This window comes from Drosophila ananassae, chromosome 3L (genome assembly GCF_017639315.1).
Source record: "Drosophila ananassae strain 14024-0371.13 chromosome 3L, ASM1763931v2, whole genome shotgun sequence".
In the NCBI taxonomy this organism is placed as follows: domain Eukaryota; kingdom Metazoa; phylum Arthropoda; class Insecta; order Diptera; family Drosophilidae; genus Drosophila; species Drosophila ananassae.
Genome location: NC_057929.1, coordinates 8,279,369 through 8,388,511, shown reverse-complemented (window position 1 = coordinate 8,388,511; position 109,143 = coordinate 8,279,369). Strand labels below are relative to the sequence as shown.

Sequence of the window (109,143 nt, the reverse complement as noted above, 5' to 3'; positions counted from 1 at the left end):
TATAGCTATGACATTGAATGCCGTCAAAGTTTTAGATGCGGTACACACATTACAGTCAGAGATTACTTTAATTTTAAATTTTAAATACTACCAAAATACGTAGTTACTTATACTAGATATAGTTCCATTGCAAGCTCGATAAGTCACCAATTTCTGACTTTTGAAAAGGAACTTAGAGACGAAGAGAATAGAGGTCAGAGGTAAGAAAACAAAAATTTTAATATTTAAAATAAAAATTGTATTTATTTCGCTAAAATAATTAAACAAAACATAATACATATGTACAGTGATTATTGCTTGCACATTCACGAAAGGAAACAGACAGAAAATTTCATATTTTTTTGCTTTTTGCAGATCATCTTAATTTTTAAAATAACATTTAAATATTTGTTTTCTCCATCACGGATGTACGTATTCAATTGGCTTGTTCGGCTAACCATAGACACAGACTATTGTTAATTGAGTTGCAAACATTAATTCGACATTAATTTAATGGACACTGATATTGAACGGCTCTATTAATTGATTTGTAGTGCATTAGCGTAAATTAATTATTTATTGACGTATAAAACGTATCTCGTTTATTGCACAAACTGTTACCATCTTGGATGTTACGGCTTGTCCTTCCATATCCGTTCCTTTCGCTTTTAATATTTTATGCGCTCTCAAAATAACAAAATGTTTTATGCATGTACTCGTATGGGTGTAGTGTATGGGGTATGGGGTGTGAGTGGGTGTTTTCTTCATTTTTTTTTTTGGGTGTAATATATGGTATATATACGTATGTTTATTCACTTAATGAGATCAAGTCATATAACGCATTATCTCGCGCAGAGCATAGAGTAACTCGGCCTGATTACGGGCTTCCATTATCATTAGATTCACATGAACCTGTTTGGCAAAAATATCAGATAATAACACGATTAATGTCTGTTGGTATAGCTATATAGTTGGCTGAGTACTGGGGACTGGGGATGGGTGGAAAAATTCCACTTACCTTTTCACTATCCTGCAGCTCGACAAGCACACTATCATAATCCTTGGTGGTAATACGCTCGGGAAAGCAGCAGGCTGTCTTAATAAACATTTTCAAGGGACGCACCAGAAGCTACCAGAACAAAAACAATTAAATGAGCTTAAGAATATGAATGGTAGAAGCTATTATTACCTGATTCACTTCACCATAGTCGTAATCATCATGCCGTATCCCGTAGATACACTGAATGTAATTCCAAATGGCCCGACGGAACTTGGAGGTATCCACATTCTTGATGCCGCCCATGGTGCAGTAGGTGAGATTGTAGGCGGCCCGAAACTTTTCATCCAGAAAGGTGCCCACATCGTTGTACAGCCTGGTTTTTCAAAAATTAAATACCAGATAAATAGCCCAATGAAGGGGCTCTTGTCAGACAGCAGAACAGCAGGAAAATACTCACCCATCCACCAGTGAGAAGCCGTGATCCTCCCAGGAATAATCCTGGATGCGAAACGTGTTGATGTTCTCGGTGCCGCGTCGAGCAAAATCCTGGTAAATAAACTTGGCATCATCCACATAGTGGGATAAATTCGGTGGCAAGGTAACCGCCGCCTCCGGAGTAACGGCTGCCAGCTCGGCTGTCTGCTGCTCCACCTTCTGAAAACGGCTACTGAGCTCCGCCTCACTGCACTCGTCCTGCTTCTGGGACAGCACCTTCATGCGCTCCATTAGCGCCTCCACGCTGATGCCGTGCTGCTGTGGCAGTTGCTGGGCTGTGGCTGCAAAACAATTGAATTAGTGCCATGTCTAACAATGCACAATGAAATCATTACTACACTGCCATCGAGGAATGGGGAAAAATCGTTCTTAAGCACTCCAGTTAGTGCTTTCAAACATTAATGGAAATATCTTAAAACTTCCTTGCTTTTAAAATTTTAAATAGACATAAATTATGTGATGGAAATCCGAGCAGTGCCTTACCCAAATATCCATTGAGGTCCATGGGACCAGGACCAGCATCTCCCATAGCACTGCCAGCACTCAGGCCCAATCCAATCCCACCGCCATTGGGACCGGCTGCGGCTTGGCTATTGTAATCCGGCTTTGCATTGTTGAGCGATATCTCCGTCAGAACGGTTTTTTGCGGGTCGATTGGAGTGTTGGTGGTCTGGCAGAGTACGCCCGGCTGGCTGGACTGGTCCATCGTCACCGGGGGAGTCTTCAATTTTGGACTAGACAGGCCGTCCAGCTTTTGGGTGAGACCGCAGGAAAAAACGAACGATGACAGGGAGTGGAAATGCGAGAGCAGGACCATGGCGTGCACCACCTCCGACAGCGACCAGCTATTTTTTCCCTTGGTCAGACGCTGGAAAAATCATTAAATTTTTAGCCCCATGTTGTTCGTAAAATTTCTGTTCGATGCAATGCCGGAATTACACCCACCTCGATGTGCTCCTTGCGCAACAGCCAGGGGCGATGGGCTAATATTTTATTGATATCGTATATGGCACGTAGTTTGGCGGGTATAAAGTCGAGGCCACCTAGCCAGGAGCTATCGCCGCCCTGGTTGATGAACTCCTTCTCGTAGCGTTTAACCAAGTAGGGACACTGATGCCGAGCAGCAGCCTAATGGGTTTTAATCAAAAAGTAAATCAATTAAATATTAAACTAATCTTACAAGAGTTACTATCTAAGAGAAGTGTATACTTTACTTCCATATTCCACTTCATAATATTATAATGTCTTGCTGTGCAAAATGATGAACACTGTGTACAGGTAAAATTTTTCCAGGCATTACGTAATTTGTTTTGATCTTCTAGCTCTCTAACCTTGGCCCTCAGGTCCCCCGCCCGTCTGGCCGTTGGGTCTCAACTCAACCGCAAAGTCATCGAGTCAACCGAGTCCCCAATATCCAAGTGACCCACAATCAGAAATCTCCCAGGGTGCGGGAGACCTGGGAGACACATGTAGATTGACTCCAACTATGCCAGCCTTATCTGGCCACCACCGCTGACACCGCTGCCACCTGAATAAGTGCTAAAAATATTCGGAAAGTTTTTCTTTTTTTTTTTTTTTGGTGGGATCGCAGTGCGTGTGAGTGTGACCCAAAACAACAAATACCGGGGGACATTGAGAGAGCAAAGGCCCATTGTTTGTCTTACGTTTTACGTATTATTTTGTTGTTTGTCATTAATGAGGCCTGGGCAGGAAGGCTGGCAGGCAGAATCATAGCATGCCCTGACAAGCCATCGTAAATCTTAAATAATTTTACATTCGCCGAGGCCCCAATCTAGACAAAGGCGCAACGCCAGAACCAGCTATGTGCTATGCGACTCTCGGGTGCACTTTCCTATAGATCCTCCTGCCAAAATAATAATAATTATAACAACCTTAATAAAATCCTCAGAGTCATCTGCCTCCCCTGGCGTGGAAAAATGCGCAAATTGTTCCCAATTAGCTGGCATGAGTTAATAGAATGTGTTTATTATTTACCCACATCGAATGTGTGGAATGCCCACCCAAAGACACTCGACGGTGCTCTGTAAATGACCGAAATGTCAACTATAAGCAGCAAATATATATAGAATGTGTATTTTATTGGGTTTACGATTATTGCACACGCACATCTAAGGCCATAAATTATGTCCAGCACTCTTACTCTCTGGGCCAAGGAGCAACTCTATTTGTGCCTCGAAAAAGTTGTGAAATAATTGATTAATGTATTTTCTGTATTCAGCATTTCCTAAATCTCCCAATTGCATCTGGAATATCATAATTTTCGATGGTCTTCAGCTGCGCAATGCATTTAAGCGAAATCATAAATCAATTTTAATTACGCATTTATTCCCCGAGTTTATTACCAAAATTATCATTAAAGGCAGGTCTTTATGGATATTTATTATGATTGCGAACGATTCAATCGAGAAGGATGGAATGCCCTGGCCTACTTCTAAATTAGTTTACTGTCCTGAGGAATTATAGCTTATCCCAGACACAACATAATTCAATCCGAGGAGCATTGAAGAGCTGTCACATATTGTTTAAAGCGGATTTGGCGAAAATAACCAATTGAAATACCATTTCTGTTTTAGTTAAAGCTCAAACTGATGCAGTCGAGAGCTTAATACGTAAAATAATACCCCCATCAGGTATATTGTTGTCGTTTCAACGCAGTGGAGCGGTAACAAGGGAATGAAAGTTATACAGTTTGGCATTGATTCGGCATCAGTCGGTGGCAAATGCAACCTGACAGCTCCAATTGTGGGGGAAGTTAATATGCTTACGTTTGCCGGGGGCCAGGGCCAACAATGCCATACAAACTACACAACACGACACCGCATCACAGATCCGGACGGCGAACTCTGGACTCCGGATTAGACCACATAGGCGTACCGAGAAATGGAATCTATTTAGGAAGAGTCTCTCATTCAATTCGGGTTGCATCCACACCGCCGTGCATCCACACCGCTTCACAATACGTGACGAGAATGGCTTTTCAAACAAAAGTTCATCCAGAACAATGCCAAAATAGTGTTCCGAGTACATAGTGTTTTTAATTTGCTTTTCATAGCAGACTTTGTTGGCAATCAGCGGCTATTGTTTTATTTCAACGCGCCACTGCTACTTGACATTAGAAATCAAAAATTTCTTCCCAAACACACAATTGCTGGCTAATTTTATAATAAATTGAAATTTTTTGAATAGAAGTTCAACTCACAATTATGGCCAAATAGTATCTGTAATCATTGGGCAGCGGTCCATCGCCCTTCATTATAAAGTTCTGAGTCCGCAGAAAGTGATCGTGGAACTGGGGATGGTAGCCGATCACCTGGGTGACCTGATCCAAGTCGTCGAGATCGTCCATTTCAAAGTCAGATGTTCCCGTCTTTGATGCAGCGAAACACTGAAAGAAGTAGAAATAAAATAGTAATTCGTTTATAAGTTCATCAAGCCGTATAAAATAAAGTTATTTTAAGAGGCCCCACACTGCGTATACGTGATGTGCTTGATTTTATTCCCCCGAATGGATAATGAAGCCAGCCATATGAGAGTGTCTAGTGCCATGAAACTTGCGAAATTAATTTAATTTTTGATGCAGAAATTTGAGATGGCCTAAAACACACATCCAAACAGATGACTCTTTGCTTCACTTAAAATGAGAAGATGAAATCAGGAATTTAATAAGCTTGGCCTGGTGGCAAGGGCAGAGCTGGGTTTCCCAGGGCCACTGCTTGCATCTGATGCCGTCCATTGATTGGAGTTTCCATGGCAATGTTTGATGCACCTCTTGTCGACTGCTGGAGGCCAGCTGGAAACTAAGCTGCACTGTCTTTATGCTGATAAGGATTATTTTCCATTTCCCCCGATTCCCCCGATCGATTTTGAGAGACCGACTCGAATTAAATGCAAATTATCGCACCAGTTTTAGCTCTTTAAGAACTCTTGTCTGCAACCTGAAAGCCACCTAAATGACAAAAAGAAATTAATAATAGCCAGGGAGTGCTGATAACAACATTCAGGACGGAGAATGAATTGGCTCTTTTCGGTTGTATACTTGATGGTCTTGATAAAGCAACATAGTGCCTGACAGCAAACGAACAGCTCACCCGAAATGGCAAACGAATATTTGCATAATTGACTTCTAATATGCCGACTAGTCGTCAGTCTCTGGCTCTGACTCTGACTCTGGCTGTGTAGCCCAACCCTGATTTTCGATGCAAACCACATATGAATATCAGGTTTAGCTCCAAGCCTCCACCCACCCACATCATGGTGATGATGAGCTCTCGGATAGTCCGAGTGGGCTGTGGCATGCACCCACGCCTAAGAAGACACTCAGGGCCGAGATGTTGTGCTAATTTCATATTTAATCAGATAAACAAACGAGTTAACGGTCAGCGATTAGCTCCAGTCGAGTTTAGATGGGACATCGTAAATCAGAAATTCCCCCTCCAAACCCCATTAAATGCCATCACTTTCACATAATTAATTAATCCCAATGTCCGAGATGTGTAGTGTGTTTTGGTAGCTGCTGCCATCGGGGCAGCTAGTATTTATAACAAATAACAAATGTCGAACAAAACATAAACAAGACGGGCGCCATTAATCACAGTGATTTATACTCTGCATCTATTTAAAACTGAAACTGAAAATAAAACTATTCTTGGATAACTTTTTGATTCGCAACTTCAAATCGGAGCTGTTACACTTGTTAATTAAAAGGGCCATGACGCCGAGATATGCAAATGGCTTGAAGCGTGTTGACATTTCCATCATTATGGGTTCTCTTTCGGAATCCATAAATATACAACTTGACTTTTATCCATATACACCCCAGTATGTGTGTGTGTTTGTGTGTTGAACACCCTGACTAACTCCCACACACTCACGTTGGAAATCGGCGGGAGAGATGGGGAAACCCGTTTGGAAAAGCAAACTAGTTTCTGTGACACACAACCGACCCAATCGAATCCAATCCAATCCAGTCCGGGCTGCCAACAACAAAGAAACAAAAAAGCCAATAGCTTTGAACGGTGCTTAGACCAAGTTTCATGGGCATGTACATACAATTTGCACTGTACCGTGAGTGCATATCCATTTCTGAGCCTTCGAGCGTGTGTGTCTGTTAGTTTGCTTCTTTTTTTTTTTTTTGTTTTGTTGTCGTTTTTTGCTGGAGCTTAGTTGTTGCTTTTGCAAATGCATTTCAATAATATTGGTACAGAGTTTTTCACTGTTTTCTCGCTTTCCATGACTCTCCCTGACGTGGGTAACCTGTTCGGCTAACGTGTCGTATACGTGATAATTGATTACTAAATTGCGATTCTAATGCATGTGGGTGCCTTTTTCCATAACTTTATGGAGATATATAAGTGTGACTTGAGATTTTTCAAGATTATTCAATTGGAAATTGTTTTGTTTATGAGATATTTCTGTTTATTTTAATATATGTATGATACCAGGTACTCCTGGCTCTTTATTTTGCTTTAAAATACTTTTTTGTAAAAATATATAAACAAATGGTTAAATATTTGTGAATAAAGAGTTTATAAGAGTATTAATGTTGGAAATATATTTATTATTTAAATATTGTGTGTAAAGTACCCGGTACTCCTGACTCCTGCTTTAGTACAAGATACCTGGTACTCCTCGCTCCTGCTCCCACCAACAAGTACCATAAATGCCTTGTTTTTTAACAATATTTACTACAAAATGGTGCTCCCCAGTACCTCCCCCCGGAAAACCTCAACTCCACAGCACTGACCACACCAATCTGCGAACTGGCAAAGACTTTCCGCGCCAACTGTTGTTAACGTGCAAGATCATGGAGCGTGGCGATTAAAAGATAACGCAGAACTGCTGAATGCTAATGTTTACTGTCGGTCAATGGAGGCGGTGGTGTGCGAAGTGTTCACCGTACAGTGATGGAGCTGGGCTGGGGATGGGGTACAGCTGGGCAATTTGTATCTGCCGGATGCACGAACGACGCAACTCTTTACGGTGTTCGGCTTACGGCTTATGTTAATTGCGGCCAATTAATTGCTGTAAGCTAATTTTGATTTCCTCTGTATTTTTCGCCAGCAAACAGCATACAGCACAAACTAAGCCAAATTAATAAATTAACATAATTAGATGGAACACATTCGGAGCGGTCGCGTCCGAGTCCGCGGGAATAACAATAAATTTTCTGTAATTTCAACTCCGCCCCGAATGACTCTGAAAATTCATTGTATTTCTCTGCAACTCGGTGAGTGTCAACACGGCCCCCAAACAGATTAAAACAAAAGCTGGTAAACAGGCAAATAAATTAGCATAAATGGTAGAATGCCAGCGAGAGAGACAGACCCCAGCCGGCAGTAAGAGATAGCACTCATGGGGGGGAGTCGTTCAGAGACAGAGACAGAAGCAGCGACACAAACAAAGACAGAGTGAGAGCCCCCCAAACAATAAGCAGGTAAACAACTAAAGTGGAAAAAACGTCAGGTGTTATAGAAATGCAAACTGAAAACAACCATGGCAAATAAAATCTATGAAAATGCGAAATGAAATAATACAATGCCAACATTTGCTGAGAGAATGCATAATAACTTTGGAATCTTATTAAAGAAAGTTTTTACCTAATTTGGGGGCCATAAAACGAAATGGTTTCCCAAAAAATGTTCAAGTTTAGAAAACTCGTTTCTAACATCAGTAAACATTTGTAAACAAATTGAATTAGCTCGGAAGCTGTTCCCGTAAAATGGGTCACATACACAAAGACCTACCCCTTGCCGATCTGGTGAGATTTTAAGGCTGTGGGGCTTATCATTCCGTACACCTTTATACACCTGAGAGTACTTGGTTCATATGGCCAGTGGCTCGCATAGCCCACTCACCCATACTGTCCCATGATTACTAGTCCATTTGTGTGTGCGTGACACCTTGCAATGCAATAAAAAAATATTATAAAAAACAAAACAGAAAATATAAGCATAAAAAACAAAGTGCTTGGGTGTGTGCGTAGATAATAAAGACTTGTCTAGAGTCTAGACGTGATAAACTATTTTTTTTCTATAGTTCCCATACAGCACATACGTTTAGTTTGCATATACTACGGAGCGGGTAGAGTACTTGGCATGTTAGTGTGCTTTTTTGCAAGCAGCTCCAATGGTGTGGCATATTTAATTAATCTTTCAAATACAAATAAGAGTGCCTGCTTGTTGAATGCCAGTTCATGGCAGACCAATAAAAAGTACGCTAATTAATGGCGCATTTATCCTGAAAAGCGTCAAGAGTGCAGCCCAAGTACCGGGTATTATACAGTCGTTAACCATAAGACTGTCCCTTCGTGCTTCTTTTGTTGTGAAAGCTATTATTCAACAGTGTGGGTGGCTGGTTGGATGGCTGGCAGTACGTGTTCGAAACCTTCACTGTCTGGCACTCGAAGCGACACTTTGTCTGCTGATAAAGTGCAACAACACACAGAGAAACCATAACGCAAACAATCATGACAAAGTGTGGCAAATTATTATTAGGTCTACGCCAGTGTCTGTAACATATCCATACACTCCTATTCTCCTGTATAAGTACATTAAGTGTCTGCCAGTGCCTGACGACTTTGTGTACAATACTATATTGTATATTCGCAGGCATATGTATATTTCTTCGGGGTGATAATGGGGGAGTGATAAGAGAGAGAGTGTCGTCGAACAATGAAAATCGCCAACTGTTGTACGAGGCTATAGAAATGTTGCAGTAAACATACTGAGACTGGGTTAACGAACTTTTTAGCTAATACTATTCTATATTTAAACATTTTATTTCCCAATCTTCCCCAACTAAATATTGTGGGAAATATCTTGTTGACGTTTATAAACCTGTGGCGCAAAAATCTGTCACTAAATTATACAAATTGGCCAAGAAAACTATAAAAATACATAGTTGATAGTCGCCTGTGGGATTTATTTTTGGGAGGTACGAGCGTCAGAAGTGTGTTTCACTTCCTAATGGTTAAAATGTGTATGGGTTGGTGGGTGCAGTGCTGCATCTGTGATTCGATTGCACTTGTCGCATTCGAATCGATGCGCATCATTGTCCCACTCGCTCAGTCATCCAATCAGGCAGTCAGTCAGTCAATCATTACGCTTACCACTCGGCCAAAGGCGAAAGCCTTTTTGGACTCCTGCCAGAGTGCGAATGGCGCACATCTGTTTATTTTGATATTGCTCTCATGCCACGGTGACTGACTGACTGAGTGACTGGCACCCACCTCCTCATCCGCCAGCCCATCCCAGACCGCCTCCTCGCTCGGATCTGTCAGCTTGTGTATTTTTATACAATTTATATTTTCATTGCGTAAATAAAATTCTTTGGCCGCTGCAGATGGCTTATGGCCGGCGGCTGTTTGTGCTCTTTGTCACTTGGATAGGAGAATGATAATTAAAATTATTATTTTTCACTTTGATTTGCTTGCAGCTGCACCCACAGCAAAGTGCATTCAAAGAGGGTAAGGGAGTGGGTAGGAAAGCCATCATCATCATATTAAAAGAATGAAACAAATATTATAATTAATACACATTTAAAAACAAACAAAGACTGTATTTGTATCAGTATCAGTATCTGTATCTGTGGGCTGCTTCCATTTGTCATTTATTGATGAAGCCAGAGTACAATAACCAGAACATCTGTAACTCATTGTTTTTGCAATTAAATAGTGCCTTTAGTCACATTGTGCCCGTTTCGTTTATTTCAATTAATTTCAAGTCGCAATTACTCGACATTTGCATCAATTTCGCTGATTAGCTGACCCACTTTCATGTTTATAAAATGAAAAAAAAAACACACACACCAGACCTTCTAGTCACTAGCGTTATGTTATCTATTATAAAGCTTCAGGCCATCCAAAAAAAAAGGGAAAATAAAGAGAAGAAAACGAAGGAAAGTATTCCATGCTGGCTGCTTATCAAAGGCTTATCAAGGGTTCCACAAAAATTCCACACAATCCCTCCCCCATATGCTCCCCCAGCTCTCTGGGAACTTGCAATACAACCCCAAAACTGCGCATTAAAAAGTTTTAATTTTCAAATTACAACTCCAAATGTTGACTGCTTTATTAAGTTAACAAAGTATGCAATGCAATATTTAATTAAATGCATTGTTTTATTTAGTTAAACACTGTGAAGCCAACAGAAAACATAAAAACCAACAGGATGTGCAAACAAAGTTCAAATTTTAATAAAGCAAAATGGTAGGGATGGTGGGGGACTAGAACTATGTTCAGACCAAGTTTGTAATTAAATCCTATCAGCCAACAAGCACAAGGAATATCTGAAACTAGGAAACCCAATATCCTGCAATCGCAAAAACCTGAAATTAATACCTATTTTTGCTATTATTAGATAGCTTAATTAAGCTCTGATTTAAGAACCTTTTTATACTCACATCTTGAGAGATTTGTCCCATATCCGCGTAGTAATCAACGGCGTAGTACATGAGTCTGCCGTACGGAGAGTATCGGAATCGGAATCGGAGGTCGAAGTCGTTGCAGCTCCGATCAAAATAAAGAAATAACCAGTTTTTCGCCTGGCTCTTTGTTTATGGAGCCACACGAAAGTGGAGCAGCAACAGCAGCCGGCCACAAAACTCAGGCCCAAGTCGGCTCAACAGAAATGAAATGAACTCAACTGGCCGGGACGGGCCAGGCCAACACGAAATGCACCAGGCTGGTGGCTGGCTGGCAAAGGAGGAGGCTCGTCTGCGGATTGGATTGAGCAAAAACCAGATTTTCTTTTCTCAGCTTGTTCAGAGTGTTCAGGGTCTCCCTTGCCAGGTTTTCACTGTGCTTCGCTGCAGTTGCTTCTTGGTGTTTTTTGGCTTTTTGTTGCTTTTCTACATATATTTCACAGAGATTTCTGATTTTGTCAGGGCAATTAAGGTAAGTTTTGAACCAAAAAAAACTTCACGGCAAGAAGGAAAATCAGCACTTTCTTCGGTGGGCTTTCAGACTCTTCAAAGAAGTTTTCAAGAAAATATCAAAGGTCGCGGACGCGGATTATGATTGAGACACTTGTACGTGTAGCTGGGCCTCCTCAGAATGTTCTTCTCGTCAGTGATAGCGATCCCCTGATTGGAGTGACTGAAGCAATTGCAGTTGCAGCTATTGATGTTCTTTTGGTTTTTGGTTTTCATTTGACAATCTTATGTATCAGATGTGCCTCGGATACCGCTTGGACTTTTCTTGGGCGATATAATGATGTTGAACTCCTACTACCGCCGCTCTCTGTTGACTTTGTTGGTAACTGCGGAAGACAGATGAAGAAAAAGAGAGAAAAGGTCGTTAACTGAGTGATCTTAATTAATTACCATATCACAGCTTCATCGCCTCACAGTCTCTTCCCAGTTCCCCCCAGCAACAACTCGACTCGTTTCCATCCAAATCCTCCTCATCTCCCCAACTCCAATTAGCATTCAAATGCCAGTCAAAATATTCAGTTTTTTTGTCGACTGCTTTCTTTTTTTTTAAAGGTTTTTTGAGATTTTTTTTTTTGGAATATTGGCTTTCAAGTTTTATTTGCCAAGCCTACACACAGACAGCAAAAAATCGCGCAATGCCAAAAATAAAAAGTAAACATCGGATACAAAGCAAAAACGCAGCGAACAAAAAATTGGTAAACAAACAGGGCCCAGTGTGAAGGAAACACGGAATCGGGAACGGGAATGCCAAACGAGTTTGCTCCTCTTCCTGGGGCAAGGTAAGACAACAAAACAAAACAGAGATAATAATAATAATAATGGTATAAGCCGTGGTATATGAGGTATCAGGTATATGGTGATAAAAAATCGGAATATATGCGAAACCGAAATTAATATCAAGTGCAAACATCGCATTTTTGGCATGCAGACGCAAAGTGACAAACAAACAGCCCCATCACACACCAAAAACAAGCAAATCCAACAAAGGTTTAACCAATAAAGCCAAATAGATGGAGGGATGATAGAGTTACAAGCCTGGATTTTGCGGTTTTTCGAACCAGTATGGTATAGTAGCCCCTAACTATAGTCGAGGAGGCTTCGAGGCAATCGAGACTGCCGAGACAGCGTCATCAAAACGAATTACACAAACGTGACTCTGACATTGTAGGCGGTGGCGGCGGCAGCGGCTGCACTGGAATAACAAACAATAACAACAGCCGCGTTTGTAACCCTAGCCAGCAAGTTCGAATGGCACTCGAATAACATAAACAACGTTACAAAGTTTCCTATTAATAATTTTTTATTATTGACAACGCTGTGAGCATACTAAACGCTCCAACGATTCCAAAACCAAATCTGAATCCCCTCCCCAAAGTCAGGCAAAAAATTAAAGGCAGAAGCTCCTCCGTCTCCAACAGCTGGGCGCGATTGGTTAACAGATGTCTGAAAACAAAGTGCCGAGTTGTCGCTGGTATTGGTTTGCCCAACTGATTAGCAACGATATTGGACTAAACTTCGGCCTACTCCGGCCCATACCAGCCCAGACCAGACTTCAAAACTGAGGGGCACTGCCAGAGAAAAATGTCTATTTCAAGATGGAAAAGTGTACTAGAAGTACTTCTCTTTCTGAATTTCTCCATGTGTATTATTCAGAGCCAGCTTGAGAAGCTTGTCCATTGTTGACTCTATGTAAACGTATTTAATTTATCCACTCACACTGCTCGAATTGTGAATTATACTATGGATGCTGTAAACGAACTCTGGCGCGGTGTGACATTGAACGGCGCTCACAAAGACACCACAGACCCAGCAGCCCAGAGCAAGCTGGGCCTGGCCCGCCATGCGTATGAGCGTTATAATCACGTATACGCATGGTAAACAGCGTAAACAACATCTTGCCGGGCACTGTTTTGGATATCGACTGGTCTCGGAGTGGGGGTAGTACATCATTTGGGCTTGACTGACCAGAAACCGCAGTGCTTGTGTTGTTAATTAATATACAAAAGTACCTTTCAGTGGTTCGGTTCTGATTTAATTAGTTTTCCTAAAATGGTTAGTCTTTTCGCCCAAACTTTTCGCTATTTGCGAAATTAAATTTTGGCAAAAATATTTTTGTTTGTTTGATGAAAAAACAAATAAACTTCAGAATGCCCAGAATGCACAGCTGGAAAATAATACTGCATAAAGGATTTTCATTTGCGTCATGGGGTGCTTTTGTGCCTTTGTTTTCCTTTCAGACATGGCATTTTTTGACATTCAACTAAAAAGTAACCGAATAGTCTTTAATTAAATATGGCTTTAACAATTTAATAGTAATATTTGTCTTCTCGAGTCGCTGATTATTCTGTTAAATGAATATAGAACTAGTCTACAGTCCTACAAGTCACTAGTATCTAGTATGTTTTGAGATTTTTTTAAATAAACTGGCAGTTAGTTTCCAGTTTAAAAGTTAGGGGGACGGGGTATCTGCACTTATCTTGGGACTAGAGGCATCATGTGCAACATCGATTGCTGCACCGGGAAGTCGCCGATTGCCAAGCGGTTGGCGGCCCGACGCCTCCTGGAGATAGAGGAGGAGGAGCGCCAGAAGCCACAGATTGTGATGGCTACGCCCCAGAGCCTGCTCTACCACTACGACATCGTGGAGATGATGGCGGCATATATAGTGTCGGTCAGTGAAATGCGTCCCAAATACGGTATCATCAGCGGCACGCTCCTGGCCCCCATTACCAGCCTGATTGAAGATCCCATCGAGATTCCCTTTGAAAACATCCCGCACTTTCCCCTCAGCCACTTGGAGGACTGCAAATTTCTGGTCGGCTATGTAATGGGTGCTCCCGTAATCGCCATGGCGGACCGTTTCCACCAATATGAGGGCTACTCTCTGGCCACCTGCTCGCTGCCCGTCCGCGTGATGCAGTTGTGCGGCATAAAGACCATCATGCTAACCTGTTGCTGCTTGGCTACGCATCCCAAGTACGATGCTGGGGACATAATGCTAATCAAGGATCACATCAACTTCATGGGCATGATGAACATGTCGCCCATGCAGGGACCCTGCGATCCGCGCTTCGGTGCCCGATTCTTTCCCATGGTCAATGCCTACAATCCGGACCTGATTAAGAGTGCCCTGGAAATCGGCAAGACGCTGGGCCTCCAGAAACACCTATACAGCGGAGTCTTTGCTTTTTGTGGTGGTCCCTACCGGATAGCTCCGGCCGAGGAGGAGTTGCTGCGTCGGTTGGGCGCCGATGTGATTGGGACGTCGCTGGTGCCTGAGGTACTGGCTGCCCATCATGCTGGCATCAGGATCTTTGCCTTCGCATTCGTCACTGTGGTGGCGCACAGTAAGCCCCAGGAAGAGTTCGAGGATCCACGGATGGCGGCGAAGGTGGCCATCGAGAGTGTAGAGGTCACGCCCCAAAAACGTCAGGCCTGCACCGATTTGATCGGCCGCCTGATCTACCACATGCACCATGGGAATGTGGACTCGGATAGCCCGAAATAGATTACTTGAAAAGCCCCACCATCTCTCGGCCAGCGATGTGTTGTTTTTCTGTTGGCAACGCGGAAATAGTGACAGGTGCAGCTGTTGCCGCAAATATCCGAGAGGGACGAGCACTCTAGCCGTGGGTTGGGGGATGGGGGATGGAAGATGGGGGTAGTGGCTGTTGGATAGTCGATAGTGGCGAGTGTGGGACTGAAGATAGGTGCAAGTGTGCCTGGTGTCAAGCTGTCTAATGGATGGCCCAAATGGCCAGCAATAAAAGCGCAAAGTGCTCGTATTAGAGTACACTGGGCGTATACGTAATGCAATATAGCACTCGGGCGAGATGGTCGTTTAGTCATCTTGGCCAAATAAGTTTTATGGCAATTAGCAGGGAATGAAATCCGAACTACATTGTTGCTAAAGCTCTAGGCATAGGTAGATTAACATTTACTTTTAGTTAAGTACTTTAATGATGTAATACTACAGCAAGATAATAGTTTATAGATAATTATCTATAATAGTTTATTATATAGTATAGTGAGTTAGACTTCACTTCTTTGTTGCCAACTGGTATTTTTTTGTCAAAACTGTAGTATGAGCTGTCGTATTACGAAATTATTCATAACTTTTGCGCTGCACTGGCTTTGTTATCAGTAAGTCGCTTATAACTCAACTCCTTGGCCATTATTCCGTAATGACAATTATGAACTTGGCTTCGACTTCTTTGTTCGTCATTGTTGCCAATTTTATCATTTCTTATTGCAGTGGTGGTGGTGGTGTGGTGGTGTGGTGGTGCAGCGATGACGAACGAACTGGCTGGCTTATTGACGCTGATTGCTCAGATATAAGTGCATATATAGCTCGGCTAGCAGCGACCGGGTGGCGAGTGGCAAGGGGGAGCCAAAAGCGATAGCCAAGAGCTGTTTGCCTCGCGATTTGTATTTTACGTTTTTGTTTTATTTTATTTTATTTTTTTTGTTTGCTTTGTTAGCTGGGCGATCATGCGGCTAGAGAGAGAGAGAGAGATTTCCCCGCGATTGAGATTTGTGCGGTTTGTTCAATGTTTCGGCTTGTGGCATTACGCTAATGAGTTATTTGCGGCCAGTTCGTTGACCCCTTGATGCCAGCAGATATGCACATACTTGTGTTTATTGAAAACGCGTTGGAAAATGTTGCAATTTGCAACAAGTTCTGCCCTGCCCCACTCTCGCCATCTATCTCTATGTGGCTTTCGGTGGGCCAGTTCACTGCACTGGCATTACAATTTAATTTTAAATATCAAAAGCATTCGAGGCATTTGTGCGTGAATATCAATGTGCCAACAATTGCAGTGCCAGAACCGTAGCATCTAGCAGCTGATATGCAGATACAGATAAAGACTCTGATGCAGATGCAGATACAGATACTACACAGATACAGATACAGTTGAATAGATACATGCACCACATAGTTTTGGCATTTCAATTGCCCCTCCGAACAACATCTGCCTGTGGTTTTGGCAATTGATTCGTCAACCAGGCAGTGGGGCCACAGGCCGGCAGGGTTTTCGGGGCATTGTTGCTGCTGAATGCTGCCATTCTGCGAGATATGTATCCTTGTTGCTCAATCAACTGACGTCCCAAACTAAGCTAATTATACTGCCGGGAGGTGCGAATAAATTGGACATCTTTCGAATGCATTTTCCCATCCAATGCTGTCAAAAATCGCGCATCTGGGGGAGACATGGATATCTACATCCACTTCAATTACCATAAAAAGGTAATCTGATTTGAGGGAATTATGTAATAAACCATTCTTCAAATACTTTTGCCAGGCATTCTGTCTGTTGCCAGGTATTCTAATCAACAGCTACAAAGTTTTAAGATTAGATTCTTCATATATTAACATGATATTCCCATAAATCATCATTTATTTTTTATTATTTACGGGAAATCCAAGATTTGTTGGTATATATATAGTAAAATGGACTTTAGATTGGTCTGTATTTGTGTATTTTTTATTGAAAGGAACTAAGCCCTCCACTGCAATAAAATGATGACTCAATGGGCTCAACTGACCAGACCAGAATAATGACTGCAAAATGGTTATTCCTGTTGGCTGATTGTCGGCAAGTGTGTGGGTGACTACTCGTTATATGGAAAAGTAGAAAATTGTGCAAAATAAATGGCATGCTAACTAAGGCAGCCGGAGCAGATGTTGGCGTTGCACTTGCTGCTGTTGAAAGTTCAATAACCTCGTTTTGCGCCCATAGAAATGACTGCAATTTAAGCAAAAGTGCACTTGCAAGATTTATTCAGAATTTATAATTCGTCAAAAAACATGCTCTATTGTGTTTAAAATATGTTATAGTTTGTAATAATGTTCTGTATTTTCTCTCTGTGCAGCATTATGAGTGGTGGGCTGTGGCCGTGTTTAAGTAATACAAAAAGCATGTTGAATAAATGATGCGAATGGTCACAGGTCGTTGTAATCTTTCTCATTTTGTTTCATTTTGTTTCTCCTTTGTTTCAGATTCAAAAGGAGAAAAACGTGCAGTTTTTTGGGAAAAATTTCAGTTGACGATTGATTCTGGATCGAAAGCCGCTTAAAATTGATTGAAACATTGAATGGAAACACATTTCAATTGCCCTCTCTTCGAGTAGTTCAAGTGATTTCCCACACCAACACACACCAATACACCCCAACACCAATAACCAACAATCTTAATGCGCGCCTGGCAACGGGACTGTCTGTAAGTGTGTGTGTGTGTGTGAGTTGCTTTCCGGGAGCAACAGTTGTTTGAGTGCAGTGTGTGAGTTGCTGTCTGTGTGACACTCTCCACTGGTGTTTGTTGGAAATGTGCATGTATAGGTGACCGCACGACGGCATAGCAACCGTTTATCATAATTGGCATTAACTGCTAGCTGTTCTTCAATTCTTTTTGGCCTGTAGCCCCGAGGGAGTATTACGTATACGCCGGGTGGGCTTTAAGAACTCATCCCCGCTGAATCAGACGTCATCATCGCGTAAAACGAATATTTAACATTTACGTAAATTTTAATTAAAGAGCCGCTCTTCACTCTCAACTATTTGCCAAAGAAATTAACTTAATTATCGCCCACACTTAATCAGTAACTGATAATGGCCTAACAAGCTGAAAAATTAGTCGTACGATTATTCAAGTCTCCAGTCGCGACTTATCGAGCGAAGAAATGGAGGAGAAAGAGTGTGTGATGAAATATACATATGTACAATGTATGTAGTTGAGAACAAACGGATAATGAAAACGGTAAACAAACGAAAGCAACAAAGTGAATAAATGCTCTGAGCAATTTTACCAAAAACTGCTAAATGAAGCAGCCCCAACACAGACACAGAGACAGTGCCACTCACACACACACACACAGAAGCGAAGAAATAAAAATGGACAGGGCATGACAGGGAGGAGGGTGGTGATGGGGGAGCGAGGGAAAGAGAGGGCGAAACGCACACAAAACATGCTGCTTAATTTAGATTCCCGTGCGGTAGGTCAAGTGCCAATTTCCTCAACTCGAAATTGTGTGGCAAAAAGCGAATCAAATTCTGTTTCGAATGTAAAAATTTGATGAGAAATACTCGAGGAGCTACATATGTGGGGTTTCTAGCCAGCAAGGAGGCACTTTCGCCACTCCGGAATACCTGTTGCTGTTGGCGTCAGTCTTGCTCGGGTCTTGGTCCTGTCAGAAAAACGGCCTTAGGACCCACATACTAACCACAGACTCCTGGCACAGGAAGTCGGTGGGCCGTGCATTTTGGGCAATGCCAAGAGTGCTTTCAGGACTAATGCCAGAGAACAGAAACAGAATCGGCAAGTAAGCTTCAAATCAATCCCAGGACTCGTACACTGTGACAAATTAAAAGCTAAACTAATATTCAGAAAAAAAAATAATAAAACCACTTACTTTTATCTTGGTATTTGTAATTTTTATTTCTTAAAATGAATTTTCTTTTAAAACCAATCCTCAAATAATCCTGTTTATAAGATTTGTTCTCAGTGCACCCTATACCTTAACCATTTTTTGGTCAAAGTCCTGGTCAAAATCTAATAATGGACCCTTTGCATTTGGTCGGAAAGCCTCTTAACCATCCATTTGCACCTCAAACTGCAGGGGAAATGTAAGAGTGCCTGCCATTTCTGCAGAAAGTCCCTAAAAGCAAAGAAATTATGAAATTTTCTAGGATTCTGTACTTACTTCGTAGGACTCTCTTCCTCATTTACTTGGGAGATTTTCTCTTTGTTTTTTTGGCGCTTAGTCTCTTTTTTGATTTTATTTCAGTTGGTGGGAAGAACACACAGTTCGCTGATAAAGCAAAGTTTTAATGCGATTCCCAACTCTTCTTTTGATAAACAATATTTTTTGTTTTTTGGACGAAAAACTGAAAAATGTTGTTTGAAATAATAAATTATTAAAAACTTGCGCGAGTGTTAAAAGACACGGGTTTTCTTTTTAGTTTTTTTGCTGATCTTTTACGTTATTCTTGAGCATGCTTTTTTTGATTTACGGTCTTGGCCGCTCATTAATTATGTAAGTTGAACGAAATTTCCCCTCGAAACGAAATCGATTGCATTTGGCGCGAAAACAGAGGCAGACTGCGAAAAACGGGAACAACAACAACAACAACAACAGAGGCAACAGCAATAAACACAGATAACAATAATAGTTTATATTTAAATTTAAAAAGCAACAACAGCCACCGCTAGCATCGTTTAATTTGTTTACGCGGCTCGAGTTCGTTGTTATTCGTGTCTATGAGGCCAATCTAATTTATGCTTTTCTGCCTTGTTGTTGTTGTTTCAGTTTTCAGTTTTTTAGTTTGTTCGAGAGTGTGTGTATGCTTTCGGATTGAGTTTTGTTTTTTTCTCTTTGCCAGTAGCTTTTGCCCGGCACACTGAACAAGAAATTTCTGTAGTAATTTTCCATGCAATAACAATGATTTTCGCTTTTTTTTCAGTCATTTTTTTTTACTTTTTTTTTAAATTTTATTTTTGGCTGTGTACACAGAGCGCTATCACTGCATTCGTCCGAACGATATTTTAAACAAAAATGTGCGAAATTTACCAGAAGCAAACCCAAAATAAGTGTTAAAAATAAAACAACTAAAAACCGAAAAACAAAATAAAAACGGTTATCCGATTTTTCGGATATTGCCGATTTGCCGCGATCTTCGTCTATATAAGGTGGGGGCGGGGGAGGTATCGGTGGCTGTTATCGTGTGCGTGCGATGCAGACGCCCCAATCGCTCTGCGCGTTGACTAGCGGAACAACCGTACGCGACCAGCGATAAACTTTGATTGAAACAACGGCCAAGCAGAAAACCAAAATCTGCCCCAACAACAGCTGACGACGGCGGCAGAGCAGCCGAGCCGATTGGGGAGCCGATGTGGGGAGCTGAGCAGAGAAACCGACCGAGAAACCGAACAGCACCCGACGCACCAATACAATTGCAGTAAGCTCATTACGGGAGAGAGTGAGGGAGCTCGAGAGTGGGTGGAGAGCGGGAAGCAGAGCAGCAACAGGCCAGCAGTTACATGGGTGGGTCGGGTGGTTGGTGGGGCTGTGGGGGGGGTCAATAGGCTCATGAGAAACACTCTGACAATTTATTGCTGCGTTGTAGCTGTTGCTCAGGGTTACACTACGCTTGCTATACCCTACTCTATAGGGGTTATAAGAGAAAGAGCAGGAGCTAATTAAGCACAAGTTTATTTTCCTGAAAATATATTATATTCAGATTCCTTATCACTTTTTAAACCTTATTGAAGAAACTTTACCTCATTTCCGTACCTTATGTAAATTTTACTTATCCAAAGTAGCCCATAAGTAGGCAATGCATTTTGCAAAAACATTCAAAGAAGAAAACTTAGTTCGAAAACAATTTTTTTAATTTCAAAAAATTTATACAGCTCCCCTGTAGTGACTTTGTCCTCTCTCATAGCCCCAATCGAAATGTACAGTTGTTTTTCTGTCTCCAGCGTCTCTTCTTTTCAGACTTTTTTTATTCAACATATGTATGTGAAGAGCACATGTAAGAAAGCAACAACAACAGCATTAAGAGCAGCAATAATAGGCGACAGAATCAACATGAGCACGGCAACAAATGCAACAATAACAACGGGCCACTATCGCATTGACAACGAAGCGACAACAACGACGCTTCATATGATTGAACTCTTAAATGGCTGAGGCCTATAAAAACTGGGTGTGCATGTGTGTAGAAAATGTGGCTTTGTGTTGGTGTGTTTGTGGACGCGAGAGTAAATGCAAATGTGTGCCGCTCAATTATCAACGTTTTTGTTTGGCCACTCCACCCCGCCCACCCGCTCTTTGCCTTGTCTTGTTTCTTTGAGGCGCTAGAGCCCAGCGAAGAGTCAACAATTGGCGAACTCTTAAAGCACTACGGAAACACCGAACGTGATGTTGAGGTTCAAAATTTTATATGATATTTTTTAAATTCTATCTCACAAACCGTTTATTAACAGTATTTGTATGCCCCTTGTGGCACGCTAAGGAATATGAACAGAAATTTGTTTTAAAACATATCACTCATACGCACTGTTGTCATAAATTGAATTATGTGTGGAATAATAATAATCCTTCCTGAAACAAATTATTTTTTTAAATTTATATTTTTAAAAACTTGTAATCTATTTTATTAAAAAAGTATAAACTTTTTTTAAAGACATCTCTATAAGAATAAAGTAAAAACCCCACCCACAGTTCAGCTTTAAGCAAAGCTCCATTGCAGCTAAACAAACAGAAAAGATGCTATAGAGCCCGGGCTTTGTAGACTCTACTGATACATTTTCCGGCTCTCGGTTCGAGCTTACCGCCACACCCACGCCACTCCAACCCCTTGGCTCACGACCCATTGCAATAAGTGCCGGCGATAAATAAAGTGCCCGTCCCCATTTTCATAGTTAAATCGTGAGACAATAAAATGCAAAAGGCTCTGAATACTGAATACGATGGGAAATTAATAATAATAAGCGAGTGCAAAGTTCTGTTTCAAACTATTATAGGCCGAATGCCGGAGATTTGCATTAAAGTGAAGCAGAAAAAAAAAAAATAGGCTCTTATCAGTAATGGGAGCAACAGCAGCAACGAGTCTGATAACAATGCTGATACTGAACACACACACACACAAAGTACATACCACGATGTACCTACCGGTGTTCGTATGTACGCCAGTAGATTATTATTATTATTGATTAATAAACAATTTTCTCACACACAAACACCAGAAATGGCTAGAGGCTGCGAGAGTGTGCGGTGGCAGGCCAATCAAATGCCAGAGGGTGTGCGTGTGTGTTGGTTGTGGCGGCGAAAGACGCGGCGACCGATAAGGAATGACCGATTTAGTTCTATAGTTCATATAGCGATAGCCAACATCACACTCGATTGACCCATAAAGTATAGACGACAAACATGAGAGGCATATGTTTTACTAAGAATCGCATTTATAATTAGTTTTTAAATTAAATAAGAGTTGAAATAGGCTTTGAATATAGATCGAAAACAATTCAATCAACAATTCGCTAGATCTCTTAAAATATTTATGATTTAAACACATTATAGCCTTTATTGTAACAAAGTTCAATAAAATCTTTAATATTTACACAGGCTTGTTATTGCTTTCAGAGCCTTTGCATGTAAAATAAAACGTTTCTCTCATAAATACATGTTATTAAATAAAAATTCATCGAGTTTCGCAATTAAGAGAAGGATTTTCCGACAGTCACTCTTTGGTATAAAAATTATTTGGAATATTTTTTGAAGCAGACATCGAAAAACTCGATTGAAAACTATACACATGCAGCATAAAGGATTTTTTCGAGTTGCAATTGGACGGGCGGGAGGCACAGCATTGCTAACCCGCGGGCAACATGGCTGTAAATGGTATTGTTTTTTATTTTGTTCTGTGGGGGTGATCGGTGGCATTTCAGACTTTCACCTTGGATGCACAGGTAAATGGAGATAGGACTCAACCTTTTGGCGGACATTTCACAGTGAAATGGACTGTGGAATTAATGTTTCAGGACAAAAAATTGGCGAAAATCAGAGAATCAGGGCCGGGCCGGGTATTCCTGTTTCACATCCGTACGTTGGCATTTAATTGCCCCGCAAACCGTTGCGAACAACTACGTTACGAGGTGGATACGGAAGGATGTAAATGGGCCGGCACAGTGGGTGTTTAATTTTGGCTTGTGGACCATCAGTTGTAACCCGATAGACGGACAGTGTTCGCATGCATGAGCACACCCACGACCCTTTTAACTGGCTTGTGTTACACAGTTTGCCTTAAGCAAATACCTCTCAGCGATGCGTTAACCGCCAGAGCCACCAATCCCCCCCACTTAACTCTGGTTGACCCGCCCACCAATGTCCGCCCACACATTATCCACTCCATACACCACGCGTACGCATCGTTGACGGCAGCACCGGGCTTTAATCTGCCTCGCAAATTGGCCATGAGCTGATTGGTTTTTACCTGTTGCGAGTATCCACCCCACTCACCCCATGTGGCCTTCGCAAAGGAACCCATTCAATATAACTCCTGAACTCTGGATTTGAATGCATTGCAACTACATATTAAGAGCATGTTATGTTTAAATTCACCCTTAGGTAATGTAATTCAACATTGACATGAGTAGAGCAACAAAAACAACCATAAACATGTATTTTTAATGAGCTATTTAAAAACAAATTTGATTTATTTTCCTGCAAGGGTTATTATAAGGGGTTTGTTTTAAATGGACATAAGTTTTGTCAAAATAAATACAATTAAAACTATAAAATATAAAATATATATAGAAATTTAATTACAGAATGCATAGCTTTAATACATATAACTTATATGATATAAGTTTTACTTTACTAACAACCATTTATTTTTATAATTTTCTAAACCGGAAATAGTGGCTCCAAAGCAACCGTTACTTAAGCTAATTTTTGAACTTTAAATTTAATCGATATTTTTAGAGATGACACTTTCCCCCAAGTTTTGAACACCTTGGCCAAAACAGCTGTTTGCCTCTTCCTCTTCCACTTACCGTGAAATTTTGTGCTAATTTTGTTTAATTTTCGCCGGTTATCACATAAATGGCACCCCCAAGGGCCACCAGTCACCGTCCGGCGGTGCGGCGACGAAAATCCGTCACTTTTTTCCAGTCTCTGCTGGACAAATATCTAAACATAAGGTTCTTCAAGTACCTGTTACTGGAACCGGCCGCTGTGCCCTTAGTTGGCATTTTTATTTTGCTGGCCGAGTCTGTTATCAACCTGATAGTTATCCGGCATGTTCCTTACACAGAAATCGACTGGGTGGCCTATATGCAGGAGTGTGAGGGCTTCCTGAACGGCACCACCAACTACGCCTTGCTCCGAGGTGAGTTTCGTGGACCATATTTCGAGTTTATTTTTAGACCCCAGCAGGTGACCCATTTTTGGCGCCCTGATCCTTCATCTTTTAATATATGTATTAAGTTTACATCATATATTTACTGGAATCTCGGGAAAAAGATCTCATTTTACAATTGAAAACTAAAAGCTTTAGTTCTCTTAAATTTTTCAAAATATTTTTGTCTTTTAAAAACGTTTTTGGAAAATCTTGTTAGCTGATCTTGAAAGAGCTCAAAACTTTTACCAATAACACATACTTCTTCGATTTTATTTAAATTATAAACCAGTTTCTCAAACATTTTTGAAAAAATTATAAAATGTATATTATCAGCAGCCAAATTTTCAAAAGAATAAGATTCTGTTTCCACTTCATGAAATTTGATTTCGAAAGATGTAGGTTTTTGAAATAAACTTTCCGTTTTCTTGCCTCGACGGTCAATTTGGTTTATTCATCTTTGAGTTTCAAATCGTTTGGAATATTCACAAAATATGGTATGCGCTACTCCCTCGTATTTCGCCCGGAACTTAGATTAAGCCTGAGCAACAATAACGTGCGGTAACTTAGATACTAAAAAACACAATCGGCCTCCAAGTTGGGCTCTACCAACAAAACATGGATCAGTTGAACATCGATTTGAGTTTGTTTAGGAAGCCTCCACTGTCGCCTTGTCCGGATCCGGATTCGCTGACGTCTTCTTTCGCTTTGACCTTCTCTTGATCTGGCTGTTGGCTTTTGTCTTCTGTTTGTTTTCCACCTTCGGCTCTGGTGCCTGCTCCACCTGCTGCTCCGGCTCCAGCTGCCTCACTCGCTCCTGCGCTGCAACGAAATTTTTTGGGGGGGGACAGAGAACAGAAAGTCCATCATTTAATTTGGATCGCACATAAAACGCACGCTTATATTTTTTTTAAAACTACGAATTCAAGCTCCAAGGTGGACACATTCAGAGATTGCATTGGTAGATTGGATTTTTATTTACGTTGCTTTCTTACTGCCATCTGTGCGCCGTGCAATCCCATGAATCTGTCCGGGCGTATCCTCCTCCAGCTCTGCGTACGCCTCCATCAGGGCCTTTCGCTCCTTGTCCAGTTTCCGGCTGTCCGGCACCGTGATCTTGATGTGCACATAGTGATCCCCATGACCGTGCGCGTTCACTCGCTTCAGGCCCTTGCCGCGCAGCATAATCTTGTGATGCGACGAGGTGCCCGGATCCACATTGATCCACTGATCCTCATAGACTCCCTGCACCCGAACAGTTCCGCCCAGAACGGCCTGGGCCAACGAAATAGCCACATCTGTGTGTACGTCGGCGCCATCCCGCCGGAAGTAGTCGCTCTTCTCCACTCGGAAGGTGACGAAAAGCTCCTTGCTGCCCACTTGCATTCGCACCGTTTGACCATTTTCGATGCCGGCCGGCACCGGTACCGTAACCTTCCGGCGCTGAACCGTCCGGCCCTTTCCCTCGCACTCGCTGCACGGATACTTGATGTGCTGGCGGGTGCCTTGGCAGTAGCGGCAGGTGGATCGCATGACAAAGGGTCCGGTGGAAACGGTTTCGAACCCAGTGCCGTTGCAGTACTGACAACGACCTGGCTTGGTGCCGGGCTCACACTTCGAGCCGGCGCACTTGGGACACTGATCCACAACATTAACGTTCACATCCTTGTTGACGCCGCGTGCTGCCTGGGCGAAGCTCAGATCCATCACCATCTCCTGGGCCTGCCCGAAGCCAAACTTCGAGTCGGCAAAGTCGTCAAAGCTGTTGGTGCGAAAGTTCCCCTCGCCGAAGATCTTGCGGAAGAGCTCCTCGGGATCGATGCTCGATCGGAACTGCCAGCTTTGTGAGAAACCGTCCGGCCCGCCACCGGGGAATCCGCCACCAGGGAATCCGCCGCCCTGCCGACCCATGTTTTCCGCCGTCTGGCCATAGGTGTCGTACTCACGGCGCTTCTGATCATCGCTCAGGACCTCGTAGGCCTCAGATACCTCCTGGAATTTGCGACCAGCGTCCGGATCATCTTTGTTGGTATCCGGATGGTACTTCTTGGCCAGTTGGTAATACGCCTTCTTGATGTCCTTGCCGTTGGCGTTTTTTGGCACGCCCAGCGTCTGGTAGTAGTCCTTGGCCAGCAGGCTACGGGTGGTGTGGAAATTGCGGGTGGTGGTGGGTCGTAGGGCTCCGGGGTTGCCGGGAGTACTCCTCCAGCTCTGATAGGTTAAGCAGGCGGAGGCTGAGGAGCAGGCGGTGGCCACCAGTGTCGAGCGCAGGTAGTTGGCTTGGCAGCGTCGCAGCGCCGGCAGTTGCCGAAATACGAACAAATTTTTACACGAAATCATTTTTCCACAAAATTCTCAGTTTTTCAGTCAACATGCCGTAACACATGTTGTTCAACAGTGTTGGAAAACAGAGTAAACGATACATTTTTTTTCGAGAAATTACGTCAGTGGCTTTACCCACACTGGGGGTAGTTAGAAATTGTTGATGTAACGGAATTTTTTATTCAAAATTCAATTCAAAAGAAAAGATAATTTAATTAATAAAACTACTGGGAGGTTTCGGTCTACATTAAGTTTATTACTTTTATTTTTCATTTTTTATAAACATATCAAAAATCGTAAAAGGAAAAGCAGTTTTCCAGGAATCTATTAACCCAAATAAAATAAGCTTTTAACAAACTTTAAAAATAATAATCTCATATTTAAATGAATTCTCTTTCCTCAGGCGACACTGGTCCTCTGGTCTACCCGGCCGCCTTCGTATACATCTACTCTGCTCTCTACTTCGTGACCTCCCAAGGAGCTAATGTTCGACTAGCCCAGTACATCTTCGCCGGGATCTACCTTCTTCAGCTGGCCTTGGTGCTGCGACTTTATGCCAAGAGCAGGAAGGTGCCGCCCTACGTGCTGGTGCTCAGTGCCTTCACCTCCTACCGCATCCACTCCATCTATGTCCTGCGGCTGTTCAACGACCCAGTGGCTGTGCTGTTGCTCTACGCCTCACTCAATCTCTTCCTGGATCGGCGATGGTCCCTCGGCAGCGCCTTCTTCAGCCTGGCAGTCGGCGTGAAGATGAATATCCTGCTCTACGCGCCGGCTTTATTCCTCTTCTATTTGGCCAACCTGGGAGTGGTAAAAACCTTTGTCCAACTGCTCATCTGTGGAGTGATTCAAGTGCTGCTAGGGGCTCCTTTCCTGCTCACCCATCCGGTGGAATATCTCCGGGGAAGCTTCGATTTGGGACGAATCTTCGAACACAAGTGGACCGTCAACTATAGGTTCCTAACGAGGGAGTTCTTCGAGAACAGGTCCTTCCACTTGTCGCTGTTGGGATTGCATCTACTGCTACTGCTGGTGTTCGCCAAGCCCACCTGGACGTTCTTCCAAAGCTATGTGCGCCTGCGACGCGTAGAGGACCAGCTGCAGCCTCAAATCGCCCAAAAGAACCGCGAGGTCAAGACGCAGAAGAAGGGCAAGAAGGTGGAGAAGGAACCGGAGCAGGAGAAGTTCAGCAACGAGCAAAAATCCTTTCTGAAAGCCTTCGAAAAGAGTCTGCAGAAAGCTGCTGGATCAAAGGCAACACCTACTCCTCCAAATCGATCCGAACCGGAACGTTATGGCATCCATTTCGATCGCTGTACCCAGCTGGCTCTCCTCCCATTCTTCCTCAGCAATCTGGTGGGCGTAGCCTGTGCCCGATCTCTGCACTACCAGTTCTACGTGTGGTACTTCCACTCGCTGCCTTATCTGGCCTGGTCCACGCCCTACTCCCTGGGCGTGAAGTGCCTCATCCTGGGCCTCATTGAGTACTGTTGGAACACCTATCCCAGTACATACTTTTCCAGTGGGGCACTGCACTTCTCCCACCTGCTGTTGCTCGGAGGTGTGGCCAAGCAACTCTTCCAAACGATGCGACTGAATAATGCAGTGAAAAAGGAGCAACAGAAGAAGGTTCAGTAGAAGGACCAACCAAGTGCCACTTGAGAATATTTTGAATATGCCAAAAACAAAAAAAAAAAAAAAAAAAATAAAATAAAAAATAAAGTTTCTTAAACTGACCTATAAAAGAGTTATGTTTTAAAATAAGTATTGGGTTTAAATTTTAAACAAAAAACTATTGAAAATTTATTCTTTTTGTTTGGATACATTAGTCTTGGTTTTGTATGAGCTTTGTACAAATGGACCCTGGAGCTGGTTACCAACTCCCTCCACAGAATATGCGACCTACGATCTACATAAAATAACTTAAACAATGTCCGGTTAAAACTACAAGTGCAATATTGGTGTCGGAAAACAGAGTCCCATTGAATTGAAACGAAAAAGGGGCTCGGCATCCCGTGTCAATCGCTGCCCACCGTGGTCGTTGTGGGTGTGTGTAGGCTGTGGGGCGTGGCCACCGGAGCTGTTGCATCCGGAAGGTTTGGCGACGACGGACCTGCTTCCGTCCTTTGTGTACTGTCCTCGGCTGGCACGCTACTACTTCTTTGAATACTGAAGAATCGCAAGAGTGTCGTCTCGCTGTTTCTCCGACTGGATGTGGGAGTCCTAGGCTGGGTGTGGGAATGGGTGGAGCTGCTGACGGGAGTTCCTCCGCTACCGTCCGTGTGGGATATGCGGCGGCGGGGAGTGGCCTGGAGGCGGGGACTGCACTCGGATTGCCGGAGACTCTGGAGACGGGGAGAGGCCAGGACATCGGCCTGCTGCTCCTCGTTGATCTTATCGCTGAGCGTCACATGGGCCCGGCCGTTCATCAACTTCTGCTTCCGAATGTTCGTCAGCCAGTCCACCTTCTCCTTGGCCTTCCGCTTCGGAGACATGATACCCAAATGTGGGGCTTCGCCGTCCAGCACGTAATTGGGAAGGTTAGAGGTGGGTGAGAAGATGGCGGCGGAAAGAGGCGCTGGACTGGCAGAAACTTCTGTAGCAGCAGCTGCTACTGCTGCTGCCGCCGCTGCTGCAGCTGACGTTGTGGGCGGGGAGGTGTACATGTGGTTCACATTTTCACTTAAAGGCGAGTGATTCGGCGTATTCAGGAGCTTGGGCAGTGGCGAGACATCTTCCGCTGCTGCGTTCTCTTTCTGCAACTTACTGGGAGAGGCCTCCTCCTCGTTTATGGCTTGCAGTTGAATGTGTCGGCAGGTGCTCTCCTGGGTAGAAGGCCCGAAAAGTCTCCTTCCACGCGACTCCAGAGGCTTTGCTCGCTTTTGCGGCTGGTCCGTGGCATCAGCTTCGCCTCCTGCAACTCCCAACATGTCCAGAAACGATCTCTTCGTGGGTATTTTCTCAACGGAGCCTGGAGTGCGCTCGTTCTGATCCATTAGACGCTTTAGTGACCGCGGAGTGGATTCCAGATCACGAAGATTGTACTTATGATTACCACTGGATGGAGCAGTTGCCTTTTTACCGAATTCCCTGACATAGGAGGCAGTTCCGCGGTACTTTTCCGCCCGCTCCGACTCACTGAGCCCGTCCAAGTCCGGCCCGATTCGCCAAATCTTATGCCGGGCATCGTCACTGCAGGTGACAATGGGGCAGTCGTGACTGGAGCCCCAGGCCACACATGTTACCTCCACAGTGTGCCCGGCCAGAGCCACCAGCGGCTCCTCGGCATGGTCCAGATTCCATATATATGCCCGCTCATCGCTGCTTCCGCTAAGCAAGTACTTTCCGTCCGGACTCAAGCAAGATTTTATGTAGAACGTCGAGTTGAGCAGTCCCTTATAGCACGCCAGGGGTCGGGGCGAGTACGATGCCAAATTGTAGCAGTAGATGGTGTTGTCCATGCAGTTGGCATACAGTCGGGTGCTCGCCGCATCCACAATCAGATTGGTGAATCCCCGGAAGGTGGATTGTCCCGCGTAGGGCAACTTGTGGCGTGGCAGCGGTTCCTTTTTGTAAGCGGAATAGTTTCTACGTAGATCCCACACCTTGATCACTCCGTCGCCGGCGCCACAAGAGATCAGAGTGTCGTTATCCTGGAAGGCCAATCCAGTGATGCTGCTAGACGTGGTTCCCGATGCCATTTTGGGCGTTCGGGTGCGCTGCTTCCGCTGAGAAACGGGAGTGCCGGGTCCCCCAGTGTGACCACTGTAGATGCAGTTGTCCACGCGCGAGGTGAGATCCACATTGAGGTTGGCTCTGATGTCCCAGATGAGTATTGCGCCATCGCGTCCTCCAGTGGCGAAAACGGCGGGATCTGTGCGCTTGAAAGCAGCAGACTTTACAGATCGCGTATGACCTACATAGGAGTTGAGGCCACGAATCCCAGATCCGGACACCTCCCACAGCCTGGCTGTGTGGTCTCCCGATGCGGAAACGAATCGCATCTGGCCAGGAGCCCATTCCAGATCGAAAACAGCATTGAAGTGGCACTGTGGACCAGCCAGAGACTGCTCCTCCGGTTCGTGATTCCGCTTGGTGGTGTCCTGCAGTGTAATCTTGCCATCCTCGTTGGCTATAGCCAGAATGTGGCGGTATCGATCACAGTTGGCAAACTTGGCGGAGAAGATCGGGGGCTCTGGGTTGAAATCCGGGCAATAGCTGGCCGGAGCAATACCTCGCCAGCTGTCCTCCTTGGCCACGGATAGACGCCGCAGGGCAAAGTCGTAAGTATGTTCATTTCCTAAAAGAAACCAATGAAAAAGTGGATTTAGTGGTGGTGTAATTAATGCCGTGTCTTCGTCATAGTTTTCCCCCCACAGAGTTTTGCTAAATCAGCAATTTCTCAGGGAGTAAACAATGGGGCTTCTGCCCAACAAATGTAGATCCTCTGATATGGATGGTATGCTTATTCAAAGGACAGACTGTTGCCACTCAAACCACTTTGAACCCTTTCAATTCTTTGGATTTCGTGGCCAGGAAATTCGAGCGCCAAAAGTGGAAATCTCCCGCCAACTGAAAAACTCACCGAAACCATGCTCCCGGGCGCGCAGCTTTGTATATATGTTCATCTTCCTGCCGGCTCGGCGTCTGCGTCTTAACAACTAAGTTTTAACTTGTAATTCTTGCTATTTCCTTTGAAATAAAACAAACCGAAGAAGCATCGAAAAAATTTTAACGACGCAGCTGGACCTTTGGATAGTGTGACCGAATTTGGATAAATGAGGAAAACCAAAAGGCGGGCATATGCGATCTAAGAAGTTGTAACCGCCAAAAATACCGTTAATATTATTTAAATGATTTCTTTTTAAAAAATTATAGATCAAGATATATTAAGGAATGTTTTAAATTAGTAGCTAATAAAGTTTACAGAAAAACGAAGAATTTATTGAACAAACAGAAGTCCGAAAATGTAGTTGAAGTGTAGACAGTTGCTCAGACTTCCGGTTAAAATGAGGAATTCGTAATTTTTTAATACAGTTTTTAAATTTATCCCAGTTTTGAATATATTCCAGTTTTTGAAAATATCAAGTTCTTTTCCTCGAGTAAACATTTTTCTAGTCTTCAGGGTATGGTCACACTTGACTCGTATTTTGTTTTTTGTTGCTGTTCCGCTGACTTGTTTTCTGTTTAATCGCAGTTGCGCATATTTTCCGCATATTTTCCGTCATTAAAAACGTTATTAAATGCTGCTGCCCCCTTTTATTTGCTTGTGCTAGGAGCTTGGAGCCTTTGGATTCAATTGGATAGACATACACACATATACAGACAGGAAGGAGCATCGGATTCAAGGATAATTGTCAAGGACTGCAGCAACAAAAACACAGGTGAGCGGGACAGAGCGCCAAAGTTTGGATAATATTTTCCATTGGTTGGGGGTGTGTGTGCCTGTTGCAATCAATAACACCCAGAAGGTAAAGAAACCCCCCCAGGGAAAACAACAATAATAGCTAACACGCAAATGCAGGAGGAATACCAGAACACCATAAAAGGGGGAGAGAGGTGACGAAAAGTGGCACAATAGAGTTTCTTGGCTGTGGACCGAACTGAAGTACACTAGTGTTTTGGTTGTAGAGAACTTCCGCATTCCCCTGTTGTCCTTGGGGGTCGACTTGCCACCCAGGGGTGTGGGATTGGGACTAGGCCTCCTTTCGGACAGTATTATTGCACTTTGCGTGACCTTAACCATTTGGTAATGTCCGTGTCATGGCACGGTTACAGGTTATCTAACTGGAACTGTATACAACGTCTAGAATTCACTTAGTTAAATTAGAAGCCAGGGCTGCCTACCTTAGTCTATTCTTCGGGCTAAGCAGGGGGTCATTATATGTGTATCCACACTCTTGAACTCTGTTGACCTGGGATTTGGCTCCGTTGGGCGCGCTAGCCCTGGTCTAGACTCCTTGTTTGGACAGTTGGAACGGCTGCCGCATGCCGCAGTTCCATTTATGGCACCAACACGTACGACACGCGCCTCGTAGCCGTTAGAACCCGGCCTTATGTGCGGACATAGAAGCATCCCAAAAGGGGCTGGGGAGTGACAGTTGTTCATCTATTATTAATAACCGGGAGCTTTAATGAATCAAAGAAAACAGTTGTTGAGGTTCTAGAGGCAGGAATTGAGTAAAAGTGAAAGAAATTTCAACCAGAAGATTGGGAAAATAATAAAAGGTATGAATTATGAAGAATTATGAAGCCACAAAACCACACTAATCACAAACAAATCTGAGTTGTAACTAAAGTATGTATTACAAATATAAACAAGGTTTTATATTTCAACTAGCAATAGTAGGGACTCCACCTAAGGAATTTAAAACAATGGTATTGTTTAAAACACTCCCATTGCGACACAAAGAACCAAAGCACCTTCTTTATCTTGAGATAGAGCCCGATGAACTAATCTTCAATGTTTTTATATCTGCCATTTCTTATCAATGCCTGCCCCCGCCGGATCGGTGTAATATATGTGTATGATATAAAGCAAACATGTCGGTGGCCGGGCTTCGGCAGTGTCTGTTGCTCTGGAGCGTTGACTATTGGAACCTGGAAGGTAAAGGCGTATTAAGTGCCCGGATCTGCATTGCTTTTCAGTTGTCAGTTGTGTTCAGCATTCAGTTTTCTTTGGTTGTTCAGTTGTTTTTTTGTCGTTTTGTTGCGGTGGCTGCTCAAGTGGCCCACCACCACAACGCATTCAATTCGCTCTTCAATGAATATTCAACGATAATAAAAGTAATAACAATATCTGTAATCCCTCCCCCATCCGCTTTAGTCATGGCGGACAATGTGTTCAAGTCGCACGATATCGGGCTGCGAGCTCAGAAGAAAATCCTCTCACGCATGGCGACGAAAAACATCGCCAAGACCTTTATCGATGGAACGACAGCCTCGCTGCTGGACAACCTCTACCGGCTATGCAAGATGCACACGGGAAACAAGACCAAGGCGGAGAAGCTGATCAAGAACATCATCAAAATAGTCATCAAGATTGGAGTGCTCCATCGAAACAATCAGTTCAGCGAGGAGGAACTCCAAAAGGCGGAGAACTTCAAGAGAAAGTTTCAGGTAAGCTTTAAGATTCATTAATCATGGACAATTTTGTTAATAAGTTTATCTTTCTCTTCTTCAAGAACACCCAACTCTCCATCATATCATTCTACGAAGTGGACTTCACCTTTGACCTGGCGTACCTGCAAAAATCCATAGCCGAGTCGCATGTGGCGCTCAAGTCCATTGTGCAGCCGCATCTCACCGAGAAATCGCTGGGCCGCATCGATGAGGTGTTCGATTTCTTTGGTGAGGCGGCCCTGTTGGAAACCGCTTTCAGATCCGATTCCCCCTATCGCGAGGTGATGGGAAAAATCGTGGCCGACATTAACTCCGCCATGGAAACGGGCGACATCTGAGCTCAGGGCAGGGCAGGACAGGGCAGGGGCAGAGCTGTCGTTGCGTGCTATGAAAGAAAGGCTATCTATTGAAACCAAAAAAGAAAAGCAAACAGCTGCTAGTGGCGAATGGAGAGCGCTTGCTTAACTAAGCTCACCCACCAACAGCAACACCAAAATACAAAATCTAGATATAGAACAGCAAAGGCAGTGGGGGGAACAGAACAGAAAGGCGATAGAAAGAACAGAAAGTAACTAAAAAAGGCATATGTTTAATGAAGAGTTAAATTTAGTTTAAATAGTGATATCATTGACAACAATATCAAAAGTGTAAAGACGTCCGTATTGATTATTTTGATGACAACGTTAACATTTGTGTACTCAAGATCTACTCTATCTACTGTAATGTTTAATATTTAGGAAAACCAAATGCATTTCGCCAAAGGAATTCAATCCAAATCCGAACGGAAACTGTAAACTCAAGCAAAATGCTTTTAAATGGTGTGTAAGTCGTTGATCGTCTAGTACGTGTATGCCTGTAACTTTATGTGTGTGTCAGTCCAGTCTAGGTGTTAATTGGAAAATACTTCTGCACAAAAAGCAATTATTCGTGGTCTACTTTTTGATACTCTAAGACTCGCTCTACTTGTATTTGTATTGTAATTGTATATCACCTCACCCCAACACGCATCCCCCAATCGGACACCCCCAAAGTACTTAATTAATCGCTACTGATTAGCATCACAACTTAAATGCGTTAGTATGTGCTAATATTGTTATGCTAAGTCGTCGTCGAGAACCCGTTTTAATCGTGTCTATTCCTTTTTTTGTCCGATGGAGACAATTTGTATTTCTCTTTGTATTCCATGCCCCCCAGGGGTCACTAACCCTAAGCATTATTTATGATATTCCACTGCGACTCCCTAAATGATATTCCAAGTACCCGAAGATACATATCGAAACTACTAAGCAAAAAAGAACGAAACCGCAAATGGGGACAATAAGTTGTTTGGATTTTTGTACGACCTTTGGTTTGATATTCGAAGCGGAGACAGCACAATTTTAGTCCTTTAGATTTTAAATATTTATTTGTTTACCAACAAATCAATGTTGATTATAAAAATAAAACAATTACCAAAAAAACAACCGAGTTCTATCCTTAATCAGTAGTTCCCTTTCATTCTGCGCGCTTTTTGCTCAGAACTTCGTTGGCGGATTCTCCAGCCTCCAGTTGCTGCTGCCGGAAGAGTTCAATGAGCTTCTCGGTGGCGGTTTGCGGTATGTCTAGCGGCTTGGAGGACTCCTCGCTGGGATACTTCTGGTCCTGGGCCTCGGGAGATCGCAAAAGGAAGGGTGTCCAGGGACCCTGAATCGAGGGAACGTCCGTGTGCCACATTTTGCGCAGCCGAAGGGAGCTGGAGCTACCATTTTGGGTCTTTAGCAGATCGATCCACTTGGAGATCTCCTCCTGAGTGCTGTTCCTGCAGCTCAGCCACTCGCGGTCGCCATTTACTGAAATTATTTAGAGATTTTTAGAGATTTCTTGGGGGACTTCTACAGGGTCTACTTACGATATTCGCCCACCAAGACCGGCGTGCGGTGGCGTCTTGGTTTCACGTAGACCACTATCCCAGGATTCTCCTTAGCAAAGTCCAGCAAGTGGTTCTCAATGAAGTCGCTGTTTTATTTATAATGAATTGTTATTAACATATTAGTTTTTAAGGATGTTCCAACATACCGCATGCCTCTGCTGGAGCCGTTGTTCTTGCAGAATTTCAGAGTTATCCGCTGCAACTGGCAGACATAACGACCCAGGCCGTTCTGCAGGGGGGCTCGTGGGAATCCAGACTTCAAAAACAAGTGGCTGTTTGACATTTTATATTTGTTTTTTATTCAAATTTGCTGAGAAACAAATTTTAAAATATTCTCTAGCCCCAACACGACGTAACAAGGCAAACAGCTGATCGACCAGGGATGCCAATCTAGCCAGATTTAGAGTTAAACGGCTAACTGAAGAAGAGCAGTGTGAAGAAAAGTATTTCAAAATACATTGGCTTTGAAGATATTGTTGCGTATCAAAAAAAAAAATAAATCTTTCCCAGAAGTAATATAAAAAAAAATACTTGTATTTAGCCCCTAGTTTCTCTGATAACTCTTAGCCCTCCTCTAGAACAGGGTTGTTTGACCCTCACAACGCCTCTCATTCCTTGCGCTCCAGCCCTGGTCTGATAACGCCAACGAAGAAGCGGCACAAAAGAGAAAACAATAATGCAGGCAGCGTCGCTTTTCTTTGATTGGAAAATCCGTAAACCGTAGAAAGCGTGCAACGTGTAAAATTGGAGTACATGCACGCATCTGGCCTCGAGGCTTATCAACTGGACATAAAGCTGGGACCATGGCATGGAACACGGCCACAGTAAGCATTCAAATGCAATTTCAGTTGCACAGTAAACACAGCCTCCTCTCGTACACAGTTATTTTCGGGTGCAAAGTACTTGAAAGATTCTGAGGAGGAGGAGTCCGAGGAAGAGGAGGATGAAGAAGAGGGCTCGGCGAAGTCCGGTTCTACGAGTTCTTTCAGCCTACAAGAGTGCATCGATGAGTTCCGAGCCCGACGCGTTCGTCGAGTTTCCGGACAGAGTCGCGACTGCGAGAATAACAATAACAACATGACCCGTGCCAGAGAGGAGCAGCTGCCCAGAAGCCGTAGGGCAACGGATGCGGACCTAATCAACCAGAATCGCAGCAACAAGGAGCAGGAACGAAAGGGTAAACCCTGCAAGGATGGATTCTGTTACTGTTTCACCAGCGACAGCGGGGACTGCGCCTCGATAGCTCCGCCACGTGACCAGCACGTGCGCCTGCCCCGTCGCAGCAGGCGTTCCGACAGTAGTAAGGTGAGGTTTTCACCCATCCTCAGTTCATAGCCGTTCGTTATCCTCCGCCATTCTTCCAGGCTACTAAGCAGAACAATCTGGGCAGCCAGGGAAAGCAGACCGAGAAACGACGCCAGAGCGAACCACCCAACATTAGGTCCTGTTCCAGATCCAAGAGTCCGTTGACAGCTGTAAGTCGCCTGAGTGCCGTAGACGGCGATGATGCGCCGCTTATCCACATCATCCAGGAGCTGCGGGACAATTGCGTGGTGTCTGAGGTGCGAGTGAACCGCCAAAGGTTCCCACAAAGTGCATCCAGCTGCCAGCACAGGAACTCTCGAATTAAAGCCTCCAAATTAGAGGCCTACGAAGCTATTGCCTACAAGCCCTCGGCTCCCGTTTTGTCCAACATCAGCGAGCAGGATTCGGCTGTTGAGGAGGAGGAGCTTCAACAGGAGCTAGAGGTAGAAAAGGAAATGCCGACCACAGAGGCCAGTAGCCGTAAAAATTCCCGATCTCGGCGCAGTTCCGGTGCCGGCGGACGTCTCCTTCAGAAGCGACTCTCCCAGACGCAAGTTAACTTCAAAGCACGCGATGTCCATCAGCCACCGAAGAAGCCACCGCGTCGCAGTTCCCAGAGCCTGGATGGAAAGTGTTCCCAATCCTCGCTCGCCTCCACGAATCCCTCCGTGAGGGAAGCGGAGCGGGTCCTCGACGAATTTCTTCGCAAACACGGCATCGAGGTGCCGGTTAGTAACCTGGAATCGAAGTCCTCTCGAAAGAAGGATGGCCAACGCAGGTCCTATCCCATGGGTAAGTAGTTAAGACCAGCCCAAAAGCAATGAAACCGTAACCAAATCAAATTTAATGGAAATCCTTTTCTACCAAACTATTTTAACCAAAAATGTATTTGTTTTCAAATAAAGATTTTATTTCCTTGCAACGGGTTACGGTTTCATTTCGGATTTGGATTTGGGATTTGGCTTGTAACTAGTCTGACCTTTTTGTAATCCCTTCCAGCCGAGGTGGAGAAGCCCAAGAGCCGCAGCAAGCAGCTGCCCACTTGCCCCTCGCTCAGCGACATCGAACGCGTCGTCGAGTCCAAGAAGGGCTCCAATTACTCTCGAAATATTCGCCAGGAAAGCAACCGCAAGAGCGGTCCTTCCAAGCAGATCATTCTGGGCTGGACAGAGCCCAAAATCACCGAAATGCTCAACTACGAGGGGAAGTCTGCCAGGGAGTTTAAGTCGCTAGCTCCGCCAGCGGAGCCACAAGTGTCGATTGGATGGCAAGTGCCGAAGCCCCAGCCGCAGCCAGTTGTCCCAAAGGTGTCCCTGGACACGGTCGATGGGATTATGAGCGAGAATTTCGCCGCCAACATGGAGCACAAGGAAACGCCCATTAAGTATCCGAAAATTATCAAAACAGCAGGCGGCCAGGCCAGCCAGAAGTTCATCTGGGGCGAGCAGTGGCGGAACCTCTCCCCCTGGAAAGGCAACAAGTCCAAGAAGCTGGGCTCCAAGTCGAAGAACTTTCTCAACAACTCCAAGAAGAAGATCCTCCGATTCGTTTCGCCAAAGAAATCAAACCAGCAGGAGCCTCCGCGCGAGGAGCAAACAAGACCTCCTCCCAAGCTATGCACTGTGGGCGTCCAAACGTCCACTTCGCAGCTGGACCTACAGTCTCAGTCGCCGCCAGGCAGCTATCACTCTCCCATGCAGACCACTCCCTCCGGCACGACAACCTCAACCCGCCAGCACCTGGACAGGGAGCAGCCCTACTTCGACTTCGATCGTAAGGTGGACGCTCCGACGCCTCCCAAGAAGATTCCCCGAGCGAATCGTGCTCGCAAATTGGATTTCCAAACAGAGGCAGCTCCCACCACCTATCGCTCGTACCACAAGGATCTGGATCAGGATGTTACTCTGACCAAAATGGGCTACCTGCTCAGCAGCATTCGCTCCAAGCTGGAGGCCAGCGACGAACGAGCCATACAAACATTTCGGGTGAGTTGACATATTTTATTGATGAGTCCGGGTTAGGGATAGGTTCTAATACTAGACTACGGTAAACACTGCGCCCAGGGCGTAGTGGTCCGACCCGAGATAGTGATTGGGGATGGGACCCACGCTGCTGCAACGGTTGATGGAAGGCAGGTTGTAAATGCTGACAGGTAGGAGCTTGTAGGTGCTGCGCGAGCTGATCGAGCGTAGGATGTAGTCGACGGTGATCCAGTCGTCCTGGTAGGTGGAGGCAGTACCCTCGCCAGGGTGGACAAGTTCAAAACGCATCGGGGAGTGGTCCGTTTCCGTTTCCGCCCTTTCTTGCCCCTGCCCTTGTTGCCCGAGCAGCTTTTCGATGGCGGGGGAGTTAACCAAGCTGTTGAAGTCGCCAGTTAGGACAACCGGGGCCTTCTCCGAGAAGGTGTTGAGTTCTTCCAACATCCTGTTCACTTGGGCGCAGCGGACATCGTTCCGTTTCGGGTTGTACAGCAAGTGGGTGGTGGCAATGACGAATTCCTTGCAGGGATCCGGATCCAGTTTGAAGCGAAACTTAGCGAACAGCGCTACATTTTCACGATTCAGTAAAGCCACATGGTGGTCGTGAAGCTCCACAGCCCGCTGATCCAGCAACTGGAACTTGGACGAATCGTAGACGATGGCACATCCGTCCGTCCGGTGTCCGGTCTTCTTTTTGTACACGTATTCCAGCTTTCGGCCGTTGCCCATGCGCAGTCCCTGGATAAGTAGCGACAGGTGGTCGTACTGCATCTCTTGCAGGCACAGGATGTCCGGGTCCAGTTTCAGGATCTCTCGCTGAAGGTTCTGTTGTCGACGGCGCCAAGTGAGCCACTCTTGCTGGATGCCCATGTAGAGGTAGAGGTGCTCCAGCAGCAGGTCTTGGGCCAGGATATTGTACGAGACCACCTTGAAAGTTGACGGCAACGGCGCGGAGCTCCTCCTTACGCTAGATCCCACATTGCGGAGCTGCATCCACCGCCTGTTGAAGTCGTAGCGGGTTTCCATCTCTTCCTTCCCCGTTTTCTGTTTGCGCTTGCCACTTCCGATTTTGCTGATGGATCTGGCCTGGAGGGAGACGGTGCGCAGCATGGATTTGTACATGTCCTTAGGTGGTGCGTCTGGCCATCTAAGAATAGGTTCCTGTTGCAGCGCGTCGCCTGGAAAACGGGGCAAAGGAAAGGGTAATCTTGATGGCCTGTCAGCTGTTTTTGTTAGTTGGTTCGTCTGCTTTGTTCTCCCATTCTCAGGGTTGCATTTTAATAGTTATCGATAAATGTTTGGCGGGAAGTTTAATATTATATTTGAATTGAATTTTTATAAATATTAATTTTGATTAATTGAAACTGTAACAATAAATATTGGTTATTTGTTAAAATATTTATTTAATTTTTTTCAGGACTGTTCCCGATTTGAGTCCCGTCACTCGTCTCTGGAGCAATTCCCACGGCAAACTGAAAGCTACGACTGCACCGATGGACCCAGCTCTCAGACTACCGTCTCTGTGGGCACCACTCGACCCTTGCTCCACAGGGAACTTGATAGCGAGCCCATTTACTCGGAGATCGAGGAGGATTGCATGCGGATCAGGGGAAGTCCACATCATGAGGTTAAGACTGCAGTGCAGCGTATAACTCCCACGCCCACTGCCACGCCGCCGCCTAGCTCGGCATCCTATGTTAGTGAGATTACTCCAGTGCCTTCGCCCTCGTCCGCTGATGTGGAGGCCATGTATGCCAGGGTGCAAAAGACTCCAAAAAACTCGCCACAGATCAAGGGAAAACCCAGTCAGTTGATAATGCCTCCCCAGGAGGAACGAACTGAAATTGTTGTACAAAAAATGCCTCCGCAAAGATCTAATCAGGTAGTACAGTCTGGAATTGATCAAAATACTCACAACCAGCCCGTAGCATTGGGCCATTTTCTTCACGAGTCCTTGAAGAACGGCAGCTTCTTCCAGTTTATGCCACTGCCTGAGGAACCAAGTGGCACAGAGTCTTCTTGTTCAGCCAGCCAAACAACCGCATCTTCCGTGATACGCCAATCAGTCTTAAAGACTTCGCCTCCTCTGATCCACCAATCCTTGAACAACATCAGCGAAAAGGACTCGCCTCCCAAAAGTTACCGTAATCTCTCCCGCTCGCAGCTCTCTCTGCAGCGCAGTGAGATCTTCCTGGACAACTTGTGCCGCAGTGAACTGGTACTAGATCGCCTCGAAAAGGTGCCCAATGTAAGTGGTCTACTAATTAGTGTATAATCTTTTATCTACTAATAATAATCTCTTAGCAGACCTGCTCCAATGTTGATTCCGTGTCGTATGACCTACCAAATGAAGGCGGTGATGAGTTATACGGAGATTACAGCATGGGAGAGGCTGAAAGTGGCAGGAGTTCCATTGGCGGCAATGATTACGGCTCCGGTCAGATCGATCCTCAACCAGAGAACCAGAGCACCCCCAAGAAGCAAGTGCCGCCGAAGAGCCAGCGCTTCACAACTAAGGTAGAGATTTTTGTTGACTCTCATTAGAAAGTAAGGCTTCCTTTCGCATATTCGCAAAATATTGTAACATTCTTGTATATAACTATGCCATGACTATCCAAACGCTTCTGAAATATAAGTTGGTTCCTTGTTCATCATCTTCCATTGAGTAATGGTTTGTTTTTCAGCCGACACGCAATCTCAGCATTGATATAAACGATAGCCAGACCACGCCTCTGCGTCCTCTGGGCCAGAATATCAGCTTCAGCTGCCCCACAACTCCTCAGCAGGCGGAGCTACAGGTGGGTAACTCAACGGGATTCCACAACAACAGCAGCAGCTTGGTGGAACTAGGCCAGGTGACCCTGCCGAACAATCCCAGCGACAGCCAGCTGATGTCGGTCAGCGCCCTGGCCCGCTGCCGCCTGCTGAAGGATGCACTGCGTCGGTCGTACCGCAAGGGTAAGGACTTTTTCAAAGCAGAGAAGCTGCGACTCACAAACACCTTGAACATATCGCGGGATCAGTCGAATCAAACTGATGGCGAGCTGGACAGCAGCAGCTACTATGCCAGCTTTAATTTGGATTCTCTGCTAAATGAATCCCTGACCACCAACGAGCAACTGGCTCAAGCTGTCAGTATTTGTCGCCAGATGCCAGAGCTGGAGATTTCTGCTGAAATGGTGGAGGCAGAGCGGTTACTTCTCTTCTCCAGCCTACGGAAGTCGAAGCCTGGTAGACTCGCGAATGAGGAAGCTTTGGCGTCTCGGAGGCAATCGCAGTGCCTACTTATCGATGGCATGAAGCTGCCAGTGCGTGCGGACGTTAATCAGGATATGTTTTTCAACTACCACTATATCTGCACCTTTGAGTGCGGAGGCCGCATTCGTTCCACCCAGTCGGTGGAGTGCCAGAATGGCTCCGCCCTGTTCCGCGATTGCGGACTGGAGTTCTATAGCGCAGATAAAGCAGAGTCTTTGGAGCTGCATTGCCAGATCTTTATGTTGAGGCTTCGCAAGGTGTCCACTCTATCACTGGAGCCTGCCAAATCCCTGGTAAGTACTCCGAAGTTCTATTAGGAATTCCTTTTAAAAGGTTTTGTATTTTTAGCGACGAGGCAGCGGGAATTTAGGCTCCTCTAATTCCAGTTCCTCTGCTGGTTCTGGCTCTGAGCACATAGTCTCCCGCTTTCGTCTGCACGCCTCTTTCACCTTGAGGGCCATGGACCTGTCACCCTTCGAAGTGGTGGGCAGTGAAACAAAAGCCAGTGATACGATTTGCTTGCGTAGTTCCCGATCCTGGCCGCTGCCCATTAAAGCTCACACAAAATCCACAAATCTGGGACCAGGAATAGCAATTACCGGCCGGGTTGATCTTCGACTGCCCAAGACCCGTTTTTCCGGCTACCTGAATGTCCAGGATCCTAGGAACCAGCACCACTGGAACCGCAGATGGTGCAGTCTGGATGGCTTGGAGCTATCTGTCTGGCAACATGAGCACAATCTTGAGAATGAGACTCCCATTTTTTCCCTAGAGCTGCCAGGACGTGGAAAGTTTTGTGTAGAAGCGGCTCCACGAGATCTTTGTGCCAGGGCCAGGAGTTTCCTTCTGCAAGGAAAGGAATCAGACTACGAATCGGGCGTATTCTTTGCCGCCGACACCCAGGCTGAGCTATTGGAGTGGCTTCGCCATCTGAACGAGGCTCTGGAGTTCGCCAGGCACTGGCTGAGTGCCCCTTAACAACTTTGGCATTCCGTTGATATTTTTTCTATTTTATATGTTACTCATTTCTATTTATATTTTGTTAATTTTAAACATTTCCGGGAATTGTAAATTTAGAGTGTTTGCCATGCAAACTTGCCACTCGAATCTAGTTAAGTGTCAACGTAGATCGTAAGAGTTAACATTCCGAGAGGCCTCTTGGGGATATAGTCATTGGATCTAAATCATTATGTAGCCCCGCTGATGACGTTACAACAACAACAGTTTATTACATACATAATTTACATGGGCTGCTATAAGTCGATAAGATACAGGGTACGATTATATATATATATTTGATAATAGGTTACAATATGGTACACAAGTATGTTTATATGCGCTCGGTGATCATCCGGTTGGTTGACTGCGGATATTAGAATTTGAATCGAATTGGTTATCCTTGCTCATGTCCCTCCTTCCTTCCTCCCCACATCCACCCTCACAATCGTGCCTATGCATAAACTATTACATTTAAGTATATGTACTATTTAAGATGGTTTTTGTAAATTTTCGTTTTCGTTTGCTCATTAGAGTGCAAAACATAAAGAGTCTGAGGTTATGTTTGTTGTGGTTTCATTTCAAGCAATTTACATACTTATCGTGTACATTACTTAAACACCTACTATTCTCTATTGATCTGAAGTTAAAACTGTACTTGGTGTTTTTCTGCTTAGGCGTAGGTATGTATTTACTGTATCTCGGCTTTTGGTATCTGAATCTGAATCTGAATTTGAATCTGGATCTAGATCTGTTTCTCTTTCTGCTTCTGTAACGACTCGTGTGGGTTCTATGCATCTAAGGATATGCAGGAGCGCAGTGTTTTATGATTTGGATTATGCTCAGGCCAGCACGTACTTCCACACCCGATTCGTCTGGTGGTTCGTTCCAATCTCTGTCACATACAGTGCCGATCCATTAACGCTGACCGCCATGGAGTGGGGATTCTTGAACTCGCCCCAGTGCCCGATGATGGCCTCTGAGCGGGGATCGATGGTAAATCCTCGAACGGGCAGCATGGAAGTTGGTCCATTAACCGCAAACACAATGTCTCCGTAACTGGCGACGCCAAACACTCGGCCGAGATCGGGCTCCTGGATGGTGGCCGCGGGTTCACCCTCGCCGTGGGAAGATATCAAGCCAGCTCTGAAAAATAAACATTTATCCCATATCCAATATATCCAATAGCAAATCCTCTTACTTGGGACAGACCACTCGCATATTCTCCCTGTCGGCAATGCATAGAAGATCCAGGTGCTCCAGTAAAGTAATGGCATGAGGCACTTGCAACGAGAGGAACTCTAAAAATAAATAGAATTAAAAATCAGGTATTTTACTTTTATCAAATTAAACACTTTGTGGTACACAGTAAGTTATTAAAATAAAATTAACTTCACCAAACACACTTTTCAAATTAAATTATCGAAAAATAAACCATGTTAAAATTCACATTACGTATACGCACCGGGTGGCTGGGGAATCGTACGCAACAGCTTGCCGGCGGCATTGAACTTTAGAATGCGACTGTTGCAATATCCGTCAGCAATGAAGAACTGTAAATTGCCATTTAAATGAGTTATAAAGCCAAACGAATGTAACTTAATTTACCTCTCCCGTTGTAGCCACGGCTATGGAAGTGGGCTTGCATAGGTGTTTCACAGACGAACCTGGCCGGAAACGCTTGCCAATTGTGAGCAGTGGCTTGGTGCTAAAGGGCTTAAACTAAAAAGGTAAATACAATGAATACTATTTAATTTAAGGTTTAAGACTGATTTAAAAGTAACCTTAAAAGCTTGGTGCATGGCTACGTCTGTGATCCAATAGTTTCCATGCCCATCGATTGTCATTCCATGTGGCATGTAGAACATGTTTGATCCCCAACCGGACTTGATGGCTCCCGTCTTGGCGTCCAGCACGTAGATGGTTTTCTCCTTAATTGGTCCATATTCGATTAGGTAGTAGATATTGCTCTCGTTAAATGTGCTGCAATTTAATAAAAAGTTTTAAAGTATATAGATTATCAATATTTATAGAACTACTTTAAAAATACTATTTTCTAAAAAGATCTCTCGCTAAAATATAATGCACTAAGTCGGGATAGGTAAGGAGTTTTAGAAATTTAAAGGAAAATTACTGAACTTATAAGCTGAGGTTTCCAAAAAAAAAACAAAGCTCATTCCAAACCACAACAATAGAGACAACTATAGTAAATGAAAATATTTTTTCTAGGTGTATATTTTGGGATAGACACTTGTTACTAGGCGGCGACAGCTGTTGACCTACTTTACATCCCAGTATCGCTCTGCGCGATGGAAGACCACCGGATTGCCCTGTGGATCCACAGCCACGGCGGTCACCTGGCCAAAGCTATGCTGCTCTGTGGGCCAGTTCTCCACGAGCACCGGAGTGGGTACACTGGCAGCCGGAATAGGTACATTGTCGTAGCTGCGCTGATTCTGGAGGGCCAGTGCATCATCGGCCAGGGGTATCGGGAGCTCCTGCTGTTCCTGTTGCTCCTGCTGTGGCTTTCCAGCCAGCTCCTTCTCCTGCAGACGTCGCTTGATGAGGGCACGCACTTGGTCGAAGAAACGTTCATTGAGATTGACTCCTGGGCCAGCCAATCCCACTGGCAGGTGGTTGCCACTGCTGCTGCTGCCTGTGGCGGCCACATAGCCTAGGCAGAGCACCAGGAATAGCGACGCGGACAGAAGGCGCGACATTCTACTGGAAGTCCTGCGATTTTTGCACCAAAAACAACAACTCTGGTCTGTGGTCTCTGGACTCTGGCCTGTGGACGCGTTCACTCGATTTTCCTCACTGCCAACATCTGTTGGCGGTGTCTATATGTTGAGCTGGCAATAGATTAACTGAGTTTTGTTGCAAAAATATACACACGCCGCACACCCGCACAGTTGATGGCTCCCACGCTTTTCGATTTTCGCTTTCAATGCGACGCCTGCGCCTAAGTCCTGCACATTGGGATAAGAAAGGACATTGGGTACACAGTATCCATAATTATAGGAAACATAATGCTAGAAGGACAAGATTTCCAATTTATTTAATATAATTTTCTAAAAGAAAATTATTCAAAATCTGTTATTTTTTGCTATTTTATTAGGGAAACCATTTTATAAACCTCTTAAAAGATCATATAACATGGAAACATATTCGTTTTATTTAATTATTAAATACAAAGCTTAGTATATTAATATAATGGTTGGTTTCTTTGTAAAATAATATTTAAAAACCCAAGCTTGAAATAAATTATTCTTCAAAATAAGGACATAGTTCCACTGTGGCCCTGCCACAAGCTACCGTAGATTGGAAAGAGTTTATTGATTTTTCAATACGGCCCGCCGCAAAACAGTGGGTGCTGAAAGTGATGTGACCTCCCAAAGTGTTTTTATTTATTCGAATACCGTTACAAATACAATTTAAGCCTCCTGGCCAGTTTGATTTTGGGGGTTGGAGCAACTCCGTTATGAGCTTGATTGTTTTTTTGGAGAAATCGCTTTGAGGAAAATGGAAGCATACAGTCGGCAGTCAGTGTCTTTGACGTCACAGCGTGCTATGCTTAGGGCATTAGGAGGAGGGCGACGGGGAAGGGTCGTCCGGATAGGTGGCTTCATTCTACGACCCCCAATCCCAATTTGGTTGGGTCCAAATATAACCGGTATCGGTCATGGAGCAGTAGGCATTATAGTAACGTCCCGGCGACCTGGCAAAATGGGAAAGTAATTACATCCGGCTTTCAAGTTGAATGAGGGATTTCCTTAAAATCCCGCTCACCGGCAATAGGAAAACTGGGGGCACTTGCACCGGAACAGGCTCTGGAACTCCTCCTTGCACACCTCGTTCCACCAGCAGGTTCGCTGCCAATGAGTTTAGAAATTAAAACCTGAAACTCTTAAGTAGTAATTTTTAATAAATATACCTCTGTCATATAGCCGTGGACACTCTGATCGGAATAACTTCGCTTCGATTGGTGGGCCTGCACATGGGAGAGCCACAATAGCGGCGCCAACAGGCCAAGAAGCAACAGTCTTGACGTCACGGGCCACACAACGAGGGAACACTGTAGCCGCCACAAATACAAAAACAAAAATAATTTACCAATAAATTATAGTTTTTTCTTCTATTGTGACATTTAATTTTATGAGACTAGTCTCACCTTCCGCATTGTTGCTTTCGGGCTTCCTGTGTCTCGCCAAGTACAGTGAATACTTCACGTGCCGCCTGTCCTGCGGCGAATGTCGCCTGTTTTTTGGCCTCCTGTTGGGGCGGTGGCATCGGCACCTCGGCCGATGGCTGTAACTTGCATAAGTAGTGGCCCCGTTCGTTGTCGGCTTTCAGCTTTCACTACTTTCACACAGCCACAGGACTACTTTCACACAAGCAGCCTGCAATTGCAATTTGCGCTGTTTGCGCAGGTGTTGGTGAGCTTTTGGGCCAGATTCGAGAGGTAATTGTTCCACTGTTGTGCCTGTTTTTGAGTTGGTTAGGTAAACAGGGAAATACTATACAGGTAGATAGTTTTGGAAATAGGTTTTGAGTTAAGTTTATTAGAAGAATAAGTTTATAAACTAGCTTTGTACTTAAACAAATTTTAATCAAACATTTTATATATATCTAGGCATTTATAAATTTCCCAAGAGTTCATCGTCATATCCCCCAACGTCAGCTAAAATCTTTGACAATTTTTAAATATATATAAAATCTTAATCAGCCAAATAATAAACATTATTTGAAATTCTGCAGGCAATAAAAACTTATTTATCTTGAACACATTGCATTCGAAATAGAGCCAACTGAAATATATATAGTATTTGCATATATTGCAAGCGCCATTAATTCACCAAAATGTATTCGTATAATCACTGATTTATAATGTATTAAATAATCAAAATGGCTGTTATAAATTCAAAAAGATATCTGTCAGAACTTCTGGCGACGTCATCTCCGCTGTCTGATTGAAAACGCACGCGACGTGACTCAGCACCGCAAAGAGAAAAAAACAAAAAATGAAAAAATATAATCAAAAAGTTGGCGGATGCTTAAAATAGTTTGAAAACTCATTTAGTGGCAAAAGTATTTTCTATATTGCCCTCATCATCAAATCAACAATTTCAACAGGTAGAAAATTATGAAAAATTCCTCTATATATAAAATTCTGGGGGCGTATCGTTTTAAATTTTTGTTTCTGGCATTTTCCAGAAATTGTTTTGCCTTTAAATTCTCTTAACTTGTATTTGTGAATTTTAAATACATTGTATCTAGTAGATACAAACCTTTGGAAGATCTGGAAAATGTATTCTAGAAAATGTTTATGTTTGAAATGCGAGAATATTGCAGCCACAGTCTTATAAATAAAATACATCCAAACCTAAACCGTTTATCGAAAACTTTAAGTGATTATTATTAACCCTAGAAGGCTTGTTTCAATTATGGATCTTCTGTAGATAAAAATGTTATAGAAGCTTCTACAGGTCATCGTCATAGCCGGCGTCTGAGTCTCCAAATCTTTGACTCCCACAGCAGCCAAACAAAACAGAAATCTTTTTCGTATATTCGCACCAAATAAATATATACTTGGCATCTATGTTCCTCTATAGAGAATGTATGACGCTCGCCTAAAATTAGATTGAAAATAAATTTTCATATTTTTAGCACATTTTGTAAACACTGTTCTGAGGGTATAAAATCGTGTGAATGCTCGGGAAGTTCCATCAAAATCGCACCAGACGCGAATCGAAAAAGACACGCGAATCGTAAGATCGGAACTAAATAATTAACCAAAAAAAAGGTACGAAGGATACACCAAGTTGTAAAGCATATATAAAAGTGGAATATCTGTGCAACTGATTGGTGACGTGATTAGCTCACAATCGTCTCGTTTTTTGACCAAACTAGATGTCCGTAGTGCCCCTGATGTTCCGTGATTGGTGGGATGAGCTCGATTTTCCAATGCGCACCTCGCGCCTCTTGGATCAGCATTTTGGCCAGGGTCTGAAGCGGGACGATCTGATGTCCTCTGTCTGGAATTCCCGGCCCACGGTCCTGAGGTCCGGATACCTGCGACCATGGCAGAAGAACAGCCTCCAGAAACAGGAATCTGGCTCCACCCTCAACATCGACAACGAGAAATTCGAGGTTATTCTGGATGTCCAGCAATTTTCGCCCAATGAGATTACCGTGAAGGTGGCGGATAAGTTCGTCATCGTGGAGGGCAAGCACGAGGAGAAACAGGACGAACATGGATTCGTTTCCCGTCAGTTTTCCAGACGCTACCAGCTGCCAAGTAAGTGGGAAAATAATGATAAGGATTTAGTGATAAAATTTATCTTAATTAACTTTCCAAAAGGTGACGTCAATCCCGATACGGTCACATCCTCCCTCTCCTCCGATGGCCTCCTCACCATCACGGCGCCCATGAAGAAGCTGCCACCCCCCTCGACTGAACGCCTTGTGCAAATAACACAGACTGGTCCCTCCTCCAAGGAGGACAATGCCAAGAAGGTAGAAACCTCAACGGCCTAAGCTGAATCCTTATTTCATCATGAACATTAGTCAGTAAACTCTATAAATATTGGATTTTTTATACATTTTATATTTATTAAAAAAGAAACTAGAAAGAAAGTATGCCAAGCTTTTATTGCGAGGAAAGCCTATGGTTCCGTTTAGATTGCAAAAAAGTTCGCCTTTAGTTTGAGATTACTTTTATAAACTAGGTCGCTCCACAATCTTATCAGAATGCTATTGTTTTCTGGGTTTCCAGATTCATATGCCTCTTACATGCATTTACGTTATTTTACTTAAGCTTAAATATAAATTACTTTAAAATTAGTAGCTCCTCTACAGTTATTGGGGTTTAGCCGAGATATCGTTGGGTATCTAGACTAGCATTTTATTTTGTTTAGGTTTAAGCACTTACTTACCCTTTCCTGAAATCGAGATGGTGTCCTGCATCCTACACACTTCCATGACAACAGTATACTGAGTTGTGGTTTCCACAATTTCCACAACAATTTGATATTATTTTTATTGAATGACCCCGCCTGACTTACATAGATTCTCTCTCTGATTGATAATGGACATTTCCATTATACAACAAACAAAACTTGTTTAAGGTTTTAAAATTAAGAATACGATGTTTATTTTTATGTCTCTTACATTCACTTCTTGTCTAAATATTTATTCATTTATAAGAAGTAGTTCGTTGAGGGTAACTAAGTTTTTATCGAGATAGCGTTGGATTAATAGATTAGCCTTTTCAATTTGTTCAGGTTTAAGTTCATCTTTGTAGCCATTAACTTGGCCTCGTCGCACGAAACTGTAAAAGTTCATTACTGTTTTATTACCAAAATTAATTAAATAGATTCTTCTTACTTGTGTGTTTCCTTGCCAGCGTCTTTGTTCTTAATTTGAGACAACTCCCACAAATGATTCGTTTTCGGATTTTCTATAAATATGCATTATTTAAATTATACCAAAATAGTCTTCAAAATGTACTTACTTTTCATTTCTTCAAACGACAAATGTTTCAGCAATTTTTCCATTTGCTGTTCGTTTACAGGTTTGTTGAGAAATCTAGACACGTCTTCGATAACTCCCCGAAGATTCTTCTTCATTTTCTCAAAACTGGTATAAAAGACCCAAGGTTCGTGGCGGAGTTGATAGAACTCATGAGCATGTTCCATGTTCTCAATAACCGACTCTTCGTTTTCAATGAACTTATCAAAAACTTCCTCCAATGTTTTTCCATAATTAAGTCCAAAAGTTACCCCGTGGTAATATCTGGATACATAGGCATCGAGAGGGTTTCGGAAAACGTATATAACTTTGTTCTTTCGCTCCCAAAGTTTGGCGGGAAGAAGGGCCAGTGGAAGGTGAGATTTAATGAGCCGGGGATCTTTAAGATCGTCTACAGGCTTGAAAGCTGTATCCAGCTCCCCGTGTACCAGGTAATCAAATCTGAAAAAATGTTTTGGTTAGCAAAAGAGAAGCTATTGTTTTTTTTAGAAAAACTTACTCTAAAAACGGAGTCCGTAGCTCAAGGTCTTTGGACAAGGCCTCTTCAAAGTTGCAATCATTCATCAACAACCAAAGAAGTTCCTGCATCCAAGTGGTTCCACACTTTGGAAGGGTTACAATAAACACATCCTCATCGTGAACTTCCATGTTGTGGACCAAATCAAGAAATGGTCCAACACTTTTGTTGTGGAAATGTTTTCTTTTCGACCAGTCTTTCTCAATTAGATTGGACGGATAACTCCGGGGCGTGATCTCAACGCGTTCCATGTCAACAGCTTTCTGACTAGGTATACATAAAAGTTAGTTTTTATAGGGTTTAATGAGTTGGACATAAAACCATTTAAAGAGAAAATATTAAGAGAGCTATACTCTTTATAATCTCTTTGGTCGTAACGCTGATAAGCATTTCGAATGATTTTAATTAAACGGTGCTCTTTTCTTTTTGTATACCCTTACAGAGTGCTTTATAGTTGTGACTCCACAAATGTGTTAAGCAACGAGACATATTCTTGTATATAAATATATATTATCAAAAAGTATAAGTAAATTATCAAAAGTATATATTTTTAAACTGCAGAGCACTCACATTATGATTAAAATGGGCAATGGTACGTATACGTGATATTTCGAACTTACATATTACGTATACGCCCAGATAACCCATAAGGAATTAGCCTTAACTCGCCTATGTTCGGTTGTTAAACCCTCCCGATCTTGGATCTTCAAGTACTAAAATTCCCCATCAAAACCTGGTTCCCTGATTCATAAATGGATAAATGGAAACGTTTTGGAATCGGATGCCGAACAGTTAAGATATTCGACAAAACCTGAGACAAAAGCCATCATGATTTTGGCCGAAAAAAGGGCCAAAATTGAATTTTGGGAATTCTATGGGTCCTTTGATGCAGATCAACGAGGATTAGTTCCCTGATTCATAAATGGTACTCCGTTTTAGAATCGGATGCAAAACAGTTAGGATATTCACCAAAAACTGAGAGAAAAGCGCGGAAAGCACTTTTCCAAGGGGTACCATCATGATTTTGGCCGAAAAAAGGGCCAAAATTGAATTTTGGGAATTCTATGGGTCCTTTGATGCAGATCGACGAGGATTAGTTCCCTGATTCATAAATGGTACTCCGTTTTAGAATCGGATGCAAAACAGTTAGGATATTCACCAAAAACTGAGAGAAAAGCGCGGAAAGCACTTTTCCAAGGGGTACCATCATGATTTTGGCCGAAAAAAGGGCCAAAATTGAATTTTGGGAATTCTATGGGTCCTTTGATGCAGATAGACGAGGATTAGTTCCCTGATTCATAAATGGTACTCCGTTTTAGAATCGGATGCGAAACAGTTAGGATATTCGCCAAAAACTGAGAGAAAAGCGCGGAAAGCACTTTTCCAAGGGGTACCATCATGATTTTGGCCGAAAAAAGGGTTTAAACTGAATTTGGGCATTTCTAGAGATCTTTTGACGCAGATCGACGAGGATTAGTTCCCTGATTCATAAATGGTACTCCGTTTTGGAATCGGATGCGAAACAGTTAGGATATTCGCCATAAACTGAGAGAAAAGCGCGGAAAGCACTTTTCGAAGGGGTACCATCATGATTTTGGCCGAAAAAAGGGCCAAAATTAAATTTTGGGAACTCTAAGGATCCTTTGACGCAGATCGACGAGGATTAGTTCCCTGATTCAGAAATGGTACTCCGTTTTGGAATCTGATGCGAAACAGTGAAGATATTCAACAAAAACTGAGAGAAAAGCGGGGAAAGCACTTTTCCAAGGGGTACCATCATGATTTTGGCCGAAAACAGGGCCAAAATTGAATTTTGGGAATTCTAAGGATCCTTTGTTCTTATTGATAAGATCGCGAGAACAATATGTTCGGAATGATATTGAAGAATAAGTATAGGAGACAGCTCTATTTAATAAAATATGTTTAGGATTGTAAACCACAGTCATGTTTTTATACCCTTGCAGAGGGTATTATAATTTTGGTCAAAAGTGTGCAACGCAGTGAAGGAGACATCTCCGACCCTATAAAGTATATATATTCTTGATCAGGATCACCTCCTGAGTCGATATAAGCATGTCCGTCTGTCCGTCTGTCTGTCTGTCCGTCTGTCCGTCTGTCTGTCTGTCTGTCGGTTTCTACGCAAACTAGTCTCTCAGTTTTAGAGCTATCGAGTTGAAACTTTGCACACATCCTTCTTTTCCTTGCAGGTAGTACATAAGTCGGAACGGCCGGGATCGGTCGACTATATCCTATAGCTGCCATATAACTGATTGATCGGAAATGCCATAACTTCGTTGTTTTTTAAGATAGAGGGTTGGGACTTTCCACACATGTTATATTTGACCAACATATATTATGTACAAAATTTCATAAGGATCGACCAACTATATCCTATAGCTGTCATACAACGATCGGAATTGGCATAACTTTGGTGTTTTTTAAGTTAGAAAGATGGGACTTGGTACAGATTCTATTTTGGACAAAATAATCTGATTTGCCAAATTTCATAAGGATCGGCCGACTATATACGATCTTCTATATATGTAATAATATAAGATGCGTGGCGCCACCTAGCGGACTGCGACTGAACTGCAAGGGTATATCAACTTCGGCTCCGCCCGAAGTTAGCTTTCCTTTCTTGTTTAAATGATAATATTGTGAAACTTTCTTGTGGTTGAAGTTATGCATGCATTAAAGCATGTAGAAATATGATTAAATTATTTTATGGATGTCATTTAATCACTGCACTTAAAACCCACTGAACGTGGAACTGATAGAGTAGCAATGTAAACACTTAACTTGTGGTACCATTAAGCCACATATACTGTGTAGAAAAAACAATCATTTATTTAAACGTATATCACCACAACTTACAGACTATTAGTAGAGATTATACAATAATATAGTATCAAAAACGAGTACAAAGAGTAATAAAAATTAGTTGGAATTAAACTTGCTGTAGTTCGCAAAGTCATCCATGTTCAATTTGTAGTCCCGCAGGTTGCTGTCGGACCAGAGATCGAATTCCCGGATGATGTCAGCGGTGAGCTCATCCTTGTGACTACCGACGACTCCCCGACGAACAAATCTGTGAGGGGATGTGCTACTTGGTCTTAGACTTTTGGGATTTCTGGTATTAATATGAAGAAAACTTACCTGAACTCCTCCACCTCACGTCCGGCAGCTGCCTTCATGCTTTCAAACTCTTTCACGTGATTGCAGGCGGGATTATCGCGCATACTCTCGAAGGACAAATGCTGGGTCATTTTCTGGACTTGATCCTGGCTAACAGGACACTCCAGGAACCGAGCCACTTCGCCAATAACCTCCGCCAACTGACCCTTCATCCGCTCGTAGCTGGTGAAGAAAATATTCGGTTCGTGGCGCAGCTGCCAGAAGTCCAGGACATGGGGCCAGCAGGGGGTAAAGTTCACATATCCATCGATGAAGGAGTGCATGAAATCGGATTTGGTGCCTTGGTAACCGACCATGCCGCGCCAGTGATGGAAATAGGAGATGGCAGCATCCTTGGGATTCCGGTAAACATAGATGATCTTCGGGCGCTTGCTCCAGATCTGTTTGGGCAGCAGCCAGGCGGGCAGGTGGGACTTGATCAGTCGAGGCGAGGGCAGGGCATTGGCTGCCTCGATGGTGTCATGTGGTACATTGGGAACCACTCCATTGAACCTTAAATGTGAGAAAAATTGTTAGTTCTGGATTTAATGATCATATCCAAACTATACTTACTCCAAAAAGGGTGACCTAATAGTTAAATCCACACTCTTGGCGGTTTCAAAGTCACATTTGTTCATCACCAACCATGTGAGTTCCTGCATCCAGGTAGTACCACATTTAGGCAGCGTTACAATCCAAACATCATCCGTGCGCACCTCAAAATCATAAACTCGATCCAGGACGGGCTGGAAGGTGTCGGCCAGGCGGCAGAAACGTTGCTCCCAATTTCCAACAACCTGGACATCTGGTTTGCAGCTGGCGAAGATCGAGGAGTATCCACCACTGATGGCCAGCTTGTCGATCTGTTCGAAGGGAACACTCTTGGCAAAGAAGCTCGACTGGGGCATCTTGTAAGTCGCGTGAATCGAGGGCACTATATCAATCGAACCGATCGTCTCGGCAGTTGGGACCGCAATAAACACCGCTCAAGTAACCCAAAGCGATCGTGGGCAGAATCTCTCGTATTTACGAAACGCGGAGATGCATTCGTGACACGATCATTATGTGGGTTTCAGTATAAATGATGATGCTGAGTGATACCCAGTACTTGTCAAGATAATTATTGGCTAGGCTAATTAGTTAAAATCGTAAATTGCTTTGGCATAAGTCATTCTATTGGTAGTATTCCACATTGTATTTTATTTAAAACTTTGTAAGTTTTGTAACAGGTATGTATAGTCTTACCTTTGTTGAATTTTTTAAAATATAATATGCAAATTGAAGAGCTCCATTCCGCCCAATATCACGCTTCCACCACCGATCAATATTATGCAATTAACGCATAACCAGACTCGTTTCTGTTCATAAAGCGACTCGATTTTTGAGCTGCCTGAATCGATCGTGTTGTAAGACTTTCTTTGTTGGAAGAGCCGAAAGAAAGTTTTTTTGGTGTTTGTTTACCTTTTGATTTGTGGCGTGCCTGGAGAAAATAAGCCCACTGTTTTGGGCACTCATTATAGCTGGAAGAATGCCAACCCAAATACGGCTTAAAACGGGTTGTTTGAATGCATGCCACAGAATCCAACCGACTGTTATGGCCAAAATGAGTGAAATCTTAATGGTAGGAAATATCTGATCAGAAAGCAAAAGTTCATATTAATGTTGGGTTAGGATTCAGATAGTCAGATAGTTTTTTTTGCTCAACCTTGACCTAAAACTCCCCCATGATTTGATTTTTGCAGCCACTTTCCATTTTATTGGATTTTTATTTTTATTATTTGCATTTTGTTTTTGTTTCTTGTTTTGTGTTTTTTGTTGTGTTTGGTTTTTTTTTACAATAAATTTGACTAAATCTTAACATTTATAATCCTTAACCTGCAAGGAGCAAACAGGTGTAGTAACAAATATACATAGTTGTATGTAAAGATTTATCATTTTTGTGTTCAGAAACATAATGTAGTATCGTATCTATACATATATTTTAATGTATACATATATATATATATTCTTTTCAACATGTAAACAATTTTTTGCATCTCATGTTATCATGATTTTTGTTTTTTTTTTGCACACATTATACATATATGCTGATCAATTTTAAATTTTTTTGCTTGCTTTGTAATTTACGCGATTTAATCCAATACATACAATTGAAACACACACATATTAACAACATTAAATATTCATATACATTTATATTCTCCTAACGCTGAATATGATGTGTGTGTGTGGTTGGTTCGGGGATCAATAATAATTATTGCTGTGTGGGATCGGAAAATAGTGTGGGGGTCAGATCAGATAGTGCTGGTTGGATGGATTCTCTGGGAGAATTGGGGGCAACTTGGGGGACCAGGACTTGTATACGTGTATATAATCTTTATCAAAACATTTTGAAGCACGGGATTTAACACCTTGGTAACACATACAAATTACTATAACTTGTGAATGAATTCCGATATCGTATGACATATAAATATATATAATATGCTTCGTAAAAGTTGTATAAATTGTATATATGTATATTGTATATATTATTTTGCTTTTCAATTTCATTTCCGCATCCATCTTCGGTTTTATTTTGTTATTAATTCTCTCTTTTTTATAACAAGAACGTATTATCGATTCGTATTAATAGATCTGGTTTATAATTATATATATATATATGTATATGTAATTTGTTCAGTCAATTAGATAAAAAGATTTCAAAAAGGATTTCACTTAATTGTTAAAACATTTGGGTTTAGTTTGATTTCTCATACCGTATGCTTAGAAAGCTAAACAACATTAATAGTATTAGCATTAGGATAGCTCATTGTTTTATTTGTTTTCTTAATTTGTATTTCAGTTAGGAAGGTAGGTATAGGTAACTAGTTAATTAGATAGTAAAAAGGGGCCCCATACGATTCACATTGTATGTCTCAAGAGTGGATTCGAATTAGTTTTGTTTCCATTTTTTTGTTGATTTTTTCTCATTTTTTTCGTTATTTAATTGTAATTGTTAGCTAGTCAATAGTGATAGTATTTGTTTTGTTTTTTTAAATATATATATGTATATATAGTGCTTGCCACGATCTCGCATGCATATGTATGTATATAGTCTTCGTCTAGCTATGGCCTTGTATTCCTTTCCGATTCCATTCACACTTCCGTTTCCTTTTCCGTTTCTGCTTCTTATTCCTGTTTCCGCTTCCGTTCACGAACTCCGACTTGGACAGAAAATTAAACTAGATTTACTTGGCTTTGCAGTGTTCAACAGAGATTGTCTTCTTGATGGGAGAGTGAGGTTGAAATTAACAATTGGTGCCCACTGTTCCGTTTACCATTACCGTTATACCGCTAAGCGCCTAAACTGCTATACTGTTATAATTTTATACCGTTGCAAGGTACTGTTGAGCGCACGCCATTTTGTTTGCTGTGGGATATATTTTTTTTGCTGATAGTTTGCAAGTATTCTTTTTCTAGTTGTTAGTTTTTAGTTTTTATCCTAAAATACATACACATTTATTTATATATGGGTGGGGATGGATGGTGGGGGACATACACACACACGCACACACCGACACACTCACATGGTTTCATATTTAATGTGTTTTATGTTTTTTTTTTTATAGTTTTAGTTTAGTTTGTATAGAAATAGAAAGTTCGCTTCTTGTGATGCATCTTAAACATTTAATTTTGAGTCCAGCCCAATATATTTGTTTACTTCTTTGCCTTAGTTAGTTTGTTTCTATGATTCTGCATATTTGTTTTTGTGACACCGCTTGTTGGCACCTCGTAGAAGTCCCGCCCCCATCATCTTATCCCCCATCAAGTCCCTTCCATTGGTCCGTTGGGATGACAGCCCAGCTGAGTAGGAGATGGTGGAGCAGAGGCAGAGACAGTAACTGGAGCAGGAGCAGATGATAGATCTATATGCTGCTCAAGCATCGGCATCGATATCAGTAACGGGATCGGGATCGGGATCAGGCCGAGAGACTGCGAGGGCGGTGCCGGAAATGGCCGTCGCAGGACCTTCGTCGCCGTCACTAGAGCACATCCTCCATTTCGTTCTCGCCAATCGTGGAGGTGGCCGGCGCATGGGCCGGCAATGGCTTCAGTAGACCCGAGAACAATCTCCGGAAGGCCGTATGCTATTTGGAGTTGGCCAGCTTTCCCACTGGCGGCTGCTTGGCCATAATATCCGCCAGTGTATTGATGCCCTGCTCATCGTACTTCTTCCACTGTGAATAGTTGATCTGCATGTACGTGATGAGCTGTGGCATGTCGATGAAGCCTGTTTTGGATAAAATAGATATCATTTGAAATACAGAGTATAGAAATAAATAACTCACTCTCCCATGCATGCATCATGTCCTGTATGATGTATTCGATGAAGCCTATCTGGCTCTTTGGTATGCTGCAGGTGGCACGATCAAACATTGGCATCACGATGGGCATGTGTCGCTGCTTCTCCTCGTCCGTCTGCATGAAATACTCCTCGGCAATACGTCTGGCCCATTCGATGCAGTACTGCATGGGACGGGCGGGATTGCTCACATCCGCCACCTTGATCAGCATGCGGCGCATAAGGATCGAGGTCTCCTCCTCACTCTGGGCATGTGGCTAAAAAGATTTTACACTTTTAATAAGTGTTACAGTTTCGTAGTTAAGTAAACTGACCTCTCTTGTCTCCTCGCCTCCAAAAACGCTCACAAACTTGGCCAAATGCTCAAAGTGCCGTGTCATCTCCGTGGCCAGGATCATATCAATGATAGTGCTGCGAGCGGACTTGTACTGCTCCTTGTCCAGATTCTTGAAAATGTTGATCTTGTCGTCACCTACGTATACGGACAACGGGGCGTATGAGTAATTTTATATTCCAACAGAGAAGCTGTAACTTACCCAGTGTTAGCTTAAAGGTTATAGCTGCATGATGGTTCTCCAGCACCGTAAGATCATTGTACAGAACGGCCAGGGCATCGTTCGAGTTGCATAGGAAGGCCGAGGACCTGCCCGGATGATCGACATCGTGGGCGGCGGCGGCAATCAGGGCTGTTGCCTCCTCCATGCGATCCATCACCATCATGTCCCTGTTAGTTAGCTGGGTGATGAAAGCACCAGTGGCCTAAGAGTAGCAAAAACGCACAAAATATTTGAATAAATAAATAAACTCGTTGAGATTAACTGGTAATCACCTGCATAACGTCCGCGGCATGAGTGCTATTGTGATATGTGTTGCTCTTGTGGTAGTGAGCCTCGATTACCGCCAGCCAGGCCTTGCACACGTTCTCATCGATGTTCAGGGTGGCGAAGACATCGAATCGCCGGAACATCTCCATGCCCAGATAGAGCAGCGGGTGGTAGTCGGTGATCTCTTCCAATTTGAAAATATCAAAGTCCCAGCTGAGAGATTCGTCGAGAAGTTCCATAATGATGGGATTGGCCTTTGTAAAGATATTATTATATATTAGACTTAAATTTATTTAAAACACTCGTACTCATACCTTCATCTTGGCGGGAACTATGGTGGCCGTTCTGGTGGAGCTGCCAGTGCGTATAATGGAGTCATTCGAGCTGCGGCGTGAGGAGTACACGCTGGGTCCCTGTTTCAAATGGAAATATTCAAATAAATGGGAATTTAACAACTAAAAGGGATGACTAAGCTTACTGTTAGTAGAGCACCAATTAGGTCGGTGGCTATGGGATCATCGGTTCGTATTTCCTTCATTTGTGGACTGTAGAGTCCTTCGCGCTTCAGGAACTCCAAGACCTTGTCAATGAGTCGCGCCTCATCGGCCGAACAATTCTCCTGTACTTGTGATAGTAAATTGATTATCTAATGTGCCAGTGCGCAGTAGGTTGCAGTTTTGTGTTTTTTTTTTATATAGTTTTTTTTTTTTTTAATTTTGTACATTTTTTGTTTGTATTTTATATTTTTGGTTAGCGACGCACAGCGAGCAAATCGAGCGAGCGAGCGAACGTGCGAACGAACAGTTTTTATACATTATTTTGTAATATATATTTTTTTATGAGTTGGTTCATTGTTCGAGTACACAAAACATAAAAGTAAAAAAGAGAACATAACAATTAAGAGATAAAAAGAGAATAAATGTAAGAACATGTTGGTTTAGATGTGCTGTTACTGTTGATTTTTTGGGATTAGTAGGCGTAAAGTTTATGTCAAATTAGGGTCTCAAATGGTGGCACAGTGGGGCTATTAACGAAAATCTGCCCCTGCCATTACTCGCCCCAAATGCAATTTATTTCCAGCTAGGAGTGGGTGTGGTTTACTGGTAGGAGTACATTGAATAATTTCATTGCTGGTTGATCTACGTATAAAGTTTTCTCATAAAAGGACGTGTGGAAAAGGACTCTTGCTTTGCTTATAATCCTTTTACAAGATTACTTTCCTTTTGAAAAAGTTTTCTTTCATTTGATTAAATCAAATAAAGTAATTTGCTAATTAAAACCAGATCAGGTGCAATCATTTTCTGCACTGAAAGCCACATCACAGCTCTGAGCCCAATTATTCAGAGTTGGTGAAAACTCCGAACCGGAAAATGCATTTGTGTCGGTGCCTGTGAGTGTCGGGTGTGCGTGTGTGGGTGGTCGGTGTGCATGTGCTAGTGCAAATATTGTTGCTAATGTTATTACTGTCGCTGTTGCAGTTGCTGCTGCTGCTACCGTCGCTTCAATGCTATGCCACGGGGCACGACAGGACACCACGACAGGACACCTGGACACATACACAGGCACACGCACAGCACAGGCACAGGAACAGCCACAGACACGTACACGGACGACAATTTTGCAAAATTTAGGCATTTCCCAAAAAAAAAAAAAACGAAATAGATCCCTCTACCCCCAAAAGGTGCAACATGCTGCAGCCACAACCCAAACGAGAGGCGAACTCATACTTTAGTGATGGGCGCCTCCAGCGGCAGCGATGTCAGCTTGGCCAAACTGGTCCTCCGTAATCCGTCCGAGGCGATGGACCGGACATCGAAGCTGCAACGTCGCACCGAGTGCAGTGAGCCGCGCGGCGCCTCCTTGGGCTGCGGCAGTGTGGCAATGAAGTCCATCTGCCCGCCGGGCACATCAAAGTTGAAAATCAAGTGCGTGGGTGCGCTGTCAAAATGAGGTTAGCAATTAAGTGGGTTAGCAGATGGGAGATCCGGAGGTGGATTGGACTCACCTGCCGATGCAGGCCACTGGCACTACCCGTACATGCATGGGTATGCCCTCCTGGTTCTTGCGGCGCACGGTCAGTATCCCGTCGAACTCTTTGATGCTCTTGCCCTGCTCACTGATTGTGGACAGGTCCGATACGAATATGTCCGCCAGCGGCTTGCTAATGATTTCGTCCTGTTGTCGTACACGGAAATCTCATTAATGCCGCAATAGGGCAAACAAACACCCATCCCTCTTCGAACTAAACACTTACCAGCCGCATGTTGAGGAGCCTCTCGGTGGCACGGTTCGCGTACTGGATGCGAAGCACGTCATCCGTGATGAGCACCACCTCCTTCAGCCGGTGCAGGGCCGTGTAGAGTGCCTGGGTAGAGGGGAAGGAGCAAAGGGAAAGGCAAAAGGCCATGGTAAAAGCAATGGCAAAACCGGGAGGTTACACACAGCGGGTTTACAGTTTCATTCCAGCACGACTGTCATTTAATTGAATTAATTTGAGAAAGCTTTGCTGGAGTGGCAGGGGTGGAGAGTGAAGGGGAGCGAGAGGAGGTGCAGAGGTCGGGAGGTGGGGTCAGCGGGTCATTAACTCGATTACCTGCTGAGTGGACATGACATTGTGCGGCCGGATGATGGAGTGCAGTATCTGCTTCAGTTCCACACTGCACATGGCCAGGTTGGTCGTCTCCGCTACGCACTGTGAAATAAAATAGTTGTCAGGCTGTAGCATCTGTATCTGTATCCTTTCCCCTTATTTCTTAATTGTGATTGAGCCTTATACTTTGATGGGGCAATTAACTGAAACTTACTCTATTAACGCCAGCGTCTAATAGAGCAATTAGCACATCATCCTTTTCGAAGAAACTGCAAAAAGTCGGTCGTTAGTAGCTTATTGCTGGCAGCGAGTGGAAAATGGAATGGCAAGGCAGGCAGGAAGACGGACTGGCAAGCATCCTTGCCACAAAAGAGCCTTTTCCACTTTATGGATACACACTCACCTCTTCTTGCAGACTGCAATTATTGTCGTTAAATGGTGGCCGTGTGTGTGACGTATGGTTCTGTGGGGAGCAGAAGCGGAGGAGACAGCAAGTTTTATGGCAAAGTGAAAAGTTTATGAAAATGGAAAAGTTTTAAAAACTTTGCCCAACCGACCCAACCCGACCCAAAAAACTCAACCAGAAGCCTAAACCCAAAAAAACAAAACCCATTTCATAGCGACCATGACCAGCCGAGAACCCACCTCGCAATATGCTCCGCATCCAGATTCTTGGAGGAACGGGCATCAATTATGATTAGATGGTAGCACTGAGCGGTGGCATACGACTTCTGGAGTGTGTCCAGGGCCTCCTCCTTTGACTTGACCAGCGTGACGTCCAGTTGGTGGCGCTGGCAGGCCGCGGAGACCGCCTCGCAGATGCTGTCCGCCTTGTAGAAAACGAGCAGGGCCTGAAAAACAAGGAGTAGTACGGATTGGAGACGGGTCAAAGCCATTGCACTGATTGAATTGCCCTACCCGGGTTCAAAGTGGTCCGGTGATGGCTTACCTTAAGTTGAGGATTCGGTGGTAGCACGGTTGGATACTTCAGGTCCATGAGATTTCGCTGCATTGGCAGGAGTGCCGGAGATGGAGACGGAATGGAATAAGAAGAAAAAAAAGGAGATTTGTCAGAGCAGGTGAGACAAGGTGTAAAATTTAATAAAAATCTGCAGCTCTGTCCCGGTTTTTCCCATCAAAATAAGAGGGCTTAACCCGGCTTCGCCTTATTCCCCCCATTGCGTTGTGTATCTGCCGGATACGAGTGGGAGTACAATGCGTGGATGCGTGTGTGTGTCGTTCGTGTCGCTTAAATGATGATAAATTAAAATAAAATTGCTCGTTGCTGCCACTCTGACTCCAACTCTGACTCCGAATCTGATTCTGATTCTGCCACTGACTTATGTGCGCCACGCTCGTGTGCTGCAGATTTATAATGCGAGAACATTAAATCCGGATCCGGGTCCGGGTTGATGTTGGTGCTGGTGCTGGTGTTGGTGTTGGGGTGGGCTCAGTGTCAATCAGAGGAATGAAAATGTAATCGGAAATGTATCACAACATTTTCCAGAACACACCAGCCATAAGACACATGGCTAAGGCGACAGATTGATGGGCTAACCGTAAAAGTTGTTCGTCCTTGGTGAGCTGTACCTGAAATATCCTGAACTCCTCCTCTTCTGTCGGTTTTTTTCCAGCCACCTGGAGATGTAGCTTTGGCACCTTGGGCAGCCGTCGCTCGTACAGGCTCCGTGTTTTTCTCTCCAGGCAGTTGGCCTTGCGTCGGAGGACCACCGAGTCCTCATGGTCATAGCACTCCATCTCTCTTTCGCATTCCCGGTTTTTTGTGTCCAGACTGAGGTTGTTCAGCAAGAGCGCCGGTACATCCAGGCTGCGTATGACCTCGGCTATTTCCGGCTGCAACGCACTTCGTCCGCTGCCCGAGAAGGCCACGCTGAGGGGCCTCGTATTGCGGCGCAGGGGAGTCACTATGTCACGTCCCTCGGCCTTGACGTTCTCCTCGTATTCCAGCTCTATTTCCTCGGGTGTTTTTCCCGAATTCCGTCCGCCAAATGGCTGGGAAATGGCCACTGAAGCTGGCCCAGGCGATGGGATAGTGCCTGCTGTTGCTGCCGAAATCGTTTCCACTTTCATTTCCGGCCAGGAACCTTGGATACCGCCGTTAATTGCTGGCACACCCAAATCCACATTCAAATCCAAATCCAAATCCGTATTAGTAGGGCTTATCAGCCGGCTGGGGCTGCTTTCATTATTGTTATCGCATGGCGGATCGGATAAAGCCGTCGGCCTAATTACAGCCGTATACGGCTCTCCATCGGAGTCCGGCTCACTTGATGGATTCTCTCGGCCGGACTTGGCGGAGGAGGATTTGCGGCGGAAGACACGGCTGAATTTTGGCAAGCAATTGCGCATTCTGCTAATTATAAAACAACACTCAGCCACTCGGGAGAGAGTGAAGCGGCCGAAACGCTATCACCGCAACAATAACAATGACACCGACAATTACACTCGGTACTTGAGGTCCAATGTCTTAGATCAATAACAAGTTGTTTGCATAAGCTCCACTACACACGCACAATAATGGAGACGGACGACTAATGACAGGGGCATTTCCAATTTTTCCACATTGTCTATACTAATGGGACAATCTCGATCTCGCCATGTATCTGTATCTGTTGTCTGTAGTCGGTAGTCGGTAATCGGTAGAGTGGGTATGCGCCCGCCTGTCTGTATCTCAATCTGCGGTCGTATCTCTCCGTTCGGATCCGTTCTGTCCGCGCCACTTAATAATTCACAGGTTTTGTGGTTCGAAGCAACGCGACATGGTACTGAAACGAAACTAACTGAATCGCATCGACAGCGATCGACAGCGACAACCCCAACACTCGACACCGAACGCTCAGAACGGCAGGGGTATAATCTCTTTCTTTGCCTTTTGATTTCCCACCTTCAATGTTAATTGATTTGATTTCTATGGTAGCGTATAGTGTATTGTTTATAGGCAACAGCACCACACTATAGCCTCTAGGACGGTGCGAGTGTATAGGTGAGCGGCTATTTAAAGCGGAATGTAAAGCGAAAAACGCAGCGATCGCCGCCCGACCCGCTGCCGAATAAACGGCTCCGTGATAAGATAACATATCAAAAAAGACGTAACACACATGTGGTTGACTTCAGTGCCCCCCATTTACCTAATAACCCCCCTCTATGCTATATTGTTTTTATGAGTAAGGGATGCAGACTCACCTGGTACACGTCCATTGGCTCATCTTCTGGGGTGAGGGCGAAGGCGAGCGATGACTTGCGGTGTCCTGGACGGCTATTCCCGCCGCCGGATGAACTAGTGCCCGATGTGCCTGTGCCTGGGTGGAGAAAGAATGAAGGAAAATGGTGAAAATGTTTGCCGGGGAAAACTCTTTAGTGACGATGGGAAAAATTCACCCATCCGCCCAAAGAAGTATGCTACATTTCTAGGCGTTTGGGGCTCTAAGAGCATTGCATACTTTTGGGCTGCCGACAACAAAATGCCCGCACGCCCACAATCAAAATGAATGGGTGACCAACACTAACGCACACACACACACACTAGCAATCGCTCGCTCAGTCACTCTGGCACACATACCAACACACTTTGACAGGGACACACGCACGCACATTAATTCCTCTTGTTGCACGTTTTATTTAATTATAAACGTTGGCATTTCAGAAACACTTTATAAACGGGCGAAACGGGGAAACCCCTGCACGCCCCAACACACGCACACGTGTGTGTCCCAGCGAAAGGGTAAGGGTCTTGGTCCTTGGTCCTTAGGGTTTCTATCTGTCAACAAAGCCACTCCATGCGAGTGAGCAGCGAGCCCCAAAGGAACTAAGCCCCACAAATTGTATTTCACTTAATGAGAAACACAGGACGAGACTCTCCATTCAGCCAAAGCTGACCATCATCCAGGACACCATCAATATTTTCGGGTTGCAGGACAAGGACACAAGGACAACAGTCCCACATTAAATTGCTATTCAAAAGACATGGGAATAATAAATACCAAATAAATAAATTTACTGCTTAGATGTTCTGCATCCCATTCGATTCTTAAAGTCAAACTCAAAAACATATTACCAAGCTCATGGGAACAAAATCCATAATGGAGCTTAGCTTACCTTTTTGGGCCTTCGCAAAGTTGAGATGCTTTGGAAAAGTTGAAGACAAAATTAAAATTCTGTGGCTTCTTGCAAGTTATGTATGCTTAGGCCCAGGCAAGAATTTTGAAGGCCTCCTCTCTGGAAATGATTGGCCAAACAGAAAACTTTTTATACGCGGTACTGGAAGAGTACAAGGGTATACTCTATTCCTAAAATTTATGAATATATAATCTTCATTCAGGCAAATGGGCAAATTTTAAAGAAGTTATAGACTTCATATTCAGCTCCACTACTGGCTTGTTTCAGTGTCTTGGACCAAAGCATCCAAAAGTATGAAAATTAACTTTATTTTAACAATCGTGGAGCATAAGAAAGGTATCATTTAGTCTAGAAACCCCACTTTAGGCACCTTTACTTGTTTCTAATGGAATTTGCCGAAAGCTTTTGTGCGGCTTTCCAGCAAACATATTAAAGTTATCAGACATGAGCAAATGTTAGTGCTTTGATTTTGTGCAGATGGGCGGACTAAATTGATGAATTCGTATTTGCCGAACACACTCTTTGCATTGAGATGCAATCCAGTTAAACGCATTTGCTCTGCACATCGCAATTATTTTCCATGTTTATGGATAGCAAGCCCAATTATTTCTAATTCGCTGACTTTCTAGAAATTATTAATTCCAATTTAGCATGTTTAATTGCAGGATTTAACTTTTAAATTGCTCTACATGGCTAAGCAGGTGGAAATCTAACCGACATGGCCAACATGCCGACATGCCGACATCCATAAGAGATGCGAGGAAAATTAACAAAACTTTCGGCATGATTTTTAATTGCCAGAACCCACTTGGCAGTGCATAATTTGGCCACAAAGCAAACTAAGTCCGCCCACAAACACAAACACTAGCACACACAGCCTGGGAAGATGTGTGGGTGGGTGTATGTTTGTTTATACTTATTCCGGCTCCCCTGTGGACACGCATGTTAACCGCATCATCAAACTCAACTTTAACCCCTGAAGAGCTGAGGAGCTGAGGAGCCGAGGAGCTGAACCCCGAGAGTTGAGGAGCCTTACCCACATTTAACTCGGATTCGGAGGCCGGACGCGTTAATGAATCTCTGCCTGCCGTTGGCGTTGTAGCTTCTGCTGCTCCTCCTAGTCCTCCTCCTCCTGCTGTAGTTTTGGCATCTATGGCTGGGGCTTGTCTGGTCAGGGGCACACCCACTAGCCCACCACCGCCTCCCACCATGGAGCAATTGCAATTGCTAGGAACACTTTCTTCGCTTGTGTGGGCAGCGTGGGCATTAGTGGCTGTGCTCGTCGTCGTTGGTGTTGTTGTCGCCGATCCAGCCATATTCGGCTGGCTGGAAATTATCATTGTTTGTGTTGTGTTTGCTTTTGCTTTCGCTTTTTGTTATTGTTTTTATTTTTACTTTTATTCTTGTGTTCTTTCTTGGTTAATTTGCAAATGAAGTCACACAAATTTGGATTATTTTCGTGGCATTATGCTAATTGTCATTTATGTGCAATAGTTTGTTTTTTGTTCCCCCTCGTTTGTCGTTTTGGCTGCTTTGTTTATCTGTCTGCGGCATTGATTTGGCACAATTAGTGCGTAATAACTAAGTGAGGCATAAACAAAAACTAGCCAGGGAAAGTACCCACTCCTCTATGTACCTCTAGGTATACGCCATCCATGTACCATATCCCATGTACCATGTACCAGTTTTTCTACATAAACCCGCCACTGGGGACAGAATATTTGCGCTTATTCAAATGGGTCGAGTGTATCTTATCGTTTGTGTTATATACATATATATATATATTTTTTTTTTCGTTTTCGACTAAAGGAACTGAGGATGGGGGGGAGTGGGCAGGGGCCGGGATGGGAGTAGGGGTACACGCGTTGTAATCTAAACGAAAATCGATAAATTGTTTAGATAAAAAGCGGCCAGCAGCCGCTGACGTCGCAGCAACAGGCTCAGGGATTTTGTTTTTTTTTCGGGGACTGGCCCACCCTCTTCGAGTTTTTGACATTTGTCAACTATTTTGAAAGTTCAGGGCCTGGAAACTTGGCTAGAATGTACTTACAACTGGCTCTCGCGCCGCGGTTCATAGTATCAAATCCGGAGCAAAAAAATCACGGGCTCATTAGCGTGCGAATTTTCACTTGAAGTTGGGACAGCTTGATCGATTGCCCAACGTTTTCTTTTTTTTCCAACTATTCAGTTTAAGGTGTAAAGGGAGGAGGATGGGCAGTGGCACGATTGAATAGAGCCGGGGATTCACTTATTCACTTGCGCTCGGCGGTCTGAAAACCAATCCGAAATCCGAAAAATAAATTGCGAAATCGCGAGCCGGACTGAACAAAACGTCCGTTCTAATCCGGTATGAAGAACTGTTTGCCAGATGATAATTCTCGCACGGATTTTGAAACTGGCTGTGGCTCTGTGGCAGCGACAGCGACGGTGGCAGCGGAGCGACGTTGTGTACGCTCCGGCCCAAACTAACGGTCTGCTGGGCCCTGGGAGCTGTCGCCCCCCGGTCGCATGGAGATACAGAGATACATTTGTATCTGCGAGTACGCTGGGGCGTATCTAAGGCGCTTAGCCGGCCGTTAGCAAGCAGGTGCATTGGAATTAAGTCCCACGAATCGTCGAGAGTAAATTTAATTTTAATACAAAGAGAGGATTAAGAAGCCGGAAACAGGATAAGTGGGAAATGGGAAGGGGATTCCAACAGCCTGGCTGGCCGATCGCTTTCCCTCCGGGTTTTGGGGCCTTTTTGCGCCTTTGGCCGTTGTCATGGCGACCAATTAATTTGTGATAAGATAATATCAGCCAAGTTTGCTCATAGTATTCAGATGTTTAGGCTGTGTGTGCGTCGGAGGTGGGCAGTAGCCGAGGCAGCAGCAGCAGCGGCAGGTTCAGATACAGTACTGGCGCAGATGCACAGATACTCAGGTACACAGATACAGATACGAGGGGATCCAAGGGAGTGCGCGTGCACAATCTAGAATCTATGGGGGTGGGATGGGGGCTAGCGGACTGGCGGAGTGCGGGATCGGTGCTCCGAAATCGAAATAAAATTGGCCTACTATATCTAAAAAAATGCGATCTTCTTTACTCAGCGATACTCGCCCGCTGATAGCCGATACACCGGCCAGTGGCCACTGGCCACCTTACTCTATAGCCACTATAACTAAATAAAATTAAAAAAAAAATACAAAAATAAAGAACCATATTGATAGGAAACATGGGAACCGACCGGCGGGCAACGTATCCAGCGGTAATCTAATCTCCGCCGGACTCGGCGCGCCATACGCGTATTTGTGGAGAGCTTCACGTGGCTAAACCCGAAAGTAATTTGTGTAAAAACTTTGAAAATCGCCAACTAATGCGAGTGTAGGAAAAGCGTTGAATACGTTAAGTATACGACCAGTTGCCATTGCCTTAGCCCCACCAGTTAGTTGTGGCAACAAACATATGTAGTACGAAAAAGTCATCACTCAATTTCCCCAATTTCCGTGCAAACTGATAAACTGCAACAAACGCGACTGTGACGCGTGGGATTAGCTATATATAATGGATAGAGTAGCGTCGGGTTGGGCTTCTGGGGCTAGGGTGCCGGGTGCCGGGAGTGATCGCTCGATTCGGTTTGTTTTCTTTGGCTTTGATTGATGTTTTGGCGCCATTCCGTGGGCGTTTGTTTCATTGTTTACAGGGGGTTCGTGAGAGAGTGCGAACGGATCGATCGATCGACCGACCGACCGATCGACTTGAATTAAATATGAAAAATAAAAAGATGCGAGATCAATTTCCCTCTCTCGATCCGTATTTTTTAACCGTGTATAGCTCTCCCCTTCTGTGTTTATATGGCTGCTGTGGTGACTGGCACAAAACCAGATATTGTCATGTGAATTTTTGCATATTAATTGGATGTTTTAATTTATTTTTTGCGAATTTCTAAGTGAGGATTCTGATGCCCCGGGGCCCAATAACTTATTGCCACAAGTAGGATTAATGAACTGCTCTTAAATAGAGCAAACATAAAACTCGAAAAAAAAAGGAAAACACTGGCAGGTACATAACGCACGTATCTGCGTATCTGGTAGATTCATGTATTTATATTGATCATCGGCTACACAGATGCACAGATACAGATACATAGGCAGATACAATATCTAGCCGGAGACTGCTACTCGTTACACTTGCTGTTTCTGCTGTTGCGGCTGTTGGCACACTTAGTTGTGAAGTTTGTTTTGATTTTTAACACTTTTTTTGATACTCTGCGCGTGTATGGGTGTACATTTTTGTTGTATTTTAGAGCACGCTAAGCTGTTTTTTTCCACCTCGATCGAATGCAGCCACGAATATTTCAGTTTGCGACTCGTACATGAACATGTACATCGAATCGAATCGAATCGTATCGAAACGGATCGGTTCGGTTCTATGCGTTTTTTAATTGCAATCGCTTTGGTTCGACGACTGGTTGGCCCTGAGTTATATGTTATATAGCTTATAAGCTGTAAGCTATATGCACTGGCACTGGCGGCACGACTTTTCGCCAAATTTGTGTTGATTTTCAGTGACCAGTTTAGTAGTTTTTTTTTTTTTTGAGCAAAGATCTGCGATTAGACACTGCGACACACACACAGACTATTTTCTTTTTGGGATTTGCATAAGTGCGTGACACTATTGCAATGATTGCATTCAATTCCACAATATATGGCACATGCAGTAGATGCACTCTAGTGTTGCTTCTGTTTTTTTGTTGTCGGCGGCAACTGCGGCGGCGGCGGTGGCGACTGCGACGGCGACAGCAACGGCTACTGCTTCTGCGCTTGCGACTGACGCGACCGAAGCGACCAAAGAATCTACAGCAAATGAAGTGACTCCATAAATGGCGAGCAGCTGTTGCCGCAAAGTTCGTTTATCGCCAAAGCCTATATCTCTCTCTATTGGGGCTCTAGAGGCTCTGGGAGCTCTGGGAGCTCTGGTGGCTCTGGTGGCTCTTGGGGCCTGCCACTTCCACACCCACTCTCTGGTGCTCCCAGTCTCTCTCACTGATCCGCCGGGCCTGAGCGCGATCAGGTTACAACAGATGCTCACTCAGGTCTCACCTGAGAAACGCGAAACGGTCGGTCCGAAAGGTGAGATAACAGAACTGAGAGCCAGTCGGAGAGCCAACCCAGAGAGGCTGGTAATTGGACATCGCCACAAAACAGCTGCGCTTCAAGCTCAGACTAGCGCCAGCTGACTCGTCTGAGACGGGATCGGGTTACCTGGAGGTGGAACCTGGAGCTGCGCCACAGTGACGCACACCTGATACCCTCTAATTGTTGGGTAAATAAATAAGAAATATAATTAACATTCTCATTGTCTCATAACAGGCAAGTGTCTCCCCAACTTCTCGATTGATTGAGAAGATTGATTACCGCTTTGAAAAAAATCACTTTTACCACCCTAATCAATCTAATTCGTGGCTTTTTATCTAGCCCAACGTTATGACCACTTGACTTGATTGAGTTCCAAATTTGAGAATTGTAAATTTTCTTTCAATTAGGAGAAAAGTTAATGTGCAACCCCATTCTCAGATTCCCATTGATAAGTGGCCCCCCCTGTTGGAGTACTATCAGCCCCAGCATAGCGGAAGTTCTTGACGCTGGAGTAGCCTCACTTCAGATTAGAAGCAGCATAGTTACTCAATCGGCGGTCTTATCTATGGGCTTTTATTGCCCAAGGTTCTGGCCAATGTAAATGGGTTTTTTCATTGGAGAACGGCTCCTTAAATGAGTTGATATACCCTTTAAGGGAAGGTTCCGAACAAGACGAAGAAACATAACCGGTTAACAGGAGGTTTTTAAAGGAACTTGAACTTCAATCTTCAAGGTAACTCCCCATATCGCTTTATAAGGGATAATCTTAAGGAATAATAGTGTCTTATAGTGACTACTGTACTTACTGCCTGTGGCACGTCGCACCACGCTGTGCGTAAAGTTTCCCAAAGCTGCCACCGTGACAATCGAGTCCTTCTTCCCGGTGCTGAGCTGCAAAGGCAAACACAAGGAGCCATATAAGCGGCGAGTTCAAAAAAGGCGAGCTGCCCCTTAAGACCAAAGAGCAGGAGTCCCTCCCTGGCCTCCAACCTCGCGGTAAGCTGTGGTGTTTAGTTACCTTTTCGTAGTCGGCCTCGTTCTTGGTCTGCAGTGGATTGAGTAGCACCTGGCCGCACAGATTGTCGCCCGCCCCGCTGCCCGCGGTGCTGCCGTTGCCATCGTTGGGAGTCTGCGGGGTTACGCCCCCGCAGCTGCAGCGACGCAGGCGACTGCGACGCAACTTGATGCAGAAGAGTCGGCTGCCATCCTTCTCAGAGGCGTCCAGGGGGGGCAGGGATCCCTGGCCGGAGGTGGGCTGGCCACCGGCTGCGGCGGAGGTGGACGAGGGGGCGGGCAGTGTGCTTGGCGAGCAACCCATGGCGAAGTCCTGCTTCTGATCCTGGTACTCCTGGCACTCCTTGCACTCTACTGACTAATTCCGCGTCCACTCTGGACTTTGCGGTTACTAAACTAAATTACTCTCGGTCGCCTGGTGATTTTGGTTTTAGTTCTAGTTTCGGTTTGAGATTTGCTTTCGGTTTCTGGTGCTGTTTCTGTTTCTGTTTCCTTTTCGGTTGCAGCTTGCTTCCTTCCTTTTTTCGGCTTTGGTCTAAGGATTCCTGGTCTTGGAAAGGTGCAGGTGCAGCTTATTCCTCGGCTCCTTGTGGTCCTGGCAGTGCTCCTGCCGCCTTTTGGTTGCTGCTGCTGCTCTGATTCGATTGCTGCTCTTCTGGACAATGCTGCGGTTGTCGGCGATACCATAATTGAAACATTTTCGGGCTGCGGTCTGCTGAGTGATGGACTGATATTCCACAACCAAGGAGCACTGCAATCAGAGTAGAACAACTAACATTAATTAAAATTCCGGGCGAATGCAATCAGTAAAGGATAAAAATTTTTAAGCTTTTCGTAACAGGATTTTCAGCCACTTTTTAGGCCATATTTAAGTCATTTCGTGTCGTATTTAGGAAAGAAATACCATTTCAGATTCAGGGATCTAACTGCTTTCAATCTGCATTAAAATATAACGAAAATCAAGAAATAAAATTTTGGATCCATTTTTGGCCAAAATCATGATGTTACCCCTTGGAAAATTTTCGAAAATGGGGTCAGATTTTAGTTAGCCAGGTTTTTATGGGGAATGATAGTACTCGAAGATACAAGATCGGGAAGGTATGACATTCGACAATCGGATAAGTATTAGCCAAGTTATGACTACTTCCCTGAAATTTATAGAACCAAAAATCCTGTTGACCAAGTTAAGATGTTAAGGTGGTCAAAATGAAAACTTTTGAGTCAGATTTTTGTCCATATTTAAGACATTTTCCATCGGATTTGGAAAAGGAATACCAATTATTAATCAGGGAACTAATCTCCTAAAATCTGCATTAAAATATTTTGAAAATAGAGAAATATAATTTTGGACCCATTTTTGGCCAAAATCATGATGGTACCCCTTGGAAAATTTTCGAAAATGGGGTCAGATTTTAGTTAGCCAGGTTTTGATGGGGAATGATAGTACTTGAAGATATAAGATCGGGAAGGTATAACATTTGTCAATCGGATCATTTTTAGCAAAATTATAGCAATTTTCCGGAACAAAAAAGGATGCGGATGTTTTATAAAGTTTTAGAGGAGTTATAGACTTACATCCTGTTTCCTTTTTCAAAGTACCCAAAAGAATGCATCAAAATTGTATCTTAAAAATCGTGAGTAGAAGAAAAGAGAGTCGAGAACCTCGAGATAGCCGTTCTTTTTTCGTTAAGCTATTCACATTTGAATAATAATGCCAGGCATAATTAATTAAATTAGCCCTCTTGACATTGATGCCACATACATAATTGAGGATTTTTCGGGCATTTCGGATACGATATTTTTAGATTGTTTACAAGGCGAGCGTGGTTTCATTGAAACTCTCATCGAAAATGGACAGGGCACCCGCACAATTGTCGAAAACTGTTGGCAATTGTTATAAATTCATAAAAGCCCAAATATTGGCAATGATTATTGGAGCCAAGGCGAAAGAGCAAAAAAAAACTTTATAAATAAATAAAAAACATAAAAAAGGAAGGTAAATAAGGGCGTGGAACGAGGAGGAGGGGACTACCCTGCCCCTGGTCGAACGTGACCAACTTGCAGCATATGAATAATGCCCAGTCAGAGTTATGTTTGCGTTTTTCTTTCGCCAAACGATGCGACGACGACGACACTGATGACTCCTGCTGTCTGCCATATTAAGTTCGGGTCCCCAAAAAGTTTTGCGAAACTCGATAGTCTGAGCCCCCGGTGGCACGTATCAAACAATTGACTTGTGGGGATTTGCGGGTGTCATATATAATAGAGCTTTCGGTATCTGTATCTATGACGCCCCGGCTGTTCTCACTCCGACCGACTCCGACTCCGGCTGTCATTCCTCGACACTTTATCTCGAGGCGGGCCGGGCAAATAGAAAGAAAAGAACCCTCTGTCGCTCGTGTCTTGCTAACCCATTTTAAATATTTAGATAAAACGATTTCATCGAAAGCGAACTCGACTTCGACTTACTGTCTCGAAGGAAGCAACTGAACAGATACGCCAGCTCGAGTAGAAGTACACTTCAGATTAGTCACCGAAAGTCGCACCCATTTCAAGTGGCAGTTCGAATCCCACTCTTTTTGGGAGATCAAGTCTGCGAGTGAAATGTCTTCTGTCTGGGAATAGGATGGGAAAACAATAGGGGAAAATACACAGTCCTTATCTCCAACGACGTTGATTGACTTGCTAAAGGGAACGAACTGTCTTTCATCTGCATTCATACATAAACACATCCACGTCCATAAGGACACTTGTTGTCGTCCTAGGACTAGGACTAGTCCTAGTCCCAGTGCCCGAATCCGTTTGCATTGTTGCCACCAAAAACAAAAGCCGTCACCAAAGAAGACACAAACAGGAAGACTGATGGCAGAAATACAGCTCAAACACAAGCACACGAAGAAAACTAGTAGTACCATGGTATTGGTATTTATGCCCCGAAACGTTGGTAATCAATTGATGATTTCATATCACGATAGTTATAGTTTGTCCATCATTATCAGACTTTAAAATTGGAAACGTATTTTTAATTTCAGTTTGATATAAATAAGTCCAATTCACCCTGATATGATAAGCCATTGCCTCTATCGTATAACAATAAAATCTAAATTTGTTTTTAAGAACTGACCTTTAGGTATAATCGGGAAATTGGTAAGTAAATTAAGTACTACCTCTTTATTTACCATAATTTCTAAGTATCTAATTTTTTTCTCTGTGCCGGATCAAAATCAACTTCAACCGACTCATCCACATCCCCAGGAAAGCAAAATAAAATATAAGAAAAGAGAAAAATCACAATGGAGATGACGAGAATCAGCTTTGCGTTCACATAAGTCTATGGTGTGTTTGTTGATTTAAACAAATTATTTTTAGAACCGACCATATTAAAATGTACAAGTAATGGCTTTCGCTGTTCACTCAGCCTCATTTAAGTTTTCAAATAAATAACGAACGCTGTAGACGTAACATAATTTGTTTATCGCCGAGCAGGGATGTTGAAATTACTTAGCCGCCCCGTTGCCAGGGCCCGTTGCTAGGTGGTGTTGGACTTGGATTCGAAGCCCAAAGCCACCAAGGATCCATCCCAGCGCCTTTTGGTATGCAACGCAAAAGCTCAAGAGCCAGAGTACCGGAGTGCCATAGTGCCGCAGAGCCGTGCGGCATGCACCAAGAAGTGCCAAATTCTATTAGCGGTCCCCAACGTCAACGTCAACTCATTAGATGCAGCCAGTCACGGATGCTTTGGTAGCTTGGATGCTTGGCCCATAGCTATTAGTATGCAGGTGCTTGTGGGTATTTGTATAATAGCATCATCAGGATGCCTGATGTAGCCTCTATATGTATGTGTGTGAGCCGCCTAATAGAATTTGTTGCCAATATGTACGGGGCGGGAATGTATGCTTGTATTTGGCAGCCGAAGCCGGGCCATATAAGAAACCTTGCCGAGACCAAAAATGATGAACATGGAACCCCATGGTGGAGCGCATTCGAACAATTTTGTATCTAATAGTTTTTGCACGCTGATATTTTGCAGCTGGCAATCGCTTGGATTCGGCTTTCTGTTTACTTTAGATGCATATATAGAGAGCTGTCGGAATTCGATCGCTCGTTTCTATATACAAAATTTACAAACGTATCCAATGGATTATCAGAAATGGGTGGAGTAGTTTTCATGTGACTCAGATTTAGCGAAAAAAGGGGTTGTTCAATAAATTAGACAAGGCTTTTAACATTTTTCTTTATCAGCAACCGTAGAAGATTCGATATTTGTGGAATCCTAAATGATTTAATATTCATAAGCCAAATGATTGTTTTATATAAACCGAAGGCCAAGTTTCCATTAATCTTTATAACTAGAACTTCCAGTTAATGTCTAGAAAACATTCAAAATACAAAATATTATTGTAAGGCAAACAAACGAGATGTTAGAGCTTTGGGATTTCCTATTCCCCAAGAAAGGGAAGCAAGCCAAGAAAAGTTTTAATGGCCCATTATTTTTCAATAGATATGTACGATATGATATAAATCATAGGAAAACGTAAAACAATGGACAACCTTCGTAAGAGATCCGCACCAAGAATTTCATGTTCAGATTGTGCGTCACAAGTGTCAGGCTATTAGTATCCTCGAGATACGCTCATGATTGCAGGCCTTGAGGCATCACTATGGAATGGCGACGACTAATCGCTTACAGGCGGAAGGTTGGACCTCGACTAATTAATAATGAAGATGAAAGAACACGCCACCATATACACACACAGCAATGTATATCCGATGGTGTACATTGCTTACAATATTTATGGGGGCTTTTCCGGCCATTTCAAAGAGCTTGCCACTTAAACATTTGCATTTCAAATGCCGATCTTTCGAGCGAGCCCAATGGACAATGGAAACGATTCTCGGGAATAATGGGAGAGTAGGGAAATAGTGTCGCAACCTGGAACAGTAGAGGGGAGCTGCCTGAGAAGGAGCTGCCTGATTGCCCCAAGCAGTTGACAATACAATCAAATGGCACACTGGCGAACCGAGCATAAAGTTAGATGAACTGCAGACGGTCGGAGTGTAAACACGTCCAGGTGCAATCGGAATGGGTGGGATGGGGATTGGGGATGGGGGATGGGGGATGGGAGGTACTGCTTAGCATGCCCATCGGTGTGCAGGTTGCATAACCGTAGTTATAATGAACATTTCAAATGTATTTTTATTTTCTTTTTTGTTCACATCCCCCTCTTTCCTTGGCTCCCTGGTGGCTCTTTGAAAATCCCAATCAGTATGCACGCGAGCAACTCGGATTTATTTGCTGTTAACAATACCAGGCACCTACAGTTGCTCCAACAACTACTGAAACAATAACAACAATCCATTTTAATAAACAGTTAAAATCGAGAATTAATTAAGTCAGGCAGGCAGGCAGTCAGCCACCTGATTGGGGGACAGCCTATCGCATAGATAGTGAAAACGAAAAGAAAACGCCACCCAAACGCAACTCATATAGTATAGTTATATAGTAAACAGCCATTAGATAATCGACGACAAAATGGGTCAGTCCATGAGGGATATGGCCAAAGTATATATGTATGTATATACCAACCAACCAAAAAAAAAAAAAGAAGAAGGCATCCACCCGAATAAAATAATGAAACGGAAAACATTTTGGCAGTGAAGCAGGCAGGCAGTCAGGGAGAAGCTAAAATGCAAAATGCAAAATTCGAAACACGAAAAACGAAATGCGAACGCAATTTGCAAACTTATTGTTGCTTGTTTATAAGTACGGAATGATATTTTTCACATTGTTTATGGCAAGTATGGGCATCGAGGCATCAAGGCATCGCTCATTGGCTCACCTGTGCCTGTGCCTTTGCCCGCCTGTGTCAGCCCCCTTTCAGCCTGCCACCGACAACATTTTAAGCGATTTTTATGTGCCTCTGTCGCGCCTATAAGAAGTCAGGTGAGTTAGAGGCTCCGTCTCTGGGGGAGATTGTCGCCGTTTTTTATTGTTGTTGCTGCTGTTGTTGTTGTTGTTGTCAGGTGGTGGTGGTGGGTGAAGCTAAATTAAAAAAAAAAAAAAACTGCAAAATGTTTTTTGCGACGCCAGTTGCATGAAAATTTTCAATTTTATTTTATTTTTTTTTTCAATCTTTTTGTTGCCATTTTTATTTTATTTCATTTAATTTTATGATCTTTTGGAGGGCACTTGCTTAAAAGTCAGCTACAGACTGGGGAGATAGAGAGAGATATAGTGCGAGTGAAAGAGACGGGGGGCCAGAGACGTTGACACTTCCAAGGTGGCTTGTATAATATAATTGCGTGCGATATACACATGACTTGGGAAGTTGTTGGGGCTGTAAGGATAGATGGCCCTCGTCCCTGTCCCCCAGAAACATACCACAGATTTGGATCTGAATGCCACAGTCTATGTAAATGTGTATCCAAAAGAATGCTCGCAAATTAAGCGAACAAACGAAAACAAAATCGCAGCCGAAAAATGTCCAACTTAAGTACATATACAATACATTATCTGTTGACGTACCGAAAAAAATTTGTCGTTTAGCGGCTAGTTGTTGCTTTCGCAATGATTTCTTTTTCTACGATGTATGTATGTGTATGCCACACACGTATATATATATTAATATATATATTTCTTTATATTTTAATATTTATATCAGACTCTAGATATAAATTAAACAAATACACATATGAGCACAATGGGGGGATGGGATATACACCCGCACTAACAATAAATATCTTTTTCATATACACGCGAACGGGCACATAGATATGCAGGTGTTGTTGTATTGGTATGTGTGTGTGTGTTTCAGTGTGTGAGTGTGTCCGCTTTTCGAGATACTCAAGCACTTCTTTGCGATACATCGTCGTCACAATAACAATAACAATAACAAAACATTTTTCGTTGCTCTTTCTTCCACAAATTAGAATTTATTTTAATGCGCGGGAGGTCACGTTCATAGCACGGATGTTGTTTTTGCTTTTGTTGCGTTTTTTTTTTCAGTTTCAGTTTCTGTTGCTATTGCTATTGCTGTTGTTGTTGTTGACGCACAAGATATTGCAAAATACCTATGTAATACATTACATAGGCGGGCAGTAAGTACACAAAATTGTAAACAGCAAAAACTTAAATTCAATGCATTAAAAGTAATAATAATAATAATATCAGGCACAACAGCAGCAGCAGAGGTAGCAGCAGCAGAGGCAGCAGCAACAGCAACAGCAGCGGCAGAGACAGTAGCAGCGATAACACCGCAAACGTATCTGTGAGATACAATTGGCTCACATTTACTGCCGCTGTGCTGCCAACACTCAATCTGAACAATATACACACACACACACCACACACACTCACGCACCCAGCCATTCATGGGCAGATATACACACATATATTGATCACAAATCGAGTGAATATGATTGCCGATTATTGCTGCCGCGAAGATAACTAAATTTTCGGTTGCGCCACTGGTCGGTCAGCGGGTGGTGCAAGTTGGGTGGTTCTCCTTCAATTCTTTTTCTTTTTGTTTTTGGGGTACAGCCGGCGAAGAACCTAAACGCTCGACGAAAATTCCCGAGATTCACGACCAGAGACGGGGAGGAAGGGTGGCCTGGGCAGCGGCGATCCGCAATCCGCAATCCGCTATCCGCGATCCACGAGCGGCAACGACGACGGCTGCCTGTCAAAGCAAAACGTCAACTCAAACTGAATCCGCTCCGCTCACAGTACCGCTCTGTTCCGTTCGCAGAGAGCGATACGATACGACACGATACTTTATGGAACACAAAAGAAACAAACTAGCTAGCTGGCTGGCTAGCTGGCTAGCTGTCTGGCTGCCTGGCTGACTAGCTAGAAGAACGCGAGTAGAAGGAAAACTAAAACAATCTCTGAGATACAAGTTCGTGCGAATGGCAACGACACGGAGCGACAGCACCGAACGAGAAGTATCTGTATCTGAACTTGGCAGCCCGATCAGAATCAGAAGCAAGCGGCACAAGCTGAAGCCCAAACAGAATCGGAAGCACGCAGATTTCGGAAAACAGGAGAACGGGAGAGCCGCCGCGATCCGTGAGATACTCGGAGAGCGTGGGAGCACAAAGAGTCAGAGAGCCCCCAGAAGAAAAGAAAGCAAATGGAAAAAAATCAAAACATCCACTAAGAGAGTGGAGAGCGTTTAACGCTCAGCTTTAAAGCTGAGTACCCATTTTCACTGGAGCTGAGCGCGTGACTTCTGGAGATACATTTTGGAGCTATGGCTTTTTAATGGAGATATTTAAATTGCAAGAAAATGTCTTCCTTTGAATGGTTTATTCTCTTAAAAACAAAAAACTTGAAGATGAGTAAAAATTCTGGTCAATGAGTTACTAAATTCTGGTACTAAATGTTATTTACTATAATGCTTAAAAAATATTTGACGGAAAGTTGGCTAATATTGGCTAATATAATTATGTAAAGAAAGAAAGAAAGAAAAATGTTTTTTAGATATTTGAACCTAACAGGTGACTCCAGTTCTTAAAAAGAGTTCAAAGTTTCTATGTCATTACTTTATAGAAATTTATTAGATTTTCATACTGCTTCCTCGGTTTTTAGGATACCACTTTAGGCCTTCTTTTATATGTATTAGAATGATTAATAACTGATAAAAGAAATTAAAAGAAAATATGTTCAGCAGGGATATGGTGCGTATGCGTAATATTGTGCGTATGAGTGATATTTCGCCTAAGAGCGAAAACTTTAAAGAGGAAACTCTTAAAAAAAAGTTATCATTTCAAAGGATATAACAAAATACAGAAATTTAAGACATCTCTTATTCCTTTTACTATAAAGGATACCTTCTTTATGAAGAAATAATATGCAAGAGTTTGAAAATAAATTCACACTGATGTTAAGAAAAAAGTTACTTAAGAATTTTCTTGAAATTGTGGAAAGATTCTAGGTGCCAAGATAAGATTATTAAGTTGAAAAAGGTTAAGTCGCTGGCTTGGTATTTATTTAGGTCACAAAACATTACAGATTTAGAAATTGTGTCTGGACTAAGAAGCACTAACAATGAATCATTTATAGCATCAGAAGATAAGCGCAGCAACAAAAAAATGCCAAACCATGAGTCACCTGGGGATAGCAAGCTTTAAACGCACACGGATTTGGGAATGGTGGGCATGGTGGGTGCTACCATAGTCAATATTAAAGGTGATAAACTTTATTCTGTGAACATTTCTTTGTTTGTGGTTTGCCTGGCAAATTGCCTGGCCAAGGATCGGTCCTTTGGCCGTTCCATTAACGGCTTTTGCCGAGCCCCAGGCAATTGCTTACACTCCAGATGGAGTCTGCACGCAATCCAGCTTCATTTGGCCTCCAGTACCCTCACAAATACACAAAACAAACACAAACACAGACACACACACACACACTGCCATGGACACGGACACGTTCACGTACACACATGAGCACTTCTTGATGAGCTTATATGAGCAATGGGATTTTTGCTTCCTTTATTTTTGTTCTTTTGGTAATTGTAATTGCGTTTGCCTTCGTTTCATGTTTGGCATGGCCAAGTGCTTTCAGTATTTCCACTATCAATTAGCCAGCAAACCCAGACTCAGAGCCAGAGCCACATCCAGAGACCAGAATCACAACACACAAACCGAATCCGAAACCAAATCCGAATACGGGTAACAAATCACGGAGCCTGCCCGCCGGGGTATGCCATGTACGAGTATGTATATTTTTTTTTTGCCCCCTTCCCCTAGCACATTTTTTCTTGTATTTTGGTTTTGGCTTTTTGGATTTGCATTTTAGTTGTCCGGATGGGGAGGGTAGGGGAAAATAGGTTACCTGAATCCTTCAGAATCCCCGGGCAAATATTGCTACTCCAGTTGCTTGGTTAATTTTGCAGCCGTGCCGTAAATCACAATTGACGAACCGGACCGATAGCTGGGCGAGAAAAAAAAATTTATAATAAAATCAACGCGATGGATTCACTGCCGAATTTGTTTTCCCACTGGAAGCGTGGTTGGTGGTGCGGCTGCGGCTGCTGCTGCTGCTGATACTGCTTGGTACTGGTGGTGCTGCTTTCAGCCGATGGCCGATGGCGATAGATAGACACCAAAGCCAAAGCGGCCACTCAGTCAGTCAGCCAGTCAGTCAGTTGGCTGGTCGGTAACTTGGCCAGGAGGCGAGACGAAACGAAAGCACCTAAAACGGCAGGCTAAAACAGCGGGCGAACAACCGAACAACCGATTGTGTGCTTGTGTGTATCTGGGTATCTATTAGAACTGTGGCAGCGAAGCGCGAACGGTGCTGCGAGCTGCGTGTATCTATCAATTCTGCCAAAACCGAACTAAAACTCTCAAGTGTGCAAAATTGTACATAAGTCGAGTGCTGCCTGGCATCCTCGTGCCACAGCCGAGCGGTTATGTTGAGCATACCAAGTCGCAGCTGAGGCTGAGCAAATATGTTGCGCACAGATACACAGATACACAGATACGGATACGAGTACAGATACAGATACAGACCGAGTCCAGCAGCTAACAAACACGCTTGTTGCATGCCCAACAAATGTTGAGATACAAAAAAGCGATTGAACGCGAAAAAGCTCCGGCGATAAGGGTGGCCTTCGGGTGGTTCCCGGTTCCGGGGGATGAATATGCATTCGACTGAGGTGCCACCTTCCGCATGCCCCCAAAAAGTAGGCAACATTTATCGGACATGGCGCAGGCGTCGCTGCTGCGTGGCAAGCTTTTATGCTCGGCAACATCCTGCTGAGGACAACTGTTGCGTGTGAGCCGCACACACACACCCACACACACTCGCATACCAACAAACACACACAAGCACATAATTTGTGTACTAAAAAGCCACACAATTGTTGTATTAAACACATTAAGTGTGGGCGCGGGGTACACATGTCTCGGGCCCCCGTCTTCGGGTAATTTTACATTTCTTTTTAAAGCTTAGTTTGTATTGGTAAATAATAGAGGTTACTTCCCGCTCGGCGCCAAAAAGGGCAAACCATCGACGTACTTTATGTACGATACTTACATACGGCTCTGGGCAAGATATTAGTTCAAAATATGAAAGATAAATTGGATTTTCAATTAAAAATGGAATTATCGGATTATATGATATATTGATATATTTTAATTACTATATATTACTATACTATTACTTACTTTTTATTACTATATAAGTATATTTTATTGATAATATATTATCATATTAAAAAAAAATAATATATTTTCGGAAAAGAGAATGTTATATCCTTTTTCCAGTTAGGACTTTAGGAAGTTAGGATCATTTCGTCACAAAATCTAAATATTTATGGATAAAATAAAATGATTGAAATATTAAGAAACTTCTATTATTTTAACCATAATTGTTTTTCGCTCGCTGGGAGCACATTATATAAAATTTATAAATACTTTTAAGCGCGGCCTGTCAAGGTGCGTGCCACGGCCCGTGCTCCTCTACTCCTGTGCTCCTGTGTGTGTGTGTCCTTTTGCTTGTGTGCGTTTTCCGTCCGTGTATGGGTGATTCGATTTGGCTCGGCTTAGGTGGGTCGAGATAGGTCGATTGGCTGCCGACTTTATTACTGTATTATTGGCCTTTAATTTGAGCTTTAACAGCAAATACACGTACATATATTTCCCTGGCGTCTTCCTGCGCCTTCTAACAATTCTTTTTCGGGCTAATTTCTGTAATGTTTTTCATTCTTTCCATTTTTTTTTCTTTGTGTCAGCAAAATAAAAAATGCCTCGGGCTTAGAGAATACAAACGATTTATGAGGCTGAAGGATGGACCTGGACCTGAACCTGGAACTGGGGCCTGATTAGTTGGGGCTTTTTGAGAACATTCAACACGTGACCGTTTCCCTTTTTCCATAATTTATTCATATTTGATTTTATTTCTTCGTTGATTTATGATGTCCCTGTGATTATTTAAGGATTTCCTTTTGTCATACTTTTGATCCGCATTTATTTATAATTAAATTCCAACTGCAAGCCACTTGCCACTGGGGATGCCCAGAGCTATGCAACAGATGTGTTGTCCCATTGGAATTGAAATACCGAATGCATCCCACGACGTGCTCCAGGAAATGATTGAAATTCCAAATCAAATTGATCCCTCTTTGGTTGGCGGGAATGAGATTAATGCAGCCGAGCCATTAAAGGCAATTACTTTGTTTTCTGCAAGTAATGCCATCAGAACAGTCATCTTGCCAGCCATTGTTGTCCTTCTCCTCAAATGAATAAGTGATGAGGCTTTACATTTAAATAAATTGCAAGGATAAGGTGGCTTTAAAGTGAAAGTTTACTTATTATTGAATTTTTGGCTCATATTTCTATGAAGTCTATTTAAGCCTCTTTAGTTTCGTGTTGGTAAACATTTCTGCCGCCTTTTAGCTTTAGCGGTTTATGGCCAGGACCCTAAACGCACTTGCCACTTATCAAGGTCCTTGGCCAGGCTGCGTCCAATGTACGCAAGTCATTAGGCTGATGGGTCCAGCAGCCGGGAGAGCGCTAGGGCGCCTCCAGGAAATCACCCAGCCGCCGCATTATGCATTAATGTAGTTAGCACTCGACCCCACCTGGGCAGGTGAGACCACTGGGGATGAAGGTGAGTTAAGGCTGCGCTGCGTTGGCCCTCCTCTTGGGTGCTAACAATTTCACGCATCCATTGTTTCCAACAACATTTGCTTTTCATCACTTTGTTTGGTGTGCATTTTGTGGGCTGCCTCGGCCGCGGCTCCTCCTTGGCCTCTACTTTTCCTGCCAATGATGAAATGAAGATGATAATCTACGGCCCCTTCTGTGTGTTTATGACTTTCTCGCCTTGTCAAAATTGAGGCCTCCCTGGCAACAAAAACAAAATATGTTTTTTTATAACACAGGAGGCGAAAACAAAGCGAGTGGAGTTTAAGTGCTTTTTATGTTGTGTTTGCCCCAGCACTTGTATATTTTCCGGCTATATTTCCCGACCCAAGGCTGGAGAGCTCCTGAACCCAGAATCCAACTCAGAACCCATAGCCCAGAAGGACCACCCACTAGCCCGTTAATTAGCCACAAGGCCGTGTTTTATGACCGTGATCGATTCGAACTAAAATTAAATAGATTTATTATTCAATAAATTGAACGTTTATGCTTAGAATATGCTCATCAATTTGTTGCTGCTTTTGCTACTTTCGCTTGGCTTCGGAGTAGTTTAGAAATTAGAAGTGTATTTTGGGGGAAAGTTCTTGTGTGTGTGTGTGTGGTAAGAGGGCCAAAAGCGCAATTTAATTTTACGACAAATACATTTATACTTATTACTTGTGTTTGCTTTAATGCCTAAAATATTTCTATGATGCGTATTCAATGTGGTCATAATGGATGTGCTGTGATGTGTGTATATGTCTTATAATTAGGTTATGGATAAAGGTATTTATATATCCGGACTACAGACTAAGTATTGATTGATATGTACAGGAAGCTTTTCAGCCTAACACAAAAAATAATAATGATTCAATTTAATATTTGTATAGTAGGAGGTTCTAAGACAGATTTCTTGCTAAAAACAAAACTGATTTCTCTGGGAAGCCTATCCTATATTATATATCATATATCATATATATATACGTAGACCTTTATCGGTATTCTTTTTTTTTTGTAAGGGGGTTATGTGTTCAAAGTGATGCACTTATGAATGTAATGGCTATCAATAAATACACGCTCGCTAGCTTGTCTTTTACGCAAATGTGGAAATAGAGCACACACATGTATCCTACACGTATCTCAGCTACCATATATATGCATATCATATATATATATCTGTACGATCTTTTAATTTGAAGTCTTGCAGGCAGAGCGGGTGCAGTTAGTTGATTCTTCTAATGCGCTTTCCATGTCCTGGCCTCTAAAAATGGCCTCCTCATCCTACCAAGTATGTAAGTGGGTGTGTGTGTTCTGTGTGTGTATGTATGTACATTCAGGCTCGGCATCTGTGTGCTTGTGTGAGTTTAACTGCTTTTGTATTTTTCTGAAAAATATGACTTTGGTATTCCATTCCCTTCGTAGCACTCGTTATCCTTTCTAGCTGACCACAGCATCCTTCAGCAGGGGCATCCCCACACTGGCGCCCCCGTTGACAATGGCCGCCGTTGCACTGCTGCCGCCCTCCATGTCCTGGTCCTGGCCATCCTGTTCATGCTCCGCCGCCTGCTTAGCCGGCGATTGATGGGCATCCTCTTCAGTTGAGGACTTTGCCTCCTGGCCCTCGTGCTCCTCCTCTTCCTCCTCCTCCGGCAACTCGCACTGCTCCTGGTTGGCTGAGGCTTCCGGGCGGCATGGTGAGCTGGTCCTTGTCTCGATTTGGCCGAGATTGGGCACATTGGCCACCAGGACTCCGGAGTACTTGATGCCATTCAGCTCCAGGTTGACAATCAGTTGTTGTTCGCCGTTCTCGCCAGTTCCTAGAAGGATAATGGAATTCGAATTATAGAAACACCATCTTGAAGAAATCCTATTTCTCTTCTACTTACCATTTCTGGCCACTTGGAACTGCATGCCCGAAAGCAGGCTCAGAGTCTCCAAAGGATTCAATTTCACCCCGGAGGAGCTCTTCTCCTCTCCCGATCCGCTGCCCTGGCTCTTTCCACTGCTCTTCTTTTTGGTGGAAACGGGCGAACTGTGACGATGTCCCACTGAAGCAGTGGTGTTCGATGTGCTGGGCGAGTTCTCGATGGCCGAGTCATCCGACTTGTCCAGCTGGTGGTTCTGATGATGGTGATGGTGGCTGTGGTGATGTCCATTCATCGGCTGCTGTTCGCTGTCATCGTGCATGGACGAGGAGTTGCCCGTTGTGTTGTGCTCATTGTGTCCGTACTCATCTTCTGGCTCGCCCTCGGATGCGGCATCCTGCTCCTGGTGACTGGCCTGGTGATGGAAGCCCGCAGCCGCGGCCACTGCGGCCATGTTGTGTGGATTCAGATAGAAGTTGGCGGGGAACCCGGGCGGCAGGAGGCCACTGCCCACGCGCTTGGCCGGCGGGGGCTGGTGGGGTCCATCATCCTGCTCCACGGGCTCCGGAGTGGGTTCACGCTCCCGTTCCCGTTTAATGTTAGTGAGATTTGGTGGGGAATCCGAGAGGTTCAAAGCTTCGCTGTAAGTGGTGAAAATATTAAAATGGTAAGTGTCTCTACTAAACAAGTACTGTGTTGTGTTTGTCTAACAAACGTATTGAGATTTCTCAACTAGATGGCGCCAGTCCATAGTGCAAGTAAGTTAAGTTCTCTTAAATATTAAGTTGAAATGTGTTGCTTTAAGTTTAAATAAAAATGATTAAAAAATTAATAAAGTTCAATAATAAGCTGGCATTTTAACAACATAAAATTTGTGGTAAACCTTGAAAATTGAAAGTACATACATAATTAATAAATACTTTTTTAAATTTATTTTTTTCAATTTCAATTACCAATTTAATAAAAATAAAACCTGATTGAGCTGTTAACTAAAATTTGTTTTGCATATTTTAATAAACAATTTTGAAAATAAAACCTGATTGAGCTGTTGCTACTTTTATTCCCAAATTAAATATAGAGTTATGCAATCGTAATTTGTTTATGCGATTTTCGTTGGCGGGTAATTCATAAATATTTTAATATCTTACCGTTGCTGAGGGGAGGTGTGTGCTGATCCCGGCGGACTGTTGTTGTTGTGGTACATGCGCCACAATGCCACCTGAGCGCTGAGAGCATCATGCTTGCTTAAATCCGGACTCTGCGAGCGCTGACGCTGCTGTTGCTGTTGCTGCTGCTGCAGGTGATGGGACTGTTGCTGAGCCTGTTGCTGCTGCTGGGCCTGCTGTTGCTGGTGCTGCTGCTGCTGGTGCTGCTGATGCGGATGACCGGCGCCCAGGACGGGCGGCAGGCCCTGCTCCTTCTTGGCCTGAATCAGCTGCAGATACTCCATCATCCGGCTCTCGATCTCCTGCTTGACCAAGTTGGGCATCTGGCCAAAAGCCGGGGCACCCATCAACCGATGGTGGGCGGCAGCAGCGGCGGCGGCAGCCTGGGCCTGTTGGTTGTTGGCCACCGCGGCATGAGTAACGAGGGCCAGCGGTGACATTTGTTGCATGCCTCCGGGCAGAGAGGGTCGCGAAATAGGTGTCTGAGAAGTAAATAGAATTTTTAGAAACATTCCATTATAGAAGGATGCGGATATCTTACCAATGGCATCTGGTTGTGCATGGCCTCGTATTGGCCGTAGCTGGAGCGACGTCCTTCCCGCCGGTTGCCATCGATGGCCGCCTGCAGCTCAGCTGGGGTGCTCAGGTTCTTCTTCTCGCACTCGTACGGGTACAGATACTTCATGTATCTGCAAGATGCATAAAATTATTAAACATCGAGTTAAGGATGATGGAGGGGAGCGGAGGGGAGGGGAAGGAAGACTTCACATTGATGTCCTGTTTAAGTTGAATTATCGTGTAAATACGAAAGCGACAGGCAAACAGAGATCGCTGATCAATTGTTGCTTGATCTCGCTGCAATGTTTGATTGTCCGTTTCTGTTTGCCTCGGATTGTGTGTTTGAGTTTGTGTTTGTCTTGGACATAGCTCAGGCATTCAACGGGAGAAGGGTTTCGGGAAAGGGTTTCAGTTTTCAGAGGGGTATCCACTTACTGGGTGCGCAGGGTAAAGGCCGCACTGGTGATGCTCGACGGCAGATGCAGGCCCTTGATGATCTCCTGCCACAGCTTCTTGTTGATGACATCCACCAGTCCGCCGCGGGCTATTACCAGATTGTACAGCTCATAGAGATCCAGCACCGATTTGGCCATTATGGGCAGCCGATTGATCGGCGTTCCTGCAACAGATACACCAGATACATTAACATTTAGAATACCAATTGCTTGATGTTTTGATTTTTTGCGCAATGAAACTTGTTCTTGCTCCTGCTCTTGCACTTGCACCGATGTTTTCCATTTAGATCGTTAAAATGCCCCGAACAAGCAAAACACGATTTAAAGATCCATAAAACAGATTTATCTATCCCGAAAAAGAGAAATTGAGTGCATAGATTTCACTATTCCCCTGATGCAGCCAGCCTTCTTCCACTCCCACTCCCACTCATCGATCACGAAGCAATTAACACTTGTAGCCCCTGTAGCAGCTACAAATGCAGACCGAGGACGATAAAAACTGAAATAAATCCTAATCTTTGCCCGATTCCAAACACATCCACATAGACACATGTTTGTACATATGTTGATCTGTTTATGGCGGCTAATCATCATCATTGTACATTGGCATTTACCTCTATTTGCTATTTAAGATGTATTATTCAAATGTTCACGAGCTACTGTATGAAGCTTCTACCCTATACTATATCTATCCATTTTTAGTACCTTTTATAATCCTTAAAAGAGTCCAAATTTAATATACCTTCTTCCCCTTGGCGTAGGGCACAAGAAATGTATAAAAAACAAATGAACCTGCATAATTGCTGGCTCTGTACGTGAGTAATTTGAATTTGTATAATGCTGCCCGGCCTCCTTTTCTTTTTTACGATCCAAAACACAATATCAACGAATGCAGCATCCACCAGAGTTGGACCTGGGCCTGGGCATGGGCATGGGCATGGGCCTGGGCCGCCTGTTGCTGTTGGATCGATCGATTTTCGGTTTTTGTTTCTTTGTGGGGTTTTATGAGCCCGAAAGGAATCAATCAAACTCTTTGATGGACGTGTTGATTGAATGAAAATACGTTTGTTTTTTATGCATATAAACAAATTGAGTGGCGAGGTGATGCTCGTATCAAAAAGGAATAATACGAGATAAATGCCTGGCGTTTTTATAATGTATCGTACTAAGAGTGCAAGCAAATCGATCGCTGCACGAGCCAAGCTAGCAACAAACACAAAAAAACATTCAAAGGAACATCCATAATCAATGGCAATTTAATGATCAACTCTGGTCGCCCGTCACTCGATTCGATCGAGCCCGGGCCAGGATCATTAAACCCCGATACACAGATGCCCTCAGGGGCACCCGGGATTCGATCAGGACCGATCCGATTGCTCAGATCCGAGGGCGCTACTATTACTCCTGACACGCACATGCCGCCTGCCGACTGACTGACTTATTATTATTATTTTTCTTGGCAGCTTTTTACAATTTTCTTCTTGTTTTTTTCTCAGTTTTGATTTTGTTTTATTTTCGCTTTCAGACTGAACTCTTTTGGGGGCGCACACATCTATTTATTTATTTATTTGGTGGTTGCATTTGTTTTCCTAGATGTCAGGGCATTTTTAATGGAAATTAAAAGAAACTTGATCGAGTCGGAAATCATAACGCCACCAAGGGGGAGTCCAACACATAGTCTCTGCGATCTGAGATCTCAGATGTGCTGATGATGTACCAGACTAGCACACCACCAGATCCACAGAATCCTCAGAATCACCAGCAATCCCCAGATTTCTACAAAAATAGCGCCCGGGTTGATAAGTGATTGACGTCTTTTAATTAAGAATTGCGCCGCTCTTCGTTGCACAAACAAGATCTCACGGCAAGCGATCCACATTTATTTTATTTTCTGATGAGCTTGAGCATAATTTCCGTTAGTTAGTTGGTTGGTTGGATGGATGGATGCTACAATTGTACAAAATAATATCATTCGTCTATAGACATATGGACACGGAATACTTTTCGACCCACGAGAGTCGCATTTTTTCGATTTCGGCGCTTCCTTCTCATGGCAGACGACACTTTAGACAGTTCTCCCCGCGGCAACATCATCAGTACCGGTTCGAGTCCCAGTCCCAGTGGCCCCCAAAAACGCCCCAAACGCCACCCCTTCCCTAACCATACCACCTCCTGGCACCCTCTCCTTTGCAGTGACCGCGTCGGGTGAGCATGCATATGTCAAAACTTGAACGCATGTGACAGATTAAAATCCATTAAGTTGTCAAGCCCCAAAGATGAACTACACACACACACACATAGCTTGTGTGTGTGCATTCAAAACATAGATTTGTTATATACTTTGTATGAAACTCATACGAAATTACATTAAATAAATAAATACATGAAAAGGAGTGGTTTTTAGACATCACACACTATTTTTCTTAAACATTCTGCAGTTTATTCGCATATTAGTGCGAGATATTTTAGGAGTTTGAAGGAGTTTCTTTTTTTAAAGGAAAATACTATTGCCTTTAAGATTAAATAAACTGACTGGTTCTCTTATTCATGGCCAGTTTGGAACACTACTTGGAAAACGACTTGAGCAAATACAAATAAATTGAATGCCCTTTCGAGCTGGCAGTCAGGCGATTCCTGAGGCAAATACACCATGCCGCCCAGAAGGTTTAAGGAAAATGTAATTTATTCGGTTTAGTACAGTCACGTCATGTCGCATTTAGATGTACTGGCAGGAGGATTGGTTGCATGCCCCCGTATTTGTTAATGCTCATAATTAATGACAAAAGTGCAGGAAACCATACTCGTATTTATAAATAGGACGCAATGTAAGTACCAATATGTATATGGCATATCCCCTTGGATCTTGGGTCTATGTATTTCAGATTCTCTGGGTTTGTGTTGGTTTGACAGTAATTTGAAGTGACAAAATGACAAAAAGTCAGCCACCAAAATATGATTTCACTACTTCGGCTCTCTCGGCTCTTTCTTTGCTGTAGAATTCAAGAATTTGTGCATATTTTAATGGCTCCCCTTGCTGCTTGCTGCACTCTTCAAAATCAAACGTCAAAGTGCCGAGAAATTTATTCAATTAACATAATTTGAGTGAGCCCAAAAACACTTGGCTGGCTGAGTCAGCAAACCATCAAACCCGACGACATCTGGGCCAGGGATATGCAAATGTGAGGTTCAACATACACCAGATTCCCTCACAATTCCCTCAAAAATTTTAATAAAAAATGAAACTTCAATGAAAGAGATGCAACTTACCGCGCTTTTGCATAAACGAGAATAAATCGTCGAGGAACTCCTTGCGTTTGGGGTCGTCATTGATTTCGTAGAGCTGTAACGAGAATAGGTAACCATTATAAGCATATTAGGCTCTGACATAACAATAAAACAATGCAACAAAAGACCCAACAACTTGACTCTTTTGGCCAATGGTTTGGCACAAAATGGAGTTTGTTTTTGGCTCACTTCTCTGGGCCTTTGTTGGGCCAACAAAAGGCGATTATGTTGACAGGGGCGCGTGTTCACTCCCCGTCTCATTTTAACCCCCTAAACACGTATCTCTCTCACTCTTTGTTTGCTGGGGGTTGATACCCGGCAGATACATCTCCCTGACCTCCAACCCTCCGGGGTATGTGGAAAAGTGTGAAACACTCAATGAGCTGGAGAGCAATTGAATCGAACAATGGATAATTAGGTGATAAAGATAGAAGGCAAGAGATACACACTAAAAGATACAAAACTATCTAGCAGTTTAGTGCGTTTTATAATTCCATAACTAAGAGATAGAGAGATAAAGAGATAGAACTGCCATTGCAGTGCCTTAATATTCATCATTGCCATATCTGCTGTGATTTTCCTGCGGCTCATGATTTGACCTTTGCCACCAGGAACCAACTTCCAAAGGAAAGTCCCTAGTCACAACCTTAGCTCCGCCGACTCGGGCTGCGAGAGAGTGTATGTTCAGAATTAATGACAACATCGGAGTGAACTCATCAAATTCGGAATTCATCATACTTTCCGCCTACTGCAAAAAGTAAGAAACGTCTGAGTCGGAAAAGGAGGCCCTGAGATGGAGTCTTCCTATCCGTGGTGCACATTCTAAGTCAATGCGAATGATGAACTGCCTCCTCCTGCTCCGTCTCTCCGCCCCTCGCATCTCTCCGCATAAATGATTTAAAACCAAGCCAGCGGAGAGTTGGGGGCCTCGACTCTGGGCCCAGGCTCTGGCGATGGTTTTCGCCAAAGCTTCTTGCCAAGCTGGCTGGGGATATTTTTTATGATGCTCGACGCCCACAAGACCTATAGAGGAGCGTTGCTTATAAACACACACACACACACACGGATGAGAGATCCTTTTTATTTCTGTATATAACTGAAGATATATATTCCTTTATATCGCTTGGGGTTAAAGCCAAACACGAAATAAATTAATTGAAATTCAACTGGATTGGTATTTCTTAATGATATTCTCTTCACAAAGTTCACTTTATATTTTCTTGGTTTTTTTTTTATACCTCTTGTATTTGATCTTCCGAGATGAGCATTTTGATAGCGTTTAGCACTTGTTGAGTTTATTTTTTATTGTCTAAACAAAGCGATCACTTGATGGGTAGACGTTCTACCGTAGAACCGAAAATTCCAAACGATTTAAGATTTTATTTCAGAGCGGAGCGGCTGATTATTTCCACAGGCATTGATTATCGCGACGATGCAACGCCATCAAAGGTCGTTTATCAACTAAAAATATGGCAGGAGTCTCGATCGAGATGATGCTGCCGACGTTGGCTGCAGCAGAACTAACACACACACACACACACACACAAACGAGAGCGAAGCAGGCAGTAACACACACATGGACAGGCACGCACTTATGATATTCAAGCGCCTGCCTGCTAGTCTGGGGTTTCCGTATTTTAATAATCATAAAATGAAGTCCTGCTCGCAGGCACACTCACACACAAGGGTTGCAAGTTGGGAACCTGCCTGCGATGCATCGCTTTATCTCTTTTATTTTATTATATATCTATATCTTTTGATCCCTAACTTGCATCACTGCAGCACCGCAGAGGACCGTTAGGCGCTGCTACCAAGATCTCGTTACCAAATCCACGGTCATAAAGCTATAAAACGGGAAAACCCATGAGTTTCATTCCTACCCTGCTACCCTAACCGAAACCAGAACTTTGTAGACCAATCATAATCGTTTTTATTTCTAACTATCCAAGTTCCCGCTGCCTGAGAACACATGTTGGCACAAACACATACACACAGGCACAAATGCACTCACAGATACTAAACTGAGCGAGATTTTGGGTTCGGGTTATAAAAATAATCTCACTTATTTGTCGCCTAGACTTAGTACCTAAAACAAATCCGTCGTGCCCGGGCCCTGCAATGCTTGAAATTTGAATCCTTGATTCTGGGAATTTTTCAACTGCATTTTTGGCAGATCAATTCCTTTTGCCTGTCCCGGCTGCCCGGCTGCCCCTGGTCCCTGCTCCTGTGCTGTAGTATCTGTCTGTAATTTATAACTATCAGATACGGATACGGGGCATGTGGACACAAACAGATTTCCAGTGGACATTAAAAATTATATGGGCAGAGAGAGAGAGATCCCGTTGCATGGCCAAGTGTTATCCTGATACAGATACAGATACATATGCATATTCAGATGTTAAAGTATCTGCAGGTTGCTTGCATATTTATTCAAGAATTTCACACTCATCATTCGAAATGTGTTGAACAGATTTTCTGTTTTATTTTTCTTAAGGTCTTGAATTTTATTTCAGTTGTTGGCATTTTTCAGACTATTATTATGTATCTATACAATCCATTATTTAATTTGAACCTTTTCCCAAAAAAAAAAGAATAAAATTAGAACGTTAAGACCAAGATAATTAGCAAGAAAACACGTGCCAAAAAAAAATTTAAATTGAAAGGAACTTCGGAACTTGCCCAATCCCCAAAATTGAATTCTTTCACGTATCTACAGATTGTTTTATTTTTTTGTTGGCATTAAATTTAAGTACAAAGAAATAAAATAAAGAATATTATTGGAAATGCTCTGGGAGTCTATAATTAAACATAATTATTCAGTACTATGTACAGATAATTGACATTGATTAATGAGAGCAGAGCAGTGCCATATAGAAACTATGTATATAATACAAGAAATGAACAGTGAAATGTACCAAAAATAATATTTTTGTTTTACTTGTTGTCTTCGTCTGCGGATGGATGGATGGATGGATGGATGGATAGAAAGATAGATAGATGGATAGATAGATGCCCGACTAGCTGGCTAGCTGGTCTGACTGATGGCCAAAAACTGAGAGAAGCTAAAACTTAAATCAGAGCGCATTTGGAATTTGGGCAGCGAATGAAAGGCGGCTGAAGACTAAGACCTCTGAATAAATGTATCTGTGTATCTGTATCTTTCAAAATGGCTTTCATAGTCGCCAGCTATCGCTTCAATTAACATAATTAACGCGCCGTCTCATTTCGTTTCTCTTCGTTTCGACAATTAATGAAATCCAACGAGGAAACAGCCATTTTGGATTGTCTTCCCCGGCCGGGAGTGGGATTTATTCGACACTCCAAGTCGTTGGAGGCGGTAAGCGGTATGAGTTGGTAGACTCCAGCCGGTTTCTGCAAACACATCATCATCATCATTCAAGCCGCACACGGTGTAAGCGAAGGTGTTAAGCGTGAAGCGCAGTTTCAGATACAGATGCACACATACGAACATACTGTTGTACTGGCTAAGATACATAAGTATCTTTTGCATTGCATTGCGAGGGTCAAAGTTTTTATAGTGCATAGAGAATGCGGGCTCCGTTTGATGGATAGCTCTCGCGTCTCGCCGCCGAATGGCCGAAAGGGACTACATTTAAAGTTAATCGAAATTTGGTTTTTATGGCCCAAGCGAAACGACGACGACGTCGACGACTTCGAGAGTCATACCGAGCCGAAAAGCTGTTGAGGTTCACACGGACACCCAACACACACTCGCACACTCGCACACTAACACGTAGACGCACATTTTTGGCAACCACATTTAATGACCCAGAAATGCTCCCAAAACACACACTCTCTTGACCGTCCTAATTGCCCAGCATCTGGACCTCACATGCCGAGATTCGATCCCGTCCGAGCTATTTTCTCACCAAATTAACGCCCTGGAAACGGGGCTTCATTAATTGCTCAATTGCAAACCGGAACTATCGACTGGAACGCCTCAGCCTCCAGGCTCAGCCGAGAGCGAGGAGGATCAGAGAAACTATAACGAAAACCCAACCGGACTGGACAGCATCTTGCAACTGGTTTCAGGAAGGATCAGCGAGGAGCTAGCTCCTTGTATTTTGCTCTACTCCTGTCAGCCAGTCAGCCAGGTGGGATACTCCTGCCGATGGTATATGGCTATTAGTCGTTAATTGATAGTTTGCCTGAGCATCTTGTTTGCACACACCGTGTGTGTGTGTGTGTGTGTGTATGGTTGTGCTTTCTGTCGAATTCAATTGGGCACCACTAACCTGTCTGACTTGTTTGTACTGCTCTTCAAAGCTCCATCCATTATTCTGCTGGGATGAATTTGATGCCTCGCTGGACGTCGATGAGTTGGATGCGGAATTGGCTGCAAAGTGGCGGGCTGAGTGCAACAGTTAAACACTAAAATGGAGGAGTAAGTCGCCGGTGGGTGCGCGATGATACCAACCTTCTTTGCCGCTGGGCGCTGCTGAGGGGGATGCAAACGAGAACGGATGGCCACCCACTCCGCCTCCTCCTCCTCCGGCACCTCCAGCTCCTGTTCCTCCAGTTCCTCCGGAATTGCCGCCATTTGTCGCCGAGTTGTTATTCGAGCTGGGTGTTGTGTTGGTGCCGCCACCTCCGCTGCCGTTGTTGTTGTAGCCGCCACCGCTGCTGGGCGCCGAGGTAACGTGGCCAAAGGAAGCTGCTGCCGCGGCTGCAGCCACCGAGTTGTGGGGTAGCGGGAATCCCGAGCTAATTGTCGTTGGCAGCATATTGGCTCCAAATGCCGCGGCATGGGCTGCATAGTCCTGTTCCTGCGGGGAAATGGTAGTTATTATCAATTCCCAACTGACTTAAGAGCTTCATAAAAATGATTTCCAATTTGTGATGAAATAGTACCCACCATCAGTCCCACTTTCATGTCGCGGACTTGCATCTTTAGCTTTTCGAGCACATCGCTGTGCTGCAGATTTGGAATGCTGTGAAGGCTACCGATGCCCATGAAGCTGCCCAGAGCGTTTAGCGGATGATTCGGCGGCAGCTGGTGGTGATGGCTGTTCACAAAAATATCCAATTACCGAATTACAATATGCAATATATCCGAATGGATGGGGGGGGCAGGAACAGTTAGTTACCTGAGGGGCAAGTCCGTTTGGGGTTCGGGACTCGCGAAGCTTCCACCTCCGCCGGAAACTGTGTGACTTAAGCGAGCGGCGATCGCCGCCTTGGCGCTCAACTGGTGATGTTCCCCGTCCACGGAATCGCAATCACGCATCTCGTCGTCGGTTCGATCCCCGTGTGACTGCAAAGGAGAATGAATCTTAGACTTTTTCTAATAAAAAAACGAGTAATAATGAGTCTAGAAATCTCAAAGAAGAAACAAAGAGATGATCGGATATTAATGGCGGCGCTTATGTCAACAAGCTACCCGCTGGGCGAGCTTAATTGGCACAACTTTATCAACAAGGAAGCGACACCAAGGTACCTAGATGTCTAGATCTTCCGATCGGGCGTGGGCAGTACTTAGTTAGTGGTCATTGCTCCAGCCGGGATTCTGAGTCAGGCCGAGAGTCAGACCTTAGCTGGTTTATGGCATGTGCCAAGAGCCACATTAACCAAACCACGCCGCACACGGCACAAGGCACACAGAGCAATTTCAATTGAACTCGAAAGCAGCTGAAAGCAACTTCCTCCGGGCGGGGTGACAACAAAGGTAACCACTTAATAAATTAACAATGGCAGACCCACAAAACGGCAATCAGCCCAGAGAGCTGTTCGCACTCTTTCTTTTTGTAGCTTCCCAGGTCCGGTTTGTAGATCTGCCACATGGAACCGACTCTAGCCAGAATCCGCTCCTGGCTAAGTGGAAATGGTCAGAGTCCCGTCCCGTGCAGTACCAGGGCAGCCGTGACTCTTTGCCAAGAAGTCCGCCACGCATGGCCGAGAGTGTTGAAGTCACCAACTGCGACTGCCACACAACAGACTCAGAATCGAAGTCAGAGTCAGAGTCAGAGTCTTTAGCCACAGCTCCTTTCCAAGATTCAAGCTGGGCTTGGATGCAAGTGCTGGCAACTGCAACTGCAACTCCATCACGGCTTCTTGGTTTTTATGCATTTGGAGAGGTGCAAATTAAGCGCATCTGTGACTGTGTGCAAATCGGGAATTTTCAATTTAAACATAGCCATTGGTGGGGCAGACACAAGGGGGTACCGGGGCAAACCATCTTGCACAAAACAAAGTAAGCCAGCCCAGTCTGTCGGGGCAAGTCAAGTCGCTCTCATATTGTTAGTATGTGTGGACTATGTATGCTGCATGTGGATACAACACACACACTCCTAGACTTGAGTGTGCTCAACATTTATCGCCTGGGCTCTTTGGAGGCTTTGGTCTGGGCGGTGTGTCGGTGGTGTCGTTGGGACGTAATCATAAATGCAACCAAAACCAAGGCATAGACAAAAAGCATAGAGAAAGAGAGTTCTCGGAATTCTTTGAAGTTGGCGAAAAGCAAAATTGTTGCAAGCCAGCTACACAGATACAAAGATACTGGGAGTTGCGGTTGAAATAATTATATTGACGCTTCCAAGTATGATTCATAAATTCAGAGCACAGACTAGGATGAGGTGTGAGAACTAAGCCTCTTGATAGATTCTTAACTTAAAGTCTTAAAGCCCACTGACCACACCTCTTATAAGCCAACTCGACTGGAGTCGACTGGGTTGGTTAGTCAACTTACTCTGCGCATGTTGCGAGTGTGTGTACATCAAATTAATGTAACTTATCGAAGCCATGCGAAATATGTAAAGAGAGTTGTGGCCATTTACCAGTATATATCATACATATAGGAATATATATGCATCCATTGTATGTATGAGGAACACATGCATCCAGCCTGCTCCGTTGCAGTTTCGCGGCTTTACTGGGCTGCGTTTTAGTTGCGGTCTGCTGTTGACCAGGCCCAAACACACAATACAACACAACAATTGCGGTCTGCCAATGGCCAACAGCATGCAGGCCATGCCAACTTGCACCTATAAAATGTCTAATTAATGCACAACGAATTTGTGCCGCTTTAATGTTGCTGGTGTTGCAGTTGCTGTTCTCGGGAATATGAAATGGCAGATGCAATTTGTGGCTTAAAGAGTTCATATATTAATTAACTTGCCTAAAGGGCCATATTATTTATTCATAGGGCAATTGTAAAGTTATTCAGGGAATGAGTAGTTTCTTTGGAAAACCAAAAACCTTGCAACATTAAGGAAGGAATCCATCAAAAGCCCCGCAACTTAAGATATGGAATTTCATTGGAATATCGGGAGAGCTTCTGGGGAATATACATATAGACGTAATAGGCGTCGCATAAATCACCATGAAGCGATAAGGTGTTCCACTTCGATGGCATTAAGTCACATCCAATGGATGGCGGGAAAAAAACACCCGCACACTAATGGAGGTGTACAACCTGGTACTATCCGCCATATTCGAATGGTTGGGGGACACGCTGGTTCCATTAATTTTTGCGTTGATAAAACGCTACTGTTATCGCTGGCTAATACACTCCGGGATGACTTCGACCGAACTGGCGAAGCTCGACTTTTTGTCAGCCAAGACATTAAATCGCAATTAGACCCACACAGACAAGACAATGAGGAAAAATGGAAAACCGTACACATGTCCCATGGAGAGATACTACTCCAAAACTCAAACAATACAAATGGATATGGATATGGGTAGTACACAGCCTATACAGGCTATATAGATACGGGTCTAGGAGGATGGAGGAGAGGGCCGGGCCCGGGCACCTGTGCAATTTACTTTAATAGCTTTCAATGCACCGCAGCCGGGGGACAACAGCTATCTGAGTGCCACAATTGCAGCAGTATGAGTAAAATATTTAATTTATTTGCCACAGACAACAGTTTTCCATCCTCTCCGCCCGTTTTATCGCTAATTAGTTGACATTACATTCTCGATAGAAGTAGCTGGAAATAATTTATCTAAATTTATTATCATTTCCAACCACAAAGGTAATTTGCTTAATTTCCATTCGTTGTTCGACAATTCAATATTATTTTTCAGTTGACAAATTTGTAGGAAATATATAGTAGATTCTAGTGGTCAGAGGAGATATGGACAAAATGGACAAACTGACGCATCGGATGGATAGAACGGAACGGAGGCCGTATGTGCAACATGCCGTGCTAATTTAAAACAAAAGGACATACCGCTGCGACCGCTCGGATACCCATAATGCGACAATCCCGAGGAGGAAGCTGTGAAGGGCGCTGCCGGCAAACAGGATCACTGAATGTGAATCCTTATGCCGCCACAGTAGATACAGCAGCCCAGCCCGACCAAGGGGCGTTTATTGTGTGAAGGATTAAGATTACGAGCCTGCGAGCATGTGTATCCGCATCTGTATCTATGGCCGGTTTTACAACTTCATTTCCTTGTTTTTTGTTTTGTTTTTCAATTTTTTTTTTAGCCCGAAACTCTCCTAATGTCCTTATGACTCAAGTGGGTTCATTTTCAGAGGATCAGTTCGGGGCGTACTGGCGTCTTACGTTTATTAGGTCTGTCTTATTCAGACTGGAAGTCCAAGAAATTATGCATATTGTTCGCCAGTAAGCTGGGCAGTAAATAAAAATTCGATACTTTCGGAGAACTATTCAATCATTTAGTTTGTAATAAATGGATTTTTGTAAAATTATATTTCCCTAGGAGCCCTGAGTTCGGGCCTTTGCACGTGCTGACAGACACCTCTCCTATATAAATAGTTTGAACCCAGAGACATCTGTCAAAATCATAATTTTAGATGATTGATCCGCTCCGGAGGTGTGTGTGTCTGGTGCCCCCCGGGATTTGGGGTTTGCGGGAGATTAAATCTAATATCTATGATAAAACTCCTAATTTGACAATCTAAGGAATTCGTGGCCATTTGTTGGTGGAATAACTCGTTAACAGGCAATTAAAAAAATATATGTTATGTACCAATTAGCCCCTAAAGGTATACACTTTGAACATGTTCTTTGGTCTGGAATATATGGCCTGGCGTGGATGTATGGATGGATTTCCTGGCAGAGGATGTGTGCCTTCGGGCACATGTGTGTGCTTTGAACTTATATCTGAATAAATATATAAATAAAATTGCCCATTTACGCATCCACCCCGTGGCGAATTATGTATTTCAACGCGATGCAACTGCAGCAGATACATCCAGACAACAAACAACTACAACAACAAGAGCATCTAGAATTTTATGCCAACGGCTGAAAAATCTTAAGAGATGGAAAAAAAAAGGGACAAAAAACATGTGCAACGTGGTCTTCGGGGCAACGAGAGCATGGAAATAAAATTAAAATGCAAAACGTATCTGAAAGATACATATGCCGCCACACACGCATGCACACACAGATACGCGGCATGTGTTAAACGGGCATGTGTGTGTGCGTGTTTGTTTATGCGTGTGAGTGAGTGAGTGAGCCGCGTACAAACGCGATTTCATTCGCTCGCCAAGCGTCGAAGCGGAAAAAATAAAGCGAATAAAATATAAAAATGGAAACAACAAAAAAAAGAGGCAACAGCGAAATGAAACGGGCAAACACACACAAACACGCAAACATCCGCACACACACTCACACACACATGGACAAAACATAATGGCGCTGGCGCGCCGTATTCGCTGTGCCTCCCTCCCCCCGACAAAAAAGACCCCCAACCCTTGGGCAACCTCCTCCTACCACCCATTTATCCCTTCCCGCGTGAAAACCTTTCCTACACAGAACACTTTATTTTTGGTTTTCTTTTATGTTTTAAATGAGTTTCAAGGGGTTAATTTATAATATTATAATAAAAAAAAAATGATTTTTTTGTTGTTTTACAGTTTTAGAAACAAAATATCTTCTAGATTCTTTAATATTTAATAGAACATTATCTTATTATTTATTACAACTATTTGTTTCGAAAATCTGATCCTTTTCAAAACCATTTCTTAATCATTTTAATCCGAGTTCCAAACCAAAGTTGGGCAAAAAACCAATTATGGAATCTACAAAATCTATAATTAATAGTTTAAATGATTTAATTGTTATAAAGTTTTGCAAATAAATTAAAATTATTAAGCATTGAATATAGATTAATTGTAAAAGGTTAAAAAAAAGTTGAATCCTTTCAAAACTTTAATCTTTTCTAAATAAAACCCTATAAATTTTTCCACAGTGCATATTCTTCCATGTAAACCGAGTATCGGGTAGACGAAAAATTTCGCGTAAACAATAAAAAATACAAAAAACGAAACCGGTTAAACAAAAAAAAAAAAACAAAAAATAACTAAGAGCCAAGCAGGAAAACGCAACGGTTAAACTGCAATAGTTGGGCTGGGTTCCCGGCTAAAAAAGTTCTCCGTCTGGCAGGCCCGAAGTCCCCAGTCCCAGTCCCAGTCCCAGTCCCAGTACCAGACCCCGTCCCAGTTCAAGTTTGGATTGAAAGTCTGGAGGAGAAGCTTGGGCTACGAGTCTGGGTCTCCGGGGTGGATTCACTGCGTCTAGCTTCGATTGCAGGCGGCAATAATTAAAAACTGCATTATTTTATTGCTTTGGCCAGCCCGCGAGTCCGCCTGTCTTTCAACTGACGGCTGGCCGTCTGGACGGGGATGTGGACGTGGACGTGGACCTCGCATTTGGGGCTGTGGTGGTCGACGGGGCTTGTTACAGTCGCCTGCCCGAAATATATCTTTATTTTATGACTGGGTGTCGCCACATGAAGAAAGCTTTCTAAGACCGCACTTTCCACAATTGTTAATCAGGGAACAATATTTAGCAAAATTGTTTAGTCATTACGGGAGTCTCTTCGCGGGTTGATTGTTTAAAAACTATAAATTATAATCTTCTCTCTCAAAGTTCACATGTACTGGACATATTTATTGATTATTTTCAAAAATAAGTTGTAAATAATATGGGTATTTGTTTGGCTTCTTTGGGAATAATTTAACTTCTTTGGGGGTGTTTTAGGGGGGCTTTGTAAATAAAACAAAGAGTGTAATGTAATGTAAGAGATGGCTGGGCTGGTTGCTTTTTTATTAGCATGCTGATAAATACACCTTTTTTTATCCACAGCACCACAATCCACACCTTATATACAGTTCGTGCCCTCGTATTACGTATTGCGATTCACAATTCACTTAATTTCTGTTTTTTTTATTATTTTGTGTGTTTTTTTTTGCCTTGGTAGCAAGTTTATCGGCAATCCGCAGCTGTACTGGAAAAATCCAATTAACAGTTTTATTAGCTATGGTTGGCAAAATAATTCATAAATTCATTAAAAACAATATGAAAAGCGCAAACTGTAATAGTGCCAATAATAATCATATTTTTTACGATCTTTTTCTGGTGTTATTACTCTTTTGTTTTTGTTGCTGTTGCAGTTGACATTTGTCGCCATGCAGTTTCGCAGTAAACTGCAATTGTTGTAAATTAAATTTAAAAAAAAATTACAAAAAAAAATCAACTCACTTTTTCACAAATAACGTGACATCACATACATATCCTCCCCTTTAAAAAAGCCCACCTACGTTTTGGGCAGTTTCAAGTTCGAGTCCCAAGAAGACTAAAACTAAAAGCAAAACAAATTTCGTTTGTCATTGCGGTTGAAAGCGCCACATCGAGGGGAAAGAGTCAGGGACATGTCATCCCCCAAGGGCCTCCACTAGATACTTAATCAAATATTTTCCCCCCCGGCCTCCACCACCAAAGAGAGTCTATACGTTCTATATGGTTATGCAAGAAGAAGAAAGCGAAGAGCACCCAGAAAGAATTTAATAAAAATCGTTGCCTGTCAGCGTACAAGAAGCCAAACAAATTATAACAGGTGCCGTCGTTGCTCGTCCGACCCAAATGATTTTGTTGGATAGCCGGGAGGGTAAAGGGAACAACTGGGGTGTGAGTAAGTGGCCCAATCTGGCTCGTTTTCCAATCGACCAAGTGTGAAACAGTTAACCCATTACACAAGCAGGTAAATGATTTTTTTTAAATCCCAAATTATAATGATTTTAGAATATTGGAGACTTTTTGAAATTCTTTAAAGTGAAACCCCCTAAGAGACTGTACTCATAATAAAACTGAAACCCCATTATCAAGACTCCTACATAAAAATGATCATAAATAATTTTGGAAATGTGTGAATCAGTGCCGAGAGCATCCCCAGTACCAGTACCAGCACCAGACAACCGCAGAGATTGTTGCCTTTTGGGGGGGAACCTGGGAGTCATCCCACCCCCAGAGACCCATGATTTAATGTGGGAACTCTGCCCGGAGCACGTGCAGTGGTCAGAATCCATAAGCCGGCCACTGATTCCCAATTGTCTCAAGTCATGTTCGCGGGCTTGATTTAATTTAAAAACGATTCAAAAATTACCGACAAGCAATTCGGCATATAATTTTAAACTCTGCGTTTAACCCAAGTAATTAAAGAGCGATGCTCAGATGACGCGGATGGGCGATGGGCAATGGGCATCGGACATGGATCGCTGGGATGGGCATTTCGGGCACGACTTGGTCTCGGACTTGGTTTCATTCGAGAATTTATGACTTTTTGACAGCCCACATTATTGTTTAATCGTGACTTTTGAGTCGAAAATGCGAGCGAGTGGCGAGTGGCGGGCGGCAGGATTTGATTTGAATAGAAATACGGAATCGTTTGGATCGGATGTGCGAATGACACCAGCATATTGGCTCGATAAGATGGTATGGTATGGTATGGGCTGTGAGCTCTCTCGGGTTAATTAAATAACACCCACATGTGGAGATTTAATTGTGAAATATCCCCCACCCCCGTTCCTTTCGGAAACCCTTCAATTAACACCAGCCAAGAAGGGAGCCTACTACGTTCAGACATTCGAGTATACATTGAGGCTGAGAGTCAAAACACAACCTTAATGTATGAGAGATGACGAATGGATCGGAGATTGAGCCGGTGACCGGGACAGTGTTTGCACAGCCCAGCAACCCGACAACGACGCGTCTTGGAGGAGGTGATGCTGCCGATGGGCCATCAGCCTGGCTGAGATGGCTCAGATGGCTGGCCAAAAGCGAGGCTATTAAAAATTATGTAAATAGCCGGGCCGGGATTGAGTGTATAAAGTCTGGCTCATTGTTGATCAAACCGGCAATGTCTATTAACAATAATAAAAATGAAAGAAAAACAAAGAGGTAGAGAGAAAAAAACTAACAAGAGTTTTATTGAATTGAAGAAGATGCTGAAGCTGAAGCTGAAGCTGAGACTGCATACCTGGAAAGCGAATGGCCGAAAGGCCTGAAAGGCAATAAAACCCATTTAATATTCATTTAAGGTACTAACAAATAATGCAAATATTTGAACAATTTATTTACATATGAACGCCATCAAAGAGCTTGAATTGAAAGAGATCTTTCAATCGATGGAAATTGTGAACGAGATCCCACCACCACCACCACACTCGTCGGCTCCATCGGCTCCATCTCTCAAAAACAGATGAATCTATTTGTATTTATGAGTATGTTATGCACTTAGCTCGATCAACGTGTGAGTATCTTTGGGCGAATGTGTCCGTATATAATAACTGCCTGCCTTGTATGCGACCATTTAGCATGTCACCTTTTTAACGGCTCTCCGGCAAACAGAAAGGCAGCAAATCACAAAAAAAAAAAAAAAGGTAAAAAATATTCAAATATCAGTTAGCTCCCCTATCGCTCATTCTCTGTTTCTTCAACCCAGATTGAATCAACATATTTTTCTAACATTATAATTACGCTTTGAATCATCTGCAAACAATGTGAGTCGAATTGCCTGAATTGGTTTCGGCCAACAGCTACAAAGCTCAAGTTTAAGTCGCTACCCAAACAAGAGATCATTGTGAAATGGAAAGATGGCAGCGCAGAACGCTTTCCACGTGCCGTCGGCAAATCGTCAGGCGGATCCGTCACACCTGTTTTCCGATCCTACCCCACATAACACCCCCATCTCGGGCCATCAGTTGTCACTTTTTTCAATCCCGTTCGAAGATGAAATAATATTTTCGCGTGGCAAATGGAAATTGATGCATTAGTTTCTCAGATTACCACATAGTCGATGAGTGGAAAACAAATCAGATTTAATATATTAGAGGTAAGGTGGATGAAAGGTGGATTTGAATATTAGGAAAATTTCATTTTTTGAAATTTATACTTTGGAAAATTTCTAATGGGTTTTAAAGTATATTTTTGGATTCAAGGCACATTAAGGACTCTAAAATTCGGGATTCAATCAGTTTTCCTTTATCTGTCAAGATTTTTTTTTTGAAAATATTTGAAAATATCTTACCAAATCGTCTCCCAAATCGGAATCACGTTCAATGTTGCTGTTTGAACGGCCGCTACAGTCCATAGTAGGGTTGTGAACTCGCAGTTGCATTATTTGCTTTTCTCGAAAGATCCCCTTCGAAGTACTTCGATTAATCAGCGATCGATGATCACTGGAGAATTATATGGATGATTTCCTCTTTAGTTACTTAGTTAGCACAGCACACTTTTGTTGTGTTTTAGCTTCTTATCGGCATTGCTTTTATGGCCAGCATCGGACAACCGTTAAATATATTCGTTCTCCTTCGATCACACTTCGATCTTGTTCTTGGCCGTGTGTTGTGTGATATATTCTTGGGGACCCGCGAACAGTGCCCTGATTTACCGTTCACTTTGTTTTTATGATATTATCTGTTTGATTGCAAATATTTGGTGTGATATTTGCCGTTTTTGACGAAATCAGCATTAATCGAGTGTTACTTTCTCTGATATCCTCTGATAGCACACACACACAAGCACAGACACAATGGCATGGATGACACCTCCTCGGCGCTTCACACTTATCTTATGTTCAATTACTAATCGCAGTAATCATATTATATAGACATTATAATCCGTTTATGGCGCGCACTATCCGATCGCACGACCGACGCACACGGAACTCTAATTGGAAATGGAAATTTCGGGCCCACTGTCGTCGCTCGTGATACTTTTTTTGGACCCACTGTCGTCGGGGTGTTTCAGCGATATGGAATGGAAATGAAATGGAATTGGAATGAAATTAATGCTCTCAGGGCGGACATGAACATCTTGCCACCATGTTTGTATCTTTGAGGTGTTTATGGAGTAGAATATCTTGGAAGCAACAAATAAAACTACCAATATTTGAAATTTCTTTAGGAAAAGTATTTAAAGATTATTGATTTTTATGAAGGAAAGAATGAAAAGTTCATAGGAAGAGTTAACTTAAGTTTTCATAAACTTTTTTAATATTTTTTCACTATTATTTTAAGTATGTTTCTATAAGGCTTTTCAGTTTATTGTTTAAAACATAGAAAGATTTCTTAGCTTACATCGTAAAATATTTTACATCTGTAAAGTTTTTAAGTTTGTTTTATAAAACTAAGAATGTTTTTTTGCTGACTATAGACTCATAGTCTAAATTTTTATATTACATATATTGTATTTTTAAGATTTTTCTAGTTTCTTTTACAAAAATTGTAAAATAATATAACAAATAATAAAAAATAGTTTAAGAAAAATGGCAATTTTACCATTTCCGTTTCCTTTTTAGCCAAATAAGGTCCACCCCAACTAACCTGGCCCATTGCTGACTCCTCTCTCTGGCTTCCTGGGAACGTTAGCAATGGTATGGGTGGTGTTCCGCCAACGGAACGATGGAATGGACCTGTGGCTCTTTACCATTTGTTCCGAAACTCGTTCCCTGAGCACATTCAGCCAATCGGATTGCCGTTCCACCAGGTGGCGGGGAGGTAGTCAATTAAATTAAATTTGTAATCGCAATCTATGCAATGCCCGATTCGTGTATATGTTTGTGTGAGTATCTGCTATACGCCGGCGTCTCATTCGCCCGTTTCGATACACACACACGTGTGCGAGAGCGGCAAAAGGTGTGTTTGTGTATCCGTCAGATACGCAGAGAGTAGATACACTATTTAACACTACAGGTAACTGGTGTTTGGGTAATAACGGTTGCAAGATACGATTTTGTAGATATTTGAATCATAAATTTAGTAATTTAAATATTAAAATATTTTAAAAATTTCATTTAAATTTATAGTTAATAATTTTTAGAACAATAACTAGTTGTTTTTAAATAATAATAAGATACAATCAATCTGGAATGTATCTATCATAATCAAAATCTTTTGCAGCTTAGTGTACAATTTTGGCAAGTGTATCTGCTGATAGGTGTATCTTTCGATCGTGTTTTTATACGCATCTCAATCGAACAGCAACGCCCTTTTCATTTGTTGAGCCGTCGGATGTCGGGTTTCGTATGTTTGTTTATTTCCCCAATCGAATGGGAGGGGCCAAGTCATTCACATTCGTGGTTTGCCAAATTTTCCTACTGATAAGTACCCCCAAAAACTGGCGGAAAACAATTGCCGAGCACATTGCCATGGATGGGGGGGCGGGTGAAAGTGGGGGATGTGGAGGAGGGAGATGTAGCGCAAACGGTAGGTTGATTAATGATTTGCGAGATAAATTGCACTTGTAATGGCTAAGGCGGTAGATAGATGGATGGATAGATTGCCGCTGCTAACCATCAAGCAGACATCCCATCCGCCCACCCAGCTAGATAGTAAATAATTTCCGTTTCTCGATTTTCACTAATTTGAAATTGATGAAAGGCAGCGACGTCGACCGAGGCAGAGGTGAAGAAGGAGCATCGGAAGTAGATCAAAGACACAGG

The 109,143-nt window shown here is 43.4% G+C and overlaps 16 protein-coding genes across 36 annotated transcripts; 5 read left to right on the top strand and 11 right to left on the bottom strand.

Moving 5' to 3' along the window:
• Positions 1-215: 215 nt before the first annotated feature.
• On the bottom strand, positions 216-19,266 carry LOC6495921 (sestrin homolog). 2 transcript variants are annotated; one of them, XM_044715223.1, is made up of 8 exons: positions 19,127-19,266; positions 4,695-4,880; positions 2,420-2,602; positions 1,958-2,342; positions 1,437-1,755; positions 1,169-1,352; positions 998-1,108; positions 216-891 (listed from the first exon to the last, which is right to left on the bottom strand). In XM_044715223.1, the coding sequence occupies exons 2-8, from the start codon at positions 4,839-4,841 to the stop codon at positions 805-807; spliced, it is 1,416 nt and encodes a 471-aa protein (XP_044571158.1). In that variant the 5' UTR covers positions 4,842-4,880; positions 19,127-19,266; the 3' UTR covers positions 216-804. The 2 variants fall into 2 exon arrangements, with proteins under 2 accessions (XP_044571158.1, XP_044571157.1); XM_044715222.1 differs by lacking the exon at positions 19,127-19,266 and adding an exon at positions 10,895-11,168.
• LOC123257196 lies at positions 11,316-11,641 on the bottom strand. Its single transcript, XM_044715224.1, has one exon. The coding sequence runs from the start codon at positions 11,639-11,641 to the stop codon at positions 11,474-11,476; it is 168 nt and encodes a 55-aa protein (XP_044571159.1). The 3' UTR covers positions 11,316-11,473.
• On the top strand, positions 13,838-14,954 carry LOC6494687 (purine nucleoside phosphorylase 1). The gene has a single exon (XM_001959822.4). It carries the CDS (start codon positions 13,920-13,922, stop codon positions 14,931-14,933), a length of 1,014 nt encoding a protein of 337 aa, XP_001959858.1. The 5' UTR covers positions 13,838-13,919; the 3' UTR covers positions 14,934-14,954.
• Positions 19,267-23,937: 4,671 nt separating the features above from the next.
• Positions 23,938-28,384, top strand: LOC6494688 (lethal(2)neighbour of tid protein 2). 2 transcript variants are annotated; one of them, XM_001959820.4, is made up of 2 exons: positions 23,938-24,317; positions 27,052-28,384. In XM_001959820.4, exons 1-2 carry the CDS (start codon positions 24,032-24,034, stop codon positions 28,284-28,286), a joined length of 1,521 nt encoding a protein of 506 aa, XP_001959856.1. In that variant the 5' UTR covers positions 23,938-24,031; the 3' UTR covers positions 28,287-28,384. The 2 variants fall into 2 exon arrangements, with proteins under 2 accessions (XP_001959856.1, XP_014762914.1); XM_014907428.3 differs by lacking the exon at positions 23,938-24,317 and adding an exon at positions 26,683-26,738.
• On the bottom strand, positions 24,726-26,753 carry LOC6495920 (protein tumorous imaginal discs, mitochondrial). 4 transcript variants are annotated; one of them, XM_014908049.3, is made up of 2 exons: positions 25,309-26,753; positions 24,726-25,143 (listed from the first exon to the last, which is right to left on the bottom strand). In XM_014908049.3, the coding sequence occupies exons 1-2, from the start codon at positions 26,664-26,666 to the stop codon at positions 25,134-25,136; spliced, it is 1,368 nt and encodes a 455-aa protein (XP_014763535.1). In that variant the 5' UTR covers positions 26,667-26,753; the 3' UTR covers positions 24,726-25,133. The 4 variants fall into 4 exon arrangements, with proteins under 4 accessions (XP_014763535.1, XP_014763536.1, XP_001959857.1 ...); XM_014908050.3 differs by having other exon boundaries at positions 24,726-25,148; positions 25,309-26,752; XM_001959821.4 differs by having other exon boundaries at positions 24,726-25,148; positions 25,322-26,752.
• A 36-nt stretch (positions 28,385-28,420) lies between the features above and the next one.
• Positions 28,421-31,450, bottom strand: LOC6495919 (protein lethal(2)denticleless). Its single transcript, XM_001959819.4, has 2 exons — positions 31,234-31,450; positions 28,421-30,948 (listed from the first exon to the last, which is right to left on the bottom strand). The coding sequence occupies exons 1-2, from the start codon at positions 31,274-31,276 to the stop codon at positions 28,667-28,669; spliced, it is 2,325 nt and encodes a 774-aa protein (XP_001959855.1). The 5' UTR covers positions 31,277-31,450; the 3' UTR covers positions 28,421-28,666.
• A 37-nt stretch (positions 31,451-31,487) lies between these two features.
• LOC6494689 (tumor necrosis factor alpha-induced protein 8-like protein) lies at positions 31,488-34,733 on the top strand. 2 transcript variants are annotated; one of them, XM_001959818.4, is made up of 4 exons: positions 31,488-32,032; positions 33,187-33,255; positions 33,475-33,767; positions 33,833-34,733. In XM_001959818.4, the coding sequence occupies exons 2-4, from the start codon at positions 33,192-33,194 to the stop codon at positions 34,106-34,108; spliced, it is 633 nt and encodes a 210-aa protein (XP_001959854.1). In that variant the 5' UTR covers positions 31,488-32,032; positions 33,187-33,191; the 3' UTR covers positions 34,109-34,733. The 2 variants fall into 2 exon arrangements, with proteins under 2 accessions (XP_001959854.1, XP_014762915.1); XM_014907429.3 differs by lacking the exon at positions 33,187-33,255 and having other exon boundaries at positions 31,842-32,032.
• A 418-nt stretch (positions 34,734-35,151) lies between these two features.
• On the bottom strand, positions 35,152-36,007 carry LOC6495918 (39S ribosomal protein L43, mitochondrial). The gene is made up of 3 exons (XM_001959817.4): positions 35,826-36,007; positions 35,659-35,765; positions 35,152-35,599 (listed from the first exon to the last, which is right to left on the bottom strand). Exons 1-3 carry the CDS (start codon positions 35,960-35,962, stop codon positions 35,265-35,267), a joined length of 579 nt encoding a protein of 192 aa, XP_001959853.1. The 5' UTR covers positions 35,963-36,007; the 3' UTR covers positions 35,152-35,264.
• A 67-nt stretch (positions 36,008-36,074) lies between these two features.
• On the top strand, positions 36,075-43,779 carry LOC6494690. Of its 2 annotated transcripts, XM_014907430.2 has the most exons (9): positions 36,075-36,191; positions 36,258-36,503; positions 36,562-36,984; positions 37,044-37,776; positions 37,984-38,969; positions 40,381-41,211; positions 41,268-41,480; positions 41,648-42,514; positions 42,570-43,779. In XM_014907430.2, the coding sequence occupies exons 2-9, from the start codon at positions 36,483-36,485 to the stop codon at positions 43,197-43,199; spliced, it is 4,704 nt and encodes a 1,567-aa protein (XP_014762916.1). In that variant the 5' UTR covers positions 36,075-36,191; positions 36,258-36,482; the 3' UTR covers positions 43,200-43,779. The 2 variants fall into 2 exon arrangements, with proteins under 2 accessions (XP_014762916.1, XP_001959852.1); XM_001959816.4 differs by having other exon boundaries at positions 36,123-36,503; positions 41,271-41,480.
• LOC26514518 (protein angel) lies at positions 38,971-40,222 on the bottom strand. The gene has a single exon (XM_014908536.3). The coding sequence runs from the start codon at positions 40,083-40,085 to the stop codon at positions 39,021-39,023; it is 1,065 nt and encodes a 354-aa protein (XP_014764022.1). The 5' UTR covers positions 40,086-40,222; the 3' UTR covers positions 38,971-39,020.
• LOC6495917 (peptidyl-alpha-hydroxyglycine alpha-amidating lyase 2) lies at positions 43,426-46,152 on the bottom strand. The gene is made up of 6 exons (XM_001959815.4): positions 45,501-46,152; positions 45,002-45,200; positions 44,826-44,939; positions 44,683-44,770; positions 44,419-44,518; positions 43,426-44,363 (listed from the first exon to the last, which is right to left on the bottom strand). Exons 1-6 carry the CDS (start codon positions 45,935-45,937, stop codon positions 44,060-44,062), a joined length of 1,242 nt encoding a protein of 413 aa, XP_001959851.1. The 5' UTR covers positions 45,938-46,152; the 3' UTR covers positions 43,426-44,059.
• Positions 46,153-46,602: 450 nt separating this feature from the next.
• LOC6495915 lies at positions 46,603-51,552 on the bottom strand. Its single transcript, XM_044715315.1, is given in 10 exon segments — positions 46,603-46,935; positions 47,007-47,089; positions 47,152-47,296; positions 47,392-47,523; positions 47,525-47,598; positions 49,101-49,508; positions 50,415-50,547; positions 50,604-50,676; positions 50,731-51,188; positions 51,247-51,552. Coding segments are annotated over 10 exon segments (1,863 nt in total). The 5' UTR covers positions 51,516-51,552; the 3' UTR covers positions 46,603-46,847.
• Positions 48,877-49,853, top strand: LOC6494691 (protein lethal(2)essential for life). Of its 3 annotated transcripts, none has more exons than XM_014907432.3 (3): positions 48,877-49,020; positions 49,128-49,515; positions 49,579-49,853. In XM_014907432.3, the coding sequence occupies exons 2-3, from the start codon at positions 49,128-49,130 to the stop codon at positions 49,752-49,754; spliced, it is 564 nt and encodes a 187-aa protein (XP_014762918.1). In that variant the 5' UTR covers positions 48,877-49,020; the 3' UTR covers positions 49,755-49,853. The 3 variants fall into 3 exon arrangements, with proteins under 3 accessions (XP_014762918.1, XP_014762917.1, XP_044571156.1); XM_014907431.3 differs by having other exon boundaries at positions 48,929-49,020; positions 49,096-49,515; XM_044715221.1 differs by lacking the exon at positions 48,877-49,020 and having other exon boundaries at positions 49,046-49,515.
• Positions 51,553-54,086: 2,534 nt separating the features above from the next.
• Positions 54,087-55,429, bottom strand: LOC6495914 (sulfotransferase 1 family member D1). 2 transcript variants are annotated; one of them, XM_014908047.3, is made up of 3 exons: positions 55,012-55,429; positions 54,421-54,951; positions 54,087-54,367 (listed from the first exon to the last, which is right to left on the bottom strand). In XM_014908047.3, the coding sequence occupies exons 1-3, from the start codon at positions 55,344-55,346 to the stop codon at positions 54,202-54,204; spliced, it is 1,032 nt and encodes a 343-aa protein (XP_014763533.1). In that variant the 5' UTR covers positions 55,347-55,429; the 3' UTR covers positions 54,087-54,201. The 2 variants fall into 2 exon arrangements, with proteins under 2 accessions (XP_014763533.1, XP_001959847.1); XM_001959811.4 differs by having other exon boundaries at positions 54,087-54,352; positions 55,012-55,428.
• Positions 55,430-56,372: 943 nt separating this feature from the next.
• Positions 56,373-82,398, bottom strand: LOC6495913 (high affinity cAMP-specific and IBMX-insensitive 3',5'-cyclic phosphodiesterase 8). 9 transcript variants are annotated; one of them, XM_044715220.1, is made up of 20 exons: positions 79,855-80,266; positions 78,992-79,130; positions 72,470-73,216; positions 72,258-72,342; positions 65,402-65,517; positions 63,147-63,203; positions 62,843-63,048; positions 62,601-62,660; positions 62,412-62,466; positions 62,201-62,299; positions 61,862-61,972; positions 61,613-61,782; positions 61,335-61,545; positions 60,086-60,253; positions 59,922-60,020; positions 59,613-59,861; positions 59,320-59,542; positions 59,098-59,255; positions 58,770-59,040; positions 56,373-58,711 (listed from the first exon to the last, which is right to left on the bottom strand). In XM_044715220.1, the coding sequence occupies exons 3-20, from the start codon at positions 72,767-72,769 to the stop codon at positions 58,569-58,571; spliced, it is 2,781 nt and encodes a 926-aa protein (XP_044571155.1). In that variant the 5' UTR covers positions 72,770-73,216; positions 78,992-79,130; positions 79,855-80,266; the 3' UTR covers positions 56,373-58,568. The 9 variants fall into 9 exon arrangements, with proteins under 9 accessions (XP_044571155.1, XP_032305962.1, XP_032305963.1 ...); XM_032450071.2 differs by lacking the exons at positions 78,992-79,130; positions 79,855-80,266 and adding an exon at positions 82,301-82,398; XM_032450072.2 differs by lacking the exon at positions 79,855-80,266 and having other exon boundaries at positions 60,086-60,226; positions 78,992-79,477.
• Positions 82,399-85,562: 3,164 nt separating this feature from the next.
• LOC6495912 (protein dead ringer) lies at positions 85,563-107,449 on the bottom strand. Of its 3 annotated transcripts, none has more exons than XM_014908046.3 (11): positions 106,729-107,449; positions 97,533-97,699; positions 97,301-97,451; positions 96,863-97,211; positions 96,681-96,796; positions 92,407-92,479; positions 89,120-89,303; positions 88,668-88,815; positions 88,109-88,608; positions 86,982-87,601; positions 85,563-86,912 (listed from the first exon to the last, which is right to left on the bottom strand). In XM_014908046.3, exons 1-11 carry the CDS (start codon positions 106,816-106,818, stop codon positions 86,533-86,535), a joined length of 2,778 nt encoding a protein of 925 aa, XP_014763532.1. In that variant the 5' UTR covers positions 106,819-107,449; the 3' UTR covers positions 85,563-86,532. The 3 variants fall into 3 exon arrangements, with proteins under 3 accessions (XP_014763532.1, XP_001959845.1, XP_032306342.1); XM_001959809.4 differs by having other exon boundaries at positions 96,681-96,781; positions 106,729-107,448; XM_032450451.2 differs by lacking the exons at positions 96,681-96,796; positions 96,863-97,211; positions 97,301-97,451; positions 97,533-97,699; positions 106,729-107,449 and adding an exon at positions 93,663-93,906.
• Between the last annotated feature and the right edge of the window lie 1,694 nt (positions 107,450-109,143).

What these genes read in the sequence shown, in the direction of transcription:
- LOC6494688 (XM_001959820.4), top strand. Translation starts at nt 24,032, where the DNA reads ATGGCACCCCCAAGGGCCACCAGTCACCGTCCGGCGGTGCGGCGACGA. An exon ending in CAACTACGCCTTGCTCCGAG is followed by an intron (nt 24,318 to 27,051) that starts GTGAGTTTCGTG and finishes CTCTTTCCTCAG; the next exon opens with GCGACACTGGTCCTCTGGTC.
- LOC6495919 (XM_001959819.4), bottom strand. Translation starts at nt 31,276, where the DNA reads ATGAACATATATACAAAGCTGCGCGCCCGGGAGCATGGTTTCG. An exon ending in CGCCCGGGAGCATGGTTTCG is followed by an intron (nt 30,949 to 31,233) that starts GTGAGTTTTTCA and finishes GGTTTCTTTTAG; the next exon opens with GAAATGAACATACTTACGAC.
- LOC6494687 (XM_001959822.4), top strand. Translation starts at nt 13,920, where the DNA reads ATGTGCAACATCGATTGCTGCACCGGGAAGTCGCCGATTGCCAAGCGG.
- LOC6494689 (XM_001959818.4), top strand. Translation starts at nt 33,192, where the DNA reads ATGTCGGTGGCCGGGCTTCGGCAGTGTCTGTTGCTCTGGAGCGTTGAC. An exon ending in TGACTATTGGAACCTGGAAG is followed by an intron (nt 33,256 to 33,474) that starts GTAAAGGCGTAT and finishes CATCCGCTTTAG; the next exon opens with TCATGGCGGACAATGTGTTC. An exon ending in ACTTCAAGAGAAAGTTTCAG is followed by an intron (nt 33,768 to 33,832) that starts GTAAGCTTTAAG and finishes CTCTTCTTCAAG; the next exon opens with AACACCCAACTCTCCATCAT.
- LOC6495918 (XM_001959817.4), bottom strand. Translation starts at nt 35,962, where the DNA reads ATGTCAAACAGCCACTTGTTTTTGAAGTCTGGATTCCCACGAGCCCCC. An exon ending in GGCTCCAGCAGAGGCATGCG is followed by an intron (nt 35,766 to 35,825) that starts GTATGTTGGAAC and finishes TAAATAAAACAG; the next exon opens with CGACTTCATTGAGAACCACT. An exon ending in GGTCTTGGTGGGCGAATATC is followed by an intron (nt 35,600 to 35,658) that starts GTAAGTAGACCC and finishes AAATAATTTCAG; the next exon opens with TAAATGGCGACCGCGAGTGG.
- LOC123257196 (XM_044715224.1), bottom strand. Translation starts at nt 11,641, where the DNA reads ATGAAAACCAAAAACCAAAAGAACATCAATAGCTGCAACTGCAATTGC.
- LOC6495921 (XM_044715222.1), bottom strand. Translation starts at nt 10,945, where the DNA reads ATGTACTACGCCGTTGATTACTACGCGGATATGGGACAAATCTCTCAA. An exon ending in TGGGACAAATCTCTCAAGAT is followed by an intron (nt 4,881 to 10,894) that starts GTGAGTATAAAA and finishes TACTTCTTTCAG; the next exon opens with TGTTTCGCTGCATCAAAGAC. An exon ending in GATACTATTTGGCCATAATT is followed by an intron (nt 2,603 to 4,694) that starts GTGAGTTGAACT and finishes AAAACCCATTAG; the next exon opens with GCTGCTGCTCGGCATCAGTG.
- LOC6495913 (XM_032450069.2), bottom strand. Translation starts at nt 64,567, where the DNA reads ATGCGCAATTGCTTGCCAAAATTCAGCCGTGTCTTCCGCCGCAAATCC. An exon ending in GGCTCCTCAACATGCGGCTG is followed by an intron (nt 61,783 to 61,861) that starts GTAAGTGTTTAG and finishes GTACGACAACAG; the next exon opens with GACGAAATCATTAGCAAGCC. An exon ending in TGGAGGCGCCCATCACTAAA is followed by an intron (nt 60,254 to 61,334) that starts GTATGAGTTCGC and finishes CTGGCACATTAG; the next exon opens with ATAATCAATTTACTATCACA.
- LOC26514518 (XM_014908536.3), bottom strand. Translation starts at nt 40,085, where the DNA reads ATGTACAAATCCATGCTGCGCACCGTCTCCCTCCAGGCCAGATCCATC.
- LOC6494690 (XM_014907430.2), top strand. Translation starts at nt 36,483, where the DNA reads ATGGCATGGAACACGGCCACA. An exon ending in GAGCCATACAAACATTTCGG is followed by an intron (nt 38,970 to 40,380) that starts GTGAGTTGACAT and finishes AATTTTTTTCAG; the next exon opens with GACTGTTCCCGATTTGAGTC. An exon ending in GCCTCGAAAAGGTGCCCAAT is followed by an intron (nt 41,212 to 41,267) that starts GTAAGTGGTCTA and finishes ATAATCTCTTAG; the next exon opens with CAGACCTGCTCCAATGTTGA.
- LOC6495917 (XM_001959815.4), bottom strand. Translation starts at nt 45,937, where the DNA reads ATGTCGCGCCTTCTGTCCGCGTCGCTATTCCTGGTGCTCTGCCTAGGC. An exon ending in GAGCGATACTGGGATGTAAA is followed by an intron (nt 45,201 to 45,500) that starts GTAGGTCAACAG and finishes ATTAAATTGCAG; the next exon opens with CACATTTAACGAGAGCAATA. An exon ending in CCGTGGCTACAACGGGAGAG is followed by an intron (nt 44,771 to 44,825) that starts GTAAATTAAGTT and finishes GGCAATTTACAG; the next exon opens with TTCTTCATTGCTGACGGATA.
- LOC6495912 (XM_014908046.3), bottom strand. Translation starts at nt 106,818, where the DNA reads ATGCAACTGCGAGTTCACAACCCTACTATGGACTGTAGCGGCCGTTCA. An exon ending in ACATGAAAGTGGGACTGATG is followed by an intron (nt 97,212 to 97,300) that starts GTGGGTACTATT and finishes ATTTCCCCGCAG; the next exon opens with GAACAGGACTATGCAGCCCA. An exon ending in GTTCCAAGTGGCCAGAAATG is followed by an intron (nt 86,913 to 86,981) that starts GTAAGTAGAAGA and finishes TTATCCTTCTAG; the next exon opens with GAACTGGCGAGAACGGCGAA.
- LOC6494691 (XM_014907432.3), top strand. Translation starts at nt 49,128, where the DNA reads ATGTCCGTAGTGCCCCTGATGTTCCGTGATTGGTGGGATGAGCTCGAT. An exon ending in CAGACGCTACCAGCTGCCAA is followed by an intron (nt 49,516 to 49,578) that starts GTAAGTGGGAAA and finishes ACTTTCCAAAAG; the next exon opens with GTGACGTCAATCCCGATACG.
- LOC6495914 (XM_014908047.3), bottom strand. Translation starts at nt 55,346, where the DNA reads ATGCCCCAGTCGAGCTTCTTTGCCAAGAGTGTTCCCTTCGAACAGATC. An exon ending in ATTAGGTCACCCTTTTTGGA is followed by an intron (nt 54,952 to 55,011) that starts GTAAGTATAGTT and finishes CTCACATTTAAG; the next exon opens with GTTCAATGGAGTGGTTCCCA. An exon ending in CGTGAGGTGGAGGAGTTCAG is followed by an intron (nt 54,368 to 54,420) that starts GTAAGTTTTCTT and finishes AAGACCAAGTAG; the next exon opens with CACATCCCCTCACAGATTTG.
- LOC6495920 (XM_014908050.3), bottom strand. Translation starts at nt 26,666, where the DNA reads ATGATTTCGTGTAAAAATTTGTTCGTATTTCGGCAACTGCCGGCGCTG. An exon ending in GATGGCAGTAAGAAAGCAAC is followed by an intron (nt 25,149 to 25,308) that starts GTAAATAAAAAT and finishes ATTTCGTTGCAG; the next exon opens with CGCAGGAGCGAGTGAGGCAG.